The sequence below is a fragment of the Elaeis guineensis genome, chromosome 2 (assembly GCF_000442705.2).
Source record: "Elaeis guineensis isolate ETL-2024a chromosome 2, EG11, whole genome shotgun sequence".
Classification (NCBI taxonomy): Eukaryota; Viridiplantae; Streptophyta; class Magnoliopsida; order Arecales; family Arecaceae; genus Elaeis; species Elaeis guineensis.
The window spans coordinates 116,324,629-116,446,524 of record NC_025994.2 but is presented as its reverse complement, the minus strand read 5'-3'; the positions used below and the strand labels follow the sequence as shown (position 1 = coordinate 116,446,524).

General features: G+C 39.5%; 3 protein-coding genes and 1 pseudogene across 5 annotated transcripts; 2 read left to right on the top strand and 2 right to left on the bottom strand.

Annotated features, from left to right (window-relative positions):
* The first annotated feature begins 10,099 nt into the window (after positions 1-10,099).
* On the top strand, positions 10,100-15,318 carry LOC105040870 (mannan endo-1,4-beta-mannosidase 2-like). Its single transcript, XM_010917612.4, is given in 6 exon segments — positions 10,100-10,919; positions 11,439-11,636; positions 11,926-12,048; positions 14,349-14,444; positions 14,447-14,562; positions 14,720-15,318. Coding segments are annotated over 6 exon segments (1,299 nt in total). The 5' UTR covers positions 10,100-10,556; the 3' UTR covers positions 15,123-15,318.
* A 184-nt stretch (positions 15,319-15,502) lies between these two features.
* Positions 15,503-30,510, bottom strand: LOC105040880 (uncharacterized; annotated as a pseudogene). Its single transcript, XR_012138340.1, has 4 exons — positions 30,456-30,510; positions 17,727-18,098; positions 16,997-17,044; positions 15,503-15,841 (listed from the first exon to the last, which is right to left on the bottom strand). The product of XR_012138340.1 is annotated as an uncharacterized protein (transcript).
* Positions 30,511-32,361: 1,851 nt separating this feature from the next.
* LOC105040856 (vesicle-fusing ATPase) lies at positions 32,362-46,625 on the bottom strand. Of its 2 annotated transcripts, none has more exons than XM_029264360.2 (22): positions 46,284-46,625; positions 45,743-45,838; positions 45,576-45,660; positions 45,438-45,488; positions 44,421-44,591; positions 44,110-44,264; positions 43,900-44,008; positions 43,713-43,812; positions 43,573-43,628; positions 41,672-41,737; positions 41,514-41,596; positions 40,764-40,897; positions 36,292-36,502; positions 35,604-35,735; positions 35,465-35,525; positions 35,325-35,384; positions 35,105-35,163; positions 34,753-34,840; positions 34,330-34,452; positions 33,364-33,429; positions 32,747-32,930; positions 32,362-32,672 (listed from the first exon to the last, which is right to left on the bottom strand). In XM_029264360.2, the coding sequence occupies exons 1-21, from the start codon at positions 46,469-46,471 to the stop codon at positions 32,781-32,783; spliced, it is 2,244 nt and encodes a 747-aa protein (XP_029120193.2). In that variant the 5' UTR covers positions 46,472-46,625; the 3' UTR covers positions 32,362-32,672; positions 32,747-32,780. The 2 variants fall into 2 exon arrangements, with proteins under 2 accessions (XP_029120193.2, XP_010915893.2); XM_010917591.4 differs by having other exon boundaries at positions 32,425-32,672; positions 32,751-32,930.
* A 7,153-nt stretch (positions 46,626-53,778) lies between these two features.
* On the top strand, positions 53,779-55,584 carry LOC105036955 (dehydration-responsive element-binding protein 3). Its single transcript, XM_010912672.2, has one exon. It carries the CDS (start codon positions 54,087-54,089, stop codon positions 54,765-54,767), a length of 681 nt encoding a protein of 226 aa, XP_010910974.1. The 5' UTR covers positions 53,779-54,086; the 3' UTR covers positions 54,768-55,584.
* The last annotated feature ends 66,312 nt before the right edge of the window (positions 55,585-121,896 follow it).

The following is a 121,896-nucleotide window of genomic DNA, read 5'->3' as shown; positions in this document are numbered from 1 at the left end:
GGCTTTTCCAACCACAAATGGCACAATTACAGAATATGATTGATTTCCTCTCCCACATTAGACTGTCAAGGATCACGGAAGCTCCCATCTGGAACTTAACAGTAATGAATCCTTTACAGTGGATTCCTATTACAAATTCATCAACAATGGAGGGCAAAGTTATTTGAAAAGCAACTGTCTTTAAGAAGATCATAGTTTTTATGTGGCTTATTTTGAAAAATCAACTTCACATAGAAGAGGTGCTTGCAAAGAAAGGCTGGACAGTAAGTGCGGATTGTCCTTTACGGTGATATGTGTCGTCACATCTATTTCTGAGATGCCCATTTATCAAGTCTTATCTCAACACGAGAAGATTGCTATCACACATGCATGTTTTGTGGATAAGTTAGAGGAGGAGAAAGTTTCAACCCCGTGCAAGAAGAGTTTGGAATCTAACTCCTGATAGTAATATTTTAAAAAATATTGAAATGAACGGTAGATCCTCTTATTAGGAATGCAATCATCTAATTAGAGGGAAATATATTTGTATAATTCTTAAATTGAATCCTCTGATTAGAATGCAATCGTCTAATTAGATAAAATATATTTATATAATTCCTAAATTGAATCTCTCTGATTAGAAATACAATCGTCTAATTAGAGAGAAATATATTTGTATAATTCTTAAATTGAGCCCATGAAAATTAATAAAAAGGGCCCTTTTGGTCCTAGAGAAGTAATCCTTCTTCCTCTGAAATCTTCGTCTTCACCCTCTTTTCTATTCTTCTTCTATTTATACTTCTGTTTGTCAACATGGTATCAGAGCATATTTAGGGAACAGAGTGCTCTGTTCCGCCTCATCTCAATCCCTAAATCTCTTCAACCGCCGATCGTTCACAACTCAAATCTCTCCTCTCAAACAGAGTGGGATCTGTTCCCCCTTTAAACCATCGCCGTTGCTCTCTCTTGGATCCCTGCAAACCTTGAAAGCCAATCTCCATTTCCGTTAAATCTCTCTCTCTCTCTCTTGCATCCCTTCAAATCATCGGTGCCTCTTCCCTGGAACCATCATCTTCATCTATGATCACCGCCTCTGCTATGATCACCGCCTCTGCTGCCGCAGCCATCATCGCCGCCGCCGCTGCCTGAGCCTTCTCCACTATGATCGCCGCCTCCGCTGCCACTGCCATCGTCGCCGCCGCCACTGCTGTCGCTGCTTCTGCCATCACCGCTGCAATCGCCACCGCTGATGCTGCTACCGTCGCTGCCGTCGCTGCTACCGCTGCTGCCATCGACGTCACCACCGTTTCCACCCGAGAACCACGGGTTGAAAACGGTTCTCATCCCTTATTAGATGCTGTTTTTTCTGGAGCAACAATGGAGCGTCCTGTTTTGGAGTTTCTGAATATTATCAAGGCATCTTTCATGGAAGCAGAGATTCGATATTTTTTCGTCATCTGAGTTTATCTCAGATCGTTGGTGAGAAAACTTCAATTTCCTCCCTCAAGATTATTTTTGTTTACTTAATCATTTAAGTTTTTGTTATGGGTGATAAAACTCCTTTAACCATGGAGGATTTAGAAAAGTTAATGGTTAGGATGATGGAATCTCGTATCTTGGGTAGTGAGTTTTCAAAGATCACCCTAGAAACTAACCCGGTCAAATTGGATGGGCCGGGTACCTACTTAAGTTGGACGCGACATGTTCGTCTAATTTTGGATTCTCAGAATTTTGAAGGGTTTATAAGTGGTACTGCAAAAAGATCAGAAGGAGATGAGATAGCTGTTAGACAGTGGAATTCTAATAACTCTCGGGTAGTAGCATGGCTCCTTGCCTCTATGGTACCAAGTGTTGCTCATATGGTTGAGGCACTAACGAATGCTTATGAGTTATGGCAGGCTGTAGCCACAACTTATTCTTATAAAGGCAATAATATGCATGCCCATAAGATCCAGCGAGAGCTTCGAGGACTTAATCAGGGTTCCCGACCTGTAACAGAGTATGTTGGAGAATTAAAAAGGTTATGGAACGATTTTGATTTTCATAGTCCCTTTACCCCTAATCATCCTGGTGATGTTGATGTGTTTCACAAATGGATAGAGCGACAGCAACTTATGAATTTTTTTGGATGGACTAAACCCAGAGTTTGAGTATCGACGCTCTTCTATTCTTAGTACACAGGAGTGGCCAACTCTTGATGAAACTATTTCTTTGATTCTTAGTGAAGAAACTCGATTAACCACTATGTCTTCTTCTACGAACACAGCTATACGATCTGCACTTGTGGTACAGCCTAATACTCTTGGAAGCTCGTCTCCTAATTCTGCTCAAGAAACTCAGCCTCGACCTTGTGGGGTTAAAATATGTGACCACTGTCATAAGCCGGGCCACATCAAAGCTTACTGCTATGAGCTACATAGTCGTCCAAATAGAGGCCGTGGTCGTGGAGGTGGTCAAGGCCGAGGTCAGTATAATCAGACTCATTTTTCTTCTATGGAAGATTTATCAGTTGAAGAAATGCAACTTTTGAAAAAATTCAGATCTGGTGTAAATATTTTTGAAAGCAGCACTTCCACAGAAGATTCTTCAAATCAACCAGCCAGTTCTCACGGTAATTTTGCCCAAATAGGTATCAGTGATCAAATTCATGCTCTTAACTGTAGTAATTTTTCTCCATGGATTGTTGATTCTGGAGCATCCAATCATATGACTGGATCCTTTAGAGATTTTGTGTCTTATATTTTCTGTTCTGGTCGTGATAAAGTTCGTCTTGCTGATGGCTCCTTTACCCCTATTTCTGGAAAAGAATCTATCAAATGCACTTCCGAATTACCCTTATCATATGTTCTACATGTCCCAAGATTTCCTATAAATCTCCTATCCATTAGTGCTATTACAAATGATCTTGATTGTATTGTAACTTTTTTCAAAACACATTGTGTCTTTCAGAAACCAAAGACAGGAAGAAAACTTGAGACTGGCATAATGCGTAATGGGCTCTACTATTTGGAGGGAGGAGTGTTTGGAGGCTACTCAGAAACCAGTTTGACTGTTTCATCTTCACAAAAGGAAGATCTGTTGCTCCAACACTGCAGGCTTGGTCATCTTTCATTTACTCTCTTAGCTCGTATATTTCCAACTATTTTTGAAACATATAAAGAGAAGCTTGTATGTGATGCCTGTGAACTAGCTAAACACACTAGAAGTACTTATCCAAACTCAGGCCGACATAGTAAAGCAATGTTTGAGGTAGTTCATTCTGATGTATGGGGACCCTGTGGGACCACCGCTATTTTTGGTCATCGGTGGTTCGTCATTTTTATTGATTATTTTAGTCGTTGCACTTGGGTTTATCTATTGAAAAATAAGAATGAAGTGTTTCAGTCATTTAGAGATTTTCATAAAATGATTGGTACTCAATATGGAGCAACTCTTAAGATTTTTCGCTCTGACAATGGAACAGAATATCTTAATAAAGAATTTGAGGAGTATATACATAATAATGAAATTATACATCAAACGACGTGTGTTGACACACCGGCTCAAAATGGAGTTGTTGAAAGAAAGAATAGACACCTTCTTGAAGTGACAAGATGTTTGATGTTTTCTATGAATGTTCCTAAGTTCTTATGGGGAGAAGCAGTGTTAACTGCAGCATATCTGATTAACCGAATGCCACTTCAAACTTTGGACTATAAGACTCCTCTTGAATGCCTGCAAGAAACTAATTCTTTTATAATTCCTCCCAAGGTATTTGGTTGTGTTTGTTTTGTTCGGGATCATCGACCTTCGGTTGGCAAGCTTGACGCTCGTGCCCTTAAGTGCATTTTTGTAGGATATTCATCTACTCAAAAAGGATACAAATGTTGATGTCCGACTGAGCGAAAGATGTTTATCAGCATTGATGTAACATTTCGGGAGTCTGAGCCATTCTATATATCTTCTGTGTCCTCTTCCTCTCCCGTTACCTCTGGAACTGGTCGAGAGGGGGAGTCCTCTGGAGGAGTCCTATTACTGTGAATGTTACTATGGATGTTGGTACAAATGGTGCATCTGACACTCAAGGAGAAGCATCTGAAACTGCATCTGAGACTCTCCTACAGCCTGTTTTATCTGATTCATCTCCTCTCTCAAAGTCTATTACGCATTCTCTAGTCTCCAGGTCTTCCTCTCCTGTCCCAACGGTTTCATCTTCTACGACCAATGGTAATTCTCCTGTACCTCCCATCCATTTTACATTAGATAATGATGATCTAAATATTCCTATTGCCTTACGGAAGCCTACTCGTCATGCTGGTATTCTTACTCGACTTAAGGATGGAGTAGGGTACAAACATGACATCACTAACTTTGTATCCTATGAGTCTCTCTCTCCATCTTATCAGAGTTTTATAGCTTCTTTGTCCTCTGTCTCCATACCCGAGAACTGGAAGGTTGCTAAGGAAAATCCCAAGTGGAAAGCCGCCATGCTTGAAGAAATGCAAGCACTATAAAAAAAATAATACATAGAAACTTGTACCTTTGCCAGCTGGTAAACAAACTATGGGATGCAAATGAATTTTTACAGTTAAACAGATATCTGAGGGTACTGTTGAACGGTACAAAACTCGCTTGATAGCAAAAGGATATATTCAGACTTATGGCATCGACTATGATGAAACTTTTGCACCTGTTGCAAAAATGAACTCTGTTAGAACCCTTATATCATGTGCTGCTAATTTCGGATGGGATCTGTTCCAGCTCGATGTAAAGAACGCTTTTCTTCATGGAGAACTTCAGGAGGAAGTATATATGGATGTTCCTCCAGGATTTGCTACTGCTCAAATAGTGGGCAAAGTATGCCAGTTACGACGATCTCTTTATGGTTTGAAGCAGTCACCTCGTGCTTGGTTCGATCACTTCCGGCAAGCAATCATTCAGATGGGGTATAAACAGAGCAATGCAGATCACACACTCTTCTTTCAGCACAATAAGGGTAAGATTGCTGTTTTGATTGTCTATGTTGATGATATTGTAATAACAGGAGATGACTCTGAGGAGATAGCTCATTTGAAGGCTCAGCTGGCACAGACATTTGAAGTAAAGGATCTTGGACATCTTCGATATTTTCTTGGGATAGAAGTTGCTCGTTCTTCAAAAGAGATTTTTCTCTCCCAAAGAAAATATATTCTAGATCTTCTTATAGAAACTGGTATGTTGGGATGTCGACCTATTGCCACTCCTATTGAGCAAAATCATCGACTAGTAACCGATACCGGTGTCCCTATTGATCGAGAATGTTATCAACGATTGGTAGGGCGTTTGATTTATCTATCTCATACACAGCCTGATATTGCATTCACCATTAGTGTGGTAAGTTAGTTTATGCATGATCCACGTTCAGTTCATATGGATGCTGTGACACAGATACTTCGTTATCTCAAAAGTTGTCCTGGTCGAGGTTTGCTTTATTCTTGTCATGGCAACCTACGGATGGAGTGTTATACTGATGCTGATTGGGCTGGATCACTTGATGATCGTCGCTCTACCTCAGGTTACTGTACTTTTATCGGAGGTGATCTAGTCACTTGGCGAAACAAGAAACAGAATATAGTTGCTCGATCTACTACTGAAGCAGAGTTTCGAGCTATGGCACATGGCGTATGTGAAATTCTATGGTTACGGATCTTGTTATTGGAACTAGATCTTTATCAATCATCACCTCTTATGCTATATTGTGACAACAAGGCAGCAATCAATATTGCTAATAATCCAGTACAGCATGATCGAACAAAGCACATCGAGATCGATCGACATTTTATCAAGGAAAAGCTTGATGCCAGAATCATTTGTGTTGGTGCAAAAATTCGCTTGCGCCGGAGAAGCTGGAGTCGAGAAAGTTGCGGTCGCCGTCGGGACCTGTAAAGGAAGTCTAAACCGGAGGTGGGGTTGCTCTGGCAAGACCCTCCGACGCTCAAGTCAGTTCTCTGCCTCAACAAGAATGGAGTGCTCGAACGGAGAATTTAGCAGATTTTTAGATGAAAGATGAGAGCTTATCGAATAACGTATCTGGAGCCTCCTTTTATAGGCGGAGGGGGCAGTAGCCTGATAGCGACATCTGTAACCGTTTGGCAGTGGGCTGCCCAAGATCAGGCGGAGTTTACTGCGAAGAGTAGTGGAGTGGACCCGTGGCTATCACCGGGGTATGCCACGTGGAGTCTGCCGCGGGGAGTAGAGCGGGGTCTGTTGTCGTGACTTGCCAGCGGATGGAAGAATCGCGCGGTATCCGTCGCAGGAAGTGGAGCAGGATCGTGGCCGTTATTGTGGCCTGCCAGGGAGTAGTGGAGCTGCGCGAGATCCATCGTAGGAAGTGGAGCAGTGCTGTGACCGTTACTGCGGCCTGTCAGGGAGTGATGGAGCTGCGTGGAATCTGCCGCAGGAAGTGGAGCAGGATCGTGGCCGTTATTGTGGCCTGCCTGGGAGTGCAGATCCGTCGGCTGAAGTTCGGCAGCGGTCGGAGCTGATGACGGAGTCTGGCTCCCGTAGGAGTCCGGGCGGAGTCCTCCTCGCGGTTGGAGTCGTGGGCGGGGCCCGGCTCCCGTAGGAGTTCGGGCGGAGTCTACTTGCAGTTGAAGTCATCGGCGGAGTCCGGCTCCCGTAGGAGTCCGGACGAAGTCTGTCTGCAGCCGTTGGAGTCGAGGATGAAGCCCGACTCCCGTAGGAGTCCGGGCGGAGTCTTCCTGCAATTAAAGTTAAAGGCGAAGTCCGGCTCCCGTGGGAGTCCGGACAAGGCTTACCGGCAGTTGATGTCGAGGACGGAGCCCGGCTCCCGTAGGAGTTCGGGCGGAGTCCTCCTCGCGGTTGGAGTCGTGGGCGGAGCCCGGCTCCCGTGGGAGTCCGGACGGAGTCCTCTCAGAGTTGAAGTCACGGGCGGAGCCCGGCTCCCGTAGGAGTCTGGGCGGAGTCCCCTGCAACTAAAGTCAGGTGTGAAGTCCGGTTCCCGTAGGAGTCCGGACGGATCTTACCGGCAGTTGAAGTTGGTGACGGAGCTCGGCTCCCGTAGGAGTCCGGGCGGAGCTCGCAAGGGCTAATCCTGTTGAGAACTTCGGCCGTGGGTATTTTGTACCCAACAATTTGTATGCCTTATGTGCGATCTGCTAATCAACTAGCAGACATTTTGATCAAAGGTCTTAGTGTGTTTTTTTTTCATTTATTCGTGACAAGATGGGTCTTTATGATATCTATAGCCCATCTTGAGGGGGAGTGTTGAAATGAGCTGTAGATCTCTCTGATTAAGAATGCAATCGTCTAATTAGAGAGAAATATGTTTGTATAATTTCTAAATTGAATCCCTCTGATTAGGAATGCAATCGTCTAATTAGAGGAAAATATATTTGTATAATTCCTAAATTGAATCCCTCTGATTAGGAATGCAATCGTCTAATTAGAGAGAAATATATTTGTATAATTCCTAAATTGAGCCCATGAAAATTAATAAAAAGGGCCCTTTTGGTCCTAGAGAAGTAATCCTTCTTCCTCTGAAATCTTCGTCTTCACCCTCTTTTCTATTCTTCTTCTGTTTATACTTCTATTTGTCAACAATTACCTATAAATCTCTAAATTGATTTGACTTATTTTTAAGTATTTAAACTTTTTGATGGAATAAAATCATTTAAACTACTTAAGAGTTATTTTAAGTCCTATCGTCCAATTACATAATCAATAATAAAATTATATAACAGATAAGATAACGATGTGATAAAGAATATATCTGTATAACCTGAACATAAATCTGTATAATTAGTTATTGAAACTAGATAACCAGAAACTGTATAATCTGTGTAGTTTGAAATAAATCTGTATAATTTGAAATAAATCTGTAGACGGCAGGGATCTAAAAATAATTATTAAGCAGTTCAAGGAGATTTTATTCCATCTGACAAGTTCAAGGACTTAAAAATAAATTCAGATTACCTAAGATCTATAGATAATTTTTTTTTAATATTTTTGCATGTATGACTGCGAAGGAATGGAGGATCTTCCTTCGCTGCCAATGTTCCATCTTTTAATTTCTGTCCTGCAGAAAATCTTCTAGCTAGTCATCCAAACAGTGGGAGCTCTAGGATTAGAAAATGTAATCGAGACTTCCTTCGCAAGATCATAAGATATCTTTAAATTTTGGAGTAGTAGAGACCGAGGTTCTGCTTGTAAATCTTCCTTTCTTTTCCTTGCTATACTTCTTTTTTCATACTAGCTAGCAAATTCACCTTTAATTCAATAAACTGGGTGAAGTATCTTCCTTCTTATTCCCTTATTAGAAAAAAAAAAAAAACGTAGCAGCAAAAAACTAGATGGTTGTGAGGTGGTATCGGATGCGACATCCTAGTATATATATCTTAGGAGGCAAAACCGATCATCAAAATTGGATGAGGTATATATCTTATTTCCTTCTAATTCTCAAAAATAAAATAAAACAAAATAAAAGAACAACGCAGCAGCAAAAAACTAGATGGTTGTGAGGTGCTATCGGACGCGACATCCTAGTATATCTTAGGAGGCAAATCTCATCATCAACTGTGGCTATGGTTTTTAAGTAGCTGCCTGACATTACTTGTTATGCAACCAGACGACCGGAACATTGGTGGCAACTGGGACGCAGACCTTTCGTGGAGTACAAGTGAAACCAGCTATGTTTGGCTACGGGTGAGAGTGACGAAGATGTAGTTTGGTGGGGTTGGTATGAAGCTGGTGGACTACTGGTAACCCTAGACAAAGTCCAAACAAAGGTTGGGTTGGGGGAATTCACTGACAAAAGAAAAAAAGAAGGTTGGGTTTGAGGCTCAGGTTTGGCAATTCCATCAGATGGTCTGGTCCTCCTTATTTAGCAAGGGGTATACCAAGTCGCCAATATATATGCCATGTTCCATGGATAGTCCTTCATAGTATTAAATATAATGGGAAATTAAAGAGTAGGTCCCCACCTTGCCCGATCTGTAAAACGAAACGACCAACTTTGAGCAATCATTGTTTATCAGTTGAACACTATTTTCTTAACTTAAAAAAAGGACTCCATGAATTGATTAAACAACAATGAGGTGATCATATGTTCTCTTTATTAAGAATGAAGAATCTGAATAGAGCACGCTCAAAAAAAAAAAAAAAAAAAGTGAATTATAACCTTACACTACTAAAATAGTATATTTCAGAAAAAATTCAGATGTTTGCGAGTGATTGGTTTTCAATCTTCAATTTGAATACTTGTAACAAGTCACAGAGGTGAGCGACAAAATGTGGCAGAACTACTCTTCTTGGTCGCCCATTTGGATGCATGGTTCCATCCAAAGAAACCTTAGAATAAATGGCGTCTTCTACTGAATGCAATTGAATCTAAAATCTTCTTCAACTGCATATCGTTAATGTATTATTTTGGCTTCTAAGACAACACTGCTTTGGCCTTTTCAGGATGAGACTTTTTCAAAACCACTGTTAATTAATTTCCAGTATTTAACTGAGACAAAATCCCCAGCTGCTAAATCTGTGCTTGGTGGTCGATCAAATCTCGTTCAAGCTATTCACTCTAATCTTCAGATTTATTCTCTTCATGCGTATTAATTCTAGAGACACACCAATAGGGCATTCACATCATGGCCACGGAAGCAGCTTTAGAACGATTCTGAAGCACGTAAATTATACTACTACAACCTATCAATCTCCTTAAACTGTACCAAATAACAAAAAAAAAAAAAAGGAATGGCTCCCTTAGTTCATTGGCTTGCATGTGAAGAAGGAAACCTCTGAATCTCTGACACAGTGGACATCTCCATAAAAAATATTAAGTAGAAGTCCCCACAACTTTGTCCTCATTCCTCACATGGCCAAATGCATTTTATATGAGTTGGTACATATACATACACATAATCAAGTGAATCCAAAAGGCTTCCTCTCTCTCTTCAGAAAGTTTGAAGACATGTCATATGGATGACATCAGTAGATGCAAACGTTCCAGTGACATGGTGGGGCTAGGCTGATACCAGCACTGCACCAAATTCCCTTCCCTCCAAAATGAGCAGCAGCGGCAAGCTGTAGGAGCTCTAATAGACCTTGTTGTAATCCACCCTCCGCACAAGCCAATAATATAAAGGCATCCAAGGTCACCAGAACTCTCCTACACTATTCTACCCTCATCTCCCTTCCTGCATTTCTCTAGGTTGCACAGCTTGACTCTAGATTCAGCATCTGGCATCAGTTGGCACTACCGAAGTCCAGTTGTTCTTGGTCAGAAAGGTCATGTGATTGCTCTGGTGAAGGGCAGACTTCTTTTTCTGGGGTCTTGTGCAGTGACCGAGAATGAAGAGCCTTTGAGTGCACCAAAGTCCTGTGAGCAGCTTTTCCTTTCTTTTATATATTTTTCTTTAGTAAACTAGATCTGGGGACACGGAGCATCTTTGTCACCTAGTTGCCCAAGGCTTGGGGCTGGGGACTCCTTTCCCCTTTGGATTCTCTGATATTAAGAACATTGTAGTGGAGATAGCAGGGGTTACAAAGGGAAGTCACTGCCTTGAAATCAAGAGCTATTGTTCAAACTAGGTCTCAAGACAATGTTGGTAAGCAACGGGGTCTTCTATCCCATTCTGGGCCTAGCATCTTGTGTGGCTTTCATATACTTGTCCTTTGGGGACTTGGTGGAGTTCCATTTCCATTTCATTGAGCCTAAGATGAGCTTTGTGGAGAGGAAGGGGACTCAGTTCACTGTGGATGGGAGGGCATTCTATGTGAATGGTTGGAACTCCTATTGGTTGATGGATCAGGCTGTGGAGGAGAACAGCAGGCCAAGGGTGAGGACAATGTTCCAGAATGGGGCAAAGATGGGGCTTACAGTTTGCAGGACTTGGGCCTTCAATGATGGCACCTACAATGCCTTGCAAGTTTCTCCAGGCCGATTCGATGAACGGGTCTTTAAGGTAATCAGATTCCTTTTTTTTTCCTTCCAAGATCTCATTTACCGTCTGAGTTTCACGAGTTTTTGTAATGGTTGTAATTAATTTGCTGATTAATTATATCAGAGATTTGGAGTAGTCTTCTTTCTACCTCTGAAGATCCAAGAGTAACATCAGATATATCATAAACATTTCTAGGTGTTTATTCTTGATCCCTTGTATTATTGTCTTGATTTCAAGTTGTTTCTTTTGATCAAATTATATGTTTAGTGGGTTCTCCGTATTTTCTGGGGCAATTGTAACTGCATTGAGCTTTCAGAGTTTTGAATGACCGAACTGTTATTTGATCCAGTTGATATTTGATTTGCTTTCTTTGAGATGAAAGGAAAAATCTATTCTCTTATACCTGCATCTGTCATGTATTCTACTTCTCTATTGATAATTGCATGATAAATTATCTGTTCTATTTCTTACTATAAGTTTTTTTTTCCTAATTTTTATAATACCGATTAGTCTCCAGTATTGATTAGTGTGGAGATGCAGGCATTAGATCGAGTCATCGTGGAAGCTCGAAGACATGGCATCAGGCTGCTCCTTAGTTTGGCGAACAATTTAGAAGCTTATGGTGGCAAGACACAGTACGTTAAATGGGCATGGGAGGAGGGCATTGGATTGAGCTCCTCCAATGATTCCTTCTTTTATGATCCATCCATTCGTAGTTATTTCAAGACTTACCTGAAGGTAATGTATGTTCCTTGTCAGGTATCTCAATACAGGCAGCTCCTCTAGATGGCTTTTTTCTCCTGCCGATACTATAATTATTATTTGAATTTTGTCAACTCCATATAACCTAAAGAGCTATTTAAAAGGACATGGATTGGTGTCTGATTATATCTTCATGTAACAGAATCCAGCTAAACATCAAGCGCTTATGTTTTGGACGTATAATTGCTGAGAATATGAAATGAATTTGGTGATGTGTGAACTTTATCTGTTCTAATATTTTTTTCTTTTTCTGTTTCTTTTATAGACTATATTGACAAGGAAGAATCACTTGAACGGAATTCAATATAAAGATGACCCTGCAATATTTGCATGGGAGTTGATGAATGAACCACGATGTATGTCTGATGCAACTGGAGACACTCTCCAAGTAAGTCTACTTTTGGCATCTATTGTTCATGTGGATGCATTAACAATACTATGAGAATAAGTTGTATTATTGTATAGAATCACAATTACATAGTGAAGTCAGACCATCTTCTTCTTCTTTTTTTTTTTCTTTTTTTAATGGATAAATGAAAATAGCAAAGATTTTTCGATTGGAAATCAGGTAATGGAGCAAACTATTCAGTACTTTATTTGATGATGAACACCCCATTTTCTGCTATACTTCATCAGAATTCTCTCTCTGATGATAAATGGGAGATCGAATGATGAGAGAAAACATTATTCTTCATTCCTTATGTTTCATATCTAAAATGACACTCAGTTTTGTACCTTCTATATAATTTTCCTGTCCTTATTTTCTACAGATAAATGCAAGTGACAAAAAAAATCAATTTTTTAATTGCTTGTATTATTCATCTCAAGAACAAATTTGGCTTTTAATGAACGGATAGCAAATTGATATTGTTCTCTTACTGCTGGAACAAACCAAATTTGTATTAACAATATCACTGTATAAGTGACCCAGAATTGTTTCTGATTCACTAATTCTTCACATAACAAAGGATGGTTGATACTTGATACTCATACCAAGCAGTGCAGCTGCTGTATCTTTAACAAGGATATCTTGAATAAACGACCAAATTTGTCTTTTTTGTAGAAAAATTATTGACAAAACCTTTGAATAGAAAACATGAACTAAAGAATTAAGTTTAAGCTTAAGAATGAGGGTAAGAACCAACTCAGAATGCATTTCTAGATGCCCTTTACCTTATCTGATGTTATAATGACTATACTCTAATGAACTTGCATTCGTTGCTAACAACACTATTATAAGTTTTCAGACAAAGGCTTCACAATAAATTAGGTACTCTCAAGTTATTTTGATTATACCAGTGAAGTCGAAAATTGTCATATCAGTTTGGACTCGAACTTTTGTTTGCCACCATTTATGCTCAAGTGCTATAATGTAAACACATAGTATGGTAAACATTCCCAGGTAGTAGCTCATCAACCTTTCTACTGAATGATTTCACACTTATATTCAGCCTCGCAATCTTTATTTCAACTAGATTTTTGGAAGTAAGAAAAAAACGATCAGACTCTCACTCTGCAACAAGGTTAGAGCCCTGCAGCTATCCCTTTACATGTGGTTCATCAAGGGAGATGCGCAAGTTCTACTAAATTGAGGTAGGCTGTAGCGAGTTCATTGAATTCCCTTTACTGGTTACTGCACATGTTGCAAAGTTAGCCACAAAATTTAAGAGATAAACAGATGTTAATAGACTAGATGCCACATACAAACTGGATTTTACTTTAGTGAATCTATTGGTGTGACCATTTGACCTAATTGATGGCAAATAAAAGCAAAAGAAATATAAGATTTGAAACACCGTTTATTTAGTTATTCTTTTTGAAGAGAAAGGGAAGGAGACCGACCAGCATTTTAATTATCCAAGTCTAGATTTTTAGGAATGCACCACCCAAGAATCGAACATAGAACATCTGGTTGCTCAATAGAGATGGGATGACAACTTTGTAAGTCCTGCTTCATAAAACTCCTTTTGTCATGCCATGTCTTATATTTAGAGGGCACATTTGTATGGGGCCTCTCCTTGGGCCCTTTACCAGGGGCAGAGGCCCATTGCGTTGGCTGAAGGCCCATATAGTGGGTTGATCTATTTTTCACCCATTCTATACATGTGTATTTTCATCTGTTTTATAGTCGTGGAATATCATTTTTGTTGCTTGGGTTTTTAAGGTGTTGGCTACATTAAGAAATTTCTTTTGGGTTTCTCCTTGTCTTTGTGCTCTCCTATCATTAGTAAGCCTTCTTTGATAACCTCTGCCAGTGGACATATATTGTAAGATGGGCCATGCAAATATGTCTTGTGTGTTCTTTGTTTGCTTTAGTGCCCTAGATCTAGATTCTTGGCATAATTCCATTCTTTCAAGACTGAAAAATAATACATAATTAAGAAGAATGATTGGAGAAATCCTCATATGTGTATAAGTGGAGTCTAAATAGAGAAATTATTGGATTGTTGCAAGGTTTATAGGTCAGTGCAAGTCAGATAACCTACTAGGTCCGGATGCAGAAAATCCAATTATGATGCTTGTTATGTTCACCATAGTGGTTGCAACAATGCACTCAAGAGAGCGATTGACATGTTCTGCTTGAAAAGTATGCTAGCATATTTAAAAAAAAAAAAAAAAAAAAAAAAAATCAAATGTTTGAGTCTGGATTTCAGGGTTTCATTGATCCTGCTTTTTTGAAGTATGCAGGATTGGATTGAAGACATGGCAGCATACGCGAAATCAATAGACAAGAAACATCTTTTAACAGTTGGACTTGAGGGATTTTATGGTCCAACATGTCCACCGAGAAGTTGAGTGTGAATCCTGGACCATGGTTCAGCACACTAGGATCAGATTTCATCCGCAATTCCAAAATCCCAGATATCGACTTTGCTTCAGTTCATATTTATCCTGACAACTGGTAAGCTACCAATTGTTGCATCTTTTCATATATTGGTAATTGTTTTTGGTTGGTTGCAATATGTAGCAACCAACAAGTCGTCGTACCAAGCTTCCGGATCAGATCTCATAGTTAGGTGACAAATTTGAAGCAAAGTAAAAGATTTGTGCTCTTGTAGGTTGGTGCAAGCTGGATTTGATGAGAAAATGAAGTACATCTCCAAATGGGTGGTCTCTCACATTGAAGATGGAGACAGGGTACTGAAGAAACCCATCCTGTTTACAGAATTTGGAATCTCAAACAGGAACAAAAACTTCGATCACTCCCACCGAGATGTCTTCTACAAGAACATTTTTGACATCATCCACGAATCTGCAAAGAAAAATGGAGCTGGGGCAGGTGCCTTCGTTTGGCAATTTATGGTTGAAGGCATGCAAGAATACAATGACGATTTCGGAATTGTCCCATGGGAGAGGCCTTCCATGTATCAGCTGATCAAGGGGCAGTCGTGTCGGCTGGCGTCGCTACATTACGGGAAGGATTTGGCAAAGAAAAGTTTTTGGAAATTCTGTTTAGAGTGAACAAACAATGTCTCCTCTCATGTTTTTCTGCTGAAATCCACAGGGGAAAGCTGAGGTATGTTTTGGAAGGATATAGTTCTTCGGCATATGGTCTTTATGTAAAGTTTTCCTTTGGTCTTAATACTAGTTATCACAAAGAGAATGCAATATATGAATGAACTTTGAGTGGGAAATGAAAAGAATGACTTGTTTTGTTTTCTTAAAAGATGGAATTGACCATCATTGTCATTGTGGAGTATAATGTTAGAATACTAGAGATTGTATCACTGAATTGTCCTTATGAGCTGCATACAGCCATCCTACATATGGAACTTGAGTGGTGATACAATGGTGAATTAAGCTAGATAAAAGTATGCATAAAGAACAAGGCCGAAACCAAATTCTACCAATAGCAATCCATTAATTAGAACAGGTAATAGAAATTAGTGCGAAACTGGATAAGGAAGCCAGATATTGTCTTCCTCCAACCTTACAACAATAACACACCATGACAGACACACATCCTTGCTACAATAACACACCATGACAGAAACATATCCAAATTATTTAGTCCAACATACCCATATCACACATATCTCTTTCTTTTCTTGTTTGCTATAGTGCTCATAGATGTTGCTCATTGGCCACACTTGCAATCCACACAAGCACAGCTAGCACCACACTTGCAGTTGCCCTCGTGCTCAGCAGCAGCCGGGGCATCGATGACATTGTTGAAGTTGCTGAAAGAAATGTCATGGAAGAAACGTTATTTCAGGATCTGTGCACATGAAAGGATTAAAACAGTGTCTTTCCTTTCTTAGATATTTAAGTTCTAGGTCGAAATTGGGATGAGATATGAGTACTTGATGGACTTAAACTGGTCCAAACTCAAACCCAGGTCTCATCATATGCTTACATGAGAAACCCAATATATGAGCTTCATGGTCCAGGTGCATCAAGCATATTTCATTTGAGTTGGTTTATCTGAGAGATTTCAAAACTAAGCCCTACTTTGGATGTTCAATTCATAAAAGGCCTCTTAAGCGACCATCACAGGTAGCCCATCACCTTACCCTAGTCTATCGATAATCCAGACTATATATCAGTTCTGGCACCTTTTAACCATGTAAACCAAGATTCACTATATCTTTTACTTATTTGAAGTTTAGATAGTTTTTTTTTTTTTCTTTTTTACAAACAACGGAGATTACTGTGCATAAGCGTAGAAGTCACCAATTTATTCGTAAAAAAGCAAGTACAAAAAGAGAGTGAAAAATGAAAATAAAGTACAACCAAGAAAGAAAAAAGAGATCTCCCTATTCCCCCCAGTCATAGGAAAAGAATTTTGAAATTTGAAATTCAAATCCCCTCCATACAAACAACAAAATATCCTTGAGTCTTTTAGATAGTTGATCTTGCTATAATTTGTGGATTTTGTCAGGAACATTAGATCATATGTTTTGGCATCAAGAGATTATTATTTTGTTTGCATCACCAAAAGATTTCTCAAAATATTTCGCACATCATAACTCTTCTTATATTGGTTGCTCCACAAAAGCTTCAGTAACACATACGCACTTGCGTATACACCGGGGTTCACTTATGGTTGTGATATCACCACTAGATTATGATGTCATCGAAGACGATTAATAGTATTTTTTTTTTTGAAGAATATTTATAGTGAATTATGATAAGATGATGGTTAATTCTTGAAAATAATAGTTAAATGAAAGAGCATCACAAATTTACTGGCTTTCGATTTTAAGGATATAACAGTAGGATGAAAGTCAATATTTAGATTTTAAATGAAAGAACTATATGGACCGATTCACCCACCAAGCTACGGTTTAATTTGTCTAATATATTAATTTCCTGAAACAAAGAAATATTTTTACCTCTTTTCGGTCTCGATGATCTCGATGCCGTAGCTGTTTCCCTTCTTCCTGCAAATTCCAAGCCAGTTTCTTTATTAGGATGCTAAAACTGAATAAGAAAAATCTATTTGTTGCATCTGATAATCGGTTTCTCTCTGTTCTCCCACCAAATCTTGGTATATCAAATATGAATTCAAATAGGCAGATATGCCTTTATTCCAGCTAAACTCCATCTTCAGTAAGATTTTATCCAAAATAAGCCAAGAAAATTTTGGAGGTGAGGGATTGGAACTTGGAAAAATTCTGGAACTGATATAACGTAACTCTGTTCTGTTTTCTGTTAAGTATGAACTTGCCATCTTAGAAATAATGAATTATATTACAAAAGGAGCTCTTTTGGTTCTCAATAGGCCACAATTTCTGGAGTATTTTCTAATTCCATTAATATTATTTTTTTCCTTTTTTTTTTTAAAATTACAGGAAGCAGGAGGGTTAGAAGCACCATCTTTCTCTTTCTTTTCTTTTATTAGTTGAGGATGGGAATCAAATCCAAGTTCTTGTGTCAACAAGAAAGACTTGCCAACCATGTCGGAACGGTGGTTCCAAGACATGCTCATCATATCAGAGGACAAAAACCTAAACAAAGCTATGACTAATACAAGCTTGGTCATGACTACTTTGTTAACTGATCAGGCTTAGATAAAAATTAAAAGAAGACGAACAACAAGTTAAATAGGAGATGGTTACTCACACACACTGGCTCTTGTCAGCACAATCGCAGTTGCCGCAGGTCGACATGTTTTGAGTTTCGAAGCAGGAAACCAGAGACAATGTTTGTAACTCTGATAGATTCGATCACCCAATACGTTGTTGAGGAAGGGCGGAGGCGATGGGCATTTATAGGCATTTACTTGGCCATGAGAGGCTAGCTTGGTAATTCGCAGAGCCCACACGCTTCTCAGCGCCGTGCACACGCCTCTAGACGAATAATCCGGAAGGAATCTCAATAATGGGTGTGTGGTTTCCCACAAGCCTCTCTTGTCATATCTCCCTCTTTTTCTTCCTGGCTGAAGACCATACCGCTGGCACACGCAAGCTGCTACGTCCACATCTTGGTACAGTGCTAGTCAAGTCGTCTTCTTTGTCTGTCGTGACGTTTAATGGAGATCGATTCAAAATTCTAATGCGTGGAGATAACCCGGTGACGCAAATTGGAAGGAAATTTGCTTGGTTTTGCTTTGTTTGCTTCGTGGTTCTTTTGTTTTTGTGGAGAGAAATTGCCTTGCAATCTTCTGGGGTACAGAGAAGTCGAGTCTTTTCTAGCTTCGCCTACTTTGGAGTTAGCCCCTAGTTGGTTTCGTTCGTTTCTTTGGATCCTTTTCTGGTTAAAGGTATCGTAGCTTTCTACCAGAAAGAAGGTATCGTAGCTCAGCACATACAATTTTTAGCCTAACTAATCAAAATGTTATCACACAAATCCTACACCTTACAAAATGTTTATAAAGATAACAAAATTTTTACAATCCTACACCTTACAAAATGTTTATAAAGATAACAAAAATTTGTAAGTAAAACCAATATCCTTGGCAGACTTCCAGTTCATGTGGACTTGGATAACCAGTTCTGGTTAAATGCTTGCCTCCATGGTATCATTCTTTGTCACTTGGACAAAAAGATGGGGTTCGATTTTAGTTGGAGGTATTTGATATGGAATGATTCATGTAGGATTAAAGATGATGTAGATGGAGGTGATGAGATTACATATTTAGTTGCACCATTGTGACCCTCATGGCAGTAATTTTAAATCACCATCCAATGCTGTGATAGAAAATTTACTTTTGAGGATAGATATCCAACATCACTCTATCACGATGATCTTATATTAAAATATATTAACTAAAATATCTGAGAGACTTTCGGAAACAAGAAATCATTTTTTTTTACTACGGTACTTTTTCCGCAGCATGGTGGAAGTTGAGGCGTCTTCTCTACGGAAGAGAAGGAATGCGAGCGAGTATTTGAGACGTCATGTCCACAAAAGAGAAGGAAATCCTACATTCTTTCCGATCGTCCTGATTAGAAAGAGAAAAAATCTATTTAGTTTTGTTCTAAAATTTTTTTTCTCAAACAATTGTCAGAGATATTTTTGATATTATATGATCGATGACCTTAAATTTTCATAGCATTCTAAATAAGTAGCTTGTACATATCCGAGATCTTTAATCACTGTACTATGGCAAACCAAATTCATGATCTTACATCATTAGAGATTATATCACTTCAAAATTTGGATCATCAGTGATCTTAGATCATCGTGGTGATCCAATTGGATCACCAAATGCCCTCTTGGTGTAAGCCCTTGAGATGGGAAGAGTTGGGCAGACGATTGATATTAGCCCTTCCTAATATCCAAAAAAACACGCAATACGCATGCAACAGGTTGTATCCATGATCATCCAGTGGCCTCCTGGGAATTAGTGCCTAACATGGATTTGAAAATTGGGACGGCATGACTCATGGAGCCCTCTGGAAGCCTATGAGCATAATTCATGACCTCCTCCATTGTTACCTATGGTTATAAGTTATCACAACCTCAAATCACATCCCCTCCAGGAGGGAGTGCTAACCCGTGTCATGTAGTAGCATCAAATTTTTTTGTCTACCTATTAGTTGATAAAGCACATAGTTAATCATCCGCTCAAATTCATGTACTGAATGTGTTTTTACATACATGATGCCAGAGTAGCTATCCAAACTTAGATATTTTCCCCCTTTTCTTGGTTGCTTCTATGAAATAGTAACGCTAACGATAAGTCAAACTCTCATTGTCATGCAGAGATATTGCACGTCCTTATCGATCCTTAATTTTTTCTCAAGCAACTCAACCTTATAGGCCCTCTTCTTATCCATCTTTTTTTTTTGGTAGAAATTTCTTATCCATCTTTGACATGGAGTATCGTCCTCACCACCCAGTGTTGCTTCCAATGACCTTCCGTTGTCTATATCATATATCGGGGCATGCCTAATCTGGTCTAATAGGAAGTGAATTCCAGGATGGCTTTGGACTTGTCTACAGGTTTCACAAGATCTACAGAGTTTTGGATCAGAAATATCTGAAACTATTGGGTCTGAGTCGGCAGTAAGTTTGCTACAGAGGGTAGCCTAAGCAAATAGCGAAATTAGTTGGCTAGACATGGATTTTATGTTCACCATCATGTGTGAGCATTGGCTGAATAGAGCAGGTGGAGGAATGATTAGGAACAGAGTGTAAGAAATTTAATCTGAATAAAGAAACAAACATTCTCCGATCATTATTATTTAAATCTAAATAAATCAATGATCAAAAAAGTTGTAAGAAGTACTAGAAGATGAATCTTGTCAACAAATCTGTCTTTTTTCTATCCTACAAAAGAGTACTTCTACTCCATGCCTGAGAATCTCGATGCCCATACTTGATGGAGAGCCACACACTATATTTATAGGATAGAGAACTCTTTTAGATTCATATAATTTCTTCCTTCCATCTAGAAAACACAATCATAATAGTCTTTATTTTGAATTGAGTCTATCCTTATATTAAAAGAGTTTTAATTATTCATATCATCTTGATTATTTTAAATTATCTTTAACGATAAACTTATAAGTGAGTCACTTCAAGTTCCTAATATTTGGGACAGGTACAACATTCTCTGACTTAGCATACGTGTCACAATCAAGATACTAAATAAGTGATAAATAAAACTGTAATATAGTCATAAACTAACTCAAGTTAAAACTTCCACTTAAATAAGAAATTTTAATATATAAATCATGATAATCATATCATTTAAACTGAATACTCCTTTCCATGTACTATAATGCATGATACTCTTTATTTAAGCACTTTATATTTTGCTTAATGAATAGCTTTTTATAAGATATTTAGAGTCTAACTTTATTTATGACATAAATTTTATGCGCATAAAAAAAAATATGTCCTTTATTTCTAAGAATATTATAAATATTATACAAGAAGCAAATGAAATAAGAATTAAACTAATGATTTCTACATGATCTACACGATCTTTAAACTGTTTGGCCGATAATCTTTTAGTCATGAGGTCTACAATCATTAATTCAATACTAATATGTCAGATATCCACTTCATACTCCTTGACATGATTTTTAATAACAAGATACTTTATATCAATGTATTGCTACGACTTCCACTTTTATTATTCTTAGAAAAAAAAACTATAGCTGAGTTGTCACAATAAATCTTTATTGACCTTACAATAGAATCGATAATTCTCAAACTAGAAATGAGATTCCTCATCTATATTGCCTGTGAAGTAGCTTCATAGCATGCAACGAACTCTACCTCTATAATAAATGAAGCAATTATAGTTTGCTTGTTACTTCTCCAAAATACAGCACCTTAGCAAAAAAAAAAAAAAATCATGATATAGACTTTCTCATATCTACACATCCACCAAAATTTGAGTCCGAATATCTAATCACTTCTAAGAGATCAGTGTATTTGTAGATAAGTATATAATGCTTAATTCCTTATAGATACCATATAATTTTTTTACAGCTTTTCAATAATCAAGGTCAAGATTGCTTTGGTATCTACCCAATATTCTTACTACATATGTAATATTAGCTCTTGTACTGACCTTGAGTATACATCAAGCTTTCTATTGTAGATCATATGGGATGTTCTTCGTTTACTCTTTTTTCAATTTATCTTATAGATATTGATTCTGACAAAATTTGTCACTTTTCATAATGTTTGTAACTGTAAGATAACAATCTATCATTTTAAATATTTCCAAAACCTTTTCAATATAGGCTCTTTGAGATAAACCTAAAATCTTCGTGATCTGTCTCTATGAATCTCTATGTCATGACATAAGAGACTTCACCCATATCCTTCATATCAAAGTTTTGAGAAAAAAATAGTTATCTTCTTTAGCAAACTTAAATAATTGATTGCGAGTAATATATCATCTACATATAGGATCAGAAATATATACTTACTCCCACTAATCTTAAGGTATATATATTAATCCACAATTTCTTTGTAAAGCTAAAAGAGCTAATAACATCATGATATTTCATATACTATCGATGGGAGGCCTGTTTAAGTTCATATATAGATTTTCTTAACTTGCTGATAAGGTGATATCTTTATTAATACAAAAACTTCAGACTAAGTCATGTATACTATCTTTTCGGGATTTCTATTCAGTAATATCACTTTCACATCTATTTGATGTAACTCTAAATCAAAATAAGCTACTAAAGTCCCAATTAATCTTATGCATCCTTCTTTGGAACTAGAGAGAATATTTCATGATAATTAATACTTTTTTTCGTAAAATCTTTAGCTACAAGTCTGGCCTTATAACATTCAATTTTACCTGAGAAGTCTCTTTGTTTATAGATCCATTTGTAGCCAATGATTGAAGTATCTTGTGGTAATCCAATAAGATCCCAGACTTAATTTTTAGCCATAAATTTTGTCTCATCTTTTATGGCATCATACTAGAATGTGGATTTATTTCTACTCATAGCTTGTAAAAATGATTGAGGATCATTATCTGGCCTAACATTAAAGTTGGATTCCTATAGGTAGACAATATAATCATTAAAAATTGTAGGTTTTCTTATTTTTGAGGATCTTCTTAATCCTATCATATCTATATTTTGAGTAGTTTCGTTAGTAGGCTCAATATGAACTTATTTTTCATAGAGTGGTTGTTCTTGAATTAGTTGTTCTTCAAAATAATCTTGTGGATCTTCTTGAATATATAACAATCAAATTGATATCTTTTGTGGATTGATCAATTTAATCTCTTATTTCTTCAAATTGATTCTAACAAGGAAAATCACTCTCACTAAGTTCATAATCCTCAAAAAAGTTAGTATTCCAAGCTTCAACTATTTTAGGTGTGTGGTAAGACAATAAAACCTATATCTCTTGGAGTTTACTGCATAGCCAATAAAATAGCCATTAATTATTCTGAAATCTAATTTATTTAAGTGTGGATTATAAATCCATACCTCAACTAGATATTTTCATATATATAAATGACTTAAATTTGATTTTTATTTTTTCTACAACTCAAAAAAATTTTAGATATAGCATTCGATGGAACCTTATTTAAGACATACATTGCTATCTTTAATGCTTCACTCCAAAGAGATAAAAGAAGATTAAAGCTATTAATCATACTTCTTATCATATCCATTAGTATATAATTTCTTCTTTCTGCCACACCATTTTGTTGTGGTGTTTCAAACATTGTGTATTGGACAATAATTCTCTCTTCTTCAAAAAACTTATCAAATAGATCTACAGACTAATCCCTTTCAATGTATCTTCTATAGTACTCCCACCTCTATCAGATCTTATGATCTTTGTTTCTCTACTTCTATTTTATAAACCTTAAAGATATTTAGTGCTTCACTCTTTTCAAAGAGAAGATAGAGATATATGTATCTAGTATGATCATCGATGAATGATATAAAATTTCTCTAACCATTAAAATAGAAAGTAAAAAATGATCTATAGATATCGATGTATATGATTTACAAAATGTTAGAACTCCTTTTGGTATCTTTAGAGGATTTGTTAATTTGCTTTCCCTTTATGCAACCCAAACATATGCCAAAGTTGGTAAAATCAATATTTTTTATATAATGCCATCATTTACCAATCTCTTTATTATCTCTAAAGAATATGTGCTAATCTTTTATGCCATAAACTTAAGAGTTTTTTTTAATAATATTTCTCTTTATACCAATATTATCATCATGCATAGAAGAATGATTACATTCATAATTTCGATTTAAATACAATTTATATAAATTATTTATCAGAAAATCATACCAATAACACTTTTATTTCTAAAAATATTAACTATAGAATTCTCAAAATAAAAATCAAAACTAATATTTATTAACTTGGAAATAGAAACAAAATTCTAGAGAAATTTGGAATATAAAAAATATGTTCAAGCTCTAAAATAAAATAAAATTCAAAACTAATCTAAAGGTTCCCACAGCTTCAAGATGTGAATGTAATTATCTGAGTAGACATTTTGTTCACTTTTCATATTTACGACACACTAAAAATATAAAGTATATTTCTTTTTAAGTCATTTCTTATACTTTATGTAGTCCTTCTTTATGTGTCTCTTTTCTTATAAAAGAAGCATGCAACTTTATTATCATGATGCTTCATTAATATTGCAGCATCCTCCTTTCCTTTAGGAGCATATTTTTCCTTTCTTTCTTCATCATGAGTAGCAAGATTAGCACTTTTATGCTTTATATCTTGCTTCTCTTATTTCAATCTTCCTTTCTTTTGAATATACATGGTCAAAAGTTTATTAATAGATCATTTTTTCTTATATATATTATAAAAATTTTGAAAGGATCATACTCTGTAGGTAGAGAATTCAAAATGAATTGAACTAGAAAAAAATAAAATCTCAACTTTCAAAGATTTGAGTTGAACAGGAATATCTATCATTTTTATAATATAGTCATATACATCTTAACATTATCAAACCTCATGCCTGAAAGCCTCTTCATTAGGATACTGGTCAATGCCTTATCAAAATTTTCAAACTATTCTTCAATGGTCTTCATAAAATTCTTGACCTTATCCCATCGATTAACATTCTGATATTTTTAGGCACTTGAACTTGATGAATATCAAGTATTAAATTGCTCCTATTTCTCATATATCGATATCTATTATGGTGTAGTTGAATCCATAGGAATAGATGGATCATCCACATGGAGTACCAGGTTAAGATCCTTATACCCAAAAGTGCAAAGAATATTATCTTTTCAATCAAAAAAATTATCAACACTTAGCATTGGAATAAGAACAGCATCATTAATATACGTAGTAGGATTAGCTGCAATAATCAATAAATATAGAAAATTTAATGCTATGAAACATAAATTATAATATGAAATCATCAATATTAATTGTAATAGTAAATTTTAATTTTTTTATGAACAAAGGTGCATCATGCATAAAATTTACTAATATTTTATTAATAAGATATCAAAAAATAATAAATTTTTATACCTATAGATCTAGAAAAAAATTATATCTTAATATCTAAATATCATTTTATTTAATTAAATTACAAAAATAACCACTCTTTGTGAGTAAAGTAAATTATTTTTATGATTTAATTATAATTTTATTCAATACCATTATATTTTAATTTATAATCTTTATATAATTTTTACTGTATCTAGGATACTATAGCTAATCCTAAATATAATAAATTCACTAACTTTAATATAGCATCGAAAAACTCAAATAAACATATAAAATTTTATTATAATTTTTTTATCATGATCAAAAATTTTCAGCAAATAAAAAATAATCTTTTATATACTTAAAATAAATTATAATTTAGAAGAATCTTTATGCAATAAATATTTAGCGGAGACTAAATTACAAAATCTCTTTCAAGTAAATAGATTTTTAAATAATATATATTTTATCAGGAGTTTAATTATAAATATTGCTAAGTTAAATTAAACTAACTCAATTTGATCTGATCCGGTTAATTATTGAAAAAAATTATTAAATATATATTTTATCAGAATTTAAATTACAAAATCTCCGGTTTAAGAAAATGGGTAACCAGGTTTCAGATTTCGAGTCGGAACCCAAAAATTTTTCTAACCTTCTTCCTCCTCCCGATTATGACCGCAAGAGGTGGACATGCCCATGGCTGGCGACCCTCTTCCATCTGATGCACCATCGGCGGGTCACCGATCGTTCCCAAACATCAGCGGCCGGTTCTCGCCTTCCTGTCGGTGTGTCAACGTTTGGCCGGTCTTGATGGGAGATTGACGAGGAGCAAAAGCATCAGAACTCCGGCAGCATCCCCTAGACCTTACTGACTGGCCGGTCCCAATCAACGGGAACTAGCCCAGATCGGCCTCCCGACCACCGATGGCCGGCGATTGGCTGATTCTGCGGAAGATACGCGTAGAAGGGGCAAAAAAAAAATGGTGTTCCTCCCTTTAATCTTGACCGACGGCCACCGGAAAGCCCAATCCATAGACCGCCGACCTCTCCCAAAAGTCACCGCCCGTTTATGCCGACGATTAGGGTGGAGAAACCGCCAGTTTGCCTTCATCCGACCGTTCCATCTTTACCGTCAGTGATCCATTCCCTTCTTCCTCTTGCTTTATTTGACCGACGGGTGGCTGCTGGAGGGGAAGGTCGCCGGCGACGTGCCTTGAGTGGTCGCCGGATATAGGCCGAAGGATCGACCACCGTGATGAAGAGAGGAGGGCCCACTGTCGGCCCTCTTCTTCTTCCTTTAATTTCTTCCGTACTCCTTTTATTTATTTATTTATTCAAAAGTAATTCTAGCAAAAAAATAAAACATAGATTTTTTAAAATAAATAAATAAATAAATTATAAATTTTTTATGGGATACAGGATCTAGATCACGATGGTTGCGACCACAAATAGTCGATCAGAATGGTCGGTCAGATCTGCAACCGACACTACACGCACCATCAGCCGCATCCCATCAGATATCGAAAGAAGAAACGAAAGATTCTTTTCTTTTTTATTTTATTCATTAATAATAATCAACCTCTAATATATTAAAAATAAGTAAAAATATGATATATTAAAAATTTTATATAATATCAAGATCAATGGGTTGACCAAAATAGCACAGAGAGGTTCTGGTATCATTGGATATAAAAAATTTAATTTAAATATAAAAATAAATTAAATAAATAGCATAAAAAGGTTTTAATATCATTGAACATAAAAAAATTTAATTTGAATATAAAATAAATATGTCTCAAATTATTATTGTCCAAGTCAAATAAATTAATGATCAAAAAATTATAAAAAATATTAAAAAATGAATTTATCTTCTTCTATCCTGCAAAAAAATATTTTAATCCATATTAAAAATCTTGATGCCTATACTTGATAGAGAATCACAACTATATTTATAGTTAAATTAAACTTTTTTTAAATTAACACACCTTCTTCTTTCCATCGAAAAAACATAATCACAATGATTTTTATTTTAATCTAAATTTATTCTTATCTCAAAAAAAAATTAATTGATTAATATTATTTTAATTATTTTAAATTATTTTTAATAATAAAATTAAAAATAGATCACATCAAACTCACACAGAGATCAAAGTTCATTGATCCCTCATTACATCATTTTCAGGACATCAAAAATCGCGTCTTAGATATTTTAGTAATTTGAAATCCTCAGACAGGATTGTTGGCGAAGCATCATTCAGGCCATTTGGTTCTTCCATCACCACCACGTTGAGCCAATTCGCCATGATGCCACCGTTGAGCCAATTCGGCCATTGATGGTTTTGCACGACGAGCAAAGCTTGGGCGGCACTTACTCAATTACCAAAAGTGCAACTCATAGGCATTGGTTGCCACGCTCGCATCACTTGCAAACCAAGCGAGCATTTGTTCGACTGATTGGCGCCTCTTCGCACTTTCCTTGCAAGAATAATTGCGGACATCTACATCAAAGTGACAGTGAAAAATCTTTCGGGATGAAGATAAAACTTAAATCTAGGGCTGCAAAATATTCAAGCTATTCATGTATAGCTTGAGATCGGCTCGTTAGCAGCTCGTTTGAGCTTAGCTTGGAAAACAAACCGAGCTCAACCTGAACACAATTGGCTTGCAAAAGCAAAGGAGAGCACAGATCTGTTCATAACTTGGTTTAGAATTTATACGAGGAGAGTTTGAGCAACCTGTACAATTGTATTGAGATCACTTGAGCTAAAAATGCTCTATAGAATAGAGATATCCATATTGTATCTGCTAAAGGAAAAAAAAAATGGATATAAATATAGATTCATCAAATTGGATTAGTACTCAAATATCTCCTTTTGTTGATAATTTCTATTTAGTCTTGTACAACCATAAACTCTCAAAAAAAAAGAACAAAGACATCAACATGTATTTATTTTATTTTTTCATATAATGAAATTTTTTATTAGAAGGACTGCATTTTTCATAGTTAGTTTTCTAATCAAATATTAAGATCCACTAAAAGTGATAGATGATAAAGTGAATACAATTATATATATTTCTTTTACGTTATTTTAGATAAAAATAAAAATCACAAGACATACTTATTTTATTTTAACAAATAGAAAATTAGAACAATATTTACCTGTAAAATTAAGTATATAAATAATATCCATATTGTCAATATTCATATCTACATCTGTTTAAAACAAGTACAGATAAAAATTTGGTATCCATTCTGCGATTCATATTTGTCAAACAAAAGTGATAAAGATAATATCAATATTTAATCTGTTTTCAACCTTGTCTTCAGCCCTAACTGTACATTCATTTAACATCTAATTGGATGCTTGATCATTCATGGATATCCAAAAATCTTTAATTACCGAACTAATTGGATGCTTGATCATTTAATCACAAAATAGCAAGACACACCAACTCCTACGATGCCTCTCAATACTTTATCTTTTGACTCTTCATATAGCATTTGATGATCTAAATAAGATCACCAAGATGATCTAAGATCACTATATTTGATAGACCATAATTTAGTGATTAAAGATCCTTGGATATCCACGAATAATATATTTGGCACTCTATGAAAATCCAAATCACTGATTATATAATACCAAAATTATCCATAATATATTTCATAATAATATATTTATTAATATATATAATATATTATAAATAAAATATTATCATATTTATTAATATATTAATAATTAATAGATTCTATAAAAATATATTTATTAATCCTATAAATTATTAATCCTATAAAAATATATTAGCTGTTATTATAGAATTAATATTTTTATTTATACTTATAATATATTATTTATTAATATAAATATTTATTTTGATTAGAAAAAATAAGGCAAATAGAAGTAATTTATTAAAATATTATATATATATATAAAGTATAATAAGATATTTTTATTTTAATTTAAAATTATCATTGAATCATAATTGTTGGGTATAAAATAACCCCAATCGAAGTTTGTAAGAGGCCAACCCTCCCAGGACTCTTCCGGCTTCCGACCTTGTGCGGCATCTTTTTGAACTCCCCCGACCGTCCGAGCTTCCACAGTAACATTCGACTCCTCCAGCAGTCGATCTTCTACAATGTCCTCCAGATTCCTCCAACGGACGAACTCCAACAATACCTTCCGGACTTTTCAATAATGAGCTTCTTCAGTCGTCTATCGGACTACTCCAGATGCTCTCTGGGCTTCATTATCAGCCGATTTTCTACAGTGATCGACTACTCTCCGAATCTCTTCCAGACTTCCTCCTGTCACAATCGACTTTACTCCGAGCTTCTTTCGAGCTTCGTCAATGTTCGGATTTCTTCAGTAGCAGAGCTTCTACAGTAATCAGACTCTATCCAAGTTTCTACAGTGGTCGACCGCCTTCCGAATTTCATCCGAGCTTCTACAATAACGGTCCCCATTCGAGCTTCCACGGCAACCGATCTCCATCCGAGCTTCTACAGTAAGCGGCCTCCTTCCGAACTCCTACAAGAATGGACTCCGTCCGAACTTCTACAACAGCATTGGATTCCAGACGAACTTCTACAACGGACGGACTCCATCTCAATTACAACTGAGTAGTGCTGGATGCCAAGGAAGGAGTTTGAATCTTCTATGGTCTCCACTATTATGACCTCCCAGTGATCAGCCCATATGGTGGTGGTCATAGACCATAAGACAGGAAAGAAGCCATTGCATGGTCCTTGTTGGGATAACCGACTGACCCCGTATGTCGACTTATTCTCGGACCGGTCCGACCAACACCTGACTCTACCCACCGGACAAACAGACGACTCCGACAATGACTGCCGACAATATCTGATCGAAGGTATGCCGGTCAAACAGACCAATATTGTTTCCAATCGGACGACGAACCCATATCACCGACTCACTGTCGGGGGTGACAACCGACGTCCGACTTCCACAAGCACCAAATTAGCCGATGATATTTTTGAGTCATCACCCGACGTCCCGACAACCGAATACCGAATATAATCGGCCAACCCGTCAAACGCCGATAACCGCTATGGGCTGTTATCCTGTCAAGGACATATTGTGCGACCGTCCTGGGCATTGTCTTGCCAAGGACATAGGTTAATTCTGATGACCTGACAACCCACGCCGATTTGACAGCCCCGACGATTTGATAACTCCCCAGTTGTCCGCACCATTAATGACGGGACCATACCGCCTTCTACTATAAAACGGGGTAAAGCAACAGTTTCGATAAATTTTCTCAAGCTCTCGAAAAGCTCTTAAGCTCTAAGCACTATCTCTAAACTCTACTAAAATTTCATTCGAGTGCTCCATTTCTGTTGAAGCAGAGTACTAACTTGAGCGTCGGAGGATCTTGCCGGAGTACCCCCAATTTGGTTTAGACTTTCCTTGCAGTTCCGGCGGCAGCCGTAATCCCTCAACTCCAGCTTCTCCGACATCGACGAAGTTCTGCACCAACAATAATATTTCAATAATATGATCAATATTATATTATAATATAATATATATCATAAATTTAATATATAATATCAAATATAATATAATATCATATATATAATATTGATATAATATATTAATGATATATTAATATATCAAATTTTTTTACTAAACTAAAGAATATTTTTATCCTTATATTTTCACTCAAGATCACTGTCTAAAGGTATCTTGGATTTTCGACCTCATGGACGTGTACCTCAGCATTAAATTGAAGTGTGATTTGAAGAATGAGGATGATTTAAAATTATTACAACATAGGATCACTATGGTGCAACTAAATACCGTGATCTCATCATCTCCACTTACATTACCCTTGATTCTGAATGAATCACTCCTCACATATTATTTATCATTCATGTGAAAAACATCACCTAAACAAGCTAACTGATATTTACAGATTATTTATCATTCATGTGAAAAACATCACCTTAACAAGCTAACTGACAATGCAAATGTCAAATATATAACAGTTCCAGAAACTTCAGAGGTCAATATAAAAAGGCTGCGTTTAACTTTCAAGTTTTAAAACAAGGATAAAAGGTGACACACCCACACCACATACAAAGAGTACCCTTCAATCGAAATCAATATTGTGGGTTGCAACCAAGTTGACTCTGATAAGCCAATAGGATCTGGAATCAAGTTAGGGTTTTATTCTCATCAGATTCCAATTTATAATGCGATATTTAAAAATCTAGAAAATCCTTGACATTTTACCATCTTAAGAATGACTGTTTTAAATTTAAATGCATTAGATAGTTTCAGGGTGTAAACGGTACCCAAAAACCTTCAATCCCACAATAATCAGATATAGATGCAATAAAAATTTTCAATAACCTTACGTATCATTGTCAGCTTTCATATTTACAATCCCATTTTTATTGGATCAGCATATAGCTATATTCTAATCCAAAAGCCTGATAATTCAAATATGTACACATACTATATATATGCAGTATATAAGAATTCAGGAATATTAAGAAGATTAGATATAACATGGGTTTGACTCAAGACTGACCCATTCATTAAGCTACGATAAAGTTTTATATGCACAAGCATGCAAACATTATGAAGTTATTTATTGGGCTACATGACCGTATCCAAATTTCACCCACCAGAACCCATTTTGTGATCCAAGCTTCACTATTTTCTATGGGGCTAGGTTAACCAGCCTTCAGTACCACCACCGCCAATCATGTTTCACCAAACTTTTTTTATGCCAGATTAATGCAAACTGAAAGAAAAAAAGAAAAAAAATCAAAATATCTAAATTATTTTTTTAGTCTGCATTATTCCACTAACTTGAATTATGATTCTTTTTTCTGAAAAAAGGATTATATTTCTTTTTTTTGTTACAGAGATTATATTTCTTTTAACATGAAAACCTTTTTCAAATTCCAGGGTTCCACATCCACACAAGCTATATATTATGATTGCTAAGAGTATATAACCCAGAATCCACCTGGAATCAAAACTCTTGGAATTTAGCAAACATAAATGGAGTCAACAAACAAAGGACATTAGCAAACCCAATATGCGAGACAAGTCCAGCTCATGCCCTAGATTAAAAAGTCAATAAACTAATTCTGCCACCATATGAAATTATATTGATATAAATGACAATGTCCGTTGCAGCAGAACGCGACTGTCATGATAATAATAAGAAAGAAAGTCTAATTACTACACATTTTAATTGCTAGAGAATATAACCCATAACCCACCTGGAATGAAAACTCCTAAACTTTACCAAACATAAATGGAGTCATAACATAACGATATTAGCAAACCCAATATGTGAAACAATTCCAATTAATTCTGCCACCACAAAATTATATTGATATAAGTGACAACGTCCGTTGCAACAGAATGTAACTGTCGTGATGATAATATGAAAGCAACGCTAATTCCAAGTAACTTTGCATTATGAGTACATATCAGTGCTGCAAACTGGTTCTTCTTACTGAAAGAATATAAAGGAAAATGCATCACCAGAACACACAACACCCTAATATTACCAGAGCTCATCTACCACAGTGATTTAAGCTCAGGCCTATTCAGCAAAACAGAATAAAAAGGAACAACCACCCTCATCAGGGCAAAAAACCTGGAGAAAAAGAAAATTGTCAGAGTCAAAAGCATGACGAAGGGAAAGGAAAAAAGAATCCATGAAAATCATACCTACTTATCTGCTGTCAGAGAAATATATAAAAACTCAGTGTCGGATGGACACAATGTCACCCAAGATATCATAGAAATGATTTAGGCTAATCTTCTCTTTTCCAGAGTAAATGGCCTCTGCACTGCCTCCCGTGGATCCTTGTGCAGCCATCTCCACAAGCATATACAACTTCTTCAAGGGCATCTGAAAACATCCCAAAGAAGATAAGAACCAACTACAACATCAACAAACATTCCTACAGGTTGATGTTATTCTCAGCTTCAACCAATGTAACAGTTTGTCTATGTTAAGGCTCACTGGGGCCATTGCATTTAGCAAGGTGACCATAAGGGTTCAGAATCTACAGAAGTGACTTTACACTTCAGATGGTTCAGACTCGCCAACTTCACTTCAAGCAATACCAACATGATCCAAAAGGGATTGTGGGTGTTCATAGTACTGCACACCAACAGGTTGCTCAAAAGCAAAATCTCACTATCTATTATTGCTCAGCTAGAATATATTAAGTAGCAAACCAACATGAAATATCATTACAGTTTAGTTATTTCCTGTAGTTCTCATCGATGAGTGTGTTAAATAGGTGGGTTGGCACGAGAATTAGAGAAATTGAGCTTACGTCATGCAGTGCTTCAGCTGCTAAATCAATATCATCTTCAGCAAATACATTAAGCCCTTGCAAGACCTGCAGAAAGGAGATTTCATGAGCTAAACTTACTGAGCAAATTGTGGCCATAAATTTCAAAGAACCGAACTAATAACTGCATAGTTGCAAGACAATGTCAATCTAACAAAATTTCTCAAGGTTGAATGTTACATTTATAATGCTGCCAACTCATGTAATATTAGAAGTCTAGCTTGTGCATGCCATATTAACTTTATGGAAAAACAGTAGCTGATCCTAGCAAATCACCCTCCACATCATGGAAAACAAAATCTCAAAGGTCATGGAAGCCCAACCTTGGCGACCACCTTCAAGAATGGTAATCAAGCATGCCACATTTACAGAATAGTTACCTAAGTTGTTTTACTAGATGCACCAATACCAGCTAGCAAGATATCTGGTGTTGTCACTTACCTCTGGCTCTGATATGGTTAGACTTCAACTACATTTCTAGAAACAAAGCGATAAACATATGATTTTTGGGCCTGTTTGGTATTGTTATCATTTTCTGTTTTTGTTACTCTGCAAATAAGTGAATACCAGATGGAGATGATATTGGAGATAGTATTTATGCAGAACTTCTGCCGTTCCTTGCTTTAGATGTACCACTCAAGATTCAAATCTAAAATATCTGGTTTCTAAGCAGATGAGTATGAACACAAGGCAATATGTTGCTGCAAAAAACTCTTACAAGTTTTACCAAAGAAAAAGAAAGCATCATATCATAGAACTTTTGTCCAGTCTAGTTCAATTTCTTCTTCGATTTTGAAAACAAAAACAGAAAACAAATGCAATATCAAACAGACCCCTCCTGACATGCATAATATCCCAATGGCAGGTAAACTTTACTTCTATCATTATACATCCACTAATCATTTCCTTCTTATTTTCAGTAAAAAACTTTCTTCCCATATTCCTCACCTTTTTTGCGTCTGCCTGGTCTAGAGTTGGAACATGGTATGTGACAGAGAATGCATCACATATGCCAAGAGACTCCAGAAAGCCCACCTCACTTGTTGTTCCAATTACCAGCATGTTCTTACCCTGCAAGAGGGTATAACATATCCATCATGTTAAGACCGGTGCAACTTGCCCTATTTGCAGTTTACAGAACAAGAACTGTTAACATCGAAAAGCAAATGAAAGACTCGGCAAATTCTGGCCAAAATACCTTAAGAAAACTCAAAAATTTTTAATAGTATTGTTCCATGATACCGGATATATGCAAGTACGACTGGTAAAGCTTAGGTATATTTGATCTCATAATTCTTTTCTTGATTTGCTAAGCTTTTGCAGCAACCATTTCAGAAAGAATGAGCAGAAGGAAATGGAAGAAATAAGAACCTTCGGAGGAAGCCGTTTCAGGAGCACCAATAATGTTTGTGAAATCAAATTTGAAAAGCGTGGCCCTATAGCAACATACTCCAATAACCTGAAGTATAGAATATGCGGAACTGTCATGCATAAAGAATAATCAGGAAATATCATAGTGTAAATATGCATAGCATTTAATTCTCACAGAACATTAGAACTATCCTAGAGGGCAAGGGCACTTTCCTTACCATGTTTTAGAGGTGGGCGACCAATTATGTTTCGTGCAATTTGCAATTTGTATATAAAAAAATAGGGGACTGACTATTCTTTTCTCTCCAGTAACTTTAGCACATCAACAATAGTTACATAAGTTAGGAGTTACCTTTCAATGTCATCCAGAATTATGATGCTTAATTGAGATTTGTAGGCATCCTCAAATACCTACATCATAAAAGAATACAAATCAGTTCTAGTACGCAAAAAGGAAAAAACCATTAAGACATCAACTTATTAGCTAGTTCAGTTGCAAACGGCAAGAAACATTTCAAGATTTCCTTTTAACATATATAAAATTAAATAGGCCAATTCAATTAGAAACAAACCTTAACAATTTGTGCACATTTACTGCTCTCACTGAGACCAATCATTGTTTCTGCTGAGATCTATAGTCACAATAAGGTGTCATATCATCAGGAACAAGCAAACTTAAAAAGGTGGATCATCCTAATGAGAAGATGCTTACTATCTTGACATAGGGGAAATCACTGTCAATGCCAATCGTAGCTGCCATTGCTGTCTTACCACTGACAATAGAAACTTCATCAGATAACATACACACTGCAACAAAGAGAGGTGAAAAGAGCAGGTATATGATAAGCTACCTGCCGCTTGGCCCTTCCAGAAGGCAAGTAACTAGTGGGCTGCCCTTGCTTACTTTAACTTGCTCCACAAGAAGCATAGCTCTTTGATAGATGTGCTTATGCCTCTCACCACAGTCAACCATACCATTAAGCCTGCATGCCATTTATGGTTCAAGTTATAATGATATGTCCCAAAAACATGACAGAGATACACTTCTCATAACCACGCATGAACACAAACTTTGAAATGATAAGGATGTCTCATAATTTGATATCCTGTATTTTGTGAAGCTAACTGAACAACCCAAATGTAATCCAAGACTGATATTGGAAAACATGGTAAACATACTTTCCAGTTCAAATTTCAATGACATCAAAAGATCACCAATGAATAAACCTTACAACTGTTTAGACTGGCTGTGAAACCAAATGACCAAAAATATTACATTTGAACTATGGAGCAAGCTTCATGCAACTAATATTGAATAAAAAAATGCATGTTTCTTGAAACAAATAGTATGTTTAGACCATCAACCTTGTCACATAGAAAATGTACTGGAAAACTCATTTAGTTTACTTCCACATCTACAAAAATAATTATTACGCTACAGAACATTTCTATCCAGTGTGGATTTTGATGCAAAACAAGAGTATCCTTTAAGTAAATTTCCAAGCATAAAATTTATTGATAGTAATAACTTGACGATACCTGCATCGTTCAAGATCATCTGTGGATGCACCAAATGCAGGGACAATTTCTTGCAAAGCATACAAAAAATCATCCATCGTAACTTTTATACTCTCCTCATCTAAAGGTTTAGTAAGATCATCCATGCTTATTTGCCGATTCAAGGCAAATGAGACTGCACTTTTGACAACACCTTCCAGTTCAGCTCCACTGTAGTTCTTCGTACGTGCAGCTGCATCAAGATATGGATAAGCACTTTAGTAATCACAAAGCCCCATTACATATAACTCTATTTTACATCCACAAGATCTGATATATGCTTCTCTGCATTTAATCATCCCTAAGCTGAGAGCAAGTCCTTTGCAAGTGCATGCCTTCAGTTTTTTTGCACAGCTGTAGGATGGGAATTGCAAATAAAATTTTTCATTTCAGATAGAACCATGGAAAATATAGTGCAATTAGTGTCAAACTGTTTGAAGCTCAAGTTAAGTGCTAGCACATACTTCCATTGTTGTCAAAAAAGTGTCCATCAAATACAAAATATACATTTAGCGATTAAGGTCACTCAATGAAGTGAGAAAGGTAGCAGAGACACCAAAACGGCCACAGCCACTACCCTACTCATCAAGCATACTATTAATGCAGATATCCTGTCTCACAAGTCTACTATGATCAAATGTGTGAAATATCAACAGCCACTTGTTCATCTATTAAGACCAACCGAGGCTAATGCAGTAGCTTTACCACCCTGACAACAAAAGCAAAGAAAAAGGCCTGTAAGCATGCAAGCCTTGCCATATCGAAAAAACTTAGGAGCAGGAAACTTCCTCAAGGGTGAAACACCTACTTCAGAATCTCCCAAAAATCTCATACCTCAACCAACAATCCAGTTACTATATTCCCCACACCTGCACCTGAATCCACAACTACTTCTGGTAACTAAGTGAAAAACACAATAAGCCATCATTATATCCAGGAAAAATATTCTCAGTTTCATCACTAGATTTATGAGTCTGATTTTCCCTTTGTTCCAAGCAGCAGTCATTTTTCTCATGTCCAGAGTTCTGGCAACTTCAATCGACGCTTCATAGATTTCCGGTTGCCAACCCCTCATGGAAACCTTAGCCTATTACTCCTATGGTATCATCTGCTACCGGACACTTCAACTGTAGGATTTTTTTTTTTTAAAAAAAAATTGCAGACATTAAAGCACAGCATCAGTTGAAAGAAACCCCTTGACGCTCTATGATCAGAATTTCATGCTAGGAAAGCATTCTAAGAAAGCTCAAAACTCCATCTCAAATGATGATACTCCTTTGCACAGAACTTTATGTTCTGCCTTGTTTGTGGATGCAAGACTGCAAGCGATACACTTCAACTTATACTATTCCAAGTGATAAATTATATAAATCTGAAGTATCTGGACCATGGAAGCACAATTTTAACAAAACTAAAAGTGTCCTTGACTTACCAATAACAGTCAGCTTTTCCACAGGACACACAAATATGAAGTACATGTCATTCTATGGCAGTGGAAGTGTTGCCATGTCAGCTTAAGGTGTTTGAAGGTTGGAGAAATGAAGATATGCATGATTATATATATATATATATATATATATATATATATATATATATATATATATATTCCTCTTGCCTATATATTTAGCACACACCCACCTTATCATGCTAACTAATAGCATCACATATTATTTACCTGCACTCTCTTCACTGCCTCAAAAGCATAATGGTAGAGCTAGCTATCTTTAGAAGTTAACTCTTTAGGATCACTGGCAACTAGTTGTATAAATAACACCCAAGTAACATGCTTTCACTTTCACATCATACCTTTAATGCTAGAAATTGAGAAAATCCTCATCCATTTATTCTTTCACTTGAAAAATTGAGAAAATACCGACAATTATAACTTTATAACATATCTAGGATGAAAAATTCAAACTCCAAGCTTCATGCTCATTTCTTCCCATTTAAATTAGATACCAGGTGCTTTCTCTTGTCAAAAAGTAGTCAGAGTGCAAGGGTGACAACTGCCTCAACATAAAGTCTGGATGGCTATGTGCTTGCAGAAGTGGTGTTTGATTTGTGAACAAGAAAATGATGAATGGAGATAGCAATTTTCTTGGAGCAACTATTTCTGTTTTTTTTGGCTGAAAACTTTTACTCCTGCTTGAGATATCCTGAGGGTTGAACATATATTTGCCCATGTAGAAAAGGTTAAAGGGAAAAAAAGGCCTTATTCCATGTTATTGTCCCCCCTGGAATCATTATGTCCACACTCAGGAACAAGCAGATCTGGCTGGAATAGCTATTCCACCCTTGTTCTCATTTTTCCCAAAAAATCTCTTCAGCTGCACCAAACACAGCCTTAGAAGTTCAACGTTCAACAGTCATAAAATTAATGTCCAATAACGAGTACTCATCAACGTTTTAGCAATGCACTATAAAAAATTGCTTCAATAATTTTAACTTCCAAAAAAGAATATGAGCATGGATAGTTATGCATGCTGAAAAAGTATAGTCGCCATGAGCAAATTATCTAGCACTAAATACAACAGCCACCGAATACCATAAACTGCAATAGAGGTCCAAATAATCCAAAAGATGTACAATATATAATGGTACACCTATACAGAGCAACTATAAATACATAACCTAGTAAGAGAATAAAATGATTATTTTAACCTGTACCAATGACTTACAGTGATCTACTATATGATACACAAGAAACACTAAAATCTGTGCAATACACACTAAAATCTGTGCAATACCCAGTATGAACTAGGTGTGAAATTGGACACTAAGCACTTATTAGGCAGTCAACATCATCCAGGAAGTCCACATGCACACCAGGGAAAACACCAGTACAAGCAAGTTTATGTAATATGTGATTAGCAGGAGATACTTCCCAAGTAACCAGGCAGCTGTTCTACAAAATAACTACTAGTGCTTTATGAACCATAATCCTCAAACTGTTGCACGAATATTTCAGTTCAACATTAAACAGTACTTCCACTCACAACAACAATATATTAATCAAATGGTGAATAGCATCAACATCAACTCATAGTAACAATGTAGCAATTAAAGTAGAAAGATATGCGATGTACTATAAATTTAGAACAAAGGTGCTAAAATGTCAAAAAGCAACTATTGATGATTTTTTCTGTGATTATATCCCGTTGACATAAATATGCTCATAAACCTGAAATCAATATAATAGTATTTGGTACGCAAAACCTATCAATAATCATATTTTTTTTGCAAATACAAGCTTCATAATATCCTTCCTCCAAACTTCTATTCATGTTCTTTTAGATCTCTTCCTCCAATAATTATTCTTAGGTATAAATTTAGTGCCCTTGTAGAAGGACGATCTCTCAATCTAAAAGCTATCACCATACAATCTCAAGTGTGTGTTTTTTTTTTTTTTGGCTGGTGTCATCTCTTCCTATCCTGTATTTATATTTTTTTTAAAAAAATGTAAGTGTCCTCTTTACCAGCAGAAATTCTGGATCCCTGGTATGATTTTACAGATTCTTTACCATACCCCAAAAAGAAAGTATGTGGGTGTCCACACACCCGTGCCCATGCCCACAAACATGCCTGCCTGCCCAATGCGGTCCATGCCCCTATTACATCTACAATGCAGTGTTGCTAGGAACATTTTTCACTTTTATATTGCCACATGATTTAATCAACAGAGTTGCATAGCACCACTAATATTTAATGCAGGGACAGCTAGGCAGGACTCTGTAATCTAATATTTTAATGCTAGAAGGTTTCATGTTTAGATTGCCAATTCTGTGGTTGGGACTTCTCTGTAGCTGGACTTCAAACAAGATAAAATATAATGTCTACTATACATTTAAAACCAAAACAGTCCAGCATGCACATTCTACTGTCCGCAGGACTCAGACCACAACATTTTGTATTAACTAGGCTACAAGCTTCCCAAGAGAAGGGGTAAGGCAGATTCGGACATGTTCTTTTCCTTTTCCTTTTCCTTTGTATTCTTGAGGCTTCATTCACTTGAATCTTCCATGCACATGCATTGCATATGCCAAAACACTAGTATATGTAAACGAAAAATGCTCCATTTTTGTACCGTGCTTGCATGCACACGAGTGCATGGGTGGTGACCACCATATGGGCAGACTCCTTTCACTCAAATCTTGTGCACATGCATTCCATGTGCCAAAACACCAGTATAGAAATTCTCCATGTTTTTTGCCATGTTCAAGGGGAAAATGATACATATCCACAAAGCCTTTCATTTCTTATGGTTGCATGGCCAGACTCCCTCAATAAATGTGCCAAAGGATTCATATATGTAAATAGGAAATGATATAATATTTCAACTTTTAACTTGATTTCTACACCCTTAATAATTTGACAAAATGTCACCCTCATGAATAAGTCTCGACCAATCAAGTGCCATGCTATAAAAGAGTCAAGGGAAAAGTATGAGCACATACCAAGCTCTTGAAGGTTCACATCTGCTGCAAGAAAAGAATTTTCTTTCATTTTATTTGTATGTATTTGAAGAATTTGCAAACGACCATGTTCATCAGGGAGGTTAATCTCAACATGAACCTCCAGGCGTCCAGGTCTGCATGTGGAACACATCAAAATATTCACAGTACAGAAAAAGTACAAGCAAAAACAAGAAAGAATGTGAACGATATGATAAGAGAACTGGCAAATATTTTCCACACCAACTAGAAGGAATCAGAAGCAACAAAATTTGAAAATTCCTTATCCGCATGAAGCATTTGAGAATAAAGAGGCCCCCACCAACTTCTCCCACATTTACAACACATATCAGAGCACGTGTAACAATCAAATCCAGTTAAAGTGATGTACAGCAAAGAAACTAACAATCAAATCCTGTTGAACTGTTTATACAGCAAAGAAACAAAATATAAACCAGAAATTGGTTTGTCTCCTAGAAACGTCAAAGCTTTTGTCATGGTCATTTTTCAAATTTCTCTAGCTTCCATAAGCATTTGTGAACATGCATCTTCTGTATGTATGCATGTATACAATATGTACATATTACAGCATGAGCCGCCGATGTGGCTAATTTTGATGAATACCACACCTGATAATTAAACATCCTTGTTGATGATCTATCATATTCTTGCAAAAGAAACTAGGAAGTTAATTATAGATGCATTGCATGCAAGCTACTAAATTAGACAATCCAGCGAAGGCAAGAAACTGACCTTAAGAGGGCTTCATCCAGCAGGTCCTTCCGATTGGTCATTCCAATAAGCAACACATTATTTAAAGACTCAACACCATCTATCTAAAATGCAGTCACTCGGTTAGTATTCAAGAATACAAATGATGAAGCCAAAGAGTAATAATTGGGACAATTCACCTTCGTAAGAAGCTGATTAACTATGCTATCATGTACTCCTGTACCATCCCTCGTCGACCCTCTAGACTGCGGTTTCCAATTCAAAATATTAATAACAAATTCCAGATGTATCAACAATTACAAATTTCTGTACATAATTGCACATAAACATGTTGTCATGATGAACCGATATACATCAATACAATGTTTCAGACAACATTTTATACAAGCAGCAAATTTTAACAACCCTTGATATACAAGCAAATATTTTCATACTAAAAGATCTTTGGCAGACATTTACATCCCATTCCTGCAGTTAATGGTAAGTAAAATGTGCAGTAACAATGTCGGACAATTCTAAAATCTGTGGTAATCTTTTCTCACATATGTAAACACATGTATCAAATCCTATAACATGCACACACAAAAAAATAGATTCTGGGAAAATCATAAGATAACAAAAAATCCAAAAAAAGAAAAAGGGCTACATAGTTTGTGAGCTACAGATGAAGCAATCACTATTCCAACGTAATCTGCTTGTTAATTAAGCACAACAAAAATGAAAACTTATAAAGCATTAATAAAGTTCTAAGCTGATTAAAATTGCTAATTAGCTAGCTTTGACAACTCCAATTCCAGCCAGGCCCCTTATCCAAATGCACCCTACACCCACATCAAAGTTTGTGATTATTTTGATAGCTTTGTGGTCTTTAGTGTTGAATTATGATGTCTCCCAGTGTAGAGGCCCAGCTGATCAGCTCTCCTCTGACATTTAATCAGATACACTTGAATTAGACCCCCATACCTAACCACCCTTAAACAGAACATCTTTATTTGATCCAATTGTAAGATCCGTTCTCCCTCGTTGAGCAACTTAGCTCTCATTAATATATGATTTCCCCTTCTAAATTTCAATACTTCATCCTTTGGGCTTCTTCTGGTTTTGTTCTTCCTCATCAAGAACCTAGTGGATCAACCAATGACCAAGTCATGCTGTAACCTCCTGGCATAAGTTCATAGTATGTCGGTGTCCCAACAACTACTCCAAGAGAACAAAAATGTTTAAGACTATAACAACACAACACCGACTTGACAGTCAATGACTCAGTAGTGCTCTTTTTAGTTTTTGTGTGCATTTGAGAGTGCTAACTCAAGTTTGCAACTCTTATCTTTGTTTATATTTTTCCCACTCACGTAACTTCTCACATGCCTTATCATCTTCCCTAAAATATCCAGCTCCCCAGAATTTCTTCCATTAATTTGTCCATCTCCTAAAATATACCTTTCAGTCCTCTCATGCAATTCTACTTATACCATACACATTAATAACATATCTTTTACAACACTGGTTTGTCATCGTCTGGTTGCATACCCTTTTTACTAGTACAGTTTTGCCTCCGGATACTCTTTTCAAGTATACACCTACTCAATAGATATTTAAGAACCAATAGTTTTAGTTATAATAGTACAGTATCACCCATACCACATAACATCACTTGGACCCGTAGAAACATCCTATGTCAACTTATAATCACGGTATTGACTATCTTCTCATACATACATATTTCATAGGGGTTGCATGACCCTTGCATGGTATCCTGCAGAAAAAAAATTCAAGTGGGGTGCATGGACTCGTCAGTTGCAATAATCACATATACGAAAGCACTGAATCCAGTATCTATGAAGTTAAATTATCAAACAACAAGTCAAAAATAGTTATTAACTGCATTTGAATATTATCAATAGCAGCATATTTGCAGCATTGGGGCAATACCACTAGAGAATATAACTGCATATATCAACTGAATTGCAACAGAATAATACAATTTACATTGGAACTTATCTATGAGGTGATGCTCAACCCTTGACTACATGGAAAGTGGAAATGCAGTGGCAGAAAAGTAGGGTAATTAGATGTCTACCTTACAAATAGCATCGATTTCATCAAAAATGATGACATGTAGGTCACTCTGATCACCTGATAATAAATGGAAAACATAAAATACTAAAAGAATACTGGAAAGTCATACTATACACATGACACATCATAGGATCTATGTACCTCGGGTCCTTTGGTCATTCTCAGCATCAGCAAATAAATCTCTCACATTCTTCTCTGTTTCTCCAACAAATTTGCTTAACACTTCAGGCCCATTAACAATCTAAAATGTTACAGATCAGGTCCTTAATTAATAATAAGATGCTTGATCCTTTGACAGAACATTCCAAAGTCTAAAATAGAGGTAAACCTTGGGTTCCCTTCCATTCAATAATTTCCCAATCTGACGAGCCATGAGAGTTTTGCCAGTTCCAGGAGGCCCATAAAGCAACATTCCCTTGACATGCTTAATTCCCAATCTGCAGTGCACAACCATCAGATAAGCATCAAAATATTACTCAAGTATACAGTGTGAGAAAATTGGAATATAAAATTTGCTAGTGTAAAATTTAAGGCATACTTATTAACAACATGTGGAGGAAAAACTCGAGATGCAAAAGCTCTTCGAAAGATGTCTGTGAACTCAGCACTCAGTCCTCCTATCCCCAGCTTCTCAAGATTAAACTCTTTATGTCTGAAAATGTTGCTGCTAGCAGCTTCACGCTGATTGACTATCTGCATGCAGAATCATCACATTGGATATCCAGACTCATCAAACATAATTAATGTCGCTCATGTGAGAGCCTGAGAGCTACTATTTGCAGAAATAAACCATCTAGAGCTAATGATTTAGAGGGTGGGGGGAAAACAACAGCTACAGAGAGTAAGGACCTTAATGCCGGAGTTTGGAGAAGCTTCAAAAATAAAATATGTATCGTTGGATATAATTCCTCTTTCAATGGCTTTGGAATCTTCCTGGCCCTCTAGCATAGCCTGATTGACTGTAAAGATATAATTTGTTCCACAAAATTCAAATGACACTCTTTGACCAGTTGTCATAACCTGCAAGCCATAGACCAGTTCAGCAACAACCTAAAGCTAATTGCACTCAATCCTGTTAATGAAATTATACATAACAAAACCAAATTTTAGTTATGCCCATGCTTTTTTTATTTTCATTTTTTTTAAAAAGCCTGCAGAGGTATGACACACTCAAACTACTATAAGAAAACCGAAGAAACAAAAAGGGGAAACACAGAACACTTAACTCATACCTTTGTAAACATTATGCAAATTGAATGTAAATTATTTTCTCCTAACAATATCTGATATATGTTTTTAAAAGAAACTGCTGCAAAGCTTTTTTTTAAAAAAAAGTTGGGCATGTCTTGGCACCCACCTGTCCTCCAAATTTAGACAGCAAGGTTTATTATACAAAGATATTGGTGCATCAATAGTTCCATGTTGCCGGATTCACCATTAGACCAGCAAACCCGGTAAATTCACCCTTCCATGTTCAGAATTTGAGGGATATCTTGCTATCAGATTATTACAAGATGAATAATCCAGTTCACGTTTTCCATAGATTATAGAAAACCTCAATTGCAGAATTGATTCTTAAAGTAGCTCTTTGTGTATAATTAACAAGACAAAGATCAAGTCTAGAGCATAAATTACAGAAATGTGGAAAGAAGCGAGACTTTGTGTAGATTTATTAATTCAAGTGCAACAGAGAGGAAAAAAAATACTGGGTGTTAAGCAAAATCATCAAATAGGACAAGCATCAGTGATTCATGTGAACGACTATGAATCTAATACCACACAAGATGACTGCTGGAAAGCACAAGGCAAGAAAAAGCGTTGAAATTGCAGCACTAGTAACAATCAAGAGAAATAAGGATGTCTTGCCTGATCAATAAATCTTTTTCGAAGTTGTTGAGCAAGAACAACAGCATCTAACTGCAAAGCAATCAGTGTTGGCATATCAGAATTCCAACTATCACGCACAGATTACATTGAGAGCCTGAATTTCAAGAAAAACTTTACTTGGTCGGTTCTGTTAGTCTTCCCTTTAACAAATTCCAACTCTAATGTCAGCAATGCTAGCTTAAAATTATCAGGAGGAACAAACCTAAAATGCATAGTCACCAAGAAACCTTGAGTTACGAGCCGAATAAATTGGATCAAACATACAAGAATCAAACATGCCAAACCTGCTAACAGATATTGAGTCGCCCGCAGAAACTTTTGTATAGCGACGTTGAATGGCATTCAAAGCGATATGACCATCGCGAATGCTTTCATGAGCAGTGTGACTTCGTTAAGGATCTACCTCATAGTGGAATAACTGACAGATCACATTTGGGACCAAAAAGAAAATCCAGATCACATCTTGAATGAATACCAAGAAGTCGATTCATCTCGATGTTTAAATAAATAGCAGAATTTGAAGCAAATTAATATTATCATAATCCAGGTTACACTGCTTTGATCGCACATATCTCATTCTAGAACACGACTCAAATTTACCAAAACCCTAGACTCGAATCAAGTTTGGAAGGGAAATCGTATTTTCCTTTCATGGAAAATTTTCTTATCTCCTATCGAGAAATTTCAAGAAAAACGAATAAATGCGATCCTAATCGACAATTCAAGAAATAAAATCAAATCGAAAGAGAGATTGATAATGCCAGAGATCCGGCATTCACATCGGTAGAGAGAGAAAAGAAAGAAAAGGGGATCAAGAAAGGATATCGCAAGGTGAGGACGACGGAGTCCCCCACGAGGGTGAAGACGAGGCTCGATCCGGGCGTGGAGAACTTGCGGACGTCGCCGGTGGAGCAGTAGGCGAAGTTGGTGAGAGCGAGGTCCTGGGTCGGCGTGCTCACCACGACCATGGATTCGGCCGTCGACGAGGGGCCGAACCCGAATCTCCCCGCCATGGGAGGCAAAGAAAAGGGGAGGCCGGACCGGAGCTAGGGTTCCCAAGGGGGAGAGAACTCAGAGAAGAAGGCCCGACGTCAGAGGCTCCTAGAGAAGGTGGGGAGGGAAGACTCAGAGAGAAGAAACGATGCCTTCGACTCAAAGAAATAAATGGAGGCCGGAAAGAGCTGTGAACATATACCCGCTTTTATAATCACCGGCTGCGGCCCCTCTAACAAAAGAAGTGGCTTTCTAGCAAAAAAAAAAAACAAAACAAAACAAAAGAAGTAGACCAAATCCCACGGTGGATAACACGCCACAATACCCCTTGTATGTCATCAATTCCGATTGCACGATATCTATCATGCATGCTCCGTGATTTGTGCTGGTGTATTTGGACCTGGTTCATGCAATAATTTCTTCTTTCTGGCGAACGGTGCTTTCGCTTGTGGCGAACGGTGCATGATTTGGAGTTGCGTTTGGTGTGCAGCAGAGGTTCAGTTTTTTGTTTAGTGGATTTTTTGGGCCGGACACGTCAACGATGTCGTTTAGGGCCCATCATCATATGGGCGCTTGAAGTTGTTTTTAGATGCTCCGTTAGAGGCTAGCCTCCGCCAAGGGTGAAAGTGGACCATAATATCCATGTTAATCTACTTTCAAATTTGAATCTATCAGTATCAGCATCCAATGATCATATTTATGTTCATATTATTTAAAAAAAATAAATATAAATATGAATAGACAACTATCCGATTGATAACTAAATGTTCGATTCTGTTAGTTATATTATTTCACTATATATACATTCATGAATTTTTAAGAAAATAATATATTTATTTTAATATATTTTTAACTTAATTTATCATTCACATAGTAATATCTTTAATTTTGTGAATTAAAATGTAATTATCCGATTAATATCCATATTAATATCCAAAATTGCAGTATCCAATTTGTATTTATATAAGTTTCAAATTAATATGGATATGATTTTTGCATTCAACTTATATCCCTATATGTATCTATATTTTTAAAATAAAATAATATAAATATGGATATATTAGTATTCAATCCAGTTTCAACCTGACTGCTAATATCCTTGATTAAGTCACGAGTCCATCCCAAGCAATGTGAAGACGAGTGCAATTTTGTGCAATAGATAATCAGATTAAAAATTTCTATTAAAGTAAGATATGTATGAAAGAAATTAAAATCCATCTAAGATCATGGTTCTGCTAATAATTTATAGCTATAAAATTCAAGGTTGCGTACAATATTCTATGGCTTTTTTTTTTGGAGGGGGTACATTTAGGCGGTCACACCATTCAGGTCTGAGAGCAGTCTAGAAAGATCTGCAAGATCGACAGGCAAGTGTCGCTCTGTCTCTAGATCCAATCTTCAGAATGCTCATTATATAAGATGCAATCTAGTCTGCCGCATTGTTCATCTCCTAATAACGTATCAGACCGACGCTACAATACAAAGATAAAGAGTAGTCTATATGTCACAGCATAACCAAGTTAATATCTTGGTGAAGGGATGTTGAAGACCAACCACGTGCAGAAGGCTGCTTGATTGTATTTGTCTGAAAGTCCTTGTTCTCTCTAACGCATATCAGCACTAGAATTAGTTCTTTGATCACAAATTTTGTTTTTGTCAAAGAGAAAATGATGGGTTAGACTAAAAAATGTCTAACTTGTCAAAAAAGAAAACGCCTTTAAACCATCATTGCTTTTCTTTCCATTTCTTACTTTTGTAGACTGTCTTTGTTTCTAAACGATGATCTAGAAATAAACCCATCCTGAAAAGTTCTTAAGCTCGTGTCATGGGAAAGATGAGAGAGTATATGTTCAGTCCAAATACATCTTCTATGTGGCTTCAAAGAAGTTTCTGTGCATGATTTCTCAAAATCACACCAAGTTCAGCTCTTGGTATTATGCTCCGCTTGGAGAAGTTTTGATAAAAAAAAAATTAAAAAGAAAATCAGATAGGAATTATGACCTACATAATGGAAGTAACATCTCTGGTTTCCATGTAAAATTCATCCACCTTAGTATGTGATTATATGTGTGAAACCCAACCAATTATGTCAATAATCAAAATTAACCCACCGAGTGTGCACTTATCATGAGTTATGATGTGATTTGCTATGTTTATTGGTTATTCATTTGATTTCTTGATTTATGTTTCATATCTGCCAAAAGTTTTGTTAGCCATCAAAAATTACCTGGAGGTTGCCATATAGTAAGATCTTAATTGCATGCAGACCGATCGCTCAATTGAGTAACATTCATCACTCAGAGACTACAGCTTAATGCCAACTCCATAAAATGATCATGTCCTTATATTTGAATTTCTGAAATTGGATGTGTAATTGGAAACTCACCGACCATGAATCATTTTTTAGCACTGTTGTTTAAAATTTTGAAATTGCAAGTCAAATTGGAAACCTGCTGATAAGCACTTTTCCAAGCACAAAATATCTATGCTCTAATCTGCTATAGTCCAACAAATCAATTGGTTGATTATCTTTTGAAAACATTACAAATACATAACTAGATATCACCATTTATATCTGATCACAAACTCTTACTAAGAAGAAAGTTCGGCATGAGATCTAAGGGATGTTTGGTCTTCTCCCCAATTTAGAGTGACCTTAGCAAAAAACTCAATGCTTTCTGGAATTGTACCTCTTTTCATATTGGAAGCGGTAGAAATACCAGATTTTGGGGAGATTGTGGGTTGGGGCATGTCCCTCTAGCTCATTTGTTCAGCGACCTTTACTCTTGCGCCGTTAAGGAAAATGTTTCAGCCCATCTCAATGGGGATGGTGGCCTCTCGGTTCGAAAAGATTAAAATCTTCTTTGGCTTGCGCTTAAGAATCGACCTTACATCGGAGATGTGCTTGCAAAGAAAGGATGGCTAGCAAGTGGGGGGCTCATCGTTACGTGCCAGGAATGAGGAATCGATCCATCATCTGTTCCTCAGATGCCCTTGTATGAAAAGCTTATGGACTACATTTAAAACTTGCTAGAAGAAAGATGCATACACAGTGCACATCTTGGCGAAAACAGAAGATCAAACCCTTCTTAAAGGAGAGTGTGGGATCAGCTGATTTGGGCAACGTTTTGGAGTATTTGGACTGGGAGGAACAACAGGATCTTCTTGCGTAGGTGTTGTTCCATCTTCCCCACTCTTCAGAAAATCCTACATTGTTTGACAGAATGGTAGGTTCTTGGGTCTCAAAAGACAACAGAAGCTCAGGATTGGATCTGGTGTCACTTGTCTTCGTTCTCAACTCCACAAATCGACTGCACCTCCTGAGAAGGTTCTGCACATCGGAATCCACTCTTTGCTTCGAGTTGTTCTTCACCCTTGCAAAGACTTTCTGTGTCTTTCTTCTACATGAGACCTCTTCGTGCTTGCTTCCCTATTTTCTTCTTGTTCTTCTGTTCTACTGAACTTTATCACATCTACCCCTTGTGTTAAACCTTTGTATATATCCTCACTGCAATTAATTTAATGATATAGCATGCTGCTTAATCATGCAAAAGCTCCTCATGCCATCTGGCAAGAGAGGTTTGATGTGATACATGGGATGGGAGTCAATACAATCTATGCATGGTCGGCCCAGATCACAACTTGCCAAGCCATCACCATGTTAGAGTAGATGACTTATTGTACAATGATTGGCAGATTTGCAAATTTCAGCTTACAATTTCATCTCTCGAGAAGCTAACAAAGCTGCAAATGGACTAGCAATCTATGGAAGAGATCATGTGGAGAAATATTTTATTTATAATTTCCAGCATACACCACCAAACCTAGAGGACATACTAAGGAGACTCTGTATGTGTGTGTGTGTTTGTGTGTTAGTGAAATAAGAAATTCAGTTTCAGTAAAATGATCCTATCCACAGCTCCACTGGCTCATCAAATGCATTAAAGAATTAAGTTTTGACATATCACCTCAAGTTTGCTAAGCCATGTGCATGAGGAAAACTGGTAGATGGAAAAGCCCCATGACCAGTCATCCAATTTATTCAGAAATCATGCATCCCTTTGAAAACTAAATGCAGTCTTTAGTAAGGTGCCACTAATCTGTTCATTCGTATGTCCACACACAACTATAATTATGTGACTTACCATGGCTTTTGTTAGTGGGCTCACCAACGCTGTACATACACATGCTTGTACATATATTGATGGGCTTTGTCTAGACTTTTGTACGCATAATTATGTAACATATTAATTAACCTAAGGTACATATTCTAAATGAGCTATAAAGTCTGATGAATATCTCGGTTTTGCCATTTTTAGCTTTACAATAGCGACGATACTGTGAAATGTAGACTTGACTACGTATGAACTATGAAGCCTGTTTCATTTACTTCGTTGCCCGCCATCAGCTTGGGCTTTCGCCTAATGAATGCAATGTGTGGCCTCAAGCGTATTAGAAAACAATCAGGGACTTGAAGTGCCAGCCGTGCTACTCCAAATTCTCAATAATGGGACTATAACTTCTATGGGTTTCAGGTGTGGGCACACAAACATTGTTATTGTGCCCAATCCATGCCCATGTGAGCCTTGGCTTATGGGACTGGCGTAACTTAAGAGGCTAAGAGCATGGGAGAGGGAAGGAAAACATCAGTGTCATGAAGCCATGAATCAGTGAGCTTCTCTTTAAATGAATTGATGCAATGTGTTACCAAAATATGAATACATCATGCAGCATCCTTAGCCTGCGGGTGGTTAGTGTCATCCCTTGCTCTCTCCTTCGCATTTTATGCTTTTGTAAATGCTAGTGTAGCAGGTGAGAAGTTTGCAACTGTCATGAGAAGTGCTTAATGACATCTTTCGCAGACACTTGTATAAGGATGCAAACTAGTAGCATTTGGGTGCATCCACAATCTCTTCATGTACGGATATACATGGGCTTCTCGATTTCTGTGTGGAAGGCCCAAATGTTAAATTTGACATATTTTTATTTGTTAATGGGCTAAATCACGAGAGCACCCTCCTAGGCTCCCCCAGTCCTAATTCCTGAAACTCTGAAACCTCTATGAAGCCAAGATTCAAGTTCATGTCTCTGGTACAACCACCAAGAGATCTTTCAAGCATGCCAGCTAGCACCTTCAATCAAACAACTTGTAATAATCACATGCACCGTACTATTCCTCATTTTATATATTATTACACTATACGTGATGCTTAAAAAACCACAACCACATGATCCAATGAGCATAATTTTTCCTCAATGCACACTTATCATTAATGCTGGACAAAATCTTCCATTTCGATCTTCCAAACAATATTATTGCACCAGTCTCAGCCACAACTAATCATCCCAAATTTCACTAAAACTGCACCTCAGGAAACTCCAATTTGCTTGCACAGAGCCAAGCTATTGTGATGCTGTTATTCCCAGACTGTATCCACAGCGTCTCTTCCATGTGATACAGCTCCATGTGATTGCACCAGTACCACCGTTTAAATGATCCCAAGCCTGAACATTCCTAACATATCCCTTGTCTCATGGAACCTCCCTTCCATGTGGCCACCTTGGATCTGGAACCACATGATGACATGAAGGACGGCAATTATAGAAGTTACTGCACAGCTCAAAAGTATTGCTGATACTGCTTCATTCTATCCTCAGCTCTGGCAGTTTTCAGTCTCCGAGAAAACAGGAGTCAGGCTCATGCCCCTCGTGCCGAAATGACCAGTTTCATGATGCCTGAGGCGAAAGGAATTGGTATTGGGATCTTAATTTAGCCATCTGCTTGACTGCCAATTACCTTAGTGAGCTATTCTTCTGTACACCAATACGGACAACTCATTTGTTGTGACAAAGCTACTTGACAAAGGCACAATTAATGTAAATACCGGCCACGAATGCACCTTCACCACAGATTGTTGAGCTAACAAGGCCAGCAGGTTAAAGTCGGCAAGCGTAATTGAACTACTGCAATCAATGGGGTGGAGTGATGGGGACAAATGAAGTCTTATTTGATTCTTGTCTTGCAAAGGGTCCTACTAGCAACATGTGAAGGAGAATATTGATGGAACTTTATAACCCTTCTGGGATCGAAATGAGGCCTCAAAATGCTTTGGGCGAGGAGCATTTTTTTTTTTGGCTTGACAAGATGTGTCGATTGCTCGACTTGATGAGTTGAATCAAATTAATGTCCTTTGTATGCTCTTAATGTCCTCGAAAAGCTTTTGAGAGCATGAATGGCACGCTAGGGGCCGAGGCACAAACTTATTATTATCTTGGACCATCACTGTGGAACACCAGTAGGAATGGTTAAAACCTCAAAAAAAAAAAAAAAAAAAAAAAAGACCAGTGGGAGTACTAGTGAGGTTCTCCTGTGAGGTGGATGAAAAAGATGAACAGCGACGAAGTATCCTTATCGACCATGGTACTGTCTGAAGCTTTTAGAAGGGATCTCGCTGTTCTTTCGTATCTGTGATATGAAGTTGATGGAGAATGACAGCTTTACCACCCAACGTCATTAAGTACTGTTTGAGCCAAAAACAAAACCCCGGGCCCAAGGATAAGGGTTTACACATTATTGGGACCATCTGCAACAAAGAAGAAAAAGAACCAGCATGGACGAAACTCATGCGATGACTTCCAGCTGCTGCACCCTCCTCCAAATAAGTTATTCAAATCTCATCAAGTGTTTTCTGTATTCGACTCAAGAAATTGTTGGACGCTCGTTTAAAAAGACTGGGGACACCACCATGATCATGCTTAAGCTTGTTTCCTCCAGTTTTAGACGTTAATAATTCCTGCGCGCATGTCTCTCTCTCTCTCTCTCTCTTCTTCTTCTTCTTCTTCTTCTTCTTTTGATATGATTGGCAGCGCTCCTATAGCTATTCACGCAAAAGGAAAAGAGTTCATTGATTTCATCTTGCCAAATAAATATTAACGAAGAGACATCACCACTAGGTGGAAAGCTAAGTTATCGTTTGCTGCTCTAAAAAGGATGCAGAACTGTGGAAGTTGGAAGAGAGAAATGAATAAAAATAGGGTTGGACTGGAATAACGTAGAAGAAAATGACGAAAGGAAGGATTAAAGGTCGGTGGACAAGGCACAAGAGAACGAGACTGTCTTTGTGCCAAAGGATAGCATCCAGCAAACTGACCGAGCCTGGCACGGACCCAACTCCCCATCCCCACAGGAAAAATGGCCAGCTCGTGGCTCATTTGGTTACTGATCCGCTGCCCAGCTCGGTTAAGAAGGTGCACCACCTTCCACTCCCTACTACTAATAAAACCCCTTCCCATCCTCCCCACCCTTATCCTCCTCTCATTGAGCCGCTCCCCCTTCCCTCTCTCTCTCTCTCTCTCTCTCCACAAGAAAGAAAAGAAAAGCTATCCTGTTTCTTTCCAATCAAAAGTTCCCACATAGCAACCTATCTCACCACTTCTAGCGCTTGGAGAACCGAGAATCCCATTTGCCTTTTCTCCTCCTCCTCTTCCCTATCTCTAATCCAAATGCCCATTCCTCATTGACCCCAATAACGTCTCCTCCGCCGCCTTTGAACACGAATTCCCAGAAGATAACCATTTTAATGATTCCGCTCCCGATAATCTGAAGCCGTTTCGTTTCGGAGTCGAATTATTTAAATGGCCGCCTCCGAAACCGAGACCAGCAGGAACTCAATGTCATGCTCATCGTCGTCCAATTCCTCGCCGTCGCCGTCTCCGAAGAAGAACGGGTTAACGGGCGGCGGCGGGGAGAAGCGGGCGAGGGACGGGACCAAGCACCCGGTGTACCGCGGCGTGCGGATGCGGGCTTGGGGTAAGTGGGTGTCGGAGATCCGGGAGCCCCGCAAGAAGTCGCGCATCTGGCTCGGGACCTTCCCGACGCCGGAGATGGCGGCGCGGGCCCACGACGTGGCGGCCCTCAGCGTGAAGGGCGCCGCCGCCGTCCTCAACTTCCCCGACCTCGCCGCCTCTTTCCCCCGGCCCGCCACCCTCTCCCCGCGAGACGTCCAGGCCGCCGCCGCCCGCGCCGCCACCATGGACCTCCCCTCCGCCACCACCGCCGCCCGGCCCGACGAGTCCTCCGACGAGCTGGGGGAGATTGTGGAGCTGCCACGACTCGGGGAAGGGTTCTTCCACTCGGCCGAGTCGGGTGGCGGCGAGTTCGTGCTCCATGACTCGCCGGACCTGTGGGTGTACTCTCCGCCGTGGATGGAGGGCGCCGACGAGAACGGGTTCTTCTCCGACAGCGCGTGGGCAGCGGGGGGGCCATCGGAGGGGGCCCTTCCGACCGGCCTCGGAGCTCTCTTGAGGGACTGCTAAGATCCCAAAATCCTTTTCTTTTCTTCTTCTCTATCCCCCATTTGCTTAATTTCCATATAACTATGTGTGTCTGTTTACGAGACCGTCGGCCATTGTGACTGAATTAACTGTAGATTGTTATTTTTAGAAGCAATGGGGGACATTAAGAGAAGAAAAGAAATGGGATGCTCTCTGTCTTTCTTTGTTGGGGTGAAGACAGTGAGAAAACTACTAGGCTTTGGGTACTTGGTGTTTCCTCAGCAGCAGCGACATCTACTCTCCTGAGGTGTCTACGGAAATTGGCTTGGTTTCTGGGATCACTTATCAGATGTCTCTGCAAGGAAGTACTCATCTATTTGGACTGATCTTGGTCACTCCATTTGAATGTTTTTTTTTTTTTTTTTTACCCTTTTCCTGTGAATAATTGACCATCGTCCTCTCCCTCAGGTTCTTCCTTTTTATGGCAATCAACTCATCTCTGCTCTCATATTGCCCGTCACAGTGTTTTCTCCTTTCTCACTCTCACACACACATGATATGATTGCTGTCCTTGGGTTTGTCGATGAAAGGTCTTTTCTCCTGCTATGGAAAATTTAAGGATATTGATGATGAGATTGTGGAATGCTTAATACTTTTTTGCAAATTCTCACCTGTCTAATTGCTTCCCTATAAAAAATACTTTGGGATGAAACGGTTGTCTGGTCTAATTCTCGCCGCTCGGTGAATTTTGTGATCATAGATTCTTTCCATGTTCTTTGCATGTGTAGATGCGAGAGCAATTGAAGCAGCATTTTGGGTTCCCAAGTACACTTTTACAGCCTTACATCAATAGGTCATTTGCAATATCCAATATCTAACATTTTTAGAGAAAGACACTAACAACTAATGATTGCCATCTTGACTCATTCCATAGCTAAGTTGGGGCGTCTCTTTACCGGAGAAATTCTTTATACACCGCAGGTGGTATAAAAATTCTATGTAAAATACATCGTATTATGTGATTGATCACATAGCAATTATTTTTCAATGCACATTTAATATCTGCAGTCCTATTTTAGGTTTGAAAATTTTATACGATAAAAATATTTTTGCTTTTTAAAAAAATTATGACATCCTGCATCAAATTATGACTTTCTGCAGGATGTCATAATATGGTTTAAGATGTTATAATATGCAAAGAGTATTTTTATCCAACCACTTTCCAATGTATATTTAATATTTACAGTTTCATTTTTTTATTTGAAAATTTGAATGCCAAAAATATCTTTATTTTTTGAAAAAAATTATGACATTTTGTTTCTGCATCAAAATTATAACTTCTTGCAGACAGGATGCCATAATATAGACATAAGATGTTATAATTTTTTTCAAAAAGCAGAAGTAATTTTATCATTCAAAATTTTCAAATCGAAAATGAAACTACAGATATTAAATATATATTAAAAAATAATGATCATATAAATCAATCATATAAAATGATGTGATCCATGTTGGATTTTCTATACTATCTGTGGTACATAAAAAATTTTGCCTCTTTAACGAGAAAAGAAGAACCAGCTAATCCAAGACCAATTTGGTTCCACTATTTACTCCTAGAGGATGGTTCTATGCTGTTAGAATCTTATTTCAAAAATGACATATATTGTACTAAACGTATTATGAATAAACTAGCGCATAAATATACCTAGTTTCTTAGCTGTTAATCCATCCTTCTCTAACACAATATTATTTATTGCTGGTGATCGGTGGAAGCAAATTAAGCATGTGCGTCACACACCAACCACTCAATTGACCCAATTGCGACCGTGGGCCACGTGCCCACACTGATTGTGACGCATTTTGTCTTGCTAGAGCACAGGCAAGTTCACAAAACTTCTGCTTGCCCTTTGTCCAGAGAAATATTAAAAAATAAATAGAAAAAAAATAGTTGGGAAATTCCATAGAAACTATAAAGACATAAATCAACTCAACGACAATCTAAACAATGATTAGTTTCAAACAAATTTTTTTTTTACCCCTTAGAATTTACCAAACCATCAATCATCTTTCTGTCATAATAAAATATCAAACTTTGAGACAATGGATGTTTGAGGAAGATATTATAAGTTTCGATCTTGTTATCAAACATATTGTGTCGTGCCATGTTTCACCGACCTCATGAATCAAACCAATCCTCCTGTGTCCTGACATGCAAAATATAGAGATAAATTTTTGGCTGCAGGGTTGTGCCCTGAGGCAATACTTTTGTTTAATACCACCCATAATATACGTCATCAACTTTTCAAGAAGTAATAATAATGTAATTTTAATGATCATCTCGTTCATCTAGATGGTACAATTTGTTATAGTTGTACGAGCCTGAGTCCATAAGTTCAACTTTTTCAAGTCTAGTCAGTGTTCAACCTTGTGCTATGTTAATTATGTTTGTCATCGTATTGGCAAAGATAATGTCAGCAATAATGCATGAACGTTGTGGTTGGCCTCATCTGCTGAGTGGTTGTGAGGATAAGATTCTAATAATTTCTTATGCTGTGACGATAAGATTCTAAGAATTTCTTACACTCCTACGTAAAGTTCGTATTGTGTGTGTAAAATTTATTCCCAGAACTCTCTGGCTCCCCTGTGAAGCAAAAACTAGGAGACAATATCCATGAACAAAATGCATAAAAATTCCTTTGACAGCGTAGGATTTGCTGTACTTCACTGCTTTTATGAAACCAACAAGCACTTATAAGTATGAGCGTATAGCCATTATATATATATATATATATATATATATATATATATGGGATATGACCAAGTGGCAACGGGAACATGGGTTTCATATTAATTGTGGCTAAAATGTTACATAGCAACATCTTGATGGTATAATTTTAATTAAAGAATGAAAAAGATCTAGCTAGCTCGTTTAACGGAGTTCTAATGGGATCTGATGCATTAGTGTTGGTATGATTACATTCAAAAAGATCTAATTTTTAAAATTTATAAGTAAAAGAATTATAATTTATTTATAGAAGTATTATTTAAAAATAATTACATTTGCTTTTGTATGGGGTTGCAACATCTTCTAAGCGTGATGTTTACATGTCAAACAAAGATGTTTTGTGGAGTGGTAGACTTGCCATCACTACTGAAATCTCGATACTTATATATGGTTAAATTTGTCAAAAGAGAAATTCTAGAAGTGTCTCGTAATTCAAATAGCTTCTTCCTTGCATTTTTTATTATAAAGATGCAATGGCTACTTCAATCATTTTTCTATTGATGATCATGACATCTTTCTTCCTCATTAAAGAGAAGAGAGTTGGTTCATTCACATGCAAATGTGACATTTTTTTTATTTTACAAGTCTAAATTTTGAAAATGCATCATTCAAGGCTTGAACCCAGAATCTTTAGTTGCTAAAAAAAAATAAAAAAAGACATGAACATCAAACCTAATTCTATATGTGATTAAACTTAGATATTAATAGAAGTTATACATAATATGTAGTAGAATCTTATGCACTTAGTAAAACAATCCATCATCCCCACTACAATAATAAAAGCCAATGTAATTTGTAAGCTCATTGGATTCTTCACCACAACCTTGTGGCATCTATAATATTTTAATGGAATTGCATAACAATGCATGATGAACCCTTTAAAACAATGGCAAGGATGATATACATGCTTAGAATTACCTTCAAACTCTTAGGAAAGCAGGCAGTGTGTTTTATAAAAGTAACATAGCTAAGAAACATGTTCATTAAATCTAGAAATATTTAGTGGGATTCAACCACTTTGCATCTTCCCTTTAAATCAGAATCAGGAAGGCACACATTCCATAAAGAAGAAAAAGAAAACGAAAGGCTACCACAAGAATAGGTCCAACTCAGAAAATTCAAATTAAATATAGGGGGAACTCTAATTTTAATTTTTCAGCTTGGTTTGTATTCAAATTGATCTGCTTCATTTCCATGTCTTATGAAATAAATTAACAGAGAAACTCATTTTCTTCTTAAAAAAACAGAGAAAATCATTACAAAGCAATAATGGCGATTCTTTTTGTCCTTTTTTTTTTTTTAACGTCCTCTATTGGTGGATTCATCCTTCTTGAATCAAGCATTCTACACTAGCATTCCTTGATACTCATTCAGCAGATACTCTTTTCACCTAAAAGAAGCATGAGTTAATTCTTTTGGAAATTTACAAGAAAATAGTAGTCACTAAACTGATTCCATTCTGAACGAAGTCTTGCTAGGAGATTTTTCATGCTCAATCGGCTCTTAGGATAGAGGCCTCTTATTCCCCTATCTCATTCAAGTTTAGCCTTTGTACCCTTTCTCTTTACATAGAAGTTGTCTTATAAAATAATTCATATGTGAGATTTTGCCAAGGGGGTCAATGAAAAAAAAAAGGAGGACAAAACCTACCCACGAGCCAAAATACCCAACTCTAATCAAAGATCAACAGAATTCACAGACACATTTTAAAATTTCTTAAGACACCAGCACAAATATCTCTTTTAGATTCCAAATAACATTTTGGTTAAGTATGCTGCAAATTGACATGATAATTGTGCTTACAAGAGATGGATGCAGTGCTCGACACATGCACCTATATCTAGCTCATCTTTATCAGCATGTCAATGTGTGATCAGAACATTGTGAGGAGATTGCTGAATTCTTTTGTTTTCTTTCTATTTTTTTGTCTTATGATGCAAACAACTTATATGTGAGCCAGAAACGTAGAGTTGTCGACATATAGGGCTGGCAAAATATGATCTGACCCACCAACCGACTCGTATTCGATCCGTCATAAACAGATTTTGATTTAGGTTAAACGGATTCGGATTATAAATGGGTCAATCCATTTAACCCGTTTAATAATTGGGTCGGATATGGGTTTTAGATATTTGACCCGTTTAACCCGTTTAATATTTAGGTTGGGTTAAGTCAGATAACCCATTTAACCTGTTTAACTTATTTCTGACCCATTTAACCATTTAATTTGTTTAATTTATTTAAGATCCATTTAATCTGTTTAACCTATTTAAGATCCGTTTAACCTATTTTTGACCCATTTAACTTGACCTGTTTAACTTATTTAACCCGTTTGACCTAATTTGATCTATTTAATAAACGGATTAAATGGATCGGATCGGATTACCTGTTTAATAAACAGGTCGGATTCAGATTTGAATTTTTGACACGTTTAATAAACAGATCCGGTTTAGGTTGATCATTTTCTGATCTAATCCGTTTATGACCCGATTCGTTTATGACCGATCCGACTCATTTGCCACCTCTATCGACATATTGCTCGTAAGTGTCATAATAGTGAAAAAATAAAGTGATTACAAGAAAAGGAGGGGATTGCTCAAGACCATACACCGGTTCTTGGTGATTTAAAGAACCTTGACTACGATAATTCTTCTCCCTCTCCCTCTCTTTTTCTACATAGGTCAAGTCTGTAGCTCAAATTTATGATTCAATATATGCAACACTGCATGGGACTCTCTCACACTAAATGACATGAAGATATAATTTTTTTTTTGGGATGGGACTAAATGACATAAAGATATTTTTTTATTTTTTGTTTTGGGGGTGGGGGGTGTGAATGGTGCCTAGGCACTAAAGGGTGCATTTGGTTAGCCATCAAAAAAATAATTTTTTTTTAATTTTTTAAAAATAAAAATCAAAAAGCAATATTTGATAACATCATGAAAAGAAAAAAATCAAAATCAAAATAATCAAAATAATTGCTTTATATATTTTACTTTTCAAAACTTATTTTTCTGCTTTTTTTTGCTTCCGCATGTCTAAAACATCAAACCAAAAAGTAAAGAATCCGAATCCTTCTCTCTCGTCGAGCTCTTCACCTTCTCACCCCCTTCTTCCTCCCTTTTTAAACCCTTCTTCCTCATCGAGCTCTTCACCTACCATCCCAAACATTGCTTTTTGCTTTATAGCAACATAGTTACCAAACATACTTTTTATTTTTTTTACTTTTACTCAATAGCAAAAATAAATAAAAAATATTTTTTAAAAATCAAAAATCAAAAAGTCTAACCAAATACATCCTAACTATTTTAGTGATATATAGAATAATATGATATATTCTCTTTGTTATTACCGCCATCATTTAGCAAGGTCCTTGAATGTAATTTGTTTGCTCGACAAAATGAGTAGATGGTATGCCTTCATTTGAGAACCACCCGACCCACGATTGCTATCAATGTTTGTGATCTTATATGCTGATGTAGTCGAGCACAATTATGCGCAAGAAAATGGAGCAGTTCTGTATGAATTAGTGTAACATGCAAGCACAAATTGCCTCTTATATATATACATTCCACCTCCTTGGCTTTCAAAAGGTCATAGTATAATTAGTTTATTTTTTTTTTTCTTTTTTTTGAGCAACCGGTGCAGGAGTTATCTAGGTTATAGAATTTTTCCCTCCTGTTGATCTCAAACCTGTTTCCTGATTTCAAAAATTGAGTGCTACAATTATAAAGTAGTCTAGTCTAATTTTGCTGACAAAACAATATTAGAATAGCATAATGCTGTCTGAGCACCCCACCCCACAAAAGCTATGAATTCTCCTCCTTGGGCAGTTCAACATGTGGGCCCAAGAGAAATTTTTGTGCACTGCAGGTGGTATAGAAAATTCGATGTAGAGCACGCTGTCTTGTCCGATTGATCTACGTAGTTATCATTTTCTAATACACATTTAATACATACAGATCAATTTTTTTATTTAAAAATTTTGTATGATGAAAATATTTCTATCTTTTAAAAAAATTATGGCATTCTATAATATAATATGGTCCAGAATGTCATAATATGGCCTAAGATATCATAATATGAAAGAGTATTTTTATTCAACCATTTTCTAACATACATTTAATACCTGCAGATCGATTTTTTCGTTTGAAAATTTTAAATGCTGAAAATATCCTTGTTCTTTGAAAAAAATTATGACATCTTATGCATATTATGACATCTTGTGAACAAAAATTATGATTTTTTAGATGCAGAATATCATAATATGGATATAGAATATTATAATTTTTTCAAAAAATAGAGATATTTTCGTCATATAAAATTTTTAAATAAAAAAACGATCTGCAGGTATTAAATATGCGTTGAAAAATGATAATTATGTGGATCAATCGGATAAGAGGTATGTTCTATGTTGGATTTTTTAAATCGCTCGCGGTGTCCAAAGAATTTTGCCCGAATCCAATAGTTCATCAAAAAAGAAACATTCGGATCCAATAGCTTTTAGGGCTTCGATGATTGCATGCAAACGATCTAAGCTCAAATAAGTGGGATCCAATAGCTTTTAGGGCTTCAATGATTGCATGCAAACGATCTAAGCTCAAATAAGTGGGACAATAGCACGAGACAAAACTTCCATTGTTTCCTATCTCTGTTTCTCAAAAACACCAAAAATTAAAAAAAAAAAGAAAAAAAATCTCAAGACACAGCCCTTGCACCTTTGATGAAACCGACGTCACTGTCTCGTGTACGAGAAATCAAATCTCTGGCCGCTTTAAATGCCATCTTTGAGCAAGAAAGCAGACCCACCACCATGAATCTTCTTGTCCTCCACAAGAATAATGCTTTCATAATTTTTTCTAGCCATCTTTTTCAATCTCTAAATTTGTTTAATGAAGAATATTACATCCTAGTTGTAATCGTACGCATTAAGCGTACTCGGTATGAGTCCAAAACGAATGCATGCGGTGTTTCCTAGAGCACGGATTATGATTGTGCTATGTCACCGTAGACCGATTGCGAGGAAATATTTTTAAGTCTACTCAGGAATCTGTGTCCTTTATAGACAATTATGAATGGCTCGGGCAGTGGGACCAAAAGCCACCTACCCCATATTGTGTGGTCGATTTATCGTCAAAAGATCCACACAAAAATCACATAATATGGGAGACTATTTCCATATTGGGGGAAAGATGCAGGTCAACAATGATGATGTCGATGAATTTTATGTGATTGTTGATGTGTCCAAGGAAAAGGTTATCATGCAATATTATCTATATGTTTCATTTAGAGAACAATCATTCATTACATGCCGTCGACTAATGATGATTTTTTCCTATCAATAAACAGAAAACTGATGATGATTTCATCGAATCTTGTGGTGCCATCTTGCATGTCTGGTAGCAAGCAGAACTTAAACCAATCAACTTATCTCAAATTAGTCATCATGATGCAGTAAATGATCTAGTATTTAATCAAAATCCAATATTAAAATTGTTATTTGGCATAGTGTTTAGATTTCTAGACAAATGTGACTTGAACTCCATGCTTTCCTTAAGAAAACTTTGCCATTTGAATATGTGCATAAGTTTTCTGTTTATCATAACATAATTATTTGTACAAATTCCAAGTTTTAGAAGGGGAAAAAAAAGCATAAGAAACTTTCAATTTTAAAATAACATTTTGAATATCTGTGCCATATAGGTTGATGGATCTTGTCGAAACTATGAATGGCCAAGTCATGAACTACTAAAGAAATCATTTTTTTTAAAAAAAAATCTTTTTTATCATACCACATGAGCTTCATGTTCTCATTTTGCACGTAATTCATCTTAATTTATTTCTTATAAAAAAACAGAAAGAAATCCATTGAGCAAAAATAACAATATGTTTGTTAATTAGTTAAATAAAAGTCCCAATATGGTTGTTCCTCGGTTATCTAGCATGTTATGCAAGTGCTCATCATCAGTTATCTAGCATGTTATGCAAGTGCTCATTATTTGGTCATATAATCCAAGACATCTGTTTGCCCATGTAGAAATATATAAAAGTTGATAACATATCAACGAGCAACAATTCCCTCTTAGAAAGCTATCCTACTCAAGTAGTGCCGTAAGGCACTCCAAAAATGTACATGAATATTTCTCTTGCCAGATGACAAGCAAGGATTAGTGCAACTCACAGATTTTTTTTTTGATGAAATTGAGTTAGAAAAAGACTAACTCAAGATATATTATAGATAATATAAACTTACAGCATTGTGACGTTGGATAGGGGTGTTAATCAGATGAGGAGAGATACTGCTTCTTTCTTCAGCGAAACCTATTGATGGGATTACAGATTATAGGTTAACAGGTCTGTAGGTTTTTCCTGCCGATAAGTTTACAAGTTATCACCCTGAAAAGTTTACAGCAATAACCTGTCCAATTTTCTGAAGAGTAAAGTGCCAGTAGACAGAACTTTTGAGACAGTGGTTAGAAAAAAAATCAGCTATGTTGCAAGTGAGTTGCAGCAAGCAAAAGCAAGATATCTTATATGAGTGATCTGTTCCTAATGTCGCGTACAACAGAGTCGCCCACCAACACTGTGATGGATTGAGTTACCGTGAAGATGGCCTCATTGTTGAAATGAGAGGAGTGTGATGCCTAGGAAAGAAACAGCTTTGAGTATTGGAGTGCAATAGGCTTTGGGAGATAGGCATGAAAGTCAAAGCAACGCTTATTACGCTCCTTCCAGATAGACCATAGACTCACTGCTAACAACATATCCAACCCTGGCAATATATTTTTCCTACAATCTTGCCACCTCCATATAGTCCATAGATCCTCTAGAGTATTGGGTAGGTCATCCGAAACGAAATCTTTAAAAAGCATGTGCCAGATCCTTCTTGAGAATGTACATTGCATGAATAGATGATCTGCCATTTCGCCAGCATCGTCACATAAGGTGCTGTTGGGGAATACCGACCGATCTCACTCACGCCGACTCATCGTCGGGCCTACATGACCGACGTCCGACTTGCCGACCGACCGACCGACGGCTGCCGACCGATCGACGGCTGCTGACCGACCGAGGATACGTCGGTCGGATGGACCTTTTCCTCTCTCCCAACCGGCTGCACTATGGAGTCCGATGCCCGACTCCTGCAACATGCCCGACTGATGTCGGAGGGCCCAAATTTCCACCCGACGCCCCTCAACTGGCCACCGACCTATGGTCGGTCGGCTCCTCCAGACGCTGTACGACTGTCAGAAACTGTCAGTCCTGACAACGGCATGCGGCACTGCCGCCTAGGGGCATTATCCCACCTAAGCATGGGTCAACCCTAGCGATTTGACAGCCCTACGGCGATTTGACACCTTTACGGCGACTTGACATCTTCAGTGAGTTGACAATTCTTCAATTGTCCGCGCCATTAATAACGGCGCCATACCATGCTCCACTATATATATCGGGGAAGGCAACAGTGCTAGAGGTCCCTTCGAAAACTCTCAAGCTCTCCCCCTCTCTCTCTCACCCTCTCTCTCGTTGAGCTCCTTGTTTTCTTTTCACTATTGCCTAGTCTCCTCTCTGACTTGACCGTCGGAGGGTCCCCGCCGGAGCCACCTCCGGTCAGTGCGGACTTTCTTTTGCAGGCGCTCGTTCCCGCGACCAGGCGACGAGGGGATTGCCGCAACAGATTGGCACGCCAGGTAGGGGGGCTCGCAGTGACAAGTTAGTGCTTCATTGACAGCACCAGGGATTGTAACCCCACGGAATCCAAGATGACAAAGACAAGAGCCCAGCGATCGAGGGTCACTGGATCGGCGAGGCGCTCTTCCCACCGGGAAGAGGCCTCTCCTCCACCCTCCATGGCGGAACCTAGCTCTCCGCACCCCGCGGTGACCACGGAGGCCAGATCGCAGCGATTGTGCGGCAAATGATCGTGCTGACAGACGCGGTCAAAAGCTTCAGCAACAACGGTCCGGCTGCCGCCTTCACCGGTCGAGCAACCGCGGCACGTCCGATGCCCTCCAGGAGCAGCCGCCGACGCCCACATCGGTCTCCGTCGCCTCCGCAGGAGCACCTGCCACAGCGCTCCTACCGAGAGGAGGAGGGGCGCCCGGTGCGACACCCATCGATCTCGGCAGCTTCTCCCTCCCAGCTGGAATGAGCAAGGAAGGAGAAGCGACCGCGAACGCCATCCGCCTCTCTCTCGGACTCCTCCGGAGACTCCACTCCTGGGGTCTCCCAGCACCGACGGATCGACGACTACGAACGCAGGTTCGAAAAAATCGACCGTCGGCTTGCCCAGCTGCAAGTGGACGGGCAGAAGTCTTCAAATGACGTCGACTTCCAGACCGCCCAACCTCTCTCCCGACTTATCCTCGATGAGCCGATCCCCAGTCGGTTCAAGATGCCGCATGTGGAGCCTTACGACGGCTCTACCGACCCAATCGACCACTTGGAGAGCTATAAAGCTCTCATGACGATCCAAGGGGCAACCGACGCCTCCTTTGCATCGGCTTCCCCGCCACGCTCCGCAAAGCTGCCAGGGCCTGGTACTCCAATCTTTGATCGAAAGTATCCACTCCTTCGGCAGCTCGAGCACTCTTTCGTGGCCCACTTCAGCACCAGTCGGAAGCCACCGCGAACATCGGACAGCCTTTTTTTCCTCAAACAGAGAGAAAGCGAGACGCTCCGACACTTCGTGACGCGATTCAACGCGGCCACGCTTGAGGTCCGGGACCTCAACGAGGACATGGCCATCTCGACCATGAAACGGGGCTAAGGGCATCCCGATTCACTTACTCCTGGACAAGACCCTCCCCCGGACGTATGCCGAACTATTGGAGCACGCGTACAAGTACATGCGCGCGGACGAAGGAGCCTCCGACCGGTGCTTGACCGAGTTCAAGGGCCCGAAGGAAAAGTGAAGAAAGGGTCGGGACCCCGCCGAACCTAGCAGGCCCCCGACCGACGGTCGGGTCTCACCCCCGCAGCGGAACCAGAGGTCGCCCCGACGGCAGAATCCAAGGCCGACACGCCCCAGGTATGACTCCTACACTCCTCTCTCTGCTCCTCGTGCGCAGATTTTGATGGAGATCGAGGGGAAGAGTACCTGCGACGGCCTCCACCTCTGAAGGCAAAGGATCTCGACCGACGGAAGTACTGCCGATTCCACCGGGGCCACGGCCACAATACCGAGCAATGCATCCAGCTTAAGGATGAGATCGAAGCTCTCATCCGTCGGGGATATCTCGATAAATTTCGGAGGAACCCGCCGACTCAACCAGTTGCCGACCGACGACCCCAGCCAACTGAAGAAGCGACGATAATCGGCCAACGGTCGGGTTATCAATATGATTTCCAAACGACTGGGCCCGGGGACGTCTGCTGGAGGGGAGCCGACGAAGAAGCTGCGCTGGACGACGTAATTACTTTTACGGAAGATATTCGGGGCATCCAAACTCCCACGACGATGGTGTTGTTGTCTCAACAACAATAGCGAACTATGATGTAAAAAGAATCTTTGTAGATAATGGAAGTTCAACGAACGTTTTGTTTTACTCGACCTTCTCCCGGATGCGACTATCGACCGACCGACTCAAGAGGTCTCTACACCCTTGATAGGTTTCGCTGGGACGCTGTCACGATGGAAGGAGAAGTTACTTTGCCCGTGACGGTCGGCACCGAACCACAACAAAGCACAGTCATTTGACTTTTGCGGTCATCCAAGTGTCTTCGGCCTACAACGCCATACTTGGAAGATCCGGACTAAACGCCCTCAAGGCGATTGTCTCGACGTACCATCTCCTGGTTTGGTTCCGACCAAAAATGGAGTGGGAGATACGCGGAGACCAACAGCTCGCTCGCCGATGCTTCCAAATCTCCGCTCAAAGCGACGAGTTGAATGGCTCCCTAACGATCGACAAGCTAGACCAACGGGAGGAGGAAGAAGGGGTTCACCGGCCGAATAGCTCGTTCCCATCTCGGTAGCGGAGAATCCCGATCGAGAGGTATGGTCGGGTCTCAACTACCCGACCCAGAACGACGACAGTTGGCGGAGCTGCTGAAGGCCAACCCGACATATTTGCTTGGTCGACAACAGATATGTCGGGCATTTCCCGGAGACAATAACGCACTGACACAACGTCGACCCAACGATGAGCCGGTGAGGCAGAAGAAGAGATCTTTTGCTCCTGAAAGACAGAAGGCCATCGATGAAGAAGTGGACAAGCTACTCGAGGCAGGCTTCATCAGAGAAACTATATATCCCGATTGGCTCGCCAATGTTGTCATGGTGAAGAAAGCCAACGGAAGTGGAGGATTTGCATCGACTACACCGACTTGAATCGGGCCTGTCGAAGGACAGCTTTTCACTTTTGAAGATCGACCAGCTGGTGGATGCGACGTCCGGTTATCGACTGCTCAGCTTCATGGATGCCTTCGTCGGGTATAACCAGATCCGGATGGCACCGAGGATGAGGAGCACACTGCCTTCGTGACCCCCAAGGGTCTCTACTGCTACAGAGTGATGCCCTTCGGACGGAAGAATGCAGGAGCTACCTACCAACGACTCGTCAATAAGGTCTTCAAAGACCAGATCGGGCGCAATATGGAGGTATATGTAGACGACATGCTGGTAAAGAGTGTGCGGACTGCAGATCACGTTCGAGATCTCGAAGAAGCTTTTCGCACTCTACGACAACATCGAATGAAGCTGAATCCGACTAAGTACGCTTTTGGAGTGACCTCGGAGAAGTTTCTCGGGTTCTTCGTTTCTCAGCACGGAATCGAAGCTAACCCTGAGAAAATAAAGGCAATCATCGACATGCGGCACCCGAACACCAAGAAGGAGGTCCAGCAGTTGAATGGGAAAGTCGTCGCTCTCAGTCGATTCATCTCTCGGTCGCCGAAAGATGTCTCCCGTTCTTCAAAACCCTGAGGCAGGCGAAGGGCTTCTCTTGATCGGATGAGTGCCGACAGCCTTCGAGGATCTGAAGAGGTACCTGGCTTCTCCGTCGTTGCTTGTGAAGCCAGAGGTCGGGGAGACACTGTATCTCTATTTGGCCACTTCTTCCGAGGTGGTTAGTTCGGTGCTCGTTTGAGAGAACGAGAGCCGAATTCATCAACCTATATACTATACCAGCAAAGTGCTCCGCGGCGCTGAAGCTCGATACTCGGAGACGTAAAAGATGATTTTTGCCCTGACCGTCTCCGCACAACGACTCCGCCCATACTTCCAAGCGCATGCCATTGTGGTCCTCACCAACCAGCCCCTGAGGGCGATATTGCGCCGGCCCGACACATCGGGACGACTGGCAAAGTGGGCGATGAAGCTCAGCGAGTTCGACATACAGTACCGACCGCGACCTGCCTTAAAAGCCCAAGTCCTGGTCGACTTCATCGCAGAATGCCCGACGACCGACCAAGGATCGGAAGGCGAGAACCCCGAAGGAGCCGCGGTGTCCGAGACTGACCCGGTGTCCACCTGGGTACTGCACATCGACGGAGCTTCAAACGCTCAGGGGAGCAGGGCGGGTTCCTGCTCACCAACTCGGAGGGGGTAGTCACTGAATACGCCCTTCGATTCAACTTCAAAGCCTCCAATAATCAAGTCGAGTATGAAGCGCTCCTCGCGGTTTGAGGATGGTGAAGGAGCTTGGAATCGACAGCCTCGGGTATTCTCCGATTCTCAGCTAATCGTGGGGCAAGTCAAAGGTGAATTCGAGGCGCGAGATCCAGCTATGGCAAAATATCTCCAGAAAGTGAAAGATCTTATGGCGCACCTGGATATTTCGAGATCTCCCATATCCCCAGGTCGGAGAACACCGGGCCGACGCACTCTCCAGGCTGGCGACTTCAGCTTACGACGCTTTGGGCCGAATGCTCATGGAGAATCTCGAGCAGCCGAGCATCGACAAGGTCGAGGAGGTGCTACAACTGACGACCGAACCAAGCTGGATGGATCCGATTGTTCGGTACCTGACCGACGGGATTAGTCCTGAAGATCCCACGGAGTCCAAACGGCTCCGATGGTCGGCCTCCCAATATGTGATAATGGATGACCGACTCTACAAAAGGTCGTTCACCCTTCCCTGCTCAGGTGCTTGGGACCGACCGACGCAGACTACGCACTCAGAGAAGTGCACGAAGGGATCTGCGGAGTTATTTGGGGGGCAAATCCTTGGCCTACAAGGTCCTGCGGCAGGGTTACTACTGGCCCACCATGAGGAAGGATCGGCTGAGTTGGTCCGAAAGTGTGAACCATGCCAGAAGTATGCCAACGTACAACACCGACCAGCCAGCCAAATCACTCCTATTGTCGCTCCATGGCCCTTCGCCCAGTGGGGGGTCGACATTCTCGGTCCCTTCCCTCCAGCATCGGGCCAAAGGAAGTTTATAGTCGTTGCCATCGACTACTTCACCAAGTGGGTGGAGGCCGAGCCCCTAGCATAGATTACCGAGCGAAAGATGGAGGACTTCGTCCAGAAGTCCATCATCTTCAGGTTCGGATTGCCGCATACCATTATCACCGACAATGGGCGACAGTTCGACAATCAGGACTTCAGAGACTTCTGTGCGAGGTTTCACATCACGCACCGACTGACTTCGATCGGACACCTACAATCCAACGGTGAAGTCGAGGTGACCAACCGGACCATACTACATGGACTCAAAACCGACTGAATGAAGCCAAAGGCCTCTGGGTCGAGGAGTTGAACTCCGTCCTGTGGGCTTACCGGACGACCCCCCGTTTCGATCGGGGAGTCACCTTTCAGTTTGGCCTATGGGACGGAGGCAATGATACCGCTCGAGATCGGGCTGCCATCAACTAGGGTCGAGCAGTATCAAGAGTCGAACAACTCTGAGTGCCGGAGAGCCACCTAGACCTCCTCCCGAGCTTCGGAGCGAGGCTCAACTTCGCATGGCTTCATACCGACAGAAAGTAGCCCGGTATTACAACACCAAGGTCAAGCCAAAGCTTTTCAGGCCTGGGGACCTAGTCCTAAGAAGGGCAGAAGTCTCAAAGCCCTTAGATCAAGGGAAGCTAGCTCCGAATTGGGAAGGGCCCTATATAGTAGCAGACACCTACGGGCCAAGGGCTTACTGACTGGAAACTCTGGAAGGGAACCCCATTCCCCAGACCTGGAATGCCGACAACCTGAAGCTGTATCACCAATGAACTTTGTACCTGTTCATTCAGAATACAAATCCAGTTTCAAATTTCGAAGTCTCAACTCTTCGACTGATGATCGACGCTCGCCAAGAAGGACGAGTCCCGACGTCCGACTCGGACTTAACGTCCACACGGAACCGACGGCCCGATCACCGACGATGTATCGAACGCTCACAAGGGCCGAAAGGTCCACGACAACGGGAGTTACACTCTTCTACGGTCGAACTTCCGGGCCAAACGATCGGCTAACTTGCCGACTAAGCCCCGACCAAAGAAATGGCAAAATGCCGGCGCGACCACTGTCGCGTTCGCGACTTACCGACCAGGCCACGGTCGGTCGAAGGATATTCGGCTTACCACCGTCTATCACACGATGCGACCACTGTCACGTTCATGACTTACTGACCGGGCTACGGCCGGTCGAAGGATATTCGGCTTACCGCCGTCTATCACGCGATGCGACGTAAGTACCCGACGTAAGGGTGTCGGGATCCGACTTATCATCGCTTCCCCGACTAAATGCGTCGGACGCCATTCGACCGAATCCGCCCATCGACCGAATCGGACGCATCGACGAAGGTCGAAAGATATCCGACTATCGGACCCCATGAAATGATCCGACCATCAAGTCTTGCCCGACGGTCAGTTGGCCTTCGACTCGACGAACATGCCCGACTCACAACCGGGCGACGGACGTCCACTTAAGCCTCGACCGTCGGATGGCTGATCCAAAGTCGGGATTTGCTCTGCCTTCGTGGAGGCACGCATTACCTAACGTCCTAACTAATCTATCGGGCTAGCGACTTATGTGTTCAAAAGTATTCCACGACACATGAAAGAAGAGAGACATACAAAGGAAAAAAGTTCAAGTCCAAAAGACTTACTTTGATTTCATTAAAGATCAGGTCAAGTTTACAAAACTGGGCCGAAACCCGACCACAAGTATGACAAGCAGAAGTAAAGGAAAAATGAAAAATGACTAGTCCTCAGAGTCGGCTTCTTCCACTGGATGACGGCTGGGGACGGTCGGCGAACCCGCTCGGGCTTCAGGAGTCGGGGCCGCTTGATCTTCGGTGGCTTGCTCTGCATTTTCTTCGGCTTCCACCCTGGTGGTGAGGCCTCCCAGTGATGGGTCGGCCATCTCCTCCGTAGCTGGGGCCTCCGACTCTGGCAGAACAATGCTGCTGAGATCAAGCTTCGGGTACAAACTTCGAACGGCTTCCCGAGCATCCTCGTACCCCACCCGATACGAGAGGAAGCCGCTCTCAGAAGTTCCTCCCGGTACTCTTCGAGTCGCGGAAGTCTTCTATAGCCCGACCCATGGCCTCTTTCGCCGACTCCGCTTCCGCTTCGCGATGTCTGCGTCGGCCTGGGTGATGGACAGACCTTCTCGGCCTTAGCGAGGTTCCCGAGGCTTACTCGGAGCTGCTCACGTTCGGCCTTCAGCTCCTTGGCGAAGCTGTCCCTCTCGTGCCGAAGCTGACGAACGGTTCGAGACTTCTTCTTGGTGTCATCTCGGGCCGACTGCAGCTCGGACTCCGAAGTCGCCAAGGCGCTGTGAGTCGGGTGACCTCCTCTGTGAGTCGGGAGACCTCCCCCTCGAGCCGACCCTCCCGGTCGACCGACTGCTGCAGCTGGTCGACCAAAATGACCCTGTCGGCTTCAGCGGCGCGACTTTGTCTCTCCAAGCCGCGCGCAGATCATCGAATCTTCGATATCCGACCTCTAGCTCGGATATGTTGTAGACCAGCTGCACAAAACAAGATCGACCGTCAGAAGATCGAACTCACAGAAACAATAATAAAAACAAAGAAGAGAGAGACTCACCCGATCATCATCGGGTAAAATGAAGACAGCATGTCGGAGACACGCTGATTCTTCACGCCTCGATGTCGGCTGGGAGAAGGAGCGCCTGGCACAGCCTCCTGGCCAAGTCATGATTGGCCAGGCCGACGCACCTTCGAGAAGCGGGAAGTCGGTCGACCCCCCACCATCGGCCGACCTTCCTTCATCGTCGGACGCCATCGGGGCCTTCCCTCGATGGACATCCAGGCCCTGACATCGGAAAAGGATGGCAAGCATGAGTCTATCGAGTATCTCCCGAAGGCGCGACAGCAGCAGGCACGGGTTGCTCGGGCTAGTGCGCCTCCTCCCGATCCTCCACCGCGGCTGAGCAGCCGGCGCCCGTCGATCGATTCCTCGGCCGCCCTTCTCTGGGCGAGGCTGGCCCTCGCCCGACGGTCCCTCGGATGGGACTTCGACGAGCACTGTCGGCGCCGATAGTACGATGACGGGCTCCACCTCGACCCAGTCGGCTCGCTCGGCGGAGCTACTTGGGGCCTCTTGGGAGGCCGCGACGGCCCGGCCCCTTGTGCCGGCCTCTTCGTACGGCTACTGCCGTACGTCGGCCACCGTCAGTCTCGACCTCGGTGGCATATCTGCAACAATGACAGATGGCAGCACCATAAAGGAATGGAAAGAAGAAAGGGGAAGAAAGGCGGAAAACCGACCTAAGCGAGAAATCGGGCTGAGACCGCATCGTACAGGGCCTGCTCGGTGACGAGCTCCTCTGCTTGTCACCGATATTTTCACGTATGTCTCCCTCCTGCTTCACCCGACTGTTCTCGTTCGGTTGGGTTTGGAATTCTCCCAACGAGTAGGGAACCCCAAGGAACAGAAGAAGATACAAAAAAGAACTGGTTCTTCCATCCATGAATGGACGACGGAAGATCGGTGATGAAAGAGGCCCTTCGAGGATTAAAGTACCACCACCCTCGGGCTTTAGGGTGGGGTCGGAGGACGAAGAAGGCTCGGAAGAGAGAAATCCGAGGGTCAGTCGGCAAAAACCGACACAACAGAGCAAAACTGACTATTAGCCGAACCGAGTTCGGCGCGAGTTGCGCCGGACACAGCCCGTAATAGTCAAGTACATTCCGAACGAACTCCGAGACTGGAAAACGAAGATCGGCCTGGAGGTCCTCGACATAGAAGGCCACCTGACCCTCAGGCGGGCTATTGACCCGACCGTTGGCACCAGGGGCGAACAGCCAAATTGCTCCGGGATGCAATATTGCTCCAGAGCCGATCGACGTTTGGCCCCGAAAGTGAAGAGACCTCCACCTCCGGGGTCGACTGAGGGTCGTCAGTTGGCTCTCCCGACCGACCTCCTCTCGGAGATGTTCTAGTCATGGACCAGAACGAAGAGCGGAAAACAAGGAAGAAGATGGTGAAAGCCCTTAGAAGAAAAGGAGAAAACTCCTAAGAGGAAGGAAAATGGAGATGAGTACCTGGAACAGGGACTACGTGGGCAGAGTCTCGACAGCAAAATGAGGGGGGTAGAAACCTGGATACAGGCGACCATGTTTATATAGTACCCCCGACGGTCGAGATGGAGGCACGACCAACGAGAGATTCTCAGATCGCACCACGTGGCGTCATCCGGGCCGTCTGTCGGCCCGACGGTTTGACGCACCCATCCTAGATCGAGCCACGTCACCTCCATCCGCTCCAACAGACCCGTCCCAATGGCCACCTGCCACGTGGCAAAGAGGTCGTGACGTTTCGCTTCCCGAGGGGGCGACAGGAACGACGGTTTGCCTTCCGATGAGATGAGACGTCTGGCACTGATGGGAGAGACATCTGACACCGACAGGACGTCTGACACCGACGGGACACCAACGGGATATTTGATAAAGGACGTCTGATGCCAGCGAATCGCCTGACATCATATCAGCCCACGGTACGATCGTCATATCAGCCCACGGTAAGGTCGGAACTTGATACGGTGAGGTTCCACTCCTTTCGCCCGACGTGCCGTCCAAATAAAGACATTGGCCAGTGCACCATCCGACTCAGGAGTGGAGGGGGCAACTGTTGGGGAATACCGACCGACCCCACTCACGCGACTCATCGTCGGGCCTACATGACCGACGTCCGACTTTGCCGACCGACCGACCGACGGCTGCCGTTACCGATCGATCGACGGCTGCGATCGACCGAGGTTACGTCGGTCGAGCGGACCTTTTCCTCTCTCCCAACCGGCTGCACTATGGAGTCCGATGTCCGACTCCTGCAACGTGCCCGACTGACTGTCGGAGGGGCCCCAAATTTTCACCCGACGCCCCTCAACTGGCCACCGACCTATGGTCGGTCGGCTCCTCCAACGCCGTACGACTGTCAGAAACTGTCAGTCCTGACAACGGCATGCAGCACATTCGCCTAGGGGCATTATCCCACCTAAGGCATGGGTCAACCCTAGCGATTTGACAGTCCCACGACGATTTGACACCTTTACGGCGACTCTAACAGTCTTCAGTGAGTTGACAATTCTTCAATTGTCCGCGCATTAATAACGGCGCCATACCATGCTCCACTATATATATCGGGGAAGGCAACTGTGCTAGAGGTCTTTCAAAAACTCTCAAGTTCTCCCCCCTCTCTCTCTTTGAGCTCCTTGTTTTCTTTTCACTGTTGCCTAGTCTCCTCTCTGACTTGACCGTCGGAGGGTCCCCGTCGGAGCCACCTCCGGTCAGTACGGACTTTCTTTTGCAGGCGCTCGTTTCCAGCGACCAGGCGACGAGGGGATTGGCCGCAACAGGTGCATATGTTTGTTCCATGCCAACCATGCTTAACAAGATTGCTTTTGGTTAAGAGTTTGTCATGATAGGCAAAGTGAATGAAGAATTTGATCTTCTCAGGGATCTTTATTTTCCGTAGAATCGTACTAATGTATGGTTTGATTCCGCCATCCTTTAGGAATTGGTAACAACTTCCGGCCTGAAATTTTTTATCAGAGAACCATCGTCATTCCACTGCGTCTGAATGATTGGAGAGCTGAATTGTCGACAAACAGTTTCTTAAAGTATAAAACTCTGGGAGGTCATGTAACCCTGAGAGAAAAAACCAACTTTCACTATGTGCAAATCTATCGATGACCTCTGCCACGAGAAGATCCTTGTTGGTTGAAAAGTGTAGATCAATGAAAATCGATTTTGAGTGATTGTTGGAGCAGCCAAGAATCATACCAGAATGAAGTACGTCTCCTATTTTGAATATAAAATTTCATCAGATTGCGAAATAATTCTTTCACCTGGTGAACACTTTTCTAGAAATGTGTGTTTGTAAGGAAAGAGTTTGGCCTTTATAGTAACCTTCTTCTACGAGCAACTGCCAAGGTTTGGATGATTCAATGAATAGCTTCCACCACCATTTGTAAAAGAGAATCTTATTTAGTAATTGAAGATCCAAAATTGTCAAACCGCCGTACCCTTTGGGACAGCAAGCTAAGGTCCATTTGATGAGATTTTTCCCCAATTTTTATTTCTCTTCACCACTCCATAAAAAATTGTGTCAGAGTTTATCAATCTATTTGATGACGCCCAGAGGCAGAAGAAAGTTGTGCATCTGGTGAGATAACAGAGTTAATCAAGGTCACTCTTCCCGCGATTGACAGCAATTTACCTTTCCAAGTCACAAGTTTTTCATTATTTTTTCGATGCATGGAGTCCAGTCGGCCTTTTTTAACTTATTGTAATGGAGTAGTATGCCCAAGTATGTCATTGAAAATTCAGCTGTCTGGCTATCCAAGATTGTTGCAATTTGATTTTGCTATTTTAGCTTTAATCCAATGCCCACAATTGTTCTAATTTCTCAAAGTTAATCTTCAATCTAGTAAGTAATTCGAGGAAATAGAGTATGAATTTGAGTGAGGTGACATGATTTCTCTGGGACTGCAAAAGATGAGTGTGTCATCAGCAAATTGTAAACTTTGAAAATCTCCTAAAACTTCCACTGTGCTAATACCACCAATCAGTAGTCGATTTGCTGCTATCTTTAAGCTTTTATTTAAGACATCGGCAACAAGATTGAAGAGTTGTGGTGACAGAGGATCTCCTTGGCGAAGATCCCTTTGATGCTTGAATATTCTTTTAGATTGTCTCTTGATTGTTAGGACCGTAGTCCTAACCGATTTTTCAAAAGACAAATGCCCATTGGGAGGTGGAATTTTGTTAGCCTTTATCCACTAGGCACAGAGGCTTCACATCTGAGTTGACCCACATCAAGCTAGATCACCCTCAATCAGCAAACTGGGCTGTTAGATCGATTTAATCTTACCAACCAGGCACCAGTCGACCTTTTTTATCGACTCTCATAATTGTTATCAATACATCAGCCACCTACGGCTACTAATCCTAACCTAAGTCTCACCGAACCCCCTCGGCTACCGTCCTCTTTTAGAGTCTCACCGAGTCCTCTTCGGCTACCTCACCGAATCCTCTCGACTACCATCCTCTTAAAGAGTCTCACCGAGTTCTCTTCGGCTACCAACCTCTCCCTGGGTCTCACCAAATATGCGCTGGACCTGCAACCTCGCTTTGATACCACATGTTAGGACCGTAGTCTCTAACCAACTTTCTAAAAGGCAAATACCCATTAGAATGTGGAGTTTATTAGTCTTTATCTACTAGGCACAGAGGCTTCACATCTGAGTTGATCCGCATCAAGTTAGATCATCCTCAATCAGCAGGCTAGATGGTTAGACTCATTTAATCTTACCAACCAGACACCAGTCGACCCTCTTTATCGACTCCCATAATTGTTGCCAATACATCAGCCACCTTAGGCTACCAACCTCAGTCTGAGTCTCACCGAACTCCCTCGACTACCATCCTCTCTTAGAATCTCATCGAGTCCTTTTCAGCCACCTCATCGAATCCTCTCGGCTACCATCCTCTCCCTGGGTCTCACCAAATGTGCACTGAAATCTTGCACAATAATTTTTTTCTCCAATGATATTTTTTTTTAATTTTTAATACTCTAGAGGCTTGTCAGATTTTGAACCTGCAACCTCGCTCTGATACCACATGTTAAAACCGTAGCCCCTAACCAACTTCCCAAAAGGCTAATAAAATCTCGCCTCCCAATGGGCATTTGCCTTTTGGAAAGTTGGTTAGGGGCTACGGTCCTAACATGTGGTATTAGAGCGAGGTTGCATGTTCAAAATCCGACAGGACCCCAGAGTATTAAAATAAAATATTGCTGTGGAGAAAATTATTGTGCAAGGTTCCAGCATACATTTGGTGAGACCCGAAGAAAGTTGGTAGCCGAAGAGAACTCGATGAGACTCTAGGAGAGGATGGTAGTCGAGGGGCTCGGTGAGGTAGCCGAAGAGGACTCGATGAGACTCTGAAAGAGGATGGTAGCTGAGAAAATTCGATGAGACTCAGACTGGAGTTGGTAGCCGAAAGTGGCTGATGTATTAGCAACAATTATAGGATCGATAAGAAGGGTCGACTGGTACCGGTTGGTAAGATTAAATGCGTCTAACCGTCCAGCCTGCTGATTGAGGGTGATCTAGCTTGATGCGGATCAACTCAGGTGTGAAGCTCCTGTGCCTAGTGGATAAAGGCTAATAAATCTCACCTCCCAATGGATATTTATCTTTTGAAAGTTGGTTAGGGGCTACAGTCCTAACGTGTGGTATCAGAGCAAGGTTGCAGGTTCAAAATCTGACAGGCCTCTGAGTATTAAAAAAAATATCATTGGGAAGAGAAATTGTTGCGCAAGGTTCCAGCGTACATTTGGTGAGACCCAGGGAGAGGTTGGTAGCTGAAAGGACTCGGTGAGACTCTGAAAGAGGATGGTAGTCGAGAAGGTTCGGTGAGGTAACCGAAAAGGACTCGATGAGACTCTGAAAGAGGATGGTAGCCGAAGGGGTGCGATAAGACCTAGGTTGGGGTTGATAGCTGAATATGGCTGATGTATTGGCAACAATTATAAGAGTCGACATAGAGGATTGACTGGTGCCTGGTTGGTAAGATTTAATGGGTCTAATCATCTAGCTTGCTGATTGAAGATGATCTAGTTTGATGCAGATCAACTCATGTATGAAGTCCCTATACCTAGTAGATAAAGGTTAATAAACCCCGCCTCCCAATGGACATTTGCCTTTTGGAAAGTTGGTTAGGGGCTAAGGTCCTAACATGTGATATCAGAGCGAGGTTGCAGGTTCGAAATCCGATAGGACCCCAGAGTGTTAAAAAAAAATATTACTGGGGAGATAAGGATGATAAAGGAGCAGTTAATTCTTTCCAAGCTGGTTCGGTAATCATAAAAGTTTTGAAAGAATTTCAGCATATCAGTTTTAATGATGTTCTAGCAGCGCTTATAGAAAGCAAATGAAAATCCACCTGGTGCTTTTTGAGAGGCCATTTGAAAGATGGCTGATTTATTTCATCCTCACTGAAGGGGGCATCCAACTCCTGCAGATCTAGTGGGCCATCTGGATATAGGATTTTTCAATCGATAGTGATACAAAGTGATGCTGAATTCCCCAATAGACTTTGATAGTATTCTCGAAAACTATCTTGAATTTTCCTCTAGCTCGTAATAATTTTTTCGTTATGCAGAAGTTCAAAAATGACATTCTTTCTCCTTCTATTACTAGCCCATATGTGAAAAAACCTGGTATTTCAGTCTCCATTGACAAGCCAATGCATATGTGAACATTTTTTCTATAGAATCTCTTCCTATTCAAGTGTCAGCTCTAGTTCTATTTTTAAAGAGTGCCGCTCAGTAGTCACGGATGCAAATAAATTTCTGTCTTCTTCTTGCCTATCAAGAATGTTGATTTTCTTCAAAATTTATTTCTTCCTTCTTACAATGTTTCCAACTCCGATCCGATTCCAAAGCTGAAGCATGGATCTGAGTGATCTGAGTTAATGTACCGATGTTTCTGTTGCATTGACTGAGCTTGCTTTCATGTTCTACTAGGATTTTATTAAATCATCGAACCCTGCTGTTGCGGCCAACTCTCTATAGCTTATCGTCGGTGAAGAGCATCTGCAAAACAGCATCCTCACATATCGGAGTTGTGTCCGACAGGGATCTTTCGATGTTTAAGTCAAAGCAAAAATTGGTGAACAGTAGTAGATTTGAGTATCGAGATGAACAGAGCTCTGACAAGAAGTGTCTTACCAGTACTGTTCCTTATCCTCCTTTTATAAGTGAATTTGATGTAACCATCAAGTACGTTGTCCCGCTTTTTATGACGTTAAATTATTAGACCATAATTATAGAGTTAGTGGATCGTTAATCCTCACTAATTATCGTGACATGTAGTCACAACCTTTCATAATAATTATAGCACGTTGAGCAAATTGATCGACTATATGTCGGTTATCTTGGTATATCGGTAGAACGTCCGAGTGATCATCGACTAATAGTTCTGATATGCCGATGGTCTCAGATCGGAGATTATTCTACTGTTGATCGGTAGTAGCCGAGTGCCAATCAGTTTGCCGACCATGAGTCGGTGTCAGCCGATGCATAGTCGAAGTTTTATGTTCGGTCAATCGACTTTTATTGAGTCGGATGTCGGAGATTGGTTGATTTGAGTCGAAGGTTGATTGACTTACCCCAACCCCTGCAATTGTGATCCAAAAGTTCTCAAATCAAAATGGTTTAGATAGAGTACGTGTACCTTGTAGCTTGGAGTTGAATCGTAGTAGAAGGGGAGTGTGGTTGGATTGAGGTGAGCCGGGCCAGTGGGATGAGGGTCGCCAATGAAAACTTGCTAAGCCAATCAGTGGAGACTAAACACGATCCAACTTAGCCAGGGAAGGCTCCTCCCTGAAATTCGTCTAGGTGAAAATTCTATTTGAGAGCAGCAATTCAATGAGAGCCTGGGAGTTGATAAACTTGTTGAAAAGCTTAGAAATTCTTTGCTCACTACTCACTCCCCTACGCTCATAGAAAAATCTAATTGAATTGAAGTCTCCTATCAGAATCCAGGGTAATGCACTGACCCTTCTTAACGCATTGAGTTCGTTAAAGAAAGCCCAACGATCCTGCTTGTTGTGGGGAGGCCGTGGGGGGACCTCCCTTAATAGTCCCACATCGGGCAAACTCTGAAGTGTCATGTGCTTAAGTAGTGCGGGCTCTCCCTTGCCCATGTGAGGCGTCTTTTGCCCAGTGGGGCCGAGGGGCAAAACCGTGACTCCGGAGTTACGCTTGCCTGTTGCGGTGGCGACCCTGGGGAGAGCGGACAATACCTTGCGTGCGGTGGAGGGGAGAAGGTACCATACCTGCTTGACACATGGACACAATAATGGCGCGCCAGGTAGGGGGCACCCGCCTCTGCCCGCACATGTACCCTCCAGAGTGGGAGGCATGTTGTGGGGAGGCCGTGGGGAGACCTCCCTTAATAGTCCTACATCGGACAAATCCTGAAGTGTCATTTGCTTAAGTAGTGCGGGCTCTCCCTTGCCCACGTGAGGCACCTTTTGTCTAGAGGGGCCGAGGGGCAAAACCGTGACTCCGGGGTTATGCTTGCCTGTTGCGGTGGCGGCCCTGGGGAGAGCGGACAATACCTTGCATGCAGTGGAGAGGAGAAGGTACCATATCTGCTTGACACATGGACACAACACTGCTAATGATAAGGTCCATATACGTTAGTGAGCATCATGGAGAAGTTAGAGGATCAACAGATAAGATTGATGGTTAATGAGTAGACGCCCTTCATGACAAGATTGCCATCAAAGACATTGGGGATCCAGCACGTAAGCAGGCCACCCGCGGATCCTACAGCATCCAAGGAAGTCCGTTCTTCAAATCTTGATCCACAGATATGATTTTTCAGTTGTTGGTTCATATGGTTTTGTTTGGTTTCCTGCAAGTAGATCACAGTGCAATTTGATCGTTTAATCATTTCTCTAATGGTATGCTTTTTCTTCGGCCTACCCGTTCCTCTTGTATTCCAGCTAAGTAGCATTGATTATGAGAATAGAACACATTGAGAACTTCAGAAAAGATGACCATACATTAGGGAGAGAATGTAGATAATTTTTGCAGACTGTAGTCACCCCCTTACAGACCAAGACAGTAAAAAACCAAAAATTTTCAATGCTAAATAGGATGAAAAACAAGCGGATTACATTGGCAAAAATAGCAGACATAAACTGAGGACACGACTAGGAGGGACTCAAAAAGGTCCTCATTAAAGACTTTTGAGAAAGGATCATCCTTTGACTATGTTCGGATAAGTCAATCGACCTCCGACTCAAATCAACCAACCTTCGACATCCGACTCAATAAAGATCGACCGATCGAACATACAACTCCGACTATGTATCGACTGACACTGACTCATGATCGGCGAACTGATTGGCACTCGGCTACTACCGATCAACAGCAGAACAATCTTCGATCTGAGACCATCAGTATATTAGAACTACTAGCCGATGGTCACTCGAGCGTTCTATCGACATACCAAGATAACCGACATATAGTCGGTCAATTTGCTCAACATGCTGTAATCGATATGAACGGTTATCGACTATGTGTCATGATAATTAGTGAAGATTAATGACCCACTAACTCCATAATTATGGTCTGATAATTTAACGCCATAAAAAGTAGGACCACGTACTAAACGGTTACATCAGATTCACCTATAAAAAGAGGATAAGAGAACAGTTCTAGTAAGACACTTCTGGCCAGAGCTCTGCTACTCTCGATACTCAAATCTACTACTGTTCATCAATTTTTGCTCTAACTTAAGCATCGGAGGGTCCCGTAGGACACAACTCCAATATGTGAGGATGCTGTTTTGCAGGTACTCTTTACCGACGACAGACGATAGGCAGTTGGCCGCAACAAATTGGTATGTCAGGAAGAAGGAGAAATCTACAATCAATCATGCCAAAAATCAAAGCCCAACATTCGATCGGATCGGCGAGGCACTCTTTCCGTCGAAAAGATGCTCCTCCCCCACCTCCGGTAGTAGAGCCCAGTTCTTCACATCCCGTGGTCACCATGAATGCCCAAATTATTGCACCCATACAGTAGATGAATGTGCTGACGAAGGCTGTCAAAAGCCTCCAACAACAGCAAACCCAGTAGTAGCAGTAGCCGACAGAGCAACCGGTGGCACAGTTCGTGCCATCCAAGCACAACCGCCGCCCTCCGCGGTGGTCACCTTCTTCCTCTCAAGAGCAGCCGTCTCGACACTCTCATCAGGATGGACGACCATATTCTCGACACTCTCACCATGCCACCCACCACTCGCGGCGTTCTCCCTCTCCATCCCATCTCCACAGTGTTAGGAAGGGAAAACGATCGCGGACGTCTTCTGCTTCTTCTTCAAATTCATCGAGAGGTTCCACCCCAAGAGTCTTCTGGCAATGGCGGCTGGATGACTATGAATGCAAGTTTCAAAAAATTGAGCGCCAACTTGCACGGCTTCAGGTGGAAGGTCAGAAATTCTCTAGCGACTACGACTTCCATATCGCCCAACCTCTCTCTCGACACATCTTGGACGAGCCGATCCCATCTTAGCAACACTTCGAAAAGCTGCTCGAGTCTGATATTTCGAGCTTCAGTCAGAAAGCATCGATTCCTTTGAGCAGCTCGAACATTCTTTCGTGACCCATTTCAGCACTAGTCGAAGGCCGTCATGAACATCCGACAGTCTCTTCTCAGTCAAATAAAAAGAGACTGAGACTAAGAGACTTTGTAGTCAATTTCAATACAGCCACACTTGAGATCAGGGATCTCAACGAAGACATGGCCATATCGACCATGAAGAGAGGTCTGAGAGGATCCAGGTTCTCCTACTCTTTAGACAAGACTCTCCCCCGGATCTATGCTACTATGTTGAACTTCTCGAACGTGCATACAAATACATCTGCACGGACGAGACTGCTTCTGACCAATGCCAGATAAAAAGCAAAAGTCAGAAGAAAAATAGTAAAAAGTGGAGCTTTGGCCGAATCAAATTGGCCGCCCTCTAATAAGCGAGCTTCACCTCAACGACGGAGTCTGAAGCCAAACTACGGTCCAAAATCGAACTACGACAGTATGACTCCTATACTCCTCTCTCTACTCCTCGGGCATAGATTCTCATGAAGATCGAAGAAGCAGAATACCTACAACACCCCCCACCGATGAAGGTGCCCTCGAGGAATCATGATCGAAGGAAGTACTGTCAGTTCTATCATGACCACGGTTATAATATCGAACAATACATCCAGCTCAGAAATGAAATAGAGATCCTGATCTGACGAGACTATCTCAGAAAGTATCGAAGAGATCCGCCAACTCAACCTTCTGCCGACCGACGACCTCAACTGCAAACTGAGGAGGCTATCAATAATCAACCGACTGTAGGAGTGATCAACATGATCTCTAGGCGACTAAATTAGGGGGCAACTTTCGAAGAAAAGTTGGCAAAGAGACGATGACTCAATGATGTAATAATTTTTTCAGAAGAAGATGTTCGGAGAATTCAAACTTTCCATGATGATGCTGTTGTTATTTCGGCAACAATAGTAAATTATAATGTAAAAAGAATCCTTGTAGGTAATGAAAGTTTAACTGATGTTCTTTTTTGCTTGACTTTCTCTCAAATGAGACTACCGACTGATCGACTCAGAAAAGTTTCAATGCCATTGATCGATTTTACTGGGGATGCTGTGACTGTTGAAGAAAAAATTTCTCTCCCCTTAACCAAGGGAACTGAACCACTGCAATGCATTATTTTTGCGACATTCATGGTTGTTCGAGTTTTTTCGACCTATAATGCTATACTCGGACTACCAAGCCTTAATGCATTGAGAGCGGTGGACTCAACATACCATTTATTGATCCTATTTTCGATAAAGAATGGAGTCAGAGAAATGCATGGAGATCGATAGTTAGCTCGACGCTGCTTCTTAGTCTCCACTCAAAATAGTAAACCTGAAGACTCTCTATCCATCGACAAGTTGGACCAAAGAGAGAATCAGGAGAGGGGTGAACCAGCTGAACAACTGATTTCCATCCTACGAAAAGAAGAAGATCCAGAAAAGATGGTCCAAATTCGATCGCAGCTGTCTGATCTGGAGCGATAACAATTAATAAATCTACTAAGAGCAAACACCGACATCTTTGCTTGATCGGCCACCAACATGTCAGGCATTCCTCCGGATATAATAACCCACCGACTCAACATCAATCTAAATGTCAAGCCGGTGAGACAAAAAAAATGATCTTTTTCCCCCGAAAGACAGAAGATCATTGACAAAGAAGTCGACAAGCTCCTCGCAGCAGGCTTCATCAGAGAAGCTACTTATCCCGACTGGCTTGCCAATATAGTAATGGTGAGGAAGGCCAATAAAAAATGAAGGATCTACATCGACTATACAAATTTGAATGAAGCTTGTCCAAAGGACAGCTTTTTATTACCAAAGATTGACCAATTGATTGATGCAATTTCAGGCCATCGACTTTTAAGCTTCATGGATGCCTTCATCGGATATAATCAAATTCGGATGGTGCCTGAAGATGAGGAGCACACAGCCTTTATAACCGATAAAGATATATACTGTTATGCAGTGATGTCTTTCTGTCTGAAAAATATCAGAGCCACCTACCAACAGTTTGTCAATAAGATCTTTAAAGTACAAACCGGATGAAACATAGAGGTATATGTGGACGACATGCTGGTAAAAGACTCTCAAGCTTCAGAGCATGTTCGGGATCTGGAAGAAGATTTTAGCACACTTCGACGACATCAGATGAAGTTGAATCCGACTAAGTGTGAGTTCGGGATAACTTCTGAAATTTTTTTTGAATTTTTTGTGTCACAACCAAAAATAGAGGCTAATCTCAAGAAAATAAAAGCTATCATCAACATGAAGTATCCGAGCTCCAAAAAGAAGATACAGCAACTTAATGGAAGAGTCGTCGTGCTCAGCCGATTCATTTCTAGATCGACTGAAAGATGTTTCGCCTTTCTTCAAGACTTTGTGGTAAATGAAGGACTTCTCATGGTCGAATGAATACCGATAGTCCTTCAAAGACTTAAAAAAGTACTTGGCTTCTCCATCTCTGCTCACAAAATCAAAGGTCGGAGAAATACTATATCTCTATTTGGCAACTTCAACTGAAGCGGTCAGTTCGATGCTCATCCAAGAAGATGAAAATCGAATCCAACGATCGATCTACTACACCAGCAAGATGCTACATAATATCGAAGTGAGGTATTCAAGAGTGAAAAAAATGATCTACGCTCTGATTATATCATTGCAACAGTTTTGCCCATACTTCCAAGCACATCTGATTGTGATCTTGACCAATCAGCCATTGAAGGTAATTTTACATCGACTTGATATTTCAAGTCGAATGGCAAAGTGGATAGTAAAACTTGATGAATTCAACATACAATATCGCCCATGCCCGTCAATGAAGGTGCAAATTCTAGCTGACTTCGTCGTCGAATATACAGTATCCGACAATAAATCAGAGAATAAAACTGATGATACAATAAAGCAGACTGTGACTTCCGAACTCGACCTAAAGTCGACTTGGGTGCTGCATATTAATGGAGTATCTAATGCGCAGGACAGTGGAGCAGGTCTCATTCTTACCAATTTTGAAGGAGTTGTCATGAATATGCTCTTTGGTTCAACTTCAAAGCATCAAATAATCAAGTCGAATATGAAACACTCTTAGCCGGCTTGAAGATCGCCAAGAAACTTGACATCGACAGTTTGAAGATTTTCATCAATTCGTAATTAATTGCTGGATAGGTCAAGGACGAATTTGAAGCCCGAGGACCCAATCATGATGAAATATGTTCAGAAGGTGAAGATCTTATATCAACCTTGAAATACTTTGAGATCTTTCATATTTCAAGAACTGAAAATGCTCAAGCCGACATACTCTCCCATCTTGCAACTACTTCTTTCAACTCACTGGGTTAAACATTTATTGAATATCTCGAACAGTCGAGTATCGACAAGGTTGAGAAGCTATGACAGCTCACTGTTGAAGCAAGCTGGATGGATCCGATCGTCCAGTACCTAACTAATGGACCTCTTCCTACGGATCCCTCAGAAGCCAAACGACTCCGATGGATGGCCTCTCAATATATTATGATGAATGATCATCTCTACAAAAGGTCTTCTCTCTTCTCTCATTAAAGTGTTTGGGACCAACAGATGCTGACTATATACTTCGAGAAGTTCATAAAGGATTTACGAAAATCACCTGGGGGGCAAATTATTAGCCTATAAAATCTTGCGACAAAGATATTATTGGCCCACCATGAAGAAAGATGTAGCTGAGCTTGTCCAAAGGTGTGAACCATACCAGAAATATGTAAACATCCAGCACCAACCGGCCAGCCAACTTACATCAATTGTTGCACCATGACCCTTCGCACAGTGAGAAATTAACATACTCGATCTTTTTTCTCCGACATCTGATCCAAAAAAATTCATTGTGGTTGCTATTGACTACTTCACCAAATGAATAGAAGTGAACCTCTGGCATAATTACTGAAAGTAAGATGGAAGACTTCATTCAGAAATCAATCATATATGATTCGGTTTGCTACACACCATCATCACTGACAATGATCGATAATTCGATAATCAGAACTTAAAGAGTTCTTACGAAATTTTATATTACGCACAAACTCACCTCAGTCAGCCATCCACAATCAAACGGAGAGGTGGAGATAACCAATCGAATAATTCTGTATGGACTCAAGACCCGACTAAATAAAGCTAAAGACCTCTAGATAAAAGAACTATATCCAATCTTATGGGCATACCGAACAACTCCTCGCATACCGATGGGGAGTCGCCATTCAATTTGGCCTACGGAACAGAAGTGATGATCTCACTCGAGATCAGTTTGCCATCAACAAGGGTCGAACAATACAGTGAGTCGAGCAATTTTGAATGTCAGAGAGCTGATTTAGATCTACTTCCAAAAGTCCGACAACAAGCTCAAGTTTGGATGGCTGCATATCAGCAAAAAGTAGTCCGGTACTATAATGCAAGAGTCAAATCGAAGGTCTTTCGGTCAGGAGATTTGGTCCTAAAGAAAATAAAAGTCTCAAAATCTTTGGATCAAGGAAAGCTATCTCCAAATTGGGAAGGACCTTACAGAATAGCTGAAACACTCAGACCGGATGCATATCGACTGGAAACACTTGAAGAGTCGGTGATTCTCCGAACATGGAATGCCGATAATTTAAAGATGTATCATCAATAAAATCGCCCATGTATATATTGTTCGGAATGAAATATAGAATTTCAGAATTTTAAAATCACAAGTCTTGGTCGACTTCCATCAATCATCGACTATATGTCGGCTTTCACTATAAAAATCGAACTATTGACTAACTTCAACACAGAACTTATCTCAATTTTTTACTATAAAAACTGACATTAATTACACCAGCTTTCGTTGTAAAGACCGTCGTACTGACTATGTCTCGATATTGAATATATTTCGACTTTCCATTGTAAAAGCCGAGTACCGACTATATCTCAGTATTGAATATATTTTGACTTTCACTGTAAAAGTCAAGTACCGACTATGTCTCGATATTAAATACATATCAATTTTTACTATAAAAATCGAATATAGTCGAAAGACTAGTATGCCGACTTAGTCTTAACTAAATAAATATTATGCCAATACGATCAAGATCGGATTAAATTATACCGACTTGGCTATAGCCAGTTGAAGGATATTCGGTTTGCCACTGATTATCAAACAACATGACATACAAACCGATTAATCATCGTACTCAGGGTATTCGACTTATTATCATTTATCCTAATTCTTAAAGTACTTCAAAAAGAACTACGCGACTAACAGGTGATTCTACAAGTTTCTATCGAATGATTGGTTCATCGATTAATTTGCGGTAATTAAACAATTTACATTGCAGACAAGCACAATCAGACAGAAGTCTTAATCTAAAAAATTCTTTTCATTCATTATAAAGAGCTTACAAAATTGGATCGAAATCCGATTACAAGTGTCTGATTACAAAAAGAAAACATAACTACACCGATCAAACTTCATCGCCATCCTAATCTCTTTGCTCTGGAGAAGCTTCGGGGATTTGGACGACTTCTGATGGTGGTGGTGTCAGTGTCCTTCCTTCAGCCGACACTGCGTCTTCTTTAACAGTTTCATCTTCTGACCTTGGAGGAATGATGCTGCTCAAGTCAAGATTCAGATATAATTTTTCGATCGTGTCTCAGCCATCTTCATACCCGACGCAGTAAGAGATGAATCTGCCGTCAAGGATCTCTTCTTTGCATTCTTTTGAATTCTTGAAGTTTTTGATCGCTCGACTTAATGCCTCTCTCACCGACTCTGCTTCCGCCTTCGCCAGCTCAGTATCGGCTGGTGCCAACTCAGCATCGGCTCATGCGGAAGATGACTCTTCTTCAGCCAGTGCCAACCTTTCAAGGCTGGCCCGATATCATCCACATTCGACTTCGAGTTCAGCAATATATCCATCTCGTTTCTGTCGAAGTCGGTGGATGGAGTGTTTCTTGCTCTTGACCTTCGACTTAAGAGCCGAAATATTTTGACAAACCGACGAAAGTTCGGCTCCAGAAGATTTCAAGTCATCAGTCAATCGAAAGATTTTCTACTGAAACTTGGCCTCCCGCTCAGCTGTCGACTTAAGCTGTTCAAGGGCAGCCACCTTCTTAGCATCGACGACTGCCACTTTATTCATCCATGATCGATGAAAGTCATCAAATTTCTCATAGCCGACTTCCAAAACATACATATCATAGATCAACTGCAGACAGAAGATGAGTCAGATCATATATAAAAAAAAGAGGTAAAACAACTTACCTCGACTATCATCGGGTAGAAGGACGAGAACATCTCAGCCACTGTCCTTTTTCTTCAACTCTTTCTGTCAGTCGGGAGAATTGCAGCATGGAGAAGCCACTTGGCCAATGTTGGATTGACCAGGGTTGACTCATCTCCGGACACTACAAGGTTGAAATGGACCGTGTGGCCTCCGACGCTACATCGTCCGTCAAAGTCATCGGAGCTTTTCTCCAATCTCCTGTCGACGGCCCCATATTTGAAAGCGCAGAAAAACTTGAACTAGATTGTTTTAGAGAAACTCTTATCGAAGGAGCAACCGACGCAGTCGCTGATTGCTCGGATTTGGCCACAACCTCCACCTCGGTCCGAACCTTCTCTATTGATGGAGCTACCGACTCTGCTGCGGCAGTTCCTTCTCTCACCACCCCATTCGCGAATGGTGCAGTGGGAAGTGCTGTCGGGGCTGACAACACCAGGATCGACTCAAGAACTGACGGTACCTTGGGTTCCTCAGTAAGTGTTGAAGCAGTAGCTCGAGCTTGCATTGAAGCAGCAGCTCGAGCTTACATCAAAGCAGCAGCTTGACCCGGCATTGAAGCAGCAGCTGGAGCTTGCGTTGAAGCAGCAGCTTGAGCCTACGTCGAAACTGCAACTCGACTCTTCTTCGACGGTCGGGAAGGTCCAGCCTCAGATGCTGCCCTCTTCCTGGTAGCATACTAACGAACCTCGGCTAGCGACACTCGCATCCTCGGCTGCATAGCTGCAATCAGAATAAAAGTCAACATAGTTTAAAAATAAAGAAAAAATAAAATTAGAAATGACCGACTATACTATACCTAAGTTGGTGATCGAAATAAGGTCGGCATCATAGAAAGCCTGTTCGGTCATAAGCTCTCTCTGCGGTGGGACTGCAATATCCTTTAGCCGATAGAAGTCCTCTCGATCATCGACCTCCACCCGACTGTTATTGTTGGGATCGATTTTTGGATCACCCCAGCGAGAAGGAAAGCTCCAAGGAAGAGAGGAAGAAATAAAGAAGAACTGGTTCTTCCACCCATGGATGGATGATGGAAGATCGATAATGAAAGAAAGATCTTTTTGGGGGGTGAAGAACCACCAACCTCTAACCTTGGGATGAGGTCAGAGGACAAAAGAAGCATGAAAAAGGGAAGGATGAGGTACGATCGGCAATAAACGACACAACAGAGCAAAGCTGATTATTAGCCGGATTGAATTCATTGTCAGTTGAGCAAGGCAGCGACAGTAGTAGTCCAAAATATTTTGGACGAACTCTGAAATCGAAAATTGAAGATCCGTCTGAAGATCTTCGACACAAAAGGCCACTTAGCCTGAAGGAGAGGCATTCACCCGACCATCGGCACCAGGGGCAAAAAGCTGATACTGCTTCGGGATGTGATATTGCTTCCAGATCCATTCGACGTTCGGTTCCGAAAGTGAAGAGGCCTCCACTTTCTGACCCGATGAGGAGTCGTTAGTCGGATTCTCCGACCGACCGTCCCGAGAAAAAGAACCCCTAGCCATTGAAAAGAAAGAGGCTGAAAGAGATGAAGAACGACTCGAAAAAGATAAAGGACTTAACCTGAAACTTAAAAGGGAAGATAAGGAAAAAAGAATCTTCAGTCGCTGGAACGATCCTCCGACAGAGCTTCCACAGCAAAAGAGAAATGAAAAGTAAAAGGTTGGCTGTATAGAATCTCTCAACGGTCAGGATCGAAGCACTCAAACTAAAATCTCACCAGATGTTAACATGTGGTGATATCTGGGTCAACCATTGATCGGACGGTTCGACGCATCTACTTCAGATCGAGCCACATCACTATTATCCGCATGAACAGCTCCGACCCAATGACATTCGGACATGTGGTAAAGATCTACTAGTCAGAATCATATCGTCCGACACCGATTCGTCTTTCCGAAATGACATCTGACACTGACATCCGATACTGAATCGTTCTATCAATATGATAGTCTAATGATGATTTTGCACTCACCAAAATGATAAAGCAGCCAATGCTCATATCTCGAAAAAACTAGCAGCCAAATCGGGGTTCGATATGATATGAAAAGATTTCCTTCGTCTAATGTGACAAACCACGTGGTGGCACACGTCAGATCACTTTGGACTTGAGAGTGGGGGGCAACTGTTGGAGTAAGTCAATCGACCCCCAACTCAAGTCAACCAACCTCCGACATCCGACTCAACAAAAGTCGATCGATCGAACGTACAACTCCGACTATGCATCGGCTGACACCGACTCATGGTCGGCGAACTGATTGGCACTTGACTACTACCGATCAACAGCAGAACAATTTCCGACCTAAGCCCGTTGACATATCAGAACTACTAGTCGATGGTCATTCGGACGTTCTATCGACATACCAAGATAACCGACATATAGTCGGTCAATTTGCTCAACGTGCTATAACCGTTATGAATGGTTATCGACTATGTGTCACGGCAATTAGTGGAGATTAACTATCCACTAACTCCACAATTATAGTCCGATAATTTAACGCCATAAAAAGCAGGACCACGTATGCGACGATTACATCAGATTCACCTATAAAAGGAGGGTAAGGGAATAATACTGGTAAGACACTTTTGACCAAAGTCCTGCTACTCTCGATACTCAAATCTACTACTGTTCACCAATTCTCGCTCTGACTTAAGCATCGGAGGGTCTTCGTCGGACACAACTCTGACTTGTGAGGATGTTGTTTTGCAGGTGCTCTTCACCGAAGACAGATGATAGGAAATTGGCCGCAACAAACTGCATCAGCAAAATGCTCTGCTAAGTTTCCACAATGCTGCATCTCTAGGCTCTTCAGTTTGTCTATTGAAAAGGATGGACCATTCTCGTCGAACAAAAATCCAGAGAGTTTATCTAATCCAGAAATTTGCCTCACTGTAAGGGAGTTTATATAGAGTATATCCGCCATAGTGAGAGAGTCCTCGACTAGACCGAGCGATTTGATCTTCTTTGTTCTCAGTTGAGCGCTGCGTTTGTGGTGCGGTATGTCGGTTGATGTTTTTCTGCGTTCCACTTTGCCAGATGCAGTGCGCTGAGGTAAATCAGTATATTCCTGATGTCCCAGAGAGAGACCCAAGAATTTTAGAGGGAGGCTGCGTAGTGCCCCAAGAATTCTGGAGAATACTTGTTTCAAAGGCACTGTCACATCAGAACATTTTGGTGGACCATGAGTTTCGGATTCAAATCCTAGTAGCTGATAGTTCTGTTGGGAAAGAGTTTAGCTGTTGGGTCGATGGCAGATATTGGGATCGCTGGAAGATTGACTAGAGATTCAAATTTTGAATTTGAATTGATTAGATTTATCAAGTCAGCAATTATGGATCTACTAAGCTTTTCATGTGCATCAACACTCCAAAAATCTTTTTCCATCTTAATATGCGGATCAATAGATCTTCTTGCTTGCAATTTAACAATAGAAAAGTAGATTAAAGTAGCACCATTTTTTTTTTATAGAAAACATAGTTCTCTCAAATTTATTAAGGGAAAAGTTTATTTTAATTACTTATTTTATTTATTATAATTTAATCACTTATTTTATAATAAAATGTACTTCACTAAAGAAAGCTTATAGTAATAATTAGAAGATTAAAAAAAGGTTTAACAGTCAAAACTCGATCATAGGAGGTATCCGCTTTTGCGCGATTCAGAGACCACCAAGCAGTGAGTGGTGGATCCAAGAGGAGAAAAGGTGACAAACCTTGCCAAAAACGGAATGGAATATTGTATGAAGGCAATCCATCCACCACATTAGTTATTATAATAGGAGCAAGATATTTCCATATCAGGGCACTGTAAATTGGGCATATGACGAATTAACATCTAGATAGAATATCTCTCATAGGTGGCATTACAGGTTGAGTTTTCCTCCATAAATTTGCTACATTGCTGCTGGAAAACAAGATATTGCATCTTAGGTTTGATCCAGTCTTATCTTAGAGCTTAAACTTCTACTCCAGAACAATTATTTATAAAATTTTTCTTTTTCATTAAGCCTAACCCTTTTTTTATGCTTTGTATCTTTTTCTACATGCAAGGAGCCTGGTTGGATTAAATTGCCACTATGTTTGTGAGAAAACCTTAGCTGTGTAATACTTTATATGAAAAAGGATCACAATCACCCTTTTAATTCACCTTCTTTTTTGAAAGAAATTAATTTGCAGCCATTTCTTCTAATATACATTAATTAGTTTGCTATTTTTTCAGTCAATCTTGTCTGCGACTTGGGTAACATAAAAGGGAAATGATGATACAATTTTTGAAATTAAAAAAAAAAAACTATTGGTGTAAAAATCTACCAGCGTCGGAGAAGCTGGAGTCGAAAGAGTCGCGGTCGCCGCCGGAACCTGCAAAGAAAGTCTAAACCGGAGGTGGAGGTGCTCCGACAAGACTTTCCGACGCTCAAGTCAGTTCTCTGCCTCAACAAGAATGGAGTGCTCGAACAAAAATTTTAGCAAAATTTTTAGATAGAGATTAGAGCTTAGAGAATAACATATCTGGGGGTCCCTTTTTATAGGCGGAGGGCGTAATAGATTGATAGCGATGTCTGTAACCGCCCGGTAGTGGGCCGTTCGGGGCCATGAGGAGTTTGTTACGGAGAGTAGTGGAGTGGAGTCGTGGCCATCGTCGTGGCCTGCCACGTGGAGCCTGCTGTGAAGAGTGGAGTGATGTCCGTTGTCGTGACTTGCCAGAGCATGATGGAGCCGCGCGGGATCCGTTATAGGAAGTGGAGCAGAGTCGCGGCCATTACTGTGGCCTGCCAAGGAGTCCAGGACTGTCGGTCGAAGCTCGGTTGGGGTGTTTGGTGGAGAGGGGTAGCTCTCCGCCTGAGAGGAGCTCGGATGTTGCTGGCGAGCTTTCTACCGTTGGGTGCCTAGGGCGCTAGTACTGTAGGCGAAGGTCATCCGCTGTAGAAGCTCGGTCAGGGGCTTTCTGCTGGAGGAGTTCAGCTGCTGGGGCCCGTGCGTTGTAGAAGTTTGTCTGGAATCTGTCCGCTACAGAAGTTCGGTCGGAGTCTGGTTCCCGTAGAAGTCTGGATAGGGATCATTTGTTGAGGAAGCTCGGTCGAAGCCTGCCTGCAATAGAAGTCCGAAAGGAATTCGTTCACAAAGGAAGCTCGGGTGGAGGCTTACAGTAGAAATCCAGCGCGGACCGCTCGTAGTAGAAATTTGAAGTAGACCGCTTGTAGTAGCAGCTCGGAGTAGATCGTTTGTAGCAGAAGCTCGGTGTAGACCGCTTGTGGTGGGGGCTCGGAGTAGATCGCTTGTAGCAGAAGCTCGGTGTAGATCGCTTGTGGTGGGGGCTCGGAGTCCGATCCTTGTAAGAATTCGAATGAGGTCTACCTGCAATGGGAGTTTAGGGCTGAAGTCCGACTCCCGTAGGAGCTCGGACGAAATCTACCTGCAGTAGGAGTTCGGGGAAGAAGTCCGGCTCCCGTAGGAGCCCGGATGAAACCCAGAAGGCGGTCGACCGTCGTAGAAACTTGGATGAAGCCCGTCCGTCGGGGGAACTCTGCTGTTGGGAAAGTTCGGCCACTGGCGGATTGACGTAGTTTTGGAAGAAATTCGGATTGGAGTCGATCGAGTCCCGTCGGAAAAGATCCGGAAGGGGTCCGGAGAACGGTTGACCCTTGTAGGAGGTTGGCCGATAATAGAATCCAGAGAGCACTAGGAGCAGCCTGATGGACAACCAAAGAAGCTTATCGTTGGGGGAGCCCGGGAGATGCGGTAGGAGTTCGTCCGTCGGGGGAACTTGGAATATTGTGGAAGCCCGACCGTCGGAGAGGTTCGGAAAGATGTCGCTCCAAGGTCGGACATCGGCAGAGTCCCGGGAGGGTCACTCCTGGCACGAACTTCGGCTGGAAGGTATTTTATACCCAACAGAAACTAAACATGGATTTTCTAATAAATGATCAAGGAAGACAAAAATTAATCGTGCACTCTACTTTTTTCTATTTTCCTTTTTAAACAAAATGCCATTATTATATTTTCAAATTAAAATGGAACCTCTCCCAGCAAGTATAAGCATACCGAAGAGTGGCACCAATGAAAGAATTGACATCTCATTTGCTTCAAGAACAAAATTCGAAATGCATCTTATTATGTTATTTAAATAAAAATTAAGAGACTTCTTCGTTCATGATTTGCATGATCACTAACGTTAAAACCAGTCTACCATTTTTTTGTTTTTAACTGAGTTCATTCGGCAGACTTGACAAAAATGTTCCAATGTGGCACGACATTTGTGTGTATGAATCTCACTCTTTTTTTTTTAAATATATTATTTATTGAAGGCACAACTCACAGATTTGTTACCCAGCTCCAATTAATTGTGAAATGCCACATCAGTGATTCTGGACCCCAAGTCTCCATGAACTTTTTCGGTGCAATCTTATTTATTTTGGGCTTAGCAATCAGATAAGAGATTAATGAAGCACATCAGCCAACTAATTTGCAGCAACTATTTCTACAAAAAAGTTTGGAGAAATCTTGACATGAACTCATTTAAACAATCTATTTGTCATCACCAAATTTTTGCAAGCGCAACCGTGCTACTTAATTACGATCTAGAAGCTCAAACAACTCCCTGCATTGACCAGGTCAAACCAAAGCTCTTTAGTCACGGGTGGCACAACTAAGTTACAGAGTAGTACGACTCTGATATCATATCATCAGATGTACAGCGGACAGCTGTGATGCATGTCTTGAGCCCTATTGGCTCTCCCTGATCCTTCTGGTCTCTAAGCCGTGCCAGCTTTCCATCTCATGGGCCACATGATTGATGACGGCTTGCTCGGAGACCCAGGGAGTAAGTAGATATCTTACATTAAAAAGGTGAAAAGTATTACCACTCATTCCATAGGGACGGCAGCAGGTCCTGCACGCGCGCGGATCCTATGATGCGCGGTATGCATGTCGGTGCGTATGCAACTGTACAATGCACGCTGCATGAGACCGCACACATCATTCATCATGCGATGAATGGTGCATATGATGCACCACATCATGCCATATGATGGATGATACATAATAAAAAATTTTTACTCGCCGAACACCGCTCCGTACTTATCTCGGATTTTGAGGTGGGACAGAATCGATATATTTCATGATAGAACGTGATAGATAAGAGTTAGACAAGATAACATGGATATATTGGATGTAAAATGATAAAAAAAAAATTTCATATAAAAATTATTTTTTAGTCTGGACAGATACTTAAATCAGATACAAAGTAGGTTTTACTATCATCTGCATTTATTTTAGGTCCATTGTGGATCGAATAAAATCGATCTTATTAGGATCAGATTAAGTTGTATGTATGATGGGGCTAAGTAAGTTGTCAGCCTAACCAATACTTTGTAGAATGTGCTCGTTAATAGCTTTCTGATAAGTTGAACTTTTAGAGAGCTTGCACATGCTATTATTGTTGGGAGGTAGGTCTACTCAGATGAGTCAGGTCAAGGTATCAGACCACTATCGCCACTAGACAAAAAAGTTCTCTACATCCAGATTTGCCCTTCTAGTTTCGCTTTGTGAGGACAATTTGGTATGGTATGCTATGTGATTTGATGTTATTAAAGTGACTTTCTCATGATTTTTTAAAAACTTTTATGCATAGTCCGTGATTTGAGCACGACCACAAGTTTTGTGTAGGTAGAATTCTAAACAAGAAATTATGAAGTTAAGATTAGAGGTAGCTCAATTATGGCCCCAGGTGTTACAAAAGAACCTTATTTGCATGTATAGAAGCTAAAAAGAACATTTGACAGATAACTAAGCTAGACATCTTTTTTGTGTGTTCTTGTATGTCCACATTAATTAAGTATGGATTCTAACATAAGTGTTTTTTCTCTTTTATTCCCCAAAATTTATTTTTTTATTTTCCTTTTCTCAGAAACAGGGACCATAAAGAAATCAGTGTGAGATTGAACCATTAAAACCTTCATTGCAACTTAGTTTGGTAGACGACAAACTCCAAAATAGAATGAAAAATCAAAATTATCATCATCATACGAGGGTGTTCGATGTGGGGTGATCCATCTAAGATCAAGAATGATGTGGATGGAGATGATAAGATCACCGTATTTAGTTATATCATAATGATCCTATGTGATAGTGGTTTTAAATCACTCCCAATCCTCACATCACCCCCATCCAATAATGGAATATCCATCTTTAAGGTTGAGAATTCAGGATCACCCTCAAATAGTGATCTTGGATTAAAATATAAAGACAAAAATATCTTTTAGTCTAATAAAAAAATTGCTATACCAATATACCATTAATATATTATATTAATATTGTATATATAAAATTATATTATATATAATATTTATGATATATATTACATGATAATATATTATGAAGCATATTATTATCATATTATGATTTAGTTATAATTTTAAATTAGAAAAAAATATCTTATTATACTTTATATTTATATAATGAAATATTTAATATATTACTTCAATTTGCCTTATTTTTTCTAACCAAAATAGATATTCATATTAATAAATAATATATTATAAGTATAAAAAAATATTAATTTTATAATAATAATTAACATATTTTTATAGGATTAATAATTTATAAGACTAATAATTATATTTTTATATAATCTATTAATTATTGATATATTAATAAATATTATAATATTTTATTTATAATATATTATATATAATTAATAAATATATTTTTATGAAATATATTATGGATAATTTTGATATTATATAATCAATGATCTTAAATTTTCATAGAATACCAAATAAGTTACTTGTAGATACTCAAAGATCTTTAATCATTAGAGCATGGCCTACCAACTACCGTGATCTTAGATTACTAGTGATCGTATCAACATAAAATTTAGATCATCGATGATCTCATTTGGATCACCAAACACTACTTATTATTGTTATTATATTGGTTATTGTTATTGTTGTTGGTGTTGTTTTTTGTTTTTTGGTTGGGATCATTGGTCTTTGAGATGTCTTTGCAAAAAAGGTTTAGTTCAAATTTACAAGCAGGCAGTGGCAAGCTAAACCGGTTCATTAAAAACACATGATTTCAATAATATCATTAAGTGCTGCATAGGAAAATAATATTTGATATTTTTATGGTAATTGCTCATAAATTGTTCAAATTTAACGATAATCAGTGGCAACGCCCTCCTGATGGATACATTCAAAACATGTGGCAGGTGCCCACTTAATTTGAGGAAGACCCAGATTAGATCAGACAACTTGGTGGCTCGTTCACCTTTAGATTCGGTGAACAACCTATCCGTGGATCCATTGCACCTCAAGCCAGCTGTGCAATTTACGAAGGATAACACTTATGCTGATGGGGCCAATCTTGTATTTATTTACCTCTAACTTTGTAACGTTTGTTCTCGAGTACACCAGAGATCCAGTACACTGGACCAACCTCTATCCCAAAACATGGCTTCATGAATGATGGTAAGTTATATTGATGGGGTCGCCAGGCTCATAAAGGTTCAAAACTAATTGCATTAATTCAATAATACGACGAAAATAATATGCATAGACTTCGTGGTTGCTTACGTATTATATATGTTTATATAAACTTCATTTATGTACATTTATCTCCTTGTGTTTTTGTTCAGATCAATTATTGGAGAACTGTAGATTGTTTCTTCAAGATAGTGACAAAATTAAAACCACATATCTTACATTTAAAGGAACACCTACCGAAGCTTGGGGCCTACTCCACAAAATGATTGCAGGCTGCGTAGAGGATTGGCGGACGTGTATGCCCTTTATTACATATGGACAATACTAGCGAATGATTTGGAAATAATAAATAATTTAATGATTTATATACAGACAGCTATTTCAAGTTTTAAATAACATACGGTGTCGTACAGTCACAAAGACCCCGCAGAAATCATTATTGGTCACTGTTATAACTATCATCATCTTTATTTTCCTAAAAAATAATATTTTTATATTAAAAAAATTATTATACTATAATAAAACGAAACGGGCAATAATTAACTTTTTCATTCACTTTTTATAAACTAATTAAAACTCTCCGATTAAATTTTAACTTAAAAACAGCTCTCTATTTAAGTTTCAAATAAAAATAGCTCTTCATTCTAAAAATTAATTAAAAACAACTCTCCAAATATTATTAAATAATCAAATTATCCCTGCAGTTATAAAGCAAAACTAAAATAATACTGTGATATTATAAAATAGTACCATGTTATTGTAATGTAATATTATCTTATTATAAAAGAATACTGCCTTATTGTACGTAATACTGTACTAATATAATGTAATACTGTACTATTATAAAATAATATTGTGATGTTATAAAACAGTACTGCTTTATTATAATGTAATACTGTCTCATTGTAAAGGAATACTGTCTTATTATAATACTGCAATAATATAATATAATACTGTCTGATTATATTAATATAATATTATAATAAGACAGTATTTCGTTACAATAAGACAGTATTATATTACAATAAGATAGTACTGTTTTATAACAATAACATTGCAGTATTATTTTATAACTACAGGGTCAATTCGATTATTTCATGTTCAAATAAGGAGTTGCTTTTAATTTTTGTTTGGAATGGGAAGCTACTTTTAAATAAAACTCAAATGAAGAAGTGTTTTTAATTTGAAACTAGAACTAAATTTTTTTTATTAGTTTACTATTTATATTATTTCTGACCATACAATAACTTTTGAAGAGAAGTTTGGTAAAATATTTTTAATTAGTTAAAAAAAATTATCTCAAGAAAGATACTAGTAAATTAACACATGAATATTGTATTATAGTAGCTATTGTCCTTTTCTCTTGTTATTATATGTGTAACTTTGTAGAGAAGTGCCGGAATCATTTTAAAAAAGTTGCTTGTTGGCACCTTGCAAGTAAACTAATATTATTGACTAGCATGTTTATGTTGGGGAAAAAAATAAGTCATCAAGAGAGTTAGAAGATACTGTTTCATGTCTTCACTATGATTTCCACAAAGAATCCATCTCACAGAACATCAAACATCTTTATTTTATTTTATTTTATTTTTTGGAGAGAGAGAAGAAACTTAATATTCTACAAGTCCTACTGTTAATTAATGTTATTTTTATTTTTTGAGCCTTTATTAATACACATGAGCATCAAAGGTACTATTTTACTTCGAATCTTCAGCCAAATTATAGAGCAAAGTTTGCCATCATCTATATTTAAGAAAAAAAGCTACATAGTTGATGGCTAACTAGGATTTGTTCCTCGTTCTGAAAAGAGTTAGATAGAAAAAAAAGAAAAAAATATATAAAATATATGATTTTAAAAAAAAAACAATAAGGATGTCCTTTTTATTATGCATTTAAGAAAACAATATTTTTAATTCTAAAAAATATGCATATGCCCTTTTATTAATCATATGTATCAAAAGCCAGCATGATCTTTGAAGATCTTACATCACAGCTGCCAATATCATGATCATGTAGGATGGTGATGTGGACCCAAAGCCTCATAAAAATATGGCATGTGGCTCCATGATCCTAATAAAATCCTAACAATTTTGCTAGTATGATTGCGCCAAGATTATACCGAGATAGTAATATGATGTTAACAGGTCATATCATTATGGTGACCATTTATTATTTTAATTTTAAAAATAATTATATTATTTATATTTTTTATTTTATTTTCTTTTAATAAAAAAATAAGATTGTCATTTTATTATTGTCATGCCGACATACCACAAATATATCCCACCTGCGATGATATATGCCAATTCTAAATTAATTATATAAACTTCTAAGTAAATTAATTTTTAATTTCAAATTGAGTAATATTATGGAGATGTCAAGTTTTTGAACACTATTTGTATAAGTCTTGAAAGAAAACTATATATATATATATATATATATATATATATATCCTAAGAGTATCGATAGTGCTTTGTGAACTGTGGTAGAGCTAAATATATTTTATTCAATGGTGAAAAAATGTTTTTATGCCATATTTGAAGTGCTAGAATAATAGAATGGGCGCTCTATCATGATAATTATTTTTTTGAAAAAGAATAACTGATAATTGTTGAATATGTATGCTTGCAGTGATTCGTTATTGATTTATTAGCTTCAGAAAACGATTGGAAATACGGTATCTTTATTTACTAGAATAAATGGCGTATAATCTATTAGATAGTTTAATTATCCATCAAAGATTTGAACCCAGTTTACAAAATCGGATGGTGTTAACTTGCGGTATTGCTGGGGGCATGGTGATTGTAAAGTGCCGTCGCATGGTTGGTCCTAAGTAGGTGAGATGCAGGGCAGCTAGTGATGGTCAAAATCTAGACATAAAGTAGGATATTATTATATTTTCTAATTGATTGTAAAAGGTTTCTCTACAAAAAAAAAAAGTTGTAAAAGGTTCGTGGTTGTATCCTTCGCGCCAAAGAAGGACACGCCTTCCTTCTTACCCGGCAACCGCTGGATCATCCGCTGCACAGACATCAAAGCGCTCCGAATGCAATTATTCACAGTCTGCACAGTTCGCAAAGCAAACAATGGATGATCCAACGGTCAATGGATGCGAAGGATGACCTATCCTTCTTTCGCGTGAAGGATACAACCAAGATTCGACTATTAAATTTTTTTTTAAAAAGGATTTGTTATTTTTGTCTTTATTCCGTTGAGGAAGAATTACAGGTTGGACTAAGTACACCCTTTGTTATAAATATTTCATTAGTTGGAAGGAGGCAAAAAGAATTAAATACGTCAAAATGCGTGTGTTTGTGTTCCTATTTCAGCATTTTATGTATAGCAACAGCCCACACTATGATATTTTTAATCCTTTTTCCCTCCTAACCACCAAAATATTTTTCGTTCACAGTGAATCAAGTCCAACGAATAATTTTTCCATGTCGAGACCTTTGGGTGGTAAAGGTGGTTCTTTTTTTTCTTTTTCTTTTTTTTTTTTTGAAAAAAAGAGAAAACCTCCTTGCGGCCATCAACCGAAGCTCTCTCATCTCCCTTTCACCCTTCTATTACCTATTCCCAGAAACCAATTTGTAATATGCGCCATATTGCTCAGTTGTGACACCACCGTGACCTATCGTCTGGCTCCCAGCGCCCACGTCTTATGCCTGTAGTTGCCGCCTTGATGCCACTCCCTCATCCACTCCAGTGGTGGGACTCAGTTTCGATGCTGAACAGGGACAAATGCTTCACACATGGAAATGAAGAGTTGGGTTTGCATTTAGGTTGGTCAAATTCAAAAGCCAAAGATGAGTTATTTATTAAGACAATAAACATCCAGTACCAAGCAGGTTTTAAACTCCTCCAAACTTTTTTATAGAGCGATTTACTAATTGCCACAAGAAATGCCTTCTCATTCAAAGAGGGTTTTAGTAACTTGTAAAATATCACCCATCATGAAGTCGCTCAGCTCGTGTGGTGTATTCTCATTGTTTCCTTAGATTTAGGAAATTCTTAACTAAACTTAAATTACCCCCATGTGATGTAGGCAAAGCCAATTGAAAAATGCCGCATCAGTGTTTTGAACTGAAAAATTCTATAACCACCTCATCACGAATTTAAACATCTTAACTTACTGTTATTGAGGTGATTGTAGAAGTTTTCAATTCAAAATATTGATATGATATCTTTTTATTAGCTTAATCTATAAAGCACACGATCGGCTAAATCTACGCAAGAATTTCTTTTTTGATTAGATTATTTGAAGCATATGATCAAACATGCAATTTAATGAAGCAAAAAAATTGATATAAGATACCCGACTAACTTTTTTGAGTGATCTTGCCCAGTTACTAAAGCATTATTGTTTCTCTCGGCCTCCAACTGGCCTTTAATAACAAACATAATAATTCATAACAAGAAAAGCTAATTCGGATAATAAAAAATAAAAATTAAATTTAAAATATGATTTTTAAAATATTTATAAATTTATTTATCTTCAAATAATTGTAGAAGAGATAAAAGTAATAAATAATAGCAAAAAACATCACTACTAGCAACAACATATTAGCCAATAACAATTGATCAATAAAGTATAAAATTCATATGCAAATCAAGAATATATAACTACATGGTTCTAGTTAATTTATTTTTAGAAAATGAGTCAAAAAATTATTTGATTAAGAAAAAATCAAGTATGATTTAGATTTTTTAGATAATTTGCAAAATATTGTAGCTATTCTTTATATATACATATACAATTTTATAAAGCCACCAGGGTGGTAGAGGAGGATGTTGGACTATGAACAATGCAATGATGTCAGCATGCAGCGTGGGAGTGTGGTGCACTGATAGCTCAGTGGTAACTTCTCATTGTCCATTTTATTTGACAAATATTGTAATACATATTGGCATAGGATCTTACCTTCCTTGTTTATTCTTTCTTTGGAATTGCAATTGTTTCTTGTGACAGCTTAAACCACTTTCCATCCACATTAGAGCAAATCTATTATGAATTGATGGAAAATTCTTATTCCATTGTCAAGTGACATTATAAGGTGGTGTAATCCGTAAGAGTTGGTAGGATGGAAAGGACAAGAAGAAGGTAGATGAGGATGGCCCATAAGCCACTTTGAAGTTTTTATTTTCTGATTTTCTTATTTATATGTTTGAATGGACTGTTTTATCAAAAAAAAATTGAATGATTAATATATCTACTGGTATCTCAAAGATGAGTAGCTTTTCTTTATAAAAAAAGAAAAAAAAGAAAAAAAAAAAAGAGATGAGTAGCTTTCTCGTTTATAGACCATGAATCATTGGAGTACGGTGGAATAGCTTATGGTCGAATCAGCAGTACTCCACCTTATTTGCAGTACATCTATTCGGGATCCCACGATGCTGTTCCGCGTTCTATGACTGGACGTCACCGGTTCAACACTGAATCGGAGAGGATGCCAACTCGGGTTTCTAGCCGGGACGCGTCCCATCCGCAAGCACCGCCCGTTGGTCGCTGTCGGAATCTAGAAAGCGACTGTCGGCACCTTTAGCACCATACACGTGTCATTCTAATGGCCCAATTCAGGAATTTTTTTAATATTTTTTTATTTCCAAAACTACTCACCCCCAATTTATTTTCAAAACTACCGTCCACATCAAAATTACAGATCAGTTTCACGGCCATCCCATCGTTGACGTAGTCAGACGCAATTTCAGAAATCATCGGCTGGACTGACGATTTCAAAAATTGCCGACTGCACTGATGATTTCAGAAATCATCAGCTCAATCGATGATTTTTTTTTTCTTTACGGAGGAGGGTGGCATGAGTGGGGAAGAGGGGGGTGTGGTGAGGGTCGCAGGGGTAGGGATGGGGGTGGAGGTGTACAGTCAGAGGCGACACAGATGGTGTGGGGGGTTGGGGGGTGCGCAGTCGGGGCCGGCACGGGGGGGGAGGTTCAAGGATCGAGGGGCTAGATGGATTGCAGGGGGGTGGGGGTGCACGGTCGGAGGTGGCACGGGCAATGTAGGGGGCAAGGGGGTTGGGGGGTGCATAGCTGGGGGAGGGTAGAGGTGGATCGGCCGGGGGAGGGAGGGAGGGAGGAAGGGAAGGGTCAAATAAAAGAGAAAAAAATATTAATTTTAAAAATAAAAAAAATAAAATTTTAAAATACTAAGAAAATTTTAATTTTAAAAAATAATTTTGATCTTTTAATAATAAAAAAATAATATTAATTTTTAAAATAATTTTTAAATAATAAGAAAATATTATTATTTTCTTAAAAAATAAACGAAGGGGGAAAAGAAAAAGAAAAATAAAAAGAAAAGAATAAAAGATTTTTATTTTTATTTGATTAATAATTAATTATTATTGTTTGATTAATAATAAAATATTATTTTTAAAAAAATAATTTGAAAATAAAAAAAATATTAGTTTTAATATAAATTTTTAAATACTAAGAAAATTTTAATTTTAAAAAATAATTTAAAATCATAGTGGATTGGATAATTAATAATTAAATATTATTATTTTATTAATAAAATATTTTTATTATTATTTTATGAATAATAATAAAATATTATTAATTGATTAATAATAAATTATTATTTTTTGCTATTTGATTAATAAAAAAATATTATTATTTTCTTATTATTTTTTAATTTTTAAAATTAATATTTTTTATTATTTAAAATTTTATTTTAAAAACTAATATTATTTTATTATTTTAACAAAATAATAATAAAATATTTTATTATTATTATTATTTTAATTTTATTAATAATATTTTCTACCTACAGTATTGCTATCCCTCGTTTTGTTGGAGGCCTAGGTCCATGGCGCATCCATATGAGGATGGTTTAGAAGAGGAAAGGGGGTCAAATGTGGTGTCGGAGGGGGTGGGTGTTCAACACGAAGTCGTGAGAGGAGAGAGGGGTGGGTGTTCGAAATAATTTTTATTTTTGACTGCATACAGCTTGCTGATACTGAGGCTGAAGCAATAACAGATACTGATAGGAATATGTCGACTATGTTTGATAACTTGAGAAAGAAAAAGAGTGTAACTTGAAAATCTAGTGCTGAATAAAATATTTTTTGCATAGAAGGTATCTGTGGTCATTACAGATTAGATCATTGCAGTATGGTAAACCAAATATAGTGATCTTAGATCACCTCAGGATTTGGATCATCAGTAATCTTAGATCACGGTGGTGATCTAAATTAGGTCACCAAATGCCCCCATAGTGCTCTAGGTATGCATTTACAAATATAGATAAAGAAACTACTGTTGCTGCTACTGTAGAAATGCCTATGAAAATGTGTTCTAATGCTGTAATGATCTTCTGATTAGTATATATTTTCTTCATCTTTGTATCTTTAAAAAAATAATTTTTTTTATTTTTTTTTTCCTTTTCTTCTCCTTCCTCCGCACGCCACAACCCATGATAGGGTCACTGAAATCGCCACCTAAAAGAATTTTAATAAGAATTAAATCAAGTTAAGAAGGCAAGTCTAGTCTAAAAATCAAATTAGAGAAGAAGGTTGTCTAAAAATCCATGATAAGAGAGAATATAAGGACCTTATGTATGGCCTGTCATTCTGACGTTATTAAAATGCAATGGGCTGAGCAATGCTTAATGAAAATAAAGATGGAAAAAAAGCTCAAGATTGTCACGAAGGAGCTTGAAAATGCAAGCAGCATCAAATCAGCAATTTGATTAATAATAAATTATTATTATTTGATTAATAATAATTTGACATCGCTAAGGTACAGCGGTAATCATGGTTCCGAGTCATCTTTCTGATTTGCACCGAAGGGGGTGGCGGTACGTGCTAGGTGCGGAGCTGCAGGGAGAAAAGAAAGAAATCAAAAAAAATAAAATAAATAAATATAAATAATATAAATAAAATATATTTTTTTAAAATTAATTTTTAAAGATTATTTTTTAAAATTACTTTTAGAAAGAACTATTTATTAATAAAAAATATAAATATATAAATAAAATATAAAAAATATTTTTTTAAAAAAATTGCCCTTTGAAAGGTCACCTCACTACAAATATTTTAAAAATATAAATAAATAAGTAAATAAATAATAAAATAAATAAAATATTATTATTTTTAATATTTATTATTATTATTATATTGTTTAATACTTATTATTTTTATTTAAATTCATTATTATTTAAATATTTCATTATAAAAGAATATTTAAATTTATTCTTTTTTTTTACTTTTTCTTTTTTTTATTTTTATTTTTTATTTTTTTCCTTCGTCTTCTCCTTTCCCTTCCTCCCAACCCCCCTGTCGACCTCTCTCTAATGGCGGCCGACCCACACGGCACCACCACGACCCCTCTAATTAATTATTAATCAAATAATAATAATTAATTATTAATCAAATAATAATATTTATCACTAAATAAAATTAATCTTTTTATTAATCATATAATAATATTTTTATTAATAAAATAATATTTTATTAATAAAAATTAATATTATTTTATTATTATTAAAAGATCAAAAGTTTTAAAAAGTAATTTTTTTTAGTATTTTAAAAATTTATTTTAAAATTAGTATTATTTTAATTTTTAAAATTAATAGTTTTTTTCTTTTTCTTTTTTTTTCCTTCGTTTCTCCTTTTCCTTCCTCCCAAACCCTCGGCTGACCCACCTCTGCCCCCGGGCCCCACCCTCCGGCAACCCCAGCCGCCCCCCTTCTTCCCTGCCCGTGCACACAACATGCCCCCCACCCCCCCTCGCTCTCGGGCTGGGTTTCCATTTCCCTAGACAGCAGCACTATATTAATCTTAAATTTTTTAATAATTAAATATCAAAATTAATGTTTTAAAATAAAGAATAGACATTAATTTATTATGTTGGTCAATATTTTGTTATCTGGATTTTTATATATAAATCAAGATCCTGAAAATTTTTCAGTATTTTTTTGTTAAGATGGACGTGTGATCGATTCATAATGGGAGCGGGGTAAGTCCTCAGCAGGGAGGATCATCATAGCTTAGCGGACCGCCAATCTTGCTTCAAAGATACTTTGAGATGCATGATCCTCTGTTATCGTGCAGGATCGAGCATCTCAAAGCACCATCAGGTGGTGGCCTATGCACGAAGACAGTGATGGTCCCTAACCTGGTCCTTGGGGGTGCTAAGATATTTGGGTTTAAAGAGGCTAAGGTATGAGGATTTAGAAATGGGATGTGCTAACCCAGTATGTGGTTTTTTGACGGTTCTCTCCAATTCTTACAATAGGAGGTAACCATATTTCATACAATGAAGAGTTGATTCAGCTTTTATACTGGAACTTGTCAAGCAAATCTACTGCCGTTGCATCTAAAATATTATGAAAACCAATGCTATTTGGATGACATCAACTAAGGTATGAATACCGCTCGAGATCGGACTGCCATCAACTAGGGTCGAGCAGTATCAAGAGCCGAACAACTCTGAGTGCCGGAGAGCCGACCTAGACCTCCTCCCCGAGCTTCGGAGCGAGGCTCAACTTCGCATGGCTTCTTACCGACAGAAAGTAGCCCGATATTACAATGCCAAGGTCAAGCCAAAGCTTTTCAGGTCTGAGGACCTAGTCCTAAGAAAGGCAGAAGTCTCGAAGCCTCTGGATCAAGGGAAGCTAGCTCCGAATTGGGAAGGGCCCTACATGGTAGCAGACACCTACGGACCAAGAGCTTACCGGCTGGAAACTCTGGAAGGGAACCCCATTCTCCGGACCTGGAATGCCGACAACCTAAAGCTGTATCACCAATGAACTTTGTACCTGTTCACTCAGAATACAAATTTGGTTTCAAATTTCGGAGTCTGGAATCTCGACTCTTCGACTATTGATCGACGCTCGCCAAGGAGTACGAGCCCCTATATCCCGACTCGGACTCAGCACCCCGCTGAGAACCAACGGCCCGATTGCCGACGACGCATCGGACGCTTACAAGGGCCGAAATATCCATGACAACGGGAGTTACACTCCTTCTACGTTCGAACTTTCGGGCCAAACGATCGGCTAACCCGCCGACTCAGCCCCGACCAAGAAAGGCAAAACGCCGGCGCGACCGCTGTCGCGTTCGCGACTTACCGACCGAGCTACGGTCGGTCGAAGGATATTCGGCTTACCACCATCTATCACGCGGCGCGACGTAAGTGCCCGACGTAAGGGTATCAGGATCCGACTTATCATCGCTTTTCCGACTAAATGCGCCGGACGCTATTCAACTGAACGCGTCGAAAGATATTCGACTGCCGGACCCCATGAAATGATCCGACCATCGAGTCTTGCCCGACGGTCGGTCGGCTTTCGACTCGACGAACACGCCCGACTCACAACCGGGTGACGGACGTCCGACTTAAGCCCTCGACCGTCGGGGGGCTGATCCAAAGTCGGGATTTGCTCTGCCTTCGTGGCGACACGAATTACCGAACATCCTAACTAATCTATCGGGCTGGTGACTTATGTGTTCAAAAGCATTCCACGACACATGATAGAAGAGAGACATACAAAAGAGAAAAGTTCAAGTCCAAAAGACTTTGACTTTGATTTCATTGAAGTTCGGGTCAAGTTTACAAAACTGGACCGAAGCCCGAATACAAGTATAATAAGCAAAAGTAAAGAAGATGAGAGACCGACTAGTCCTCAGAATCGGCCTCTTCCATCGGGCGGAGATTGGGGACGGACGGCGAATCTGCTCGGGCTTCAGGAGTCGGGGCCGCTTGATCTTCGGTGGCTTGCTCCACGTTTTCTTCGGCTTCCGCCATGGCAGTGAGACCTCCCGGTGATGGGTCGGCCGTCTCCTCCATAGCTGGGGCCTCCGACTCTGGTAAAACGATACTGTCGAGGTCAAGCTTTGGGTACAAGCTTCGAACGGCTTTCCGAGCGTCCTCGTACCCCACTCGGTATGAGAGGAAGCCGCTCTCCAGAAGTTCCTCCCGGTACTCTTCCGAGTCGTGGAAGTCTTCTACAGCCCGACCCATGGCCTCCTTCGCCGACTCCGCTTCCGCCCTCGCAATGTCTGCATCGGCTTGGGCGACGGACAGACCTTCTTCGGCCTTAGCGAGGTTTCCGAGGCTTACTCGGAGCTGCTCGCGTTCGGCCTGCAGCTCCTTGGCGAGGCTGTCCCTCTCGTGCCGAAGCCGACGGACGGTTCGAGACTTCTTCTTGGCGTCGTCCCGGGTCGACTGCAGCTCGGACTCCGAAGTCGCCAAGGCGCCCGTGAGTCGGGAGAACTCCTCTGTGAGTCGGGAGACCTCCCCCTCAAGCCGACCCTCTCGGTCGACCGACTGCTGCAGCTGGTCGACCAGAATGACCCTGTCGGCTTCAGCAGCCGCGACCTTGTCTCTCCAAGCCGCGTGCAGATCATCGAATTTTCGATACCGATCTCTAGCTCGGATATGTTGTAAACCAGCTGCACAAAACAAGACCGACCGTCAGAAGACCGAACTCACAGAAACAATAATGAAAACAAAGAAGAGAGAGACTCACCCGGATCATCACCGGGTAGAATGAAGATAGCATATCGGAGATCCGCTGATTCTTCATGGCCTCAATGTCGGTCGGGAGAAGGAGCGTCTGGCACAGCTTTCTAGCCAAGTCATGGTTGGCCAGGCCCGACGCACCTTCGGGAAATGGAAAGTCGGTCGGCCCCCCACCACCGGCCGACCTTCCTTCATCGCCGCACGCCATTGGGGCCTTCCCTCGGCCGGACATCCAGGCCCTGATGTCGGAGAAGGATGGGATGCTTGAGCCCGATCGGATATCCCCCGAAGGTGCGGTAGCAACGGACGCGGGTTGCTCGGGCTCGCGCGCCTCCTCCCGAACATCCTCCATCGGCTGAACATCCGGCACGTTCTCGACCGATTCCTCGGCCGCCCTTCTCTCAAGCGAGGCTGCGCCCTCGCCCGACGGTCCCTCAGACGGGACTTCGACGAGCACCGTCAGCACCGACAGTGCGATGACGGGCTCCGCCTCCGACCCAGTCGGCTCGCTCGACGAAGCTACTTGGGGCCTCTTGGAAGGCCACGACGGCCCGGCCCCTTGTGCCGGCCTCTTCCGTACGGCGTACTGCCGTACATCGGCTGCCGTCAGTCTCGCCCTTGGTGGCATATCTGCAAACGATGACAGATGGTCAGCGCCATAAAGGAAAGGAAAGAAGAAAGGAGAAGGAAGGCGGGAAACGGACCTAAGTGAGGGACCGGGCTGAGACCGACGTCGTACAGGACCTGCTCGGTGACGAGCTCCCTCTGCTTCGGCATCGAAATATCTTTCAGATGGTGGAAGTCTTCCCGGTCCTCGGCTTCCACCCGACTGTTCTCGTTCGGTTGTGTTCGGGGGTCCCTCCAACGGATAGGGAACCCCCAAGGAATAGAAGAAGATACAAAAAAGAACTGGTTCTTCCACCCATGAATGGACGATGGAAGACCGGTGATAAAAGAAAGTTCCTTCCGAGGATTAAAGTATCACCATCCTCGGGCTTTAGGGTGGGGTCGGAGGACGAAAAAGGCTCGGAAGAGGGAAATTCGAGGGTCAGTCGGTAAAAACCGACACAGCAGAGCAAAACTGACTATTAACCGAATCAAGTTCGGCGTGAGTTGCGCCGAGCATAGCCCGTAATAGTCAAGTATGTTCCGGACGAACTCCGGGACCGGAAAGCGAAGACCGGCCCGGAGGTCCTCAACGTAGAAAGCCACCTGGCCCTCAGGCGGGCTATTGACCCGATCATTGGCACCAGGGGCGAACAGCCGAAATTGCTCCAGGATGCAATATTGCTCCCGGAGCCGATCGATGTTCGGCCCCGAAAGTGAAGAGGCCTCCACCTCCGGGGTCGATCGAGAGTCGTCGATCGGATCTCCCGACCGACCTCCTCTTGGAGATGTTCTAGCCATGAACCAGAACAAAAGATAAGAAGAGCAAGGAGGAGCAGAAAGTGTACTGTGAGAAGGCAAGGAAGAAGACGATGAAGACGATGAAGGCCCTCAGAAGAAAAAGAGAGAACTCCTAAGAAGAAGGAAAATGGAGATGAGTACCTGGAACAGGGGACTACGCGAGCAGAGTCTCGACAGCAAAATGGGGGGGGGGTAAAAATCTGGATGCAGGCGACCTTGTATATATAGTACCCCCCGATGGTTGAGATGGAGGCACGACCAACGAGGGATTCCCAGATCGCGTCACGTGGCGTCATCCGGGCCGTCTGTCGGCCCGATGCTTCGACGCACCCATCCTCAGATCGAGCCACGTCACCTCCATCCACTCGAACAGACCTGGCACAATAGCCACCTGCCACGTGGCGCAGAGGTCGTGACGTTTCGTATCCCCGAAGGGGCGACGGGAACGACGATTTCCATTCTCAAAGAGATGGAACGTCTGGCACCGATGGGATGAGACACCTGACACCGACGAGACACCCGACAGGACATCTGACACCGACGAGACACCCGACAGGACACCTGACACCGACAGGACATCTGACGTCGACAGGACGTCTGACACCGACGGAACACTAACGGGACATCTGACGCCGGCGAATCGCCTGGCATTCATGAGGCGCATGGCACCATATCAGCCTATGGTACGGTCGTCAGAATCAGAACTTAATACGGTGAGAATCCACTCCTTTCGCTCGACGCTGCTGCCCAAACAAAGACATTGGCCAGCGCACCATCCGACTCAGGAGTGGAGGGGGCAACTGTTGGAGAATACCGACCGACCCCACTCACACCGACTCATCATCGGGCTTACATGACCGACGCTCGACTCTGCCGACCGACCGACGGCTGCCGTTACCGACCGACCGAAGATACGTCGGTCGGGCGGACCTTCTTCTCTCTCTTGATCGGCTGCACTATGGAGTCCGACGCCCGACTCTGGCAACGTGCCCGACTGACTGTCGGAGGGGCCCCGAGTTTTCACCCGACGTCCCTCAATCAGCCACCGACCTATAGTCGGTCGGCTCCCTCAGATGCCGTATGGCTGTCGGAAACTGTCAGTCCTGACAACGGCATGCGGCACTGCCGCCTAGGGGCATTATCCCACCAAGGCATGGGTCAACCCTAACGATTTGACAGCCCCACGACGATTTGACACCCTCGCGGCGACTCTGACAGTTCTCAGTGAGTTGACAATTCTTCAATTATCCGCGCCATTAATGACGGCGCCATACCATGCTCCACTATATATATCGGAGAAGGCAACAGTGCTAGAGGTCCATTCGAAACCCCTAAACCCCTCCTCTCTAGCTCTCCCTTTCTCTCGTTGAGCTCCTTGTTTTCTTTTCACTATTGCCTAGTCTCCTCTCTGACTTGATCGTCGGAGGGTCCCCGCCGGAGCCACCTCCGGTCAGTGCGGACTTTTTTTTGCAGGCGCTCGTTCCCGGCGACCAGACGACGAGGGAATGGGCCGCAACAACACCAAACCCAGAGAAGATCAAAATATTTCTATAATTAGCTGCTAAGAATAAACTGCATACTAATGAAATTTTAAATAGGAAAGGATGGAGCATTAGTGCTGGATGCTCATTTTGTGAAGCCAATATCGAGTCTATTAATCATCTTTTTTTTCAGATGTTCATTTATGAGAAGTCTCCAAATAACCATCAAGTTACGGTTGAAATTAAAGGGAAGGCTGGCCTTCAACATTTCTTGGCCTATAGACTGTTTGGAGAAGAAAGAATAAAATCAAGATGACTAAGGAGGTGGGACATCAACTTTTTGCAGCCATTTGCGGGGAGATTTAGAGGGAGAAAAACAACCATATATTTTTGAACAAAAAAATTTCTATGTTCTTGGTTTTGCAGAAGTTGTTTTAATCATTTTATTGATGGGGATATCTGGGCTCTTTTAAATTTCAGACCCTTCATCAAGAGCTATGGATTAGGTTGCAATCATTGGTATATCCTCCCAGTAAACAGCTCTTTTTTATTGTTTTTACTTCTATTTTTCACTTAGCAATGTATTTATAACCTGAATTTCTATTGTTATCTATTACAGAGAATTTTGTATTCTTTGTTCATCGAATAAAATGGGGATAGCTTCCTACTACCTCCTATTCACGTTAAAAAAATAAATAAATAAATAAATTTTGAAAATCAGTTGGAACAGGATCTATTTGGATAATATTTATATTAAAAAAATTTGACTATTAGCGATAGCTAATTACTGTCACTAATAGTTAATTTGTTATCACTAATAGCCATCGCTAAAAATTTGATGAAAATATCCTCGTCGCTAATTACCATTATCAGAATGACAATTTTGCCATTGCTGATAATGATAATTAGCGATGAGGATATTTTCGTCGGATAATTAGCGATGACATTAGCGACGGTGATGCCATCACTAATAAATTTTTATTTTTTTAATTATAATTTTTAAAAAATTATTAACAACGGTATTAGAGACCGCCTACTATCACTAATAGTTTTTTATTTTTTTAATTATAATTTTTAAAAAACTATTAATGATGGTAATACCATCGCTAATGCCGTTACTAATAGTTTTTATTTTTTAAAAAATTTATAATTAAATATTTTAAAATATATTTTATAATTATTTTTTAAAATTTATTATAAATAAAATAATAATTATTTAACATAATTATAAATAAAAAATTAATTATATTATATTAAAATCTAAATTATTTAACATAATTTCTTGTAGGGAACTAAATGAGCATAGCTATTAATAGTGGATGTCTGTTAAGTCATTGAAATGTGGAACATGTCAAAATAAACTATTCTCCATATTCATATTGAAGTGAAATGGTTGAAAAATCATAAGGATAGCCAAGAGGAAAAGGGCACAAATAAGCAAGAGTTAAAGAAAGAAGTGAAGCATGAAGGATTTTTAAATATTTTAAGACAATCAATAATATTTTTATACTTTGATTTCATAGTGCATTCTATTACTTTGTTCACTGAACTGTAGTGAGCTAATTTGCTACATAAATTATACTAGATAAAAATTTAGACCATTATCAAAATGTGAAAATTATCCAAGTATTAGAATGAACAATCGGAAGTCAGCCATTAAATGAGGGCACTGCTTGCTTAAAGTTAATAAGAAAGCATGCATGTGGTGGCAATGGCTGAGAATACTCTTTGATGTCTTTTCTTATTTCAAATGATCAAAACTATCATTCTTTATCAAGAAATGTGTTAAAATAGATCTAATCTTGCAAGGATAGATACAACATATTTTTGACTAGTTATATTTTTTTATTTTTTTTCATTTAAATTATCTGAGATCAAGGCAAGAAAATATCAAACAAAATTGCGGACTCATTGTCAAAAAGTAAACTCTATAAAAGTGAATTTTCTTTGGAGATGCAGAAATTTTTTTCAAAAATTTGACTATATAAGAATTTTCATCTTTGTATTCATAAAATTTTTCAAACAATCCAAGATTGTTTCTTATTCTGGTCATCATATATGATAAGCAGTCCAAAGTGCAACCGACATTAATTGATATTAACGAATCAATCAAACTGGACATGCAAAAACTAATATCAAGGCATTTAGGTTTGGGAAGTAGAAGACATCAATACATAATAAGTAAAAATTTGCTGTTTAACAATATCAATCTATGATCAAGTAGGATCAATCAAAATCTTGACACTAACTTATTCATAAAAGGATACAAGTTCTGCTGCAGCATCAGACCAACAAATATAATTCATATTCTTAAACACTAAGAAAGTAGAGCCAGTGTAATATAATAATGTACCGATTTGCTTTACAATCAGGTCCTTGAATGCATGTACTCAACTCAGTTAATATACAAGCATGAGAACTATTTTCAAAATCATGGATAAGTAAACATTAATTTAAGCCCTTGGATACAAAATAAGGTCTGATAATATAAAGAAGACACTGTGCACGTGAAACTAGCTAATGGATAACAAAATAAAATATTAAAGCATACATATGTGAATAATGAAAGTTTAAAAATAAAATTTTACATCAGATTTTCAAAATCATGATACATGAATGGGTAGTATGCAATTACCTCATAACTCCTTTAACTATAATCCAACCATGTTATCACTATAATTCTCCACTCTGTATGTTAACACCTGGATAATAATAAACCACCAAATAAAATATTAAGAAACCACTAGAAACAAAGATCCAAAAGATTAAACCATCACATACTGATAATCAACGATCCGATCAGAGGGAGGTGGGTCGGGGGCTTGGGGAGGTGGTTAGGGGGAGGGGGGTCAGGGGCTCAGGGAGGCGGCCGGAGGGAGGCGAGTCAGGGGCTCGGGGCTTGAGAAGGCAGCCAGTAGCTCGGAGAAGCCAGATCCAATGGTGGGGGAAAGAGGGGACCGAAGACAGTCAGGGGGAGGTGGTCCGAGGGCTCGGGGAGGTGATCGGGGCTCGAGGAGGCGAGAGGCGGCCGGGGCTTGGGATCCAGCAAGCAGGGGCTAGGGGCGACCATGGGGTCATGCCAGGGACGTCGAGGCTGAGGTAAGGGCTTGGGGGCAGGCGGGATGGGGCCACAGGCTGGGGGCGGTGGGGCAGGGACCGCGGGGTTGGCTTTAGGTTAGGTTGGCACGGGGATGGAGCCGGCGATGTCGGAGCAGCCACGGGACGTCGGAGAGATGGGAGGAAAGGGGGGTTGGGGGGTGAAGGCATCGACGAGAGGAGGATGAGGGGCGGAAATGAGAGAAAATGAGTGAGTGAGCAAAATTTTTTTCCCATAGTAGTTTATATGATGGACTATTAGCGACAGCAAACATGCTGTCGCTTATGCCATTGGTAAAGATATTACCGACGGCATATTTGTCGTCGCTAATAACCATGACTCCATCCCTAAAAAATCATCTGAATATTATATAATTTTGAAATTTAAAGTCTATCTTCATCATTTATTATCTAAATAATTATCGTTAGAGTATCGTCATAAAAAATCATCTTAATCCGATGGTCCTAACTATATCGATCAATAAAATTTGATTTTGACAGTTATGAACGACCATATGATGATCTGATAGATAAAGACCATCGATGGATTCAATAATTTATAATGATGATCTTGATAAAATTTATAGCGCACTATCAAAATTTTACTTGAATCGGACATCATTATCATGATCAATTTAGCACGGAATGATTTCGATTGTTAAATAAAAAATAAGTGATTAAAAGCCCAAACGACATTCGATTGAGATAATTTTTTAAATAAATGATCTTTATTACTATTTTAATCATTTATACAGTAGTGATCGTAAAATCTAAACTGCACATATATGAATCATCCACGTTAAGTAGATCTTACAAAAGCACAAGTACAATTACTTAAGGACTTTAAGAATGAGTATTCAGAGATATATAGTTTTGAATCGTTCATATATGTACAGTTTAAATTTTACGATCAACACTATACAAACGATCAAAGTAGTAATAAAGATTATTTATCTAAAAATTGCATTATAATCGGATGCCCTTTGAACTTTTGATCACTCGATTTTTCTTTAACGATCTAAATCATCCCGTACTAAATTGACTATGATAATGATGTTCGATTGAAGTAAAATTTTGATAGTATGCTATAAATATCATCTAGATCATCGTTATAAATTTTTAGATCCATCAGTAGTCTTTATATATCAGATCATCATGTGGTCGTTCGTAATTGTCAAAATCAAATTTTAGTGATCGATATATCTAGGGCCACCAAATCGAGGTGGTCTTTTGTGATGATATTTTAAAGATAATTATTTAGATAATGAATGATGAAGATAGATTTTAAATTTTAAAATTATACTATATTTAGAGAGAAATAGAAAATTTTTTTTCTTTTTGCAACGGACGTTTCATTGGTAATAGTTCCATCACTAATAATTATTAGCGATAGTATTTGCCGTCTCTAATATTTTTCATAAATTATTAGCGATGGTATTTGTCGTCTCCAATATTTTTCATACCATCATTAATAATTATAATAAATAATTTTTTTTTTATTTTTTATGATGGAAACACCATCGCTAATAGTGCCATCGCTAATGGTTATTAGCGGCAACACTTGCCATCACTAATATTTTTTTCACCATCGATAATAATTTTAATAAATAAATTTCTTTGATGGCTAATAATGTTAAAAAAATAATTTTTATTAGTGATGATGAAGTATCGTCGGTAATAATTAAGAATCCATCGCTAATAATCTTTAAAAAAATAAAAAAAATTATTAGCAATGAAAAAATTGCCGTTGCTAATTACCAATGGCAAAAATATTTATTAGCGACGACTGATCTACGGTCGCTAATAGTCGTCGCTAATATCCATTTTTTTTGTTGTGTCATATCTTTATCTCTTGCATTCCCAACAATCCAGTCCGCAATTTTGCAATTTTATTAGCTTCACTAAGCTGAATAATATCGCTTCTTGCTTTAATCATGCTTCCTCTTCATAGAACTTAAGATTCTCTACTTGCACAGTTGAATCTCAAAGGACTTTCCTCCCATCACTTCTCCAGAATTTCTTGTAATCCTCTGATCCACATAAAATTATTTGGCTTCCTAAGTGTAGAGGTACCTTCACCTCCCTCTCTTTGTATAGATTTCCTAATTCAAGAGGCATCAATGGGCCTTTAGCCAAAATTATTTGGAGTTCTTGTGTGCCTTATAAGGTAAAAGGATTTTTTTGGTTAGCCCTTCTGAATAAGTTGTACACTTAGGTCCTATTAGAAAAGTTTTGTGGAAATTATGGATTATGCGACCAAGCTTCTGAATCAGGTGATCACTTATTAGTTGATTGTCCTTTTTTGGCCATTATTTGGGACAAAATTTGCTCTAAACTTAGATCCACTTCTCTTCCTCAAACTCTGGTTAATCTTTTCACCTCCTAGATGAAAAAAAACTTTCTTCCCAGTCTGCAATCAGCTGTTACTTGCTTGGTGACTGCAGTCAGTTTGATGATCTGGAATGAGCGTAACTCTCCGTAAAGCTTGTTCCACTGATGTAGTGGCGGCCAAGGCAATTAGATTTGTTATGGACTGGTCCATCTTGGCTAAACAGAAAGATTTACTTCTGTTTTTTCTGATCATGAACAAATTCCTAAGTCAGTTTGGGTTGGGTTCTTGATTTTGATGGAATCTGTTAGAAGGTCTTTTTTTTTTTTTGAGTAAAAGAAGAGTAGTGGTGAACCCAACCACTCACCTGAAGTTTTTCAGATACAAAGATCAAAGAAATTACTAAGATGTGGTAAAGGATACCACAGAAAGAAGTGAAAAATTACAAGAAGAAAAAACAAGAAAGATGTTGGAAGGTCCTTTGAATACTGACTATTATCTCACCTGGATGCCTTATTTTGTATGATTTTGGAATTGTGATTGCACGTTTTGGGGACGATGATGATGAGAACTTGTCTCGGAGGAAAGCTTTGCTTGTCGAGCTTTACCTGAATTGTGTGTTTGTCAAATTGTGCTTATGTTTCCCCTAAGTCTCCTTGTTGAATGGTGGATACTCCTTGACTATGTAGCTCTGATCTAAGTTAGTATTGTTCCTACAATTTTTATGACTGTGATGAAGACTGTCTTTTGGAGATTTGCTAGATCTTATCTCTTTATAGATACGATACCTGAGTCTTCATTAATGGCAATGATGCTGCTTCATTTTAGATGCCTAAATATAATGATGAGGAGCCTTCTATTTGCTAAATACCATTAAATTATCCTCTGAATCTCCTATTTCATCTGCTTTTTGCTTTTTTCGGTTGAATAGTTTCATTCTGATTATAAATTCTTACTCACAATCACGTTTGTGCAGATTTTATTTCTCAATAAATTAGATAACTATTAAGCTATGTTCACTGGTCTCCTTTCTTTGTCAAATAAATAAATAAATAAATAAATAAAATATATATGCTGCTTTGAATGGCGCTAGTAGAACCTGCTTCCATTGCGCTAATTAGTCCTTTAAGATAGGATATCCTGCATATTTACAAAAAGAAGGACAGGTAATCCAGGATATAATAGTGCTTGAATCTCCTTCAAGCCAAATCTATTGTATTTTAGGATGAATCATTCCCAACCTCATCCCTGCCCAAGCACCTACCATATCAGCAAGTGGCACAGAACAGAAATTATGACGGATCGCAGCTGCTGTTTAACAGTTTGCCTTAATCATTCCTGATAACATTTATTTCTTCTCTTATAAAAACTATATATGAAAGCTTCCTCAATTTGAAAAGAATCATTATATGTTTGCGTTTTCCTGCAGTCAGATGTAATATTTCTTCAAAGGGATGAAAAAAAATGTCTCGTCAAAAGTTCTGAAACCAAGCATAAGCACATTATTTCTTGTTTTGCAAGTATTACTCCTCATTTCTTGGTAGTTTAATTATCCTAAAAATGATTTTGATATATTAATCCCCATTTTTCAACCCAACCTCAAATCGTCACTTTATTTTGTTAAAATAAGATATCTAGGATCTTTTTAATTTATTTTGAAATTGAGATACAACATAATCCTTTCCGTTCAACTGATGGATGGCTGGATTAATTTCCTCATGCACTATGATCATCTCAAACAAGAAGAGTGGAGATGTGTATTATAAAAGAAATTGGTGTTACAATAATAGAAAAAATAGCAGTTATAGTTGCTGTCTAACATAAAGAAATTCATAAACTAAGGTTTTTTTTTGGAATAAAGAAATTCGTAAAGGTAGGCATTAATTTGACAGAAGGGACTGCTCTATTTTATATACATAATTATTAGGTTCCAAATATTTTTTGACATGAGACAAGGATTGATCTGGGCCAGCATTGGAAAATGACTGTACATCACAATCCCAAAAATCAAATGCTATCTTGGCACACAACTTGCTCTTGAAAATCTTATCAAAGGGTTGGTGAAGTGGTCCTACTTTTTTGACATGAATAGGTGTGATCAAATCAAATTTCTCGTAGATGCTGTAATATTATGCTGTACCTTGCGTTTCAATGACCTTGATTACATTGATCAAAGTCATGCATATTGGCATCAGTCAAGTAACAAGAGGCTTTTGTTTTTTGTTTTATTTTTTTAAAAGGCAAAAACATGGAAATGGAGATCATAATACTTTCAACTTCTCATGATTTCTTAAACATGATCAGTTTTAAAGAGGGAGTACAAACGGAATTTAATCATATTAACTTTGGAGTTTTACATCCTTCATCCCACCGATAAAAGTTCGCTAGATTCGTGTATGTCAAATATGAATTTATGGCTTCATATGAAGTGGAGGAAAGCAAAAGGCCACATATTTCAACAAGGCATCAACCGTTGGATAGGGACCACATGAAAAAAAGATCGATCCATGCAATACTGGCACGCAACGAAAAGAAGTTTTTTCGACAACAAAAAGAAGTCAACATAATAAAAAAAGACCCGTAATAAGCCAATCAAGTCAGCTTCCTCCGTCTCATGCACACAAGCATGGTGATATACATCAGCTGCTAGAAAATTTGTACTAATATATAAAAACTCGGTGCTCAATTAATTATGCCTTCTGAAAACAAAAACAGATACAGGAATCGTGGGCACAGGTAATAAGACAAACATTCCCCGTACGGCGTAGAAGTTGGAGAGCAAGGAAACAAAAGAAAAATGGTTTACCAGGAGACTTTCCCTGCAAGCCTTAAGAGTGAGTTTTCTTGTTCTTTATTGAGACTTAAACTGGATGCTACAAGTTAGAAGAGCCAAAATATTTGTTATGCAATGATTAGGCATGCGTTCCTGTTAATTAGTGTCTTGATTGGGATTGCAGCGTGATAAAGTATAGCCTCCACCTTATAAAAATATCATGAGGTTTAACCTTTGGAACAACCCCTATAAAATATCTTCAGTTCTGATCCATTGGAACAACCATATAAAATATCATGTGGTCTGATCCACTGGAACAACCCCTAGAATACTGGTAGGTAAAGAGGATATGTACACACGCACAGGCACACACACCTCTTTGAGTTACCTGACGATAATGGATTGTGATACTATTTCCCGAACTGGTTAGAAGACAATATAGTTCTCATCTCAGATGAAGAAACCAAGCCACATATTGTAGATATATGAACCACTAAGA

What these genes read in the sequence shown, in the direction of transcription:
- LOC105040856 (XM_029264360.2), bottom strand. Translation starts at nt 46,471, where the DNA reads ATGGCGGGGAGATTCGGGTTCGGCCCCTCGTCGACGGCCGAATCCATG. An exon ending in TTAATCAGCTTCTTACGAAG is followed by an intron (nt 41,597 to 41,671) that starts GTGAATTGTCCC and finishes ACTGCATTTTAG; the next exon opens with ATAGATGGTGTTGAGTCTTT. An exon ending in ATTCTGGATGACATTGAAAG is followed by an intron (nt 34,841 to 35,104) that starts GTAACTCCTAAC and finishes TCTATACTTCAG; the next exon opens with GTTATTGGAGTATGTTGCTA.
- LOC105036955 (XM_010912672.2), top strand. Translation starts at nt 54,087, where the DNA reads ATGGCCGCCTCCGAAACCGAGACCAGCAGGAACTCAATGTCATGCTCA.